The following is a 144,179-nucleotide window of genomic DNA, read 5'->3' on the forward strand; positions in this document are numbered from 1 at the left end:
TCCATAGCATTTTCATTATATTAGGTGATGAGATGCTAGAGATGATTTAAAGTATATGGGAGGATGTGTGCAGGTGATCTGCAAGTATCCATTTTGTAAATGAGCCTGGAGCATCCACGGGTTTTGGTACCCACAGGGGTCCTGGAATGAATACCCTGTAGGTACTAAGGGACAACTGTAGTCTTTTCAATAGTAGTGGTTTCATATCTGTGTGCCAGAAATACAACTTCTTCTGGCAGCCCTATTATCTTACAAAGAGGGTTTCATTTAGGCATCAAATATATCTACGCTAAAAACTGGATTTTAACAGCCAGGATGCTCCCAAATTTCTCACATAAAAGCAATATAAGGGAGAAGTTAGTGATTTTCTCAAGATAATCTTGCCATTTGTGAAGTGCTCTATCATTTATGCAAAATTAATTTTTTCCATTGATCCTGTACATAATCCTGTAAGGGGAACCTGTTACTGTTACATCTCACATGAGATGGCACCCATACTTTGAAATGGCTCCGCTCTGCTCAAAATCTTTTTTTTTTTTTGAGACAGAGTCTCACTCCAGCACCCTGAATAGAGTGCCATGGCATCAAAGCTCACAACAACCTAAGCTTTTGTGCTCAAACAATTGTCTTGCTTCAGTTTTTCTATTTTTAGTAGAGATGGGGTCTCACTTTTGCTCAGGCTAGTGTCAAACTCCTGAACTCAGGCAATCCATCTGCCTCAGCTTCCCAGAGTGCTAGGATTATAGGCCTGAGTCACTGTGCCTGGCCTGCTTCAGTTCTTAAGGGAGTGGTTTCCACAGATAATTTATTGTAGAGCTGTGTGGTAGGCATCCTAGACATCAGGTCAGTGAGGGAAATAGGGGCCAAATAGATCAACCTTCCATTCTTTTCCTGCTTCCCCTCTGTTAGCACCTGTGTCCAAAATCCTTCTCACAGGAAAGGTAGGGAGATCCTTTCAACCAGGGATATCAGATTCCTCCATGCAAATGTTCACCATAGTGTCTAGAGAGAGCCAAACAGGATGAGTCCATGTCTTTCCTGTGCTGAACGTAAGGGGAGGAATGAGCAGGGGATGTAGCTAACTCAGGGGTTCGGTTGACCCTGGAATAACCTGATGAGTGAGGACTCTGACCCATATTCCCGGAATAGGTTCAATACAAAGTCTTTAGTGAAAGATAGGAGCTTCCCAAAAGTTCCTGGTAAATATTTAAGCTATTACCATTTGGGGATATTGCTAAATAATGAAACACCTAATTCTTGCTGGGAAATGGTATGTCTTCAACTAATTCCCTTCTATTAAAAATAACTAAAACTCATGTTCTGAGTTGATATGCCAAATATGGACATGCACAAGATTGTGTCCCAGCAGCAGTTCTGATAACATGTCCTAATTACAGCAATGTTGATGGACAAGATTGGCCATTTGTCATCTCACCTAATGAGTCACCAAGCCCCCCATTTGCCTTTGCTTTGCTGGAAATATGTACTGTACTTAATTATTAAACCTCTACCTACCATCTTCTGAAATCATACAAGTACTGGTCTCCAGGGAGACCACAACATGGGCTGCTTGTGGCAAAGAAAGTGGCCTTCTGCAGTGGCTGAAGGTGAGGTTGTTATAAACAACAACAACAAAAAGCCTAAGTCTGAAATACTGCAGGACTCAGTTTTCTTTATGGTACTGGTTGTGGAATTTTCTGTGACTTCTCTATGCATTTGGCTGACCTCAAGCATTATTTTATCTTATTTATAAGAAAGAGATATTATTACTGTGCTAACTGTTGGAGGATGAGCTGAGTGGGCTGGAGTGGAGGCTCAGGGGTGTATCTGAGGCTTCTCTCCCTAGGTACTTACTTCTAATTAATGATTGATCATCATAGCCATTTGTTTGACAGCAGCTGAGAGAAAGGTATTGGACACAGGTACTAAGAGAGGGGAGGAGGAAAAGAATGGAAGGATGATATATTTGGCCCGTTTCTCTCACTGACCTGATGTCTAGGTAAGAAATGATAGGACTAGAAATGGGAGACACTTTTGTCTTTTGTGACCCTGGTGTATGCAGGCAGTTCACAGCCCATGTGTCCATCAGGAATGATTGAACTGAAGTAATGGAAAGGCTCACAGTGCTAAAATTAAGTGGATGTCTTAAATCAGGCTGCCATAACAAGTCTGCCGTAGAGCAGGTGGCTTGATTAGCAAACATTCATTCCTCACCATTCGATAAGTTGGGAAGTCCAAGGTTAAAGTGCCTGTAGATCCCATATTCAGTGAAAGCCACCTTCCTGGCTTGCAGATAGCCACCTTCTCGTGTCCTCATGTGGTGAAGTGAGCAGGCTTAGTTTCTTATAAAGACCCTGATCCAATCAACCCTCAAGATGCTTTGCCCTCATGACCTCTTCTAAACCTAGTTACTTCCCAACAGTCCCCCCTCCTAATGACACCCCACTAGGGACAGGGTTTCAACACATGAATTTGAGGGAGACACAGACATACAGTCCTAACAGTAGAAATTTCTTTTTCTCACGCAAAAAGTCTAGGTTGACGGCTGCTGGAGCCGGCTCAGCAGATGAACAAACCCTCAGGAATGCAGATTCTTCCTCGAGCTTCCCCTCAGTTGCTGTAGCCTTTGGCTTTCTGTTCTTGTGTTTGTTGCCTAAAAGTCACAAAATAGCTGCATAGCTCCAACACGAGGTTAGGGTTAAAGGCAGGCAGCAAGAGAAGAGGTGGCACAGCCAATGGCTGGTCCTTGTCCGGGCACTTCAGGTTTCCCCAGGGGTCTCTGCTAGACTTCAGCTCTGTCTCATTGGCCAGAATTTGGTCACATGGCCACTTCCAGATACACAGGAGACCAGGAAATCAAGCTTTGGGCTTTACTAGTCCTCATAGTGAAGTTGGTTAAAGATGCAGCAGGGCTCGCCACACAATTTGTGGAACTCAGGACAGAATTAAAATGTCAGGTTCATTAATCCAAAAGTTCCATTAAAGGCACTGAAATACAGAGCATTTCCTTTCTTTTGCAATCCCTCTCTTTTTTGACTTGCTTTTGTGTACTTTATTTGCCATTTGATTTTGTTCTAAATAAAGCATAATTAAAGTTTTCAGACATTAGCATGAATTTTACAGCTCACCCTTAACTCTTATGTGGAGTCACTAAAATTACACAATTTTTATTTCATAATTTGCATATGCACATGCCTATGTATTTATCTAATTGTTTCATTCTTTCTGGAACAGTGGAAACTCTACCCCAAACTAACTCAAGTGCCTTTATTTCACTTCTTGACCCATGTGCATCTTACTGTCTACCTTTAACTCACTGAGGAGTAATGAAGGACGGCAAAAGAGGAACTCCGAGTTGCCCCATCGTTTTCTTTTTTCCTGTGTCATGGTTTCTGGTGTAACAGGTTGGCTAATGCAGGGAAGTAACACTAGTGAGAAAGATATGACAGCGTATCTTCATCATTTGTGTTTCTTCAAGGTCTGGTTCAAACTGAAAGTGCAGCCTCTCCGGGCTCTCAGTGCCCACCCCACCCCTGCCCACCTACTCACTCAGTCGTACACAACACCTGATACCTTCACTTCAATTCACTGAACACCCACACATCCTGGCTCCACCCGAGTGCTTATGGGGTAGCACATAAGCACTAATGTGCTTATGGGGTGGTCCGGAAGGGGGGGCCATACTGTACACACTTCCTATACTTATGCACATGCCCCATTTTCCTATCAGATTGGGCTTCTAAACAAAAATTTAAAATAAAATTATTAAGAATTGAAGATTGTAGCAGCAGAGCAGTAAGACACTTGGGGGGCCCTCCTAAGTGCTGAGCTCTATGCTACTGTCCAGCTCGCATGCTCATGAAGCCATCCCTGGTGAGAGGGCTGTGGAATGGGGTGATGGGTTGATCATTGCATCACCCACATGCCCAAGTGACAATTTAACTCCAACCTGGCCCATCTCCATAGCAGTCTGTGGCTCCATGGCACACTCAGGATGGGAAAGAAGCACACTCACGGAGAGCACAGTCAGCAAAACCAACAGCCAGGTGCCTTGACTAGAAGGTGAAGGTAGGAATGAAGAGAACAGCTTTCTCTGTGTTGACACCATGGGGATTACCAGAAATTATGAAAGTTCAAAAGGGCCTGGGAACCAAGAGCCACTGCATGATCAGACAATCTGATCCCCCCTTTGGCTTTTCCAAAGCTCATTTTCAGGATGGAGTAAGCATTTCTTCAAAGTTTGCATTTTCCAGTTGTTACAAATGCAGCCCCTCCATTTAACTTCATACTCAGACCATCTTAATTTTAGTATTTCCCCTCAGCATGTTTGATTGTTTTTAATATAAGCCTCACATTGCTCACAATAAAAGATAGGCTGTGAGTAATGCTCCCTCAATTTCTCCTGCATTACAAATGGGAAACCACCCTGCACATGATCATGGTCCGGCTAGATGTGTGTTACTTGGCCATCAGAAAGATTGTTCAAACACACACATTTTATAACAGTAATACAATTGCATAGTTTCATCAAAATCTAAGATTTGATCACATCAACTTCTTTTTTTTTTTTTTTTTTTTATTTTACTTTTTTTTTTTTGTAGAGACAGAGTCTCACCTTACCGCCTTCAGTAGAGTGCCATGATGTACACAGGACTCACAGCAACCTCTAGCTATTGGGCTTCCGCGATTCTCCTGCCTCAGCCTCCCAAGCAGCTGGGATTACAGGCGCCCGCCACAACGCCCGGCTATTTTTTGGTTGCAGTTCAGCCGGGGCTGGGTTTGAACCCGCCACCCTCGGTATATGGGGCTGGCGCCTTACTCACTGAGCCACAGGCACCATGAACTAGACCAAAACACTATATTGACAAATACATAGATCTCTTTGCACAGTGCTTTTTTTTTTTTTTGGCCAGGGCTGAGTTTGAACCCACCACCTCTGGCATATGGGACCGGTGCCCTACTCCTTGAGCCACAGGCACCGCCCTGCACAGTGCTTTTTAAATTCTCTTTTCCTAAGTTCTTCAGCTATATCTGTAGCTAAAGTTTTGCCTAAAGAACGTAGGGTCTGTTCATCTCCCTTACAAGGCCTGGTGGTTCTCCCTGCTGCCTCAGTCCCCACCAGGGCCCTTCCTAACACCTCCTACAATGTAACTATAAGCACGTTTTCATCTCTGGCCTCAGCTCTGCAGCCACATTGTCCTTGCTTAGCAGACCTCTCACCAGGCTTTCCAGCTGCCCTCCGCATCCCTTCTCAGGACAGAGGGGAACTTCTTGGTGTCTTTTGTGGCCCATGAGAGCCACAGAAACCTAGAGTCAATGTCAGTGCCTTCTTCTCCAGTCAGACACATGATACAATCACATTTATTCAGACTTGGCTTCCCTCATACTGGGAAAGTCCGACGCTGCTCTCTCACGGTCAGTCTAAGATGACAAGGACAGAAATATCTGTCTTTCACCTCAACTTGCTGTACATGCTGAGCCCATTTGGGAATTTGGTCTGAAAAGATGCTTAAAGCACACATCTCCCAGCCTGTTTCTCTCTTCTCTGGTCCTTTGCCTCTAACAATTTCTCTGAGCCAAATAGACACAGTGTTTTCTTATTCTCTGCGTCATTACCTGAGTTCTCCCCACTGCAATGAAATTCACAGATAATCTATTGTTTCTTTACTCCACTATCTCCTTCCCTGGGCAATAAACCTCAAAGTCTGGTCCTGAAGTTGCAAAGTATGAAAGAAACAACATTCTGAAAGTTCCCTTAAAGACAATTTAAGATTTGCAAACTGTTATCCACTATTATATTTTGTTGGGTTTAATGTTGTTAACTACTTAGCAAATCTGGATATAATTTGATCCTCAAATACCATTTTTCAGGTCAAATTCCCATGTTCCAGGAGCCAGATATACATATATTGAGTGAAATCAACTTTTCAACCAGTAACTCTAAAATAACTACAGAGTAACCACTATGGGTCTGCATAACACTCTGTGTATAGTGGGTCAAAGGACTAATGTAATTAAAAGCCAAGGTGACTTCCAGGTGTGGGAACCAGAAAGACAGGGTGGGTGTAGTTTATTAACCAAAATAAAGACCACAATAACAAGAGCTTTCTTGACAGGGCAGGGATTGTGTATTTGATTTTAGTTATGGCAAGTTCAATTTATCATGGACAAATCAAAGTCTGCCTAGAGATTTCTTAGAAGTACTTAAAAATTGTGATGCTGGAAAGTAACACCATAAACTTTGTGGGTTTTTAATTTTTTTTATTAAGTCATATACACACAGATCATGAATACATTTATGCATACGTGGGGTACAATGTGTTGATTTTTTAATACAATCTGATGTGCTTACATCAAACCAATCAACATAGCTTTTGCCTCATTTACTTGATTACTGTGTTAAGACATTTATGTTCTACACTTGACAGATTTGAATTGTACCCTCACAATATGCTCCGTAGGTGTGGTCCCACCTTTTACCCTCCCTCTATCAAACCTCCCCCCTCCCTTCCCTTCCCACTCCATTTCTCTCCTTCATCCTGGGCTACAGTTGTGTTCTATCTTTCATAAGAAAGTGTGAGTAAATATAAGTTGGTTTCATAGAAGCACTAAGTACATTAGATACTTCTTCTTCCATTCTTGAGATACTTTATTCAGGATAATATGTTCCAGGTTTCTCCATGTAAACGTAAAAGAGGTAAAGTCTCCATCTTTTTTAAGGCTGCATAGTATTCCATGGTGTACATATACCACAATTTATTAATCCATTCATGGGTCAATGGGCACTTGGGCTTCTTCCATGATTTGGCTATTACGAATTGGGCTGCAATGAATAATCTGGTGCAAATATCTCTTTTGCAAAGTGATTTTTGATCTTTTGTATATACTCCTACTAGAGGAATTGCAGGATCCAAGGGCCGGTCAATTTTTAGATCCCTCAGTGTTCTCCAAACTTCTTTCCAAAAGGGACGTATTAGTTTGCATTCCCACCAGCAGCGGAGAAGTATTCTCTTTTCTCCACATCCACGCCAACATCTGTAGTTTTGGGATTTTGTTATGTGGGCTACTCTTACTAGAGTTAGGTGGTATCTCAAAGTGGTTTTGATTTGCATTTCTCTGATGATTAAAGATGATGAAAATTTTTTCTTGTGTCTGTAGACAATGCACCTGTAGACCATGCACCTGTCTTCTTCAGAGAAGCTTCTGTTCAGGTCTCTTGCCCATAGTGAAATGGGATCACTTGTTCTTTTCTTATTAATCACTTTGAGTTCTCTGTGGATTCTGGTTATCAGACCTTTGTCAGAAATGTAACCTGCAAATATCCTCTCCCATTCTGAGGGCTGTCTACTTGCTTTACTTACTATATTCTTGGCAGTGCAGAAGCTGTTTAGTTTGATCATATCCCAGTAATGTATTTTTGGTATTGCTTCAATTGCCCTGGGGGATCTCCTTATAAAGTTTTCTCCCAGGCCAATTTCTTCAAGTGTTTCTCCTGCACTTTTTCCAAGAATCTTTACTGTTTCATGTCTTAGGTTTAAGTCTTTTATCCAGTGAGAGCCAATTGTTTTTTTTGTGTGTGTGTTTTTTTATCACTTCCAGGAATCTATTCTTTCAAAACAAGAGCCAGGGTATTCTGGTAAAGGGGCTTTAACAGGTCATCTCTGAGAACTCTAAGTGTAAAGGCAGCTTAACATTAAGGGTAGAGAAGAAAAAAAGGTGTGTACTGAGAAGTGAAGCGACAGAGGACAGACCTCTGAGAAATACCAGCATTCATGTGATGGCCAGGGGAAGGAGGCAACAAAAGAGAAGCAGAAGAATGAGGCGTTACTTCCACAAAAGTCAAAGAAACCATGAGTTTTAAAGCATAGAGACTACCTGATAGGGTCAAATGCCTCTAAGAGACAAATATCTCCAAGAAATGTCCACCAAATTTAGCAACAAAGAGGTGTTCAGTGGGGTCAGGAGAGGCAAGAAGTGAACTGCTAGAGTTTGACATAGCCCCGTGCCATCAGAAGGTTGACACAGACTGTGAAAGTATAGCCAACAGGGTTATAGCAATGAGAGAGAACCAAGGAATTAAGTACAATTCTTTAAAGGTAAAAGAGACATTAGCACATTCCCAGGCTGCAGAGAAGGAAGCAAGATGGAAATATTCAGAGATGCTGAGGGTATAAGAGAAAGGACAACTATAACAGAACCATGGGAAGTTGGGATGTGAATATGGACCTCAGATTTTCCTAAATAAATGGAGGCTTCCTCTTCCTCTGAGAGCTGATTGAGAGACCCAGAAGTTGACACAGAGAGGCCCACAGGAGACCACAGGAGTTTTTCTGTTCTGGTTTCTTGGTGGAGTAGAAGGTGAAAGAGCCACTAACAGAAGTAGAGGAACAGGGCCAACCAAAGACCCGTGAAAGACAGATTAATGGAGAGGAATGTTCAACTAGATTGGGCAAAGCAAAGGAAAAACAAATTGGTAGGACTGACACAGGCTGAGTGCCTAGAGATATTGGTGCAAACGGTGGAAAAAGTGAGAGAGGAAATCATCAATGGGCAGGGGATCCAGATAAAGAAATGAAAGAAAAAGTGGCTAGCAGGAAGGAGGTAATCCAGAGGAAAATGGAGAAATCTAGGAGCTGGAAGAGTCAACAAAGTCAAAGAAAGGGGATACTGGCAAGTATGAGCATGAAGTAGCTTGGATTCTTGGAAATTGTGGTCAGAGAGTAGGATATTGATACTTCAAAAGTAAAGCCATTTGGGGTGTTGGCAGGACACTGGGGATAACTGTGGGCTGAATGGGATGAAGATAAATATTGATAGAACTGACAAAGTCAGAAAAGAATGAGGCAGAGTAGTGCCCATGAGAATCCTGAAACAACCAGAGCAGAGGCTGTAGTTTGAGTGCATGGAAGACACCAGCAGTAAGAGTGCTGGTAAAAGCAAGGGCAGGAGGTGGCACAGATAGATGTTGTGAACTTCAAAAGAGAAGACATTCTGCATAATCTCCTCTTAAAATAAAATACTGTAATGCAATCAAGTGGGCCCTAAGTAGTTCCATGTGGCTTTAAACAGATCTGAGCCACAGGATTCCTTATTACTGCAAAAGGACAGTCAGACTTATCCCACCCTCAGTCACACCCTAGAGGAGCTCATTCTTCTCTCCATCTGATGGTGGCACAGGAACAGCTGTGAGGAGAGTGGGCTCTGAGGCTTCTCCTACCGCGATCGCGTGGCCTTGGGCAGCCACTTCCCTACCCTGGAATCATTTTCCCATCTGCCTTCATTCATTCATCTATCAAAGTATGTAATTCAGAAATGTGCCAGACACAATGCGAGATGTTAGGGACACAGCCGCACACGAGACACACCCAAACGAGCCTTTGACAGTGCTGCCCTGCTTCTCCCCATTCGGTGATTCTAATTATCTCCACCAAATGCTGTGTTGTAAGTGGAAGTCTTAAATTCTACCGTAGTAGTGTAAGATCTGTGAATCTCTGGACATTCAGTGAGAAGCAGCTATGGGACGGGTTCCCAATAAGATCCCTGGAAACCAGGGGAGTTCATGAACTTACCAATAAAGGACTTTCAAAAAACCATTTCCATCACTTTAAAAGAGCCAAGGGGGATGTGGTCCTCAACATACTTACATCATACTTACATTAGAATTCAGATTTCTGATGTATATTTGTATATGTCTGCCTTACAAAAGCTGGGAAAAGTATTATTATTATGTAAAAAATAACAATTCACCACCACAAAATTCCCAAGCAAATTGGGAATAATAAACGAATATTAAAAAAAAAAAGCCACTGACTGGTGAGACCTTTGAGAACCCATCACAGAGTGAAAAACCCTGGAATGAGAGGTTAGCAACATGGTTTATTCCCATCCCAACTCTGCCCGTCTATGGTATATGGAGGGTAGGGTGTACTTCTCTGAGCCTCATCTGTGAAACTAGACTAAAACCTTCTTTTCAAGAAGTTGAAAGAATTCTGTAAGGAATTTTATAGCAAAGTACCTATTAAATTAAATTAACTACCTATGAAGTTAAATAATTAAAATAATAACAAGGGTACTGAAAGTGTGGTGGGAGCAAGGTATAGAGCCAGACGTAGAATGTTCAAGTTACTCACCCACAGTGGATGCTGGAAAAACATTGCAATCTCAGTGTGCCTCAGTTTCCTCAACTGTAAAATGGGGATTTTTGAGGATTAGATGAAATCACGTAGAGAGAGATGGGCTGGCACATTGTAGAAGTTCAGTAAAACTTTATCCATTCGCTTTTGGAAACCATTAAGTTTTATACAAATAAAAAAAATGTTATTTTCATTTCTTCAGCCTACTGCATCATGACCCTTCATTTCTCCGAGATACACACGGAAATGTAAGCTTCTTTTAAAAATATGTCAGATACATGATACGTATTAAGGCCAAGGGAGAGTTAAAAGCCCTAATGTAAGGCATATTATTTATGTATTTCATATGTTATTTATTATATTATATTAACAGTATATATATTAACAGTATTAATATATAAATAATATATTATTATACTTTTATTATATTTATTATTTTAATTATGTCACATTGCTACATTACATTTAGCCAGAACCACAGTAATAAAATAAATGAAACTGAGCAAGATGAGAACAACCTCCTATGCGAACCAGTCAGTCAAGAAATTCTCCCTTCCCACTCCCCTTCTATTGAGTTAGTCTCCAAGGAGACAGGTGATTTTTCAACCTCCAATCACATCTATTTATCAAGTATAATTATCACAAAGTCTAACCAGTTAGCATCAAGACTAGTTAGCATAAACATCATCCACTTTTGACTGCTTTCAAGTCCTAATTTCCATAGGTATCCTGTGGGGTCCAGAGAGGCCAGTGAGAGTCCTCAACTTTGCTGCATCACAGCTGACAGATTCCTACTGCAGGAGGATGCAGCCACCTGCCATTGGCTGAGACTCATAGGAAGCGACCTGGTGGTTTAGATTTATGGACCCAGCTCCAAGTGTGTGACATCTACTTGGATCATCTCATTACATGGCAATTCTGCGTGCCCTATACACTGCCCAGATAACTTCTCCATAGCAATCTCAGGAAAAAGTGAGCTTAATCTCATTAGAGAACTCGAGCTCATTCCATAAAAAGAAGAGGAGCCAAGAAAGGGGGTGGAAATAGATAGCTTGTACCCCAGGTGAGACCATCTATAAGGCAGGAGTGGAGAAACTAGCTGTATTTTCTGTTTTTCCTTCTTCCTACTCCCTGCTTTGTGTCTTTGTACTTGTTAACTTTTGAAATCTGCCTACATAATAATAATCCTTATGAAATCCCCTTAAGAACTACGTCAGGAGACTTTGCTGACATACTGCCTACGGATGTATATGTGTATTGCCTATGACACTCTGCGTCTTTCTTCACAAGGTGGCCATTCTCAACGTCAACACGGAATGACTTAAGCAGTTTTCATAATCCCGGATGCAGGGTCTTATCCTGGGCCAATTATCATAGAGTTGGTGGGCACTGGGCAGGCCCCAGATCTTGTATTGGGCAACCAGTGCTCTCAGAGTAGCTGTGATGTTGACATTCTCCAGTCCTCCCAAAACACACTGCTCTTCCCACAAGAGCTGGTGAGCATAAAAATGTGGGGGAGAAATTCTTTTTCTGGGGCAGAAACAAATGTTCTCATCCCAGAATCTACTTTTCTGAGGTGTGTGATCCTGAGATGAGGAAACCGTATGTTTTGGAGGATATTGGCAGTGGCCTCAGGAATCCATATCTCATTCCCCCAATGCTCCACTATGCCTCTAAAGAAAGCCAGGTTTGTAATAAATGCATTTTATGCTTTCCCTGGCCAGTGTGGAATTAAGCCACATAGCTCATCCTCAGACTGAAAGAACCAAAACTTGGGACGTCCATGTCTGCGCCTTCCTTTCTGTTCAGTGCGGGGCTTTACTAATTTTGAGTGTACGCCTCCTCGAGAATCATCCACAGGTTTTTTTCCCCAAAATCACACGCACCTTTATCCCCTCTCCCAGAGCCTTTCAAGACCAGGACATAGGGGGTTCTGTGTTATTGTTTTCACTTTTACACAGCACTGCTGCTAACCTTAGCCACTCTACTGTCCACAGGCTCATTGTCCACATACACTTGTCAGTATGAGAAAACAGGAGAAACTCTTGGTCTCAAGAGTTTCAAAATGCGTCTCCTTTGGTTGGACTTCGGAACCCAGGTAACCCATCTGGACCAAAACCCTGAGCGCAGACAAACAATACTTGTGCCCCTTCCTCCCTTTGTAAATAAATACCTTCCATGACCTGCTGGACCTGCCCGGCCACCTCACTTGGAGCTGCCCAGCAAGGAAGAGCATGTCAGGCGGCTGGAGCTTTGCCTTTGCACTCTGCGTTTTAGAAATAAGTGCCCTGGCTGCCGATCCTACTCCCAGGTGAGCATGGCCGCTTTTCTGTTTGCCTCTGGAATTTCACTGTGGATCAGTATTTCAAGGCCTATTTCTTAGCAGCAAAGTAGGTAAAAATGTTAATCTATGGGCAGAGCCTGTGGCTCAAGGAGTAGTACGCCGGCCGCATATACCGGAGGCGGTGGGTTCAAACCCGGCCCCAGCCACAAAAAATTTACCCAAAAAAATGTTAATCTACATTGCGTTATGGAAAGCCCCAGAATTAAACTGTAAAAAGAGGTCAGAAAATACCTAGGGCACAGTTTGTGAGTTTTCTTTAGAATCCCCCCTTTCTGGGGATTTCTTCTAAACAAGGCATTCAAATCTTAAGGTTGAAATATTCTTTAAACACTTGGGATTATGAAATAAAGCTGGTTTTCACCAGTATATGATAAAACTAAGTTTATGGGTGCCTGATGTTTGAGAAGTTTAAAACGGAGAAAGTTAATCTTTCCCTCACTCTGCCTCAGTGTCTAATACCTTAGACTATTGGATATACGGCCCCTTTGCCTCTATGTTAGGCAAGGGTTAAACATTTTGCTTCTCTTTCTTTTTTTTTTTAGCTTATAAACAACAGATATTTATTTCTTACAATTCTAGAGGCTGGGCAGTCAAAGATCCAGTAGACAGTAAATCTTGTGCTGGTGAAGGACTTTTTCATGAATAGCAGCTTCTAGCTGCGTCCTCACATGGTGGAAGGAGTGAATGGACTCCCCTGAGTCTGTTTTTTTTTTTAATTAAAATTTTATTTATTTAGTAAGATTTTATGTATACTTCTAACTTAGAAATATGAATTTTTTATTTTTTATTAAATCATAGCTGTGTACATTAATGTGATCATGGGGCACCATACACTAGTTTCATAGACCGTTTGACACATTTTCATCACGCTGGTTAACATAGCCTTCCTGGCATTTTCTTAGTTATTGTGCTAAGACATTTACATTCCACATTTACTAACTTTCACATGTGCCCTTGTAAGATGCACCGCAGGTGTAATCCCACCAATCCCCCTCCCTCTGCCCACCTTCCCCCTTCCTCCCCTCCCTTTCCCCCTTCCCCCTATTCTTAGGTTGTAACTGGGTTACAGCTTTCATGTGAAAGCCATAAATTAGTTTCATAGTACGGCTGAGTACATTGGATACTTTTTCTTCTCTTTCTTGATGTCCCAAGTTGTATCCAGAGGCACATTTTGTTTAGGGTCATTGAGGCTCAGGGTTCTATTTCTCCCATTCAAGAACAATCACCATGATACAGGCTGGTCACTCATTCCGCTCAGCAAATATACTTTTTATCCTAATTGGTATCACAAAACCCATGCCAAGTCCATCCAGGAAATAAGTCACCCAGACAATAAGTTCTCACTGAACACCTACATAGTACTGAGAAACACCGGACGCTGGAGTTAGATGAGGCCTGCTTCCTTCTATCCTGGAGTCCCAGGAGAACACACTAACCTGTATGTTCCCATACAGTATGATCTGTTCTCATGATAGTACTGAAATGGAGGGTGCCAAAAAATGTGCATAATTTAAGAAAGGAAAAAAATGGTAATACTCAGTAGGTACCAATAACAAAAGATGAATACAAGTCACGTTTGACTTCTGCAGTTCAAAGAGGTGATCAAAGTATATACATAATATATATAATCCATAGATAACATCTCTTGTGATGTGTATACATGTTTTGTCATCCCTGGTATCCCTGACTTCAACAGTATAACTGGAGGGAAATGTCTGCCCAAACACTTCCTCTGCCAGACGTAACTGTGCCCCCATCCAGTTCCCCTTTGATCATTTGACTCCCAGTTTAACCAAATTCTTTTTTGGACTCTAATGTCCATCTCCAGCCCGTCTTTGCCTGCCTTTCTGGGGTGGGTGGAGGCCTGCATTCAGCCTGGCCCCATGCATCCAGAGGTTTGTTCTCAGGGACACGTCTTCCAGAAGGGGTGCCATGAGGTGCTGCCCAGACCAGTGCCAGCCTGGGTGAGATGCTCAGGCAGACTTTCCTTCATCCCATCACTTCCTCCTTCTGCGTTATCTACAAAGCATCATACCAGTCAGAAAATATTTGTGTTTAGTGGTCATCTGGGTACAAAAGGGATTTGAAAGGGCAATTACTCCAAGTTGCTTTAGCCCTCAAACTTCACCTGACCCCCATCTTCAGTTTAGAAAAAAGAATAATTTAAACAACCCACGTTCTTGGATCATGGCTCCTGCTGATCAAAAATGAACTGCTGTAGGGAAGGCTTCGGTTGCTTTGAAGTCGAAGTCTGGCCCCCTGGGTCCTGGCCACACTCAGCTGTTTGAGGGAGGACCGGAAAGCCCCTCAGCTGGGTCTCAGCTGTGAGCAGCTGCAGGCAGAGTTTGCTTTGGCTCTGTGGGTCCCACCACTACGCCCACCAGAGGTCATCAGGTTCCCTGCTATGAACACTGGGTGCTCTGCCCTTTGACTGAGGGCTAAGGTCAAAGCACAGTGTTCAGAGACTTCGATCATGAAGTGACACAAATAATGTGCTTGAATAATAGCTAACTGGGATCTGCAAATGGTTTTTAATAATGTAAGTTTGATCCAAATGGAGTGCTCTTCTGGAGGTAGACTCCCCAAGCTCAGGTCAAGGTGCCTTACCAACTGTGTCAGTCTGGGCAGGTTGCTTGGCTTCCCTGCACGTCAGTGCCCTCATATAAGATGCTGATTATATTAATCTCCCAGGCCTGCTGTAACAAAGCCACAAACTGGGTGACTTCAAACAATAGAAATTTAGTTATGGAGGCTACAAGTTGAAAGTCAGGGTTTCAACAGGGCCATGCTCATTCAGAGACCCTGGGTAAGGTCCTGCCTGGTTTCTGGTGGTGCCTGGCAGTCCTTGGCTTTCCTTGGCTTGTAACTACATTATTCCAATCTGTCTCTGACTTCACATCCACTTCCCTTTATGTATTTATATATATATGTATATATGTATATATATACATATGTGTGTGTGTGTGTGTGTGTGTGTGTGTGTGTGTGTGTGTGTGAAAACTTCCCTCCTTCTGGGTGGCACCTGTGGCTCAAAGGAGTAGGGCGCCAGCCCCGTATGCCAGAGGTGGGGGGTTCAAATCCAGCCCCAGCCAAAAACTACAAGAAAAACAAAAACAAAAACAAAAAAACTTCCCTCCTTTTTAAGGACATACTGAATGAAGGTCCATCGTGATGATTTCATCTGAACTTGGTTACCTCTGTACAGACTCTATCTCCAAATATGTCACATTCTTATTTGGTAGCACGGGGCTTAGGATTTCAATAGATCTTTTGTAGGAGTGGAAGACAAATGCAATTCTACTCATAACAGATAACTAAGACAGCATCTACCTGATAAAATTTTTGTGAACATGAAATCATTATACAGATATTATAATTTACTTATAACATCTGTGTTTGCTACACTGTAAGAACTCAACGAATGTCAGAGTTTTTTATTTAGTTTGTTAGTTTTAAAAAAAATAACCTTGCTGCTGCTTTCACTTGGGTATGCCTCTTTGTTTTGGGGCGGGAGGGGTGGAGTGACACCTGGCCTTTGGAATCATATGGCTGCAGACATTTCATCTTACTGGTGAACTGTTGGGGATTTCTAACTATCCTTATTTTTACAAAAACTCATGTGCCTATGAAAATTTGCCATGAGGAGAACATCGTCTCTTATGTTTCTCAAGGTAGAACAGAAGTGTGAAAAAAACCACTTTGAGAGAGAGCTGTACTCAGAGTATAGCTTCTGGAGCCACGTGGCTGGGGTTTGAATCCAGACTGCACAATTTTCTAGCTATTTGAGGTCTAACAGTTAAGTTTGCAAACATGTCCTAGAAAAAGTGCTACATATCTCATCGCTGGATATCACTACAGTCACCTTGGAAGTATTCCCCTTGGGAAGCTGTGAACGTGCCCAGTCCACCCTTCAAAGCATTTTTGGACCTCTTTCTTTGGAATGACCATCAGAGCTGTCATCGTATGGCACATGCAACAACAATCATGAACACCATTCAGCAAGACACCCCCACACAATAGATCTAGCACAGCTGTGAGACTCTGATATACAAAGGTTATGAAGCCTTACCGAGTTATTTACACAGTGCTGTGAATGTAAACACACAGTAGTAAGTTTGAGAATTTAACTGTCAGACCACTTATATGCCCTAGGTAGATTCCTTCCTTACCTTCTCTAAACCTGTTCCTCACCTGCAAAATGGAAATAATAATGTGACTTGCTATGAGGAATACCTGAGACAATAAATACAAAGAGTTTGGTGCAGTGTCAGGCAAACATTAAGTCTTCTATGAGTGCTGTTATCATCATTTTTTCCTTTTTGCTTTGTAAACAACAAAATATTCATGTGGTTCAAAGGTCAAAAAATATAACAAGGTATACATTGAGCAATCTTGTTTCCCCACTCATCACTTTTCATGAAATGTGTGTTATCAGGTGTAAAGTACTTAAAACATCTCTGCCCCCCACCTCCCTCTTCCTTTACAGGTGATCACATATATGAGTTACTTATTATCCTTCCCATCTTTCTTTTGTAGATTAAAGCACAGAGTCATATATAATCTTTTTTTATTAATTTATTTATTTTTATTGTTAAATCATAGCTGCGTACATTAGTGCAATCAAGGGGTACAATGTGCTGGTTTCATATACAATCTGAAATATTCTCATCAAACTGTTAAGTCATATATAATCTTATTCTCTCCTTTTCTTCTACAAACAGGATGATTATACATGCTATTTTGCAGTTTCCTTTTTTTTTTTTTTAACTTTATATTATATCCTGGAGAACTTCCCATATCCGTATGAGGAAGCTTCCTTGTTCTCCTCACAGCTGATGAAATTTCCATTGTATGAATGAACAGCTAAGACAACCTGTCTCTTATTGGGGAATATTTGGGTTGTTTCCAATCTTGTGTACTAGACATAATGTTGCAATGGATATCCTTATTTGCATATTATTTTGTAATTTCACTGGTATACCTGAGAATTAATTCCCAGAAGTGATATAAGTGGGTCAAAAGGTAATTACCTTGGTGACTTTGCTAAAAATCTCCCCATTTGTATTATTTTTACTTTTATCAGTAGGAGATGAAAATGTTTGTGTCCTAGAGTCTTGCCAAGAGTAGCTTCAGGCCAATTTTTGTTATTTGTCAGTCTCATAAGCGAAAAATAGTGTCTTGGTATAGTTTTAATTTGCCTTTCTCTTGTTGAGTCAGGTTACACATTTTTTCATACATTTAAAGGCCATATGTATGTTTTTCTTCATAAACTCTTCATATCCTTTGTCTTTCTTTCTTTGGGTCTCTGGTCCTTCTCTTAGAGATTTCTATGATCAGTTTGTAAATTAGTTTTACCTTTGCTATAAATTATAGATGTTTTCCCAGTTTGTCATTTATCCTTTGACTTTATATGCGGTATGTTTTAATTAAGTTATAATGCTTATACTTAATTTAGTCTTCACTTTTCAAATAGCTGGAAAAGAGTACTTGACTGGGAGACAGATACTGCTGTGTAACCTGAGGGAAACTCCTTACCTTCTCCGTGGTTTAATTCCTCATCTTTAAAGTGTGATAGTAACAATGCTAGATGTTTCAGGGCTGATCTAACTTTAAGTAAGATAATGAAGATAAAGGCTTAAGGGAAGAGTTCCTGACTCAATCAAGTACTCTTAAATGTTAGAACTATCACTTAATCTATTTTAGTTAAATTTATCTCAACAATTTGGAAAAATACCCAAGCATCCATTAATAGCAAAGTTGGGCTCAACATACTGAAGATATTCAAAGTGTCAGTTTTTCCTCCTTCTTTTATTATATTCACCTGTACTTTTCATTTCCATAGTCAATATACAGTAATAGATGTTTATTTATTAACCACTATTGCCCAAATATGGTCATTTGTTTATTCATCTATTTAGTAGAGCAAATAGTTACCAGGTCTGCATCATGGGCCAGACTTTGGGTCAGGAGCTGCAGTAAATGGTAAACACATCATGGAGTGTCCCTGTCCTCCCTGGACTTACAGTGCAGCAAGGAGCTCTAACAAGGAGCTGGCAATTGCACTGCAGCCAAGTTCTTGGAGTGATGCTGAGGGAGACGTGCTCCTGTGAGGCTTTCCTAGTCCATGTATGTACTGGCTTCCTCCTCTCTGGCCTAACTGAGGACTTAGTTCCTTTAATTCTGACCCTCCTCTCCAGCAACATCATTTCTCTGTGTACCAAATCACTCCACCAGCATGCAAACTTGGTACAATGTTCCTCTTATATGCTGCCACAGTCCTCTGCATTGCTCTAGACACACTCCCTCGCATCCCGTTCCATGGTTGAAATATCACTTACATTCCGACAATTCCCACATTGGCGTCCATGGTGCAGATCCCTCCCCGAGCCCTGTGTCCACCTGCCTACTCATCATCTCATCTTGACATCCCAACAGGCAATCCAAACTCAACCATCCAAAACACAACTACTGATTTCTCTACCCATCCCCACCCACCCTGCACCATGATTTCCATGTTACTTGTGTAAAACCCTGGGAATTAGACTTGACTCCTCTATCTGTATCATTTCCACATGGAACCTAGCAGCAATTCCTGCTGGTACTACCTTTAAGAAACGTGGCAAATCTGGCCACCTCTCCTTGTCTCCATGGGGACCCCTCTAGCCAAAATCACTATCATTCCTTCCCTGCATCCATTCTTGTCTACTCCCCAATAATCAAGTCCCCATCCAACAATGAGTGAAATTTTTAGAAAACACAAATCTTGCTGTTACTTCTGCTCTCAGACCCCTCCAAGGATTCCCAACAAGTTCAGAATCAACTCCAAACTCCAGTCCAGACGTACGGGTCTTTGCCCTCATTTTTCTCTCAGCCTGGAATGCTTTCTTCAGACCCTTACATAGTTTCCGCTCCAAATTCATTCAGGTATCTAATCAAACATCACCTCCTGTCCTCTGCATTTTTTGCTGTGTAACAAACCATTCCAAAACAGTATCTTAAAACAATAGCACTAATTTATTTTGCTCATGATTATGTGGGTTACCCAGGCTCAGTCAAACCATTGTTGTGGGTCTCCCATGTGGTTGTAGCTCATGGTGGCTGTGGCTGGAGTCATGTTGAAGGCCTCTTCTTCGGGGCTGAGAAGATTCAAACAACTGGGGAGCTGGAGACTGGACTGAGGGTATGTGGCTTCATACATAGTGGTGCAAGGCTCCCAGAAGAAACATCTTTAGATAAACTCATAGACCTTGCATGGCCTCTGTAAGCTAGCCTTAATAAGAAAAATAAACAGGACTTAATTAAACTGAAAAGCTTCTACACAGCTAAGGACACAATAATCAAAGGAAATAGACACCTTCAGAATGGGAAAAGATATTTCCATGTTACGAATCTGACAAAAGTTTGATAATTAGCATCGTAGAGAACTCAAATTAATCGACAAAAAAAGAGCAAGCAATTCCATCTATTACTGGGCAAGAAACATGAACAGAACCTTCTCTGAGGAACTCAGACGAATGGCTAACAAACATGAAAACATGCTCATTATCCCTAGTTATCAGAAAAATACAAATCAAAACTACCCTGATATCACCTAACCCGAGTAAGAATAGCCCACATCACAAAGTCCCAAAGTTGCAGATGTGAAGAGAGGGGAACACATTTACACATTTACACTATTGGTGGGGCTGCAAACTAATATCCAAGCCTCTTTGGAAAGAAGTATGGAGAATCTAAATCTAAAAACTCAGACCTCTGGCTTGGCACCTATAGTTCAGCGGCTAGGGTACCAGCCACATACACCAGGGCTGGGCAGTTTGAACCTGGCCCCGGCCTGCCAAACAGCAATGACAACTACAACAAAAAAGTAGCCGGTGTTGTGGCAGGTGCCTATAGTTTCAACAACTTGGAAGGCTGAGGCAAGAGAATCACTTAAGCCTAAGAGTTGGAGGTTGCTGTGAGCTGTGATGCCACAGCACTCTACCGAGGGCAACATAGTGAGACTCTGTGTCAAACAAAAAAACAAAACAACAAAAAACCTCAGACCTCCCTTGTGATCCCACAATCCCACTACTAGGCATCTATCCAGAAGAAAAAAAAAATCATTCTATCATAAAAATATTTGTACTAGAATGCTTATTGAGACTCAATTTACAATCATCAAGATGTAGAAACAACCTAAATACCCAACAACTCAGGAATGCGTTAACAAACTGTGGTCTATGTATACCATGGAACACTATTTAGCCATGAAATGATGGTGACTTTATGTCTTTTGTATTAACCTGGATGGAGCTGAAACACCTTCTTTAATGGGCACAATATAGGGCGTGTGGCACATCTTTTGGATGCTGGACACAACTATAAGAGGGATTCTACCTAACAAACTCAAATATTATGACCTAGTTGTTTGTACCCTCACATTAACCTGAAATTAAGAAAAAAAAAAAAAGTGTTGCATTTCTGCATTGTATTATCAAGGCAGTCACAAAGGCCCAGCCAGTCTCAAGAGAAGGGCACATTTTGACAGGAATGTCAAAGAATTTTCGGATACATTTTTTTTTCTTTTCTTTTTTTATTGTTGGGGATTCATTGAGGGTACAATAAGTCGGATACATTTTTAAAGCGCTACTCTCCTCCCTCCCAACTGCAGTCCCAGAGCATTCTCTGTCCTCTTACTTTGCTTTGTTTCCCTTCATAATACCTATGTCTTAACAGCTTGTTATCTTTCTGCGTCTCACACTCTAGAATGTAGGCCCCATGATGGCAAGGAAATTGTCCATCTTGTAGCCCCAAACACTAGAACACCTGCTGCCACGTAGCAGGCCCTCAGTAAATGTTGGATGTCAGCTCCCTGGGAGCACTTGAGAGAAGCTCTCAAATAAAATTTGAAAAAAAGTTAGTGTTGGACACTCTTATTATATTTACTTTCCATCTTGATGAATTACATGAACTAAACATACTGGCAGACCCATCCGTTATAAATGTACTCTTAATTGGCTTATGTTTCTCTACTCATAGCATCCACGTCATCTTGTTTATTGACAGAGAGATTGTTTTATACAATACGTGCTTTCCTGCCTGGGCTACCACAGTGTCCCACTGTGAGAGCTGCTGCTGAGATTTTCTTTTTTCTAGAGCTAGAAACTTCTCTTCATGGCAGGATGATGGGCCTAGGTGTACATGATCAGTGGCCCTTTGTTTAATGCACTCGTGGCCTAGAGTTAGAACTCCTGCCATGTGAATATACATCACTTTGATCTAGAGGGTGATTTTAAGCTGAGATGGAAACACTTGGAGATACATTTTACTTGATAAGCACATTTCATCTAAGAATCCAGAAAATGCTTTACAGATACTTCTTCACTCAGCCTAATAGCTCAGCAGGGTGACAGGCAGGTGGTGAGTGTTGTATATATGCAGCCCTTGAGCTACAAAAGATTATCTGCTGAGTGAGTTAAAGAGGCTGGGGCGGGTGCTGGGCTCAGAAGGGGAAAGACAGAAGGAGCTATTCAAGACCACTGATCTCTTTTCTTTTCTTTTTTTTTTTTTTAATTAAATCATAACCGTGTACATTGATGCATTTATGGGGTTCAGTGTACTGATTCGATATATGATGTGAAATACTTACATTGAACTAAGTAACATATCTATCACAATTATACTTTTCTTAATAGTTCTGAAATGTAATATACCATTGCATTCCAAAACTATTTTTTAAAATGAGTATAATTGTGATGGATGTGTTACTTAGTTCAATGTAAGCATTTCACATCGTATATCGAAGCAGTACCCTGAACCCTATAAATGCATCAATGTACGCAGTTATGATTTAATAAAAAATAAAGAAAAAAAGAAAAAAACTTAAAATTTTTAACATACAAAAGAAAGAACAGTATAATAAATCCCCATATTAAATCCCCCCCAAAAAATAGTTTTGAAATGTACCTTTGCATCATGCACATTATGTGTGGTCCCTGCAAATACCCTCCATCCTCCCACTACTCCCCCCACTTCCTCTTTCCTTTTCCTAGAAAGTATACTTTCTAGACTATACTTATGTTTTACCATTCATATAAACGTGTAGGTGACTATATATTGATTTCATAGTACTATTGAGTACATTGGATACTTTTTTTCCCCATTCTTGAGATACTTTACTAAGAAGAATATGTTCCAGCTCCATCCAGGTAAACATAAAAGATATGAAGTCTCCATCTTTTTTTATGGCTGCATAATTCCACAGTGTACATATGCCACAATTTGTTAATCCATTCATGGGTCTTATGGGCACTTGGGCTTTTCCCATGTCTTGGCTATTATGAATTGGGCTGCAATAAATATTCTGGTGCAAATGTCTTTATTGTAAAATAATTTTTGATCATCTGGGTATATACTTCATTGAAGAATCGCAGGATTGAACCGTAGATCTGCCTTAGTTTTTTGAGTATTCTCCAAACTTTTTTCTAAAAAGGTCATATTAGCTTGCTTTCCCACCAGCAGTGTAGAAGCATTCCCTTCTCTCCGCATCCACACCAACATGTATAGTTTTGGGATTTTGTAATGTGGGCTAATCTTACTGGAGTTATCTCAGTGGATTTGATTTGCATTTCTCTGATGATTAAGGATGATGAGCATTTTTTCATGCTTTTGTAGGCCACGCGCCTGTATTCATCCAAGAAGTTTCTCTTCAAGTCTCTTGCCCACATAGAAATGGGGTTATTTGTTCTTTTCTTATTGATTCATTTGAGTTCTCTGTGGATTCTAGTTATCAGACCTTCGTCACAAGCATAACCTGCAAAAATCTTCTCCCATTCTGAAGGTTGTCTGTTTGCTTTATTTACCGTGCTTTTGGCTGTGCAAAACCTTTTTAGTTTGATCAGATCCCAGTAATGAGTAATGGATTGTTGGTGTTGTTCAATTGCCTGGGGGGTCCTCCTCATAAAATAATCTCCCAGGCCAATTTCTTAAAGTGTTTTCCCTGCACTCCCTTCTAGTATTTTTATAGTTTCATGTCTTAAGTTTAAATCTTTTATCCAATGAGAATCAATTTTTGTTAATTGTGAAGGCGGGGGACCACTTTCAGTCTTCTACAGGTCTCCAGCCAGTTGACCCAGCACCATTTGTTAAATAGGGAGTTTTTCCCCCACAGAATATTTTTGATAGGCTTGTTGAAGATCAAATGGTGAAAAGTAGCTGGGTTCATCTCTTGGTTCTCTATTCTGTTACATAAATCTACCTGCCTGTTTTTGTGCCAGTACCATGCTGTTTTGATCACTATAGATTTATAGTATACCCTGAAGTCTGGTAATGTGATACCTCCTGATTTGTTTTTATTTCTGAGTAATGTTTTTGCTATTTGACTGTTTTTCTGATTCCATATAAAATGAAGCAGTATTTTTTCAATCTTTTTAAAGTATGACAATGGTGCTTCAATAGGGATTGCTTGGGGTAGTATAGACATTTTAATAATGTTGATTCTTCCCAGCCATGAGCATGGTATGTCTTTCCATTTGTTAGCATTTTCAGCTATGTCTTTTCTCAGAGTTTCATAATTCTCTTTATAGAGATCTTTCAGTCCTTCGTTAGATAAATTCCCAGATATTTCATCTTCTTTGGCACTACGGTAAAAGGTATAGAGTCCTTGACTATATTTTCAGCTTGACTATTGTTGGCATATATAAAAGCTACTGATTTCTGAGTATTGATTTTGCATCCTGAGATGCTGCTGTATTCCTTGATCAGTTCTAAGAGTTTTGTAGTTGAGTCCCTAGCATTTTCCAGGTATAAGATCATATCATCAGCAAAAAGTGAGAGTTTGATCTCCACTGACTGTATATAGATACCTTTGATCACCTTCTGTTGCCTGATTGAAATGGCTTAGACTTCCATTATTATGTTGAATAGCAGTGGAGACAGTGGGCATCCTTGCTTAGTTCCTGATCTGAGTGTAAATATTTTCAATTTTAGACCATTTAATATGATATAGGCTGTGGGTTTGCTATAGATGGCCTCTATCAGTTTAATAAATGTCTCTTCTATGCCTATTTTCTTAAGTGTTCTGATCGTGAAAGGATGCTGGATATTATCAAAAGCTTTTTCTGCATCAACTAAGAGAATCATATGGTCTTTGTTTTTTATTTCATTGATGTGATGTATTACATTTATAGATTTGTGTAAACCAAATTTATGCAAATTTGAACCAACCCTATAACCCTGGAATAAAACCAACTTGATCATGGTGTATACTTTTTTTGAAGTGTTGTTGAATTCTGTTTGCTAAGATCTTATTGAATATTTTTGCATCAATATTCATTAATGATATTGATCTTTAATTTTCTTTCTTTGTTGGATCCTTTCTTGGTTTGGGAATCAGGGTGATATTCGCTTCATAGATGTGTTGGGAAGTATTCCTTCTTTTTCTATGCTTTGGAAAAGGATGTATACTATAGGTACTAGTTCCTTTTGAAATGTTTGATGGAATTCAGATGTGAAGCCATCTGGTCCCAGACTTTTCTTTTTAGAAAGATTTTGTATTGTTGATGCTATTACAGCGATTGATATAGGTCTATTCAAGATTTCTAATTCTTTCTGGTTGAATCTAGGAAGGTGGCGGGCTTCCAAGTATTGGTCCATTTCCTTCAGATTTCCATATTTCTGGAATAGAGTTTTTGTCATAATCATTGAGGATTTTTTGAATTTCTGAAGTGTCTGTTGTTATTTCTCCTTTATAATTTCTGATAGATGATATTAGAGATTTTACTTTTCTGTTTCTGGTTAGGTTGGCCAAAGGTTTATCCATTTTATTAATCTTTTCAAAAAACCAACTTTTTGTTTCATTGGTCTTCTGAATGATTCTTTTGTTTTCAATTTCATTTAATTCTGCCCTAATTTTGGTTATTTATTTTCTTCTGCTGGGTGTGGGGTTGGAATGTTCTTCCTTTTCCAGTTCCTTGAGATGATCCATTAAGTGGTTGGCTTCCTCTATTTCTGTTCTCTTTTCTTTTTTTTTTGGCCGGGGCTGGGTTTGAACCCACCACCTCCGGCATATGGGACCAGCGCCCTACTCCTTGAGCCACAGGCACTGCCCTATTTCTGTTTTCTTGATGAGAGCTTCTAATGCTATAAATTTCTCTCTTAGGACTGTCTTAGCAGTATCCCACAGATTTTGATAATTTGTGTCTTCATTATCATTTTGTTCTAAAAATTGGATGATTTCCTTCTTAATCTCATCTTTAACCCAGCTGTCATTCAGCCTAAGATTATTTAGTTTCCATACCTTTGTTTAAGAATGAAGATTCCTGTTGCTGTTCAGTTCAACTTTTATTCCATGGTGATCCAAGAAGATATAGGAATAATTTCTACACTTTTAAATTTGCTGAGGTTAGACTTGTGTCCTAGGATATGATCTATTTTGGAGGATGACCTGTGGGCTGATGAGAAGAATATATTCAGTATATTCAGTTTTATGGGGATGAAATGTTCTATAGAGATCTGTTAAGTCCATTTGTTCTAGGGTCAGTTTTTTTTTTTTTTTTTTTTTTTTGCAGTTTTTGGCCAGGGCTGGGCTTGAACCCACCACCTCTGACATATGAGGCTGGTGCCTACTCCTTTGAGCCACAGGCGCCACCCTAGGGTCAGGTTTAAGTCTAATATTTCTTTGTTTATTTCCTTCTCGGAGGATCTATCTAAAACTGTCAAAGGGGTGTTAAAATCTTCAACTATTATAGGGCAGGAAGATATCAAGTTGTTCATATTCATTAGGGTTTGCTTTATAAATTGAGGAGCATTCTGGTAGGGTGCATAAATGTTAATTAGTGAAATCTCTTCATGTTGGGTATTTCCCTTGACAAATATGTAGTGACCATCCTTATCTTCCTTAATCTTTGTTGGTTTAAAGCCAATTTTATCTACAACTAAAATTGTACCCCCTGCTTTTTTTCTGGTTTCCATTTGCCTGTATTATAGATGTCCATTCCTTCACCCTGAGTCTATTTTTATCCTTTAAGGTAAGATGAGATTCTTATGTACAGCAGATATCTGGTCTGAGTTTATGTATCCAGTCAGCCAGGCTGTGCCTCTTTAGAGGACAATTTAAACCGTTCACATTAATTGAGAGAATTGATAAGCCTGGTTGTGTTTTGGGTGTCAGGATTTTCGGATGTCCAGTGGACATTGTTAATCCTTTCACCACTGTGGAAATTGGGTTTTGTTTAAAAAATTCAAGTGCGTTTACTTTGGTGGTAGAGCATTGTGATGGTCTTTGTGGAGGATGGGTCTGAGAATATCCTGAAGAACTGGTTTAGTTATGACAAATTTCTTCACCATGTCTATGTCATTAAAGTATTTGATTTCTCCATCACAAATGAAACTCAGTTTAGCTGGTTACAGGATCCTGGTATGAAAGTTGTTTTGTTTTAGGAGATTCAAGGTTGATGACCATCCTCTTCTGTCTTGAAACATTTTGGCTGAGAGAGCTGCAGTCATACTGATATTTCCCCCTTTGTTCGTGATGCTTTTCTTATGTCTGGCTGCTTGCAGAATTTTCTCCTTCATCTTAACTTAGGCAAAGTTAATCACAATGTGTCTAAGAGATGCTTTATTTGGATTGAGTCTTGCTGAGGTTCTTAAACTGTCTGCTATCTGAAGTTCTGAATCTCTTGCAATCCTTGGGAAATTCTCCTCCATAATCTCTTGGAGTAGAGCATCTGTATATGATTGTTTGATCTTCTGGAGTAATCCCACAACTTTCTCAGAAAATGATCAGTTTTTGCTCTCCATTTGTTTGCCTCTTTGAATGTTTGAGAATGTTTAGAAGCTTTGTCTTCAGTTTCAGAGATCCTTTCTTCTGCCTGGTCAACTTTATTACTGAGGCATTGAACTGTATTGCAGAGCTCCTGGCCTAACTTTTTCATTTTCTTGAGTTCTGCTATCTCTTTTCTCATTATGTCCATGTTTTTGGTGACTTTGTCTTTGAAGTCATTAATTTCTTGAGACAACTTTAGAACTACTCTTTGGGTTTCAATTTCTAACTTTTCTTCCATTCTATTCATCTTATTTGAAATCCATATTCTGAATTTGATTTATGACATTTTGGCCAATTGTTTATGCATGGCATCCTCAGTTGTATCTCCTTTGTCATTCCTTGGGGGGTTGATCTACACTGGTTATTCATGTTGCCAGAGTTGTTCTGTTGGGTCCACACCATGTTTATTTTCCACTATATGGTTATTAGAATTGGTAGGGTGAGATTGAGTTAGTGTTCCCAGGTAGTAGACATAATCAGCTCCTTAGCAAAGCCCTAGGCTTTTTAATTGTGGCTTATCTCCTACAACCTTACAAAGGCCTCTTTCATTCAGAGTTTTGACTGGAGACTCTGAGGATCTACTTGGTGAGATAGTGCAAGCTAGCTCTGTTTTGATATCAGCCAACCTCTACCCTATCTTAAGAAGCTATGATATTAGGTTTAAAATCTCAGCTGGGAAGATATTCAGACAGCTGTGGCACCCAGGCCCCATCCTTCAGTTCTTTTCCACTACAGAACTTCCAAGGTCAACCTCAGAATATCCCCAGGTGGACAGCCCCAGACACAAATTCTGATGAAATTGTCTCAGGCAGTGCAAACCCTGCTCAACAGACAGGGATCTAAGGGTCTCCAAAAGCACAACTGGAGCCAAGGATCCATGGCTCTGCCTGCCAGACTCAGTCCACACTGTTGACCACTTCTCTGGTCACAGGCCCAGTTGGAGCCAGGGACCTCACCCCCACCCAGTGGTCTTAGTCCACACCTGGCAAGCCTCTGTTTGCTGGCTCTGTTGGAGTCAGGGCACCATGCCCTGCCTACAGGTCTCAGACCATACCCGGCAAGACTCTGCTCACTGACCCAGCTGGAGTCAGGGGACCATACCCCTGCCTGCTGGTCTCAGTCCACCCCCAGAGGCTTGCCAGCTCTTTTGGAGTCAGGGGACTATGCCCTTCCCCTCAGATCTTGGTCTTCACCCAGCAAGCCTCTGCTTGAGGGTTCTGTTGGAGTCAGAGGACTACACCCTTGCACTCAGGTCTTGGTCCACACCTGGCAAGCCTCTGCTCACAGGCCCAGCTGGGAATGAGGACAAACCCAGCCCCCTGAAATCAGTCCACCACTCTTCTGCTGTGGATGCCATCAGAGCCGGGAGTTCTGCACCCCCTCCCACCAGACACAGCCCAAACCAAGGGTCAACACCACCACTGGCCAGGCAAAGTCATAACCAGAGGACTGCTCCACCTCCCACTGAATATCCCTTTGTTCCCACACCCTCTTCCTTCCCCATTTTTCACAGATTTCATCCTGATGGTCGGCGGTCCACTCTATGCCCATATCTCTCAGGAAAAGACCAAACACTTTGCAAGGGGAAGAACTTCAGAGCACCATGGGAGGGAGGAAGGGTGGACTGGGTTTTTGGAATTGTGGGGGGAAATATCTGTTCAATTCTATGCCTGGTGCAGTGGTGTCTAGGTTCATAAGTGAGACCTCCCTGGAGAAAGAGACCTCGTGTTTAGCAGCTCTCTCCAGTGAGGTAAAATGAGAGGTCTTTTGTCTACTGATCACTGGTAGAAAGCCCATGGCTGGCCTCCCACCTGGGGGGGGGGGGGCGTCTCTCATCTAGTTGATAGGATTTATACCTGTAATTTGTTTTCTTGAATGTTATTCCTTGGAGTTACAGTTTGCTGAACTTAATTCTTGGCTCAGGTCCCCACCTTTGGCTTCATAGAGTCCAGTTCTGTCTGTTTTTTCTCCTTCTGGTCAGGACCCTCTGCCATGTGTGGCTACCAGTTGGCCATTTCCCCAGAATTCTCTCTGGTCTCTTTTCTTAATGTTTATGTGGCATATTCATTCAGGAACACACTCTTTCTGCATGACTTCTTATTCCTTTCTAAGAATTCCCATGAGTTCTGCCTTTATTGTGCCAGTGGTCCAGTGAAGGCAAAACAACCAGGTATAAAAAGCATTTTCAATTTATTTTTGCCTAACTTGACATCCTTTAGGTGTGAACTTACAAATAGATCCAGGCAAGAATAAGGCTGTCCAGATGATGTTCTTTACCTATGACTGCTCTATTTTATAAAATACTTGCATTCTTATTAGCTTCCCATGTCTTAAAATGTCTAAAATCATGAGGCTATTATATTCAGAAATTATTGAATAAGCTATGACTACTTAGCTTATTTTAAAGAGTATTTGTGTTTGGAAAACTCAAGGTGGTACAGGGTCAGGGGAAAACTGGACAGGTTTAGGAGTACAGAGATGTAGATTCTAAATCCAGTTTGCTACTAATTGTCCAATTTTGAGTAAGTACTGTAATTCTCCATTTTTAGTTTCCCATTTGTAAAACAGAGCTATACTTAATAAATTTACCAATCAAAGGTAAAACAAATGTTTAATGAGAAAAGGAGCATCAAGAATTATCCAATAAAATTAATAGACAAATACAAGATATTTCTTTTTTTTTTTATTGTTGGGGATTCATTGAGGGTACAATAAGCCAGTTAAGATATTTCTTTTCTTCTTCTTTTTTTTTTCTAGAGTCTCACTATGTTGCTCTGGGTAGAGTGTGGCATCACAGTTCACAGCAACCCCCAACTCTTGGGCTTAAGGGATTCTCTTGCCTCAGCCTCCCGAAGTAGCTGGGACTACAAGCACCCACCACAATACCTGGCTATTTTTTGTTGCAGCTGTCATTGTTGGTTAGCTGGTCCCGGCTGGGTTCAAACCCACCACCCTAGGTATATATGGATGGCACTGTGACCACTGCACTATGGGCGCTGAGCCTAAGGTATTTCTTAATCAAAAAACATTTATGAGTGCCATGGGCTGCGTTGTGCCCCACCGCCAATTAGTATGTTGAAATCCTGACTCTCGGTACCTGCTGGTGTGACTATATTTGCAGTTACAGTTTTTAAAGAGGCAAGTAAGTTAAAATGAGATCATTAGGTTGGGTCTTATTCCAGCATTACTGAGATCCTTAGAAGAAGAGGAACATTTGGACACAGACATGATGGAAGACCATGTAGACCATGTATAAACACCAGGAGAAGGAATCCTCCATAAGCCAAGGAGTGAGACCTCAGGTGATTCTACCACACCTTGATTTCAGATGTCTAGCCTCAAAAGTATGAGAAAATAAACTTATGTTGGTTAAGCCCCCCAGTGTGTGGTACTCTATTATGGTAGCCCTAATAAGCCAGTGAAGTGAACCAGAAGGATGTTACATCCTATTCCCAGAGCAAGGGTGTAATCTGTAAGGACCTCCCTATAAGGATGGGTTGGGTCATTCATGGAATAAATTCAAATCACAACCCAGGAGGGCAATAAAAAAATGAAAGATAAGGAAAGATCTGAAGAGTTGTACTAAGTCCAAAGTGTGAGTTATACCTCCAGAACAGAAAAGGAGTCCTTAAGTTAGAAGCTAAGCAGAAGTGAGTAAGTGTGAATACAGTTGGTACAGGACTATTATTAGTGCAGGGGAGGTCAGAAAGTGGTATATAACAATGCTAGTGTCCTCCGAGCAGGGCCCAGTTGCTTAGGTGTGGGAGAGATTCTGTATTTCCCCAGCACAGGACTGTAGCTCATTCTGGAGTATTTGCAGTGAGTGTTTCCTTCCACAAATCATCCTCCAGCTAGTACTGCTCTGAACCAGCATTCACTGGAGCTAGGTTGGGCAGCAGGTGACAAAGATGAAGGTTTCTGGAAGTCAGGATGTAATCTCTCTTGGAGAAATGCTGAAACAAAATGTTAACACGATAATCTAAATAATCAATAAATATAAAAGAGATGAGCAGGAACAGATAACCCCATTCAAGACAATAGCACTCATATCGAAGAAGTCAGATGGCATTAAAAGATCCACAGAGATGTTTATAAAGCCTAGAGTCATACTTGAAGCCAATGATAGCCCAGTTCAGTGACATTTTTAAGTCAAGGATGGCCTCAATTGGTTAATGGTATAATGAGTACCCTACAGCTGCTGGAGATTTCATGAATTTCTACCAGATGTTGCCAAGGAGTATTTTTTAATATTGTTTTAACATGAGAATCACGTAGGTAGCTTTTCTAAGTCATTGATGCCTGTTGCCCATCCTCAGGTAGCCTGATTTAATCGATGTGGAATGGGAAACACAATTTTACAATTCCTATTTTTAATATCTAAGGATTATGATATGCACTTGGTAGGGAGACCCACTGCTCTAAGGGATAAAGGTACATCTGCTATTGGCTCTTAAAGAGGTCTGGCAGCTCCAGAGGAAGCTTTAGTTTGATGGAAACAATCTGGGAGAGAATTTCTCATCCATGTGGTTTTAGCTGTACACTAATACTCAGATTTCCAAAAAAGCAGGTTCTCTTGGAGATGTGGCAGTCTGTGTAATGCATTTTTAACCTGTACTTTTATAAAATAGAAGCTCATTGGGCCTCGTGATACTCTGAATGGTATAGGCAAGGATTGGGCTTACAGCAATGCTATCTTTGGTCATGAAGCCTGCCTTAATGACAAGCAAGGTTTGCTCAAAAACCATGTGGGTGGTTCAGCAAGAGAGCACACCCTTGAGAAATACGGGCCTAGATCTGCCCCAAACCACATGACGAAGGACTTTCTTCCTCCTCTTTCACTTAATTATTCCCTCATTCTTTTTTTTTTTACATTTTTTTCTTTTTTTTTATTGTTAAATCATAGCTGTGTACATTAGTGCAATCGCCTGTACCCATTCTAAGATGCACCATAGATGTGGCCCCACCCATTACCCTCCCTCCACCAAAAACTCCCCCCTCCCTTCCCCTTCCTTGGCCCTTTCCCCACAGTCTTGTGCTATAGTTGGGTTATAGACTTCATGTGAAAGCTATAATTTAGCTTCATAGTAGGGCTGAGTACATTGGATACTTTTTCTTCCATTCCTGAGATACTTTGCTAAGAAGAATATGTTCCAGCTCCATCCACGTAAACATGAAAGAGGTAAAGTCTCCATCTTTCTTTAAGGCTGCATAGTATTCCATGGTATACATGTACCACAATTTGCAGTCCATTCATGTATTCCCTCATTCTTAAAAAAAAAAAAAACCACTTCATGGGCTGCTACTATTTTCCAAGTACTTAATATTCAAGCTGAACAACATAGAAAAGTCCCAAGCTCACTGGTACTTTTAGCTAGAATGTGAACTCCATTGTAGTTCAGAACCATGGGTTTTGTTTTGCTGTGTTGTTATGAACACCATTATATAAATGCTTACCCAATAGTTGCAATTCATAAATATTTGACGAGTGAATAAGTATGGATAAATGGATTAGTCAAATGAAATATGAAAACAAGATGCTCTAACAACATGTTCATAGAAAACTAATCACACTAGGAGGTTAAGGAAGGTTCTTAGAACAAAAAACATACAGCCAAGATGAGATCAGTGTGGTGAATAGGGAATAGACCAGGTAAAGAAATGAAGACATGAGAAAAAGTCACTTATCTTGACCATTTAAAGTTCAGTGTGGCTAGAGTTTAGGTGGAGAAAAATGAAGTTGAAAAATGAGGAAGATGATTGGCCATACAGAGCTTGCTAGGCAATGTGTATTAGTTTCCTGTTGCCACTGTAACAAATTACCACACACAAATTTATTATCTTACAGTTCTGGACATCAGAAACTTAAAATGAGTCTCACTGGGCTCATCAAGGTGGCCCGCAGGCCTGAACTCTTTTATGGAGGCTCTAGGAAGAATCCTTTCTGTGCTATTCCAGAACTGCCAACATTCCTTGCTCATTGCCTCCTTCTTCCATCTTCAGAGGCTGCAAGAGCAGGTGAAATTTGGAATCACCAAAACATGCTTTGAATTTCTCCTGCATCTTCTTCTGTTTTCACATCTCCCTGACCCACTATTCTGCTTTTAAGAGTTCATGTGATTAGAGTGGGTCCAGACAGACAACACAGGATTATCACCCCTTTAATCACACCTGCAAGGGTAGCATAGGTTCCAGGGATTAGGGCATTGACTTCTTTGAGAGTCATTATTCTGCTTGCTATACTATGTTAGAAAATTTGGACTTTATTACAGGAGTATGGGAAGCTACAGAAAGATTTTCAGTAAGGGAATATAAGATCAAATTTGAATTTTTAAAAAATCCTTCTGGATGTCTTGTGGAAACTGAGTTAGACAAACACATTTTTGTAGTCATCTAGGGGAGATGTAATGTTAGTGCACAGATATCTGAAAAAGATGAAGAAAGATGGGCAGATTTCAGAGTCACTTACAAGGCTATAAACAATAGGTTTGAGTGGTTGACTAGATGTCGGAGATGAGGCTGGGACATGCTGGATTATGCAAGCAGCACTCAGGTTTCTGGCCAGGATGATTGCATAAATGAATGTGCCATTTACCATGATAGTAAATACAGTGTGGGAGCAGCTTTGAAAGAAGAAGAACAATGAGTTCATTTGGGGATAAATTCAGCTCAGTGGGTCATGAAGACATCCAAGTCCAGAGGTCTAACTGGGAGTTACATCCAAAAGTTTAAAATTCGAGAGAGATATCAATTTGAGAAAGATTTCAGATTTCTCTCAAGGGGTCATTGCATAAACATGGAAACCTACACTCTTGGAAAATGTAAAAAGAGAGAGAGGTCTAAGGACAAGACTTTCAGGAAAAAGGACTATCGGAGGAGGAGCCTGTATAAACAAGCTGGAATACGAGGCTGAGAGGACAAAGAAGGGAAAGAAAGAATCCAGTGTCACTCGGTCTGAGGGAGCAGAGTACAGTAAAGGGCAAGAGCGGCTAGCGCATGGAATGCTGTGAAGAAGTCACCAAGATGAGGCCTGGGAGGGGGCAGAGGGCCAGGTGGCATCATCACTTACTTGGGCCAGAGCAGTGTTCACGGGGTGGGAGCACTGAGTGGTGACTGGGCAGAAAACAAGAGACCAGGGCACAAACTACTTTTTCAATTAACTTGACTGAAAAAGAAGAGAGCATTTAGAGATAGCTGAGGTTGAGGGAAGAGATGAGACTTCCAGTTTTTAGGTGAAAGAGAAACATCAATGTTTTTCTAGCAATTCCTTTAAGAAGTGTCATTGTACAGGGCAGGAGGGGGATGGGAGCAGCTGCAAGAAAATGTGTGTTTTATTTGCTCATGCATTGGTGTGTACGTGTTAATATCACAAACATGAGCAAATTACATGACAAATGGAAAGGAGCTGGTCATGAGGGAGAGTGGAAAGCGGGGGAGATGTGCAACCACTTGGAGAACCCAGAAGAAGCTGGGTTCCAAGGCTTTTGTGGAGGGATTGGCCTCACCTGACTATCCCTCTGGTATTTCACTCTAAGAAAGAAAGATGCCAAGTCTGGGAAGTAAGAACAGGGAGTGAGTTTGTAGAATTCTTGGTGGTGGCATCTCAATTTTCTTGGGTTTTTTTTTTGTTTGTTTGTTTTTTTCTCCCTGTCATTTAATGAGATAATTACCCTAAGTGGTGTTGCAACCAGAAGAGATCCAAATGATGAACCAAGAAAGGAAAGTTCAAAATTAGAAAGCACTTCTGAGCATTGGCTCGGGGGTGGGGAGAAGGGAAGGTCCTAAGTGCCAAAATATATAATGTTAAAAGTCAGAAAGACCAGGAATAAGTCCTAAAATGGACAGCAAAGCAGTAAAATATTCACTTTTGGACATATCGAATACCAGAAAGGAGAAGCCTGATTTATGAGGTGCTTGTTACAGGAATGGCTGGGCCATTGGCTTAAATTTTCTAGAGAATTAGGCAACTCAAGGCTGTGCCAAACTCTTGGGGGATGGGAGTGGGTACTGTGCCGCCTTGCTGTTAGATTAAAAGTTAAATAACAATACAGTACAAGAATTAAACAAAGAGATGACCTGAAAATACATATCGGTCTGCAATCAAGTGTCAAATGAGAGGTACAGTCAATGGGATAAGTAGTATGATTTGGAAGGGGGTAAAGTGGTAAATAAACTGGTTGTGAAGACTTCTTGGAAATAGACAGACATCATAGTCATTATAAACTGACATGTCCTATTATCTTAGTAATGTCCCAGAGACGGAAGAAAGGAGTATCTCCCCATCACCCATAGACTGCAGAATGAGCTCCTGGAGTGAATGGTCACAATGTGATCCTTGCCTCAGACAAATGGTGAGCACTCATCTCCATCCCTCTGACCTCTCCAGGTGGAAATTGCATTGCTGGCATCTCCAGGGAAGTGTCTATGATGCAGGGAAATCTCAGAATTGAGTTCCAGACCCAGAAAGAGAGATGAACATATAAGTAGTGTATGTGGTTAACCTTGCCATGAGATCTGAATGTTGCACAGGAAACTAAATGAGTATCATAAGGTCTGGTCTTCGGTATTAGAGAATGCAAAATCTAGAATGCTAAATGTTACTTTCGGTAACATTCTTGCTGCTTCTGCCACTTCTATCTTAAAACCATTTAGATTTAGAGGCTGCAGTGGTGTGGATACAGCTTGAGAGCATAATCCTTTGGGGGGGTTTTGGCATTAGGTATTCTAACCTTTCCAGCTGGTTTTGTGCAGTTTCGTTCAAGGAGCATTGAGGTGTTTGGACAATTTAAGGGGAGAAGCTGCACTGACTCCCTTGGAGACAGACGACAGTGTGTGCCCACTGAGCCCTGTGACAAGGTGGAGGAGGAGGACTGCGGAAACGACTTTAAATGTGGTACAGGTAATCTTTGTGTTCCAATTACTCATTTTAGGTTTCTATGTGCTCTGATGAGTGGAAAGGAAAAATCATGCTTCTAGACACTCAGATTTCCAAGTGTGAAAAGGCCCCCAACAAGGGCCATCTACATATACGAAAAAATTGTAATGCGTTTTTCTGGTACCTCACCACCAGCATTTAAGTGCATTTGATTACTTCAGAAAGAAAGGGAGGGAATGTTTAGCATTTGACACACTGTGCCTTTCCTGATGTACTGCAGGCAGATGCATAAAGAGGCGACTTCTGTGTAATGGTGACAACGACTGTGGAGACTTTTCCGATGAGGATGATTGTCAAAGTGACCCCCGTCCCCCTTGCCGCGACAGAGTGGTGGAAGAGTCTGAGCTGGCACGGACAGCGGGCTATGGGTCTGTATCTCACATAAATGTGGAAACAGATGCAGCTGAGTGAAAACCATCTCCATCTCTCTCCCCATGTAGAAGGGTTTGTACAGAGGACACAAGTGGCACAGTCTCTGGGTCTGTATTCACTTTGAATTACACTTGATCTTGAGAGAAGTGCTGAGTCAGCATCTCAAGATGCTACTGGCCTCAGTAAGGGTCTGGAAAATGGACTAGATTATCGGGATGTTAGGTGATTACATCTCAGTGCAGTAGGAAATAAAAACTCTGACTTAGAAATCTCTGGGAGGCCAACACCAACATGACATGTTAACATTTGGAATGAATTGCCATAGCAACTGTGGTGATTCAATTCAAATACTTGAGTTGCTGGAAGATGTTATTCCACCAAAATATCTCCTAAATCTACGCCCGGGTATAATTTTTCAGAGGTTCCAGTATTCTGGAGTTGAGCAGGAGGAATGGGATTAGAGGAGGCAGTTCTGAAGCCAGAGGATGATGTGCTGAGGGTTTGGTTCTGGTAGTAGAAGATGACACTTCACTCGACTTCCATATAAAACTGAGGGGCTCTGGATAGGTAGCTGTGAGCTCAAAGGGGAAGTCTTAGACTTCAGAACTTGGTGTTATACAGAACAGAGACTATATGCAGAGATCGGTGCTCCAGGCATTGGGAAAAACAACACCTTCCTGAGGTCCTGAGCTTCTGTCCCATTTTACTCTGTTCTATATAGTGAGAGGGCATTTGGGGGATGTCCACTGATAGTCTGCCTCTGACCTGTTTTCTGTAAAGGGATGTTGGGTTGGTTTGTTGGCAAATTGTCCCCAAAAGACGCAGTCATTCTTCCACCTGTAGTATATCAACAGAGAGGATATATGGCTCTATTACATCACCTACAATGTAACAAGTCCCTTTATCCTCATGATCCCACTGCAAGGTTCACAGTAGGTGCTGAATAAATGCTTGGTAGGTATAGAAATAGGATTATTAATGACAATCTATTAATAAGTGCTTTCTACAATACTATCAATTAGCATCAAGTAAGCCTGAAACTAGGTCCCTAAAAAAAAATTCAGGGGCAAGACTCCAGTCCTGGGAATGCAGAGGGGGAAAGGAAAGAAGACGGGGTGGTGATGAGAGCAAGGCTGGTAGAGGGATAAGGTAGTTTCTCTGCCAGGGCTGATTTCTCCCCAGGGCACATTTGGCAATGTCTGGAGACCATGTCACATCTTAGAGGAGGCAGAAGTGGGGAGTGCTATTGTCATTTGGTGGGTGGGGGCCAGAGATGATGCTCAACATCTTCTAAGCCACAGGACAGCCTGCCCCAAAATGTCAGCAGTGCTGAGAGTGAGAAACCCTGCCCCAGGGTATTTGCCATTCCTAAGATAACGCCTGGATCAAGTTTAGCTAATACCAGAGGTGTCTCCTCTCTCTGGGCCAGATGAAACTTCTACTTCTTAAATCAAACTAAGGAAAAAATTCCAAGATACCAGAGAAAGCATTTCACACATCCTTTAAATACTTTGTGAAATCTTGTCCACACAACATTGAAGAATTACCCCTGGTGCCTTTGGCGCTCAGCCTAAACATAGGAACCATGAACTGAATGAGTGACTTTGGGCCCCAAGCTCAGCAGGCCCTCTTAGCATATGGTATGGGGGTTTCCAAAACTTCATAACCAGATCACTGCCTGATCAAATGAGTCCTGACAATGTTTGGTTGTTTTCCTCAGGGAGAGATTGTGAGTCCATGGTGAAAGCCCCTTACTACTTTATTCTGCTTTAGTTGAGATCCAAGAAACAGATTCCTCCTAATCTAAACAAAAAAGCCTGACATATGTTATTTATTCTCACTCACTGCAAATTTATAGTTTGTCTTATAGGAAAAGAATATAGAAATTTTGGCTCTCTTAGCTAAAAAACAATCATCCATAGTCTATTGGTTTCCTTTGTTCAGGAAAAAGAAAAATTTCTAACATAATATTTGCCAGGGAGTTTCATGATGAGGCTCCCAGAGCTGGCTAGGAATTCTTCAATCCCTCCTGCTCTACCCTGCAGGGGTGATGTTGGGCGACATCACAAGGCAAGTGAGGACGTGGGGAGCCAGGTTGGAGAAGGTCAGCAGCAAAGTGGAAAATGAGGTGGGCCCTGACAGAGTCAATCCATCAACATTTTTCATTAAATTTCCCATCACCACAAGCAATATCCTATAACAAATTTAGTTTTCATAAAACCTATTGTTCTGCGACAGCTTTCATTTGCATAACACTTTGAACTTTTAGAAATCTTTTCCCATATTCTGTCTCTATAGATTTTTAATATAATCCTGTGAGGTTGTTATGGGAGGTATTACATTCATTTTTACAGATAAGAACTGAGTGAAATAAACAAAGCCATTTGGCAAATTAGTTTCTAATAGAGCTAAAACCCCAAGTTTCTCTGACTCATACAAACTATATTTTCCTTCCACACCACCTCACCCTCTCCTTCTCCCCACCACCCACGGCATTCTCCCACTACACTACAAAACACTTCAGTCAACACCTAAACATCGAAGCAAAACTGAAAAATGAATGCCCGAAGCAGCTATTTATTTTGCAAGTATTTGAACTAAAAAAATGGAAGAGTGGTATGAATCGGTAATTAATATTTAAGAAGATGTTTTAAAACAACACACTTTGTTACATTTGTGAGAGTCTTCTGTCACATTTGTGATATTCTTCCATCCCATTTACATGACATATTATTTCCTATAATGTCTGTTATTCTTACGTGGCGCTATGGACGATACGAACGTGCTTATAAACTTTCTGCACAAGTCAGTCTGGAAAACGCCAGCAAGTCCTGTCAACAGTCACATACAGTTAGATTCTTTTACATATGAAAGTCACAAGCACTTATGGTAACAAATTCATACTTTTTTCATTTGACGGACTTCCTCATTCAAATTCTCCCTCAGGAGAATTCATTTGCATCACATGTGTTTCTGCCACTTGCCTTGTAGGCATCTGAGAGTACCCAGAAGTGTTTAGGGAAATCCCCCAAGCCATCTTGCAGTCATTGAAAAAACATAAATCCAAACCAGCTGCAACTGATGTACAATATGCAAGGAATTATTTTTTGTGATCTAAGCCTAACACCAGTTCTGTGAAGTGAGCATTCCCTTCAGTTCACCTGGCAAATTGGAACTGCCTGTGGTTCTGGAGGCAGGTGTGAAAACAGGCATCTCTAAGTGCTGCCAAAGAATACATTTTCTTTTTTTATTTCCTAGGTGATGACTTTCCATCCATGAGAAGTTTTCATGTTTCTTGGCAGAAAAAAATTGGCTCATTCTGGACTAGACTGGGTGTCTCTGTAGTAGTGGAACCAAGTCAAAACATTTTTTTCTTAGTTGTATTTTAGACTGTGAAGCAATGTCATTGTAACTTTCCAGAGGGCTCCAGCCAACTGGCCAGTTTGCTGTTTTGTAAAACAATAACCTCCAATACTAGGGTAATGCATGCCAAGGGATGCACAAAAACTTTTCAAGGGGAAGCGGATAAGTTTTGAGGTAATGGGTTCAACTATTAATTATTAATTATTTGAGTGATCTAATAGCATATCCTCAACTTCCAAATGTACATTTTTTTTTTTTTATAAAATTGGGAAGCCTGACAACCCAGCTGCATTCCAGTTGTCAACCCCATTCTCCTTTCCGCTTCCCATTTCTCAGTCATCTGCCTCTCATTTTGCAAGGACAGAGTACAATTCTCACCTGTCTCACATTTTACCATGGCGTGGAAAAACCAAGAAACAACTACCCATCTTGGTATTCAGCTGCACTCTAACACTTCGGAAATGAAGTAGTCTCCAGTTCTTTTATCAACAACATTGAAAGTTGTCCTAATCAACTGTCAGCTACTGGACTATAAGAATAATTCTTTTTTAATATTGAGCATTAATAATAATAATGCAAAGAAAGTAACATTCACATTGTCAAATAAGAGTACGTCTATTATAGAATGCTTTGACTCTGAGGTTCATTATGGAGTCATATTATTATTATTATTATTATTTTCCCAAAGTCTCAAAAAATAGACAACTAATATTTATAAATAAAAATAAAAGGTAATTTCAAAAAACAGATCATGCCAAATTTTATAGACAATAGAAAAAGAAGAAATACTTCAAAATCATTCTACTTCATCTGGATACACTTAATATTAAAATTGTAAAAAATATATTATTATAAAGGGGAAATTACAAACATATTTCACTTATACATGAGGATACAGTATCCTATATCCTAAACAACATATTAAGAAGTTGAATTAAAAATTAATGTATAAGAAATGTACTTTGATGATGAAGATTAATGTATTTAATATAAAAATGTATAAAATGTAAGTCTCTCTAAAAGTAACTTTTAAGAGTTAAAGGCATGATCTTCAAAATTGTCGAAGGCATAAAGACAGAGAATAAGTGAGGAACTGTCACAGATTGGAACAGACCAATCAACGTGAGAACTACGTGCAGTGTAGGATACTGAATTGGATTCTGAAATTTAAAAAAGAATTAGTAGAAAATGAATAAGATCTAAACAAGTCCTGTACTTTGGTTAAAAGAAATGTAACAAACCTAATTCCTTCGTTTTCATCATTGTTCTGTGGTTGTATAAGATATTAACAGAGTGATCAATTAAATGTAGAGGATATGGGAGTTCTTTGGATTATTTTTCCAACTCTTTTGTACATCTAAATGTATCTTAAAATAAAAAGTGGAAAAAATATTAAAGACAAAAAAAAAGAAATGTACTTTGGTCAAAATTAAATCCAATTTATGTGAGAATTAGTCAGTATTTTCTTTCTTCTTTTCTTTTCCTTACCCTCACCCCCTCCCTCCTTCTCTGTCTGCTCTCCCCTTCCCCCAGGCCCCATCATGTCATTCATTGTCATTAATTGACCTCACATCAAAGTTGAATACATAAGATTCCTAATTCTTCATTCCTGTGATGCTTCACTAAGGATAATGTGTTCCACCTCCATCTAGGTTAGTACAAATGCTGCAAAATCTCCATTTTTTTAATGGCTGAGTAATATTCCATGGTATACATATACCACAGTTTGCCAGTCCATTCCTAGGTTGAAGGGCACTTGGGCTGTTTCCACATTTTAGCGATTGTAAATTGAGCTGCAATAAACAACCTAGTACAAGTGTCTTTATAGTAAAAGGTTTTTTTTCTTTTTTCCTTCTGGATAGATGCCCAGTAATGGGATTGCAGGATCAAATGGGAGGTCTAGGTTGAGTTCTTTGAGGTTTCTCCATACTTCCTTCCAAAAAGATGATGTTAGTTTGCAGTCCCACCAGCAGTGTAAAAGTGTTCCTTTCTCTCCACATCTGCACCAGCATCTGTAGTTGTAAGATTTTGTGATGTGGGCCATTCTCGCTGGGGTTGGGTGATAGGGTGGTTTTAATTTACATATAAGAATAATTTTTGATGAAAGACTAGCAAGAGCTCTTTTTTGGTATATAACTCAGAAAAACATCACAGAATTACACGATACTATGGTAACAAAATTTCTTCCATTTTTGTTTACTTATTCATGTTAATAAAGTCGTTTTGCATTAACATCTACTTTTTAAAAAGTAGGAATCAAATTGATACCAAGCCCTGCCTCTTTCTAGCACTAAGTGGTATTCATTTATGAATTCAAGGACTAATCTATTAAATTTAAAAAGAAGCTCCATGCATTCCATTGAAATGGCTTGCCAATGAAATTTTTCTTATGTTTAGTAATGATTAAAAAATTTAATAATATATTTATATATTAATAATAATGAAGAATTTTTTACTACTTAGTCCTTATGGTCAAAGAACATTTAATATTTAAAAATCTTAGTTAATACCTTTTTATACAGAAAAGTATGACAAGATAACAATAAAAATTTTCAAGCATAAAACTACATGGTATTAATTAAAATTCTATGGTAGAAATGGAATAGAAATACAGACTCAAGCATAAGAAGAGGGCATAGCGTACTTAGGAAATCTCTGTACTTTCTGTTCAAAGAAAGTAAAACTTTGCTGTGATCTTAAAATTGCTCTAAAAAGTAAAGCCTATTAAAAAAGAAAAGAAATTCTATAAAATATCCTACTCTTAGGGAAATATCATTGCTATAGTGACCCACCATCAACAACAGTTGTTATATGCATTGAATTTGCTTTTTAAAGTGGCAAAATAATTATGTTTTAGAGCATAAGTATTTATAGCATTCTGGAGAATTAATTGTCAGAATTAATTAATTAATTAATTTCCCAGAATGCTATAAATATTTGCAACTACACTTTAGGTGAAAAATATTAAATGTCACACTAAAAATGTGCATGAAGGCATAGTTCATCAAAATTCATTTGTAGGGTACACAAGCAAAGTATCTGAAAAATACTAGCCAAAAACATTCCCTACTCTTTCCATCCCCAGGCTCTTGCCCATGCATTTCTCTTGCCTGTCTAGCCCCATCCTGATTTACTCATATTTCAGAGTCCACAACAAATCCTTCTTCTAACACTCTTTTTATGACCCTCTCATGGTGATCTCTTCCTCTTAAAGAGGAATGTACAACATTTGCACGTACTACTCATTTGGTACAAGTACAATCACCCCTCAGTACCCAAGGGTAGTTGGTTCAAAGATGTCCTGCACATACCAAAATGCTTGGATGCTCGAGTCCCTGATGTAAAATGAGGTAGTATTTCCATATAACCCAAGCATATCCCCCCCGTGTACTTTATCATCTATTCTGTTACTTAGAATACCTAACACAATGTAAACATTATGTACATAGTTATTATGCTGTATTGTCTGGGGATTAATGACAAGGAAAAACATCTATAAATATTCAGGAAAGATGCATTTTTTTTTTTTTTTTTTTTTGGCCCGGGCCGGGTTTGAATCCACCACCTCTGGTATATGGGGCCAGTACTCTACTCCTTGAGCCACAGCCACCACCCAAAAGATGTAATTTTTTTCGAAATATTTTTGATCCACAATTGGTTGAATCTGCAGATACAGACCCCACAGATATGGAGGGCTGACTGTATGTTCTTCCTTGGACTGTTTTTTGAAATTGGTAATTATATGTTCAACTCTCTAACTTGAACACAATTCTGAGGACAGAGTCTGTGTTTTAACTGTCTTAATATTACCCCCGTTAGTTGGTTACAAACACTATATAATATATAGATATAACAGTCACTAAGAGTAAGGCATCAATATAAAAAAGGTTATTTTCTTTGTTCATTGAAAGTAAAGAGGTAGAGAGTGTCCGTTAATGCAGTTACACAATAGGGCAGGGTTCACTATCAAATAAAGAAGATGTAGTTGAAGTCTTGTTTAAGAAGCAAACACAGATCATTTGTTTCCAATGTTGCTTGTCTTTGAGGTTGGAGGTGTGGCATCAAAACCTTAGTGATACAAAAATAAGTATTTATTAGTCATAAGACTGGGCTTGACTGGCAGTTCTGTCTTAATCTGCAATGGCTGGGGCGGTTCTGCTTCTCATTGAGGTTTGGGGATGAGCTGGGGTTACTGGAGTAGACAAGCTGAAGGGGAAGCAACTACCCATTGGAAGTCTTATACAAGGAAATGGCACAAGTACAAGAAAGCAAAAAGAACCACGAGACCTCTTCATGCCCAGCCTCTGAACTAGCCCACTGTCACTCTCAACTATATGTCATTAGCCAAAGCAAGTCATATGGTCAACCACAAAGCAAGTGGGAGGGAGGTGAACTATGCCCACAAGGAGGCGATGGCAAGAATACAGGGGCAACGAAGGATGACAAATTGAGAACAAAATTTCTCTCTACCATGAGGCATAAGATGTTTAAGAAAGTAAACAAAATGTATAATGTTCCTTTTCTTCCCCTCATATTTAAGTTAATAATTCTAATTTTTGTTCCTATATTAGAACTTCGGGATTATATCGTTTTTCATAAAAGGCATTTTTGGTGGCAAAGGCAGTGAGAGACGGTTAATCTTATCTATACATTAACCTTGAGAAAGATGCCAGGGTATCAATTCCTTAATGTGGCTTCCATTAAAATTGAATTACTATGTTCATTTTCTTTGCAGATTTAAAGTTAATTAAAAATGTGCTATTTATATAAAGATGTTGTTTTTAACCCACTGACAATCCACTTTCAATGATTTATCTTGGCTTAGCAATGGGTTTGTGTTAAGCCATCCACACTCTGACAAATTGCTCTGGAAACCAAGATCTGGATTTGTATCCCAGCTCCCTGGAGTCAGGAATGTGTTCTAGAGCAAAGGAAGAGTTTATGCTTTTGTGCCAAGCTTAGTAAGTTAGAGGTTTGAGGATCACACCTCCATTTTGGCTCCCCTGGCTTGGGGGCATTTATTTCAGTTACAGCTGAAATAGCAAGAATGGGTTCCTCCAGATTAACAAAGGTGAACTTCACAAAGAACTGACTACTTCTTGTTCATGTATTCTTTTTAAGCCTACAAATCAAATTTCATTTTATCAAGCAAAAGAAAATTTCTATTCATGCAATAAAGCTTGTCAAATAAAAATATTTTACTTTGGGAAGGAGTAAAATTTTGAGAATACCTTACCAGGATGCTGAAATTTTTGTGTTCGTATTGGAAAGTACAATAGGAATAATCAAAGTCTGGGGGGAATGAGCCTCTTAACAATCAGTGAGACAGCTGGAGGAAAAGGCTTACGTTTAAAGAGAACAAGGAGAGAGAGAAAGAGTCTCAATATTGATTCATAGATGAAAAATTACATGCATAAGATATATTGCCCCCTTGAGATGCTCTGTTCTCAAATAATTTAAATAGTTGGTATTACAGCATGAGCTCTTGGTTCACCAAGGGAGCTTAGGTAAGAGTTACAGCAGTGGAATTAAGCCTCCAGGAGCCAGCTGGTCCCAGGTGCCCTACTTATTGCATTTCTTTCATTGCACTCTAAACAGTGTCCTAGTTACCTAAAAGAGTTTATAAGGCACTTCTAAGGTTGACTTTCTGCCAGAAACACTGAGCCAAGGTGAACAGGCCCTTGCTTCTGTTCCTTATTATGGTGCAATCATATTGGGTGACGGTAACTGAACCGAAGCTGTCTCGCTTTTCCTGACTGCAGAGAACCGCCTTGCATTAGCTTGTGATCTTTCCACACCTGATAACCACTCTGTTCATCCTCAGAATCAACGTTTTAGGGATGGAGCCCCTAACCACACCTTTTGACAATGAGTTCTACAATGGGATCTGTAGCAGGGATCGGGATGGAAACACTTTGACATATTACCGAAGACCCTGGAACGTGGCTTCTCTGATGTATGAAGTAAGTCTCCTCAGAAGAAAATAATTTTTACTCTACACAATGTCATTCCCAAATCTTTAGAACCATCCATAGACTAGAGCCTCCCAACCCATTCAATGAATTAATATTTATTACCTGTAGTGATACCTTCTCTTGATCCAAGCAAGATATTATAAAGAATTATATACCTTAATTAGTGACCTTATTCTGGTAAGGTAAAAGTTAATTACCTTATTCTGGAGCTACAATAGTCTGTTTCTTAAAATGATCCCACTGGGGCAGGGCATGGTGGCTCATGCCTGTATCCTAGCCCTCTGGGGTTGAGGCATATGGATTGCTTGAACTCAGGAGTTTGAGACCAGCCTCAGCAAGAGCAAGACCCCATTTCTACTAAAAATAGAACAACTAGCTGGACATCATAAAAAAAAAAAACTAGCCACGCATTGTGGAGAGTGCCTGTAGTCCCAGCTACTCAAGAGGCTGAGGCAAGAGGATTGCTTGAGCCCAAGAGTTTGAGGTTGCCGTGAGCTATGATGAGGTCACACCACTCCACCCAGGGCAACAGAGTGAGACGCTGTCTCAAAAAAAAAAAAAAAAAAAACAGAGAGAGAGAGAGTAGGGAAAATTAGCTATACTTACTTAAAAATACACATTTTTTTTTACATTGGGTGGGACTCATAATATAAAAGCTTTGTTATTAATCGAATAAAGAAGACATTATGAGTCTTCTTTACCAAAGAAGACTTTTTTTTTTTGAGACAGAGTCTCACTTTGTTGCCCTGGATAGAGTGCTGTAGCATCACAGCTCACAGCAGCCTTGAACTCCTGGGTTCAAGCGATACTCTTGCCTCAGCCTCCCGAGTAGCTGGGACTACGGGAGTCTGCGACAACACCCAGCTATTTTTTAGAGATGGGAGTCTTGCTCTTGCTCAGGCTAGTCTTGAACTCATGAGCTCAGGCAATCCATGAGTCCTCTGAGTTATATAGGCATGAGCCACCATGCCAGACATTTCCCCCTTATTTTCTAACAATGTTATAAACCAATGTGAAGTTTGTAACCAGTGTTACAAACCAATTTGTTCTGTTGTATGAATGCTAAAGACTTGAGCACCTGGACCATTTTCTTTCTTTGTTTTTTATTTATTTATTTATTTTTGCATGTAGAATCACATTGCCATACTTCTTGTACCTGGTAAGTCCATAATAGAATCAGTTTCCCACACATCTGTGGGAACTGTTTTTGGTTGTTGATCTTTCTCCACAGTGCCAGGGTTATACTCTTTAAGCATGAAATTTTGGGAGCAGAAAACAATAATCTTTCTTAAAAGTATTACAGATTTTCTACATTTTTAAGTAGAATACGCCAGACCTGGTAAACTTGACCATTGCTCATGGGAAGAGGGTTATTGTTTTTTTATTTTGTTTTGGGCTCAGTCTGCACTTGACAGTTTCCCTGTCTTCACTACCATGTAACAGATAATGATAAGGGCTGGGGGGCGGGGGGGTCACCCAAGACCGATCCCGAAGCTATGTTTGGAAAGGAAGTACTGTTTTCCCTTATTCACAATGCTGGCAACAGCTATGTTTTGGCATTTTAGAATGTTTGGGACCTTAGAAAGATGGTGTACTGTTTACCCTGTGTATGAGTTACACCCTAGTGGGGTTTGGAGTAGCAGCTCATATTCAAACACATTACTATTTTGGTACCAAAACTAATGTTCACACATAGTGGGAGAAATGAAGACTATAAGTGGCTTTTTATCAGTCCAAGCCAGAGTAATACTTCCAAATGAGTTTTAGTATCAAGGTTATGGAAAAAAACAGGAGTGTGGACTTCAATATGTATTTGATGCCAACTGAGAAAAACGGGTGTGAGAATTGAGGGGAGAGTTGTTAAAGTCTCCAAATCACTCCCTTGGTGTTCCCACTGCTGAAGAACGTATTCAAATCTGTCATGGTCTTTGAAAATAAGCAGCCAAATTTGTTATAACCATATATAAAAGAACATGATAACTGGCTTATTGTACCCTCAATGAATCCCCAACAATAAAAAAAAAAAGAACATAAATTTACATGAGTAGAAATTGCTGTTTTAACTTAGAGAAGTTTTTTCCTTCAATTTCTATTAGTTGATGAAATATATCACCTATCTTCTTATGGCATGTAAAGGGAAATTATATATATATTATACTTCTTGATAGCCTATTACCAATGCCAACTTGATATATGTTTACAGTAAGTGTTCATCGAGTTTTGTCAGATTAATTAATTTTTAAAATCTTAAAAAAATATTTATTTACTTATTGTCAACAATTTATTGTCTTTTATTTTTTCAAAGAATTCTCCTGGCCCATTATCACATGGGGATAAACCTAGCTAGTAACCTCAGGTTTCCCCTGCCAAGCAGCCACCCCATACATGTTGCTGAATCCAATCCATCCCACAGCCTAAAGACAGGTGTCCCTTCTCAGACAAGAGCCACACCTATTTCAGAAGATATCTGAAAAGGAAGCTGAACCACTGATGTTACAATTCTCCCATTGATACCAGAAAATAACCAAATTGGCAAAGATTGTTTTTGTTAAAAGCTTTAATTTTTTTAACTAGGTTGTTTATTATAGTAGTTTTTCATATAAAAATATTTTTTTAATACAAATTTCAAACAGTACAAAAGATTATGCAAGGAAAAGTAAGTTTCTTCTCCCTCCGGATTTCCATCTCATATCTCAGCCTTCCAACGAGCTGGGACTACAAGCACAACACAGCTAGTTTTTCTATTTTTAGGAGACACAGGGTCTCGGACTCCTGAGCTCAAGCAATCCACCCGCCTCAGCCTCCCAAAGTGCTAGGATTAAAGACAAGGGTCACCCACTGTGCCCAGTTTATTACAGTAATTTTCTATGCACAGAAAAGCATTTCCTTTTCTAACAGCCTATAGAATGCAAAAGTTCAACAAGTTTTGAAGACAGGTGGCTTCAGAACTCAAGCCTTTCTACTTAAGTCCATCAACTTGTGTAAAATACTCAAAACAATGCTTGGCCCATAAGCCTTTAGTGAGAGTTTAGCTTTATTAATTCTTTAATGTCAGCAATCTGACTCTTGTGCCCCCATCACCTTTAAGGCCTTTGTTCTACTGTCTTTCAAATGATTGCTTGATTTTTTTTTTGTTCGTTTCTGCTCCATTTGTTTTGCTTTTGTTTTGTATCTTTTTTTTTTTTTTTTTTTTTTGAGACAGAGTCTTGTTGCCCCCAGCTAGAGTGCTGTGGCCTCAGCCTAGCTCACAGCAACTTCCAACTCCTGGGTTCAAGTGATTCTCCTGCCTCAGCCTCCTAAATAGCTGGGACTACGGGCACCTGCCCTTATACCCAGCTAAATATTCTATTTTTAGTAGAGATGGGGGTTTTACTCTTTTTTCTGTCATTTCAGGTTAATATGAGGATACAAACAACCAGGTCACAATATTTAAATTTGTTAGGTAGAGTTCTTCTTGTAGTTATGTCCAGTACCCAAAAGGTGTGCCATACACCCCTACATTGTACCCCAACCTCCCCCATTTTCTCTCCCCCTACTTGAATTGAAATTAGTTTTCCTCCTATGTGGGCATGAATTAGACTGTCTACTGGCTTCATATTAGAATTGAGTACATTTGATATTTGCTTTTCCATTCTTGTGATATTTTACCAAGAAGAATGTGTTTCAGCAAATCAAAACCTCTTTAGACATCATCTAATTCCAGTAAGATTAACCCACATAACAAAATCCCAAAACTATAGATGTTGGCATGGATGAGGAGGGAAGGGAACACTTCTACACTGCTGGTGGGAATGCAAGCTAATGCGACCTTTTTGGAAGGAAGTTTAGAGAATACTCAAAAAACTAAAAGTAGACCTGCCGTTCAATCCTACAATTCTTCTACTAGGTATATACCCAGATGATCAAAAATTACTTTACAACAAAGACATTTGCACCCGAATGTTTATTGCAGCCCAATTCATAATTGTCAAGACATGGAAACAGCCCAAGTGCCCATGGACCCATGAATGGATTAACAAATTGTGGTATATGTACGCTGTGGAATTATGCAGCCATAAAAAAAGATGGAGACTTCACATCTTTTATGTTTGCCTGGATGGAGCTGGAACATATTCTTGTTAGTAAAGTGTCTCAAGAATGGGGAAAAAACAGTATCCAATGTTCTCAATACTACTATGAAATCTATATAATCACCTACATCACATAACTATAGTGAAACATAACTATAGTCCAGAAAGTAAAAGGGAAGAGGAAGAGGAAGAGGAAGAGGAGGGAAGCAGGAGGAGGGAGGGTTTCTGGGGGGACCTCACCTAATATGCATAATGCAATGGCCATTTCAAAACTATTAAGAAAAGAATATAATTGTGATGGATGTGTTAATCAGTTCAATGTAAGCATTTCACATTGTATATCAAATCAATACACTGAACCCCATAAGTGCATCAATGTACAAAGTTATGATTTAATAAAAACAAAAATAAATATAAAAGAATGTGTTTCAGCTTCATCCGGGTTAATACTAAAGAAGTAAAGTCTCCATCTTTTTATGGCTAAATAGTATTCCATTGTATACATATACCACAGTTTGTTAATCCATTCCTAGGTTGGTGGGCATTTAGGTTGTTTCCACACCTTGGTGATTGTAAATTGAGCTGTGATAAACAATCTGGTACAAATGTCTTTATGATAAAATGATTTTTTTTTCTTCTGGGTAGATTCCTAATAGTGGGATTGTGGGATCAAATGGGAGGTCTAATTTGAGTTCTTTAAGGATTCTCCATACTTCTTCCAAAGAGGCTGTATTAGTTTGCAGCCTCACCAACAGTGTAAACGTGTTCTCCTCTCTCCACATGCATATCAGCATCTACAGCTTTGGGACTTTGTGTTGTGGGCTAATCTTACTGGGATTAGGTGATCTCAGAGTGGTTTTTATTTGCATTTATCTGATTATTAGAGACAATGAACATTTTTTCATATGTTTGTTAGCCATCTGTCTGTCTTCCTCAGAGAAGGTTTGGTTCATGTCTCTTGCCCAGTGACAAGGTGGGATTGTTTGCTCTTTTTTTGTTGATTACTTTGAGTTCTCTATAGATCCTAGTTACCACACCTTTGTCAGATTCATAACATGAAAACATCTTTCTCCATTCTGAAGGTTGTCTGTTTGCTTTGGTTGTTGTGTCCTTATCTGTGCAGAAGCTTTTCAGTTTAATTAAGTTCCATTTGTTTCTTTTTTGTTGTTGTTGTTGGCGATTGTCACTGAAGTATTCTTCATAGTCTTCCCCAGGCCAACATCCTCAAGTATTTTTCCCACACTTTCATCTAGAATTTTTATCATTTCATGTCTTAGATTTAAATCATTTATCCATCTTGAGTCAATTTTTGTAAGAGGTGAAAGATGCAAGTCCAGTTTTAAGCTTTTACATGTGATTATCCAGTTCTCTCAACATCATTTAATGAATAGGGATTCCTTTCCCCAGTGCATGCTTTTGTTTGGTTTATCAAAGATCAGATGGCTATAAGAGACTGGTTTCATCTTTTGGTTTTCTATTCAGTTCCAAATGTCTGTGTTTTTATTTTTGTGACAACACTATACTGTTTTGATCACTGGGATCTCGTTCTTACTAAAGGTGGTCTTGAACTCCTGAGCTTGGCCTCCCTCCTTGGCCTCCCAGAGTGCTAGAATTACAGGCAAGAGCCACCATGCCCAGCTTGCATCTTGTTTCAATAATACTTTGTTATTCTCTTTTAGACCAAAGCTGATAAAAATTTCAGAACTGAACATTATGAAGAACAGATTCAAGCATTTCAAAGTATCTTCGAAGAGAAGACATCAAATTTTAATGCAAATTTAGCTCTAAAATTCACACCCACTGAAATAAACAAAGATAAATCTGAAGAAGCTTCTAATAACAAAACATCCTCAAATTCTGAATATTCCCGGGGTAATTTTCAATTTTCATATTCCAAAAATGAAACTTACAAACTACTCTCATTATATTCTTCAAAGAAGGTAAGAGCAAACATCTAATATAGAGAATATAATAGGGTATGTTCAAACTAACCAAGTCTCCTTTTAAAAATTTAAGTAGTTAGATAGAGATCATAAGAGAGAAAAAGGCAACATATATCAAATCCTCAAATGTGTAGCTAGAAAATGAGGAAGAATACTAACTGGAGAAAAATCTGCTGGGATTTTTGGCAGCAGTACGTGAAGCAGATATTTGATGTTAGTGAGCAGGAAATATGTATTAAGAATGCAGAGCATACTTCTTAAGTGAGATTGTGATAACAGACCATTCGATTTATATAATCATCATACTTATAATAAAGAATCATTGCAATGCCTTAGAATGAAGACTACTATTTACTTACAAAGTGTGTCTCTAAAAAAATAATGCCATGAAATTACATGCATTGCACATTAAATTGGTCTAATTACTTTATAATCATATTTTTAATTTGAGATTTTTAAAATGTGTTCTTTTTCAATATTTACACCAGATTTTGAAGTTTGTCCTAACACCTTTGAAATAAACAAAAAACATACTTTCTGTAATCAGTATGATGCTGGAAAAATGCTCATTCTTCCTTTTCCAATATCACGTCATCTATTTGGGCAACCTTCTCCCATGCTGAAATAATTATTCACTTTTAGTATTTACATTATTCTTATTTGTATAATTATTTTGTATGAGTCTGCACTTGACCTCTACATTCACATGTGTACCTGCTCACCCACTCTCTAGGTGGAAAACTCTTTAAACCAATCAACAAATATTTAATTGTGGGCTTACTTTATGACCAGGCACTATCTTGGTTGCTTAGAATACTTTTGTGAAACAAGTTGAAAGAAATTTTTGTCCTCATGGAACTGAAAAATCAGCAGAAAGAGACAGCTAAGAACAACAAATATAATAGCAAGAAAAAAGCTATATAGTATTTAGAAAATAAAGGGTGCTATGGGATGAAAGGTGATTTAGAACAACATAAAGGAAATCAGGAGTGCCTGGAAAGCAGCAGCGTTAAAAAGGAAGCTCAAATAGGCTTCATTGAGGTGATACGGTCTGAGCAGAGGTTTGAAGGAAAAGAGATAGTAAAACAGATTTGAGATGATTTATCTAAAAGAAGGAACTGATGAATTCTTCAACATAGGAAAACTCGAATGTGATAAGTTGTTCGTATTGAACCAGAAGGAGAAAATATTAGACAGATTACCTTGAATCAGACTTTGAAGGAACTCAAAACCCATTATAAGAGTATCGTTTTTGTTTCTTCTGAGTGACAAGGGAGGCCACTGAAGGGTTTTGAATAGAAGATTTACATGCCTTAGTTTATTTAAAAGAATCACTCAAAGTACTCTGCCAAGAAGAGATGTGGATGCTAAGTGCAAAAACAAGGAGCCTGCTAAAAACTGTTGAAGGGGCCCAGTATAGTGGCTCACGCCTATAATCCTAGCACTCTGGGCTGAGGCGGGTGGATCACTTGAGTTCATGTGTTTAAGACCAGCCTGAGCAAGAGCAAGACCCCGTCTCCACTAAAAATACAAAAACAAAGAAAAATAAACAAACAAAAAACTGAGGCAAGAGGATCACTTGAGCCCAAGAGTTGGAGGTTGCTGGGAGCTATGATGACACCATGGCACTCTACCCAGGGTGACAGCTTAAACTCTCTATCTCAAAAAAAAAAAAAAAACTATTGCAGGAATCTGCTTAAGAAATGATGGTAGCTTCAACAGGACAGTTGTAGAGTCAAGCATGACTCCAAGGTTTTTGCCCTGAGCAATTGGAATGTTGGAGTTAATGGGAAAACTTCAGGTAGAGCAGGTTCGGAAAGGAAGACCAGTAGCTAAGTTGTAGTTAGCTTGTGTTTGCGATATCTATTGGACATCCAGTTGGAGATCCCAAGTGTGAGGTTGGTGTTACAAGGTTGGAGTTTGGGAATGAGATCTGGGCTTGAGCTATAAATTTGAGAGTTGTTGACTTACAGTCGTGGAGCTTTGTGACCTGACCAACAGTTGCTGTAGATAAAAAATAGAAGAAGATCAAAGACCCAAATTGGGGAACTTCAAAAGAAAGACATCTGGGGAAAAGGAGAAACTAGCACGACCAAGAAGTGCCCAAGAACTTTGCTACTCAGAGTGTGGTCCATGGAGCAGCATTGACATTACTGGGAAGCTAGATTTTGCAGGATTTTCTGATGATTTGCTCACATTTTATCCTTGAGAAGCTCGTCCTAGAAGACAAGATAAGAAGTTCTACCAAGAAGAAAAGGGTGATGAACTGCGTCAAATGTGCTAATATGTCAAAAAAGATAAAGTGTAAGAAGTGATCATTGGCTTTAGGACTATGAAGGTCATTGATGACCTTGACAACAGAAATTTTGTTGGATTAGCAAGGGCAGAAAAAGCATGATTGTATTAAATTCAAAAGAAGAGAGGAATTGGAATTATCCAGCATAGAAAATCCTTTCAAGAAATTTTGCTTTTAAATAAGACAATATTTACACATAGTAATAGAATGAGTAAAAATATAATTTAGTGTACCACTGAGGATTATGGAAAACTGCATTCCAACCCTCATCCGATGGCCTAATCCACCAGCATTTGCCATCATACAAACCAGGATGTGGTTATGTTTTGACAACCAACTAGTTCCTAACAAGTGTCCTCAGTTCTTAGGAATATTTTGTTCAAGTATCAGAATGTGGTTGCTAAAAAGTAGTTATTATATAAAACAAGTGAGTTCAGTTTTTCTCTAAGAAAAGACCCAGTATAAATACTAGAATATGTCTTGATTCTTTTCAACTATGGGGAATGAATTAAAATTAAGGAAGCATTCCTTTCCTCAGACATTTCTTCATGCTTCTTTAAACTGTATTACAAGGGCAATGAGGAGCTCTCCACAGAATTCTCTGCAGATGCAACATGTCTAACTGTCTTATGCCTTATGTCCTACTCATTTGTTTAGCCACAGATTTATCCAGAGGCCTTTGTGCAACTCTATTCTCTTTCCAGGATGTATGTACAAGCTTATTTGGAATTGTTTTTAATCCCTGATAAGAACAGCTAAATTTACATGAAAAGGATGGGAGAAAACTAAAAGAAGAAATCATGAAAGAAAATCAGAAGATAGTTTTACAAATTGGTTGCTTAAAAAAAGTTGAGCAGAGAGATCATGACAGTATGGAAGTTTTCATAAGATTGAGAGTATATTAAATATCATTGTATTATGTGACTTTGTGGCTAAAATGATAAACTTTTTGTTATGTGGATTTTAGCACAATAAGAAAAAATCTAGTTTAACAAGGAAAAAAGTTCTTTTACCACAGGCTTATAGCACTTCAGTATGGGAAAGAAGCTTAAGTGCTACCTAGGCAAGTGTTATTTAAGTAATCATTTTGTGGGTCATAAAATCAATTTACACCAGACCAGAAATTTTTAAAAAAATAGAATAAAAAAACATCTGAGTGGGGCTAGGTGCGGTGGCTCATGCCTATAGTCCTAGCACTCTGGGAGGCTGAGGTGGGTGGATCACCTGAGCTCACAGGTTCAAGACCACTCTGAGCCAGAACAAGACCTTGTCTCTAAAAGTAGCCAGGCATTGTGGCAGACACCTGTAATCCCAGTAGGTCACAGCTACTCGGGAGGCTGAGGCAAGAGAATCACTTAAGCTCAGGAGTTTGAGGTTGCTGTGAGCTATGATGCCACAGCACTCTACTGAGGGCAACAAAGTGAGACTCTTCTCTCAAAAAAAAAAAAAAACTGAGTGTATCTTACGTACTCTAAGTATAGTTTAATAAAGTCATGTTTCAGTTGTATATGTGTGCACGTAAGTTGTAATGCAAAACACATTTTTAAAATAAAGATATGTAGTCTGGCCCCAAAAAAGAAATTTTGTTTTTTGTTTTTAACAAGGGCAAAGATAGCAGTTGGTTGGACAACTGAGACCCAGGGAATTTTTTTTAATTTTTCTAAGGTAGAAGAAGAAACAACATATTTAAATAGAAATTATCTAAGAGGTGTCTTTGAAATAACTTGAGTTAAAGAACATCACACCAGCCGCCATCTCCTACTTGGCATCATGGCTGCCCTCGACCCCTTGTGAAGCCGAAGATCGTCAAAAAAGAGGACCAAGAAGTTTATCCAGCACCAGTCAGACAGACACATCAAAATGAAGCATAACTGGCGGAAACCCAGAGGTATTGACAACAGGGTTCAGACAAGATTCAAGGGCCAGATCTTGATGTCCAACATTGGTTATGGGAGCAACAAGAAAACAAAGTATATGCTACCCAGTGGTTTCTGGAAATTCCTTGTGCACAACATCAAGGAGCTGGAAGTGCTGCTGATGTACAACAAATCTTATTGTGCAGAGATTGCTCACAACGTTTCCTCCAAGAACTGCAAAACCATTGTGGAAAGAGCAGCCCAGCTGGCCATCAGAGTCACCAATCCCAATGCCAGGGTGTGCAGCGAAGAACATGAATAGACAGCTCATGTGCACATTCTATTTGTGTTTAAATAAAACCATAAATACTACCATCTGGCATTTTCCTTCCAAAAAAAAAGAGTATCACACCAAGAATATTCAATCATGAAAGGAGACTCAGGCTTCTCACCAGACGAAAATTCCCTTATGCCCTTTGTAATCAATTCCTTACCACCTTAGAGGTAACCACTTAACTGATTTATCAGATGGTAGCTTAGTTTTGCCCGTTCTAGAACTTTATAAACTACGTGTTCCTTTATTTCTGACTTATTTCACTCAGCATAATGTTTTCGAGACTTATTTATGTTGTTGCATGTATCAATAGTTTTTTCTTCCTTTTTATCACTAACTGGTATTCCATTGTGTGAATATACCACATTGTTTGTTGATTTCCCTGTTGGTGGACATTTGAGTTGTTTTTGATTTTAAGCTATTCTGACTAATGCTGCTATGAAATTCTTGTATGAATTATTTTGTGGACAATATTTTCATTGATCTTAGCTAGATATATAGAAATAGAATTGCTGATAATAGGGTAGATGTGTGTTTAACTTTATGAGAAACTACTGAAATGTTCTAGAAAGTGGCTATATTTTCTGCTATTACCACCAATGTACAATACTTACACAATCCTCATCAACATTTGGTATTGATATCATTAATATTTTTAATTTATCCATTCTAATGGATTAAAATTGTATCTCAAGGACCCTGCTAAAAAAAAATTCTTGTTGTGATTTTTTAAATTTGAAATAATGGTGATAAAACTCATACTTTTCTTTACCTGCTTTATAACAAAGGAAAAACTGTTTCTCCATGTGAAAGGAGTAATTCATCTAGGAAGATTTGTAATGAGAAGTCGAGATGTTGTACTGACAACAACTTTCTTGGATGACATAAAAGCTTTGCCAACTACCTATGCAAAGGGAGAATATTTTGGCTTCTTGGAAACCTATGGAACCCACTATAGTAGCTCTGGGTCACTAGGAGGACTCTATGAGCTAATCTATGTTTTGGATAAAGCTTCTATGAACAGGAAAGGTATGCCTAGAAATAGAACTCTGACTTTAAGTGCTGTTTTGACTAATCTCATTATCTCTTTCAGTGGCTAAAGTCTTAAAGAATAGAAACTCCTGTAAACAGCTCCTTTGAGGGAGACCTCCCCTCCCTCATTGGTACCCAAAATACTGTGAAAAGAAGGTTGATTTCCATCTTGAATAAGCTGACTTGGTCATATACTACTCAGCAGCATTACTGAGAGTTGTACTGAATTTTATTGCATCTTAATGTCTGTTAGAAGGTGATGCTGCTTTTAGTGAAACACTACTTAATGGGGTAAAGAAAGTACAGAAAAATGATTTATATAACATATTCATTAATTAGTAAACTGGATCAATTTTTAGGTGACAATTATCTTTCAAAGTATACTTCAGGATTGGAGGGAAAATATTGTTCTACATTGACTCTTAGATGTATGGCAGAAGCAATGTTACCATATGAATCTAAAAACTTGAAGCGAGGATGGAGAATTAGTTTTACTTCAATGATGGCAATTCTCATCACAAGGTGGTTGTTGAACAGGGCCCGTGTTAAACAGGTTTCTGGCCATACCTGAAATCAGGGGGAAGGACCATGGCTGATCATCAATATCTGACATAGGTAGAGAATAAACTGATGTACTACATGGTTACCCTCCTAGCCTAAGGGGTTCATCGAATACTTTTAGAATGAAGTAGATACTATTCTACTAAGTTTTAATCATCTATTTGTGAGAGTGGTTATGGCTAGGTTATCATCTATTTGTGAGAGTGGTTATGGCTAGGTTATAAAATTCCTTAAGGAGGTGATGGATGCCAGCATATCTACTCTCTGCCTTGCTGTTAGTGAGTATATCTCTTAGGGAAGAAAGTGTCACTAAAAGCCACTTTCAATGGCTCTGATGGGGTCAGGTCTCAAGTGAAGAGTAGAATATAACTGATCTTAAAGCTTGACAAAATCCCCATAGTCCATATGTAGCAGGAATATGTGGCCCAGTGGAGAGAAAGAATCACCCAAACACCTCCGTTTGTACGAGGAAAGGGCTTTATTCCAGCCGGCGGAGCTTCGGCAGACAAGTGTTCAAGATGGCTGAGCTCCCTATCAGCTCTGTCCCCGTTCTTTTATAGGACTCACAAGTAGGCAGACAAAGGATCAATCATACTGTCTCCTTATTGGAGGTCTTGAAGCATTAGTGGGATTTACAGAAGGAGCAAGCATTAATTTCAAGGTTCCAGGAAGCTAAGTTTTTACAAATTCTTAAGAGCTCTGTCACCATAGAGAGGGCTTTGCAGGAAGTGTCCTTGAGTTTCTGTGAGAAGCCCTTTTGTCCTTCCAGAACATACTTTTCCTGGGTATCCTCTCTCAAGTAAGTATTCAATGGAAGAAAAAATATGACATGACCAGAACGAACTGCTCTTGATGCCTCAATCTTGTCTTGGGCAGGGAGAGCTTTCCCAGAGGGCAGTCTCTTCCCTGTGTTGTCTCACAGGGCAACACCTGCAGTATGGTGAGGTTTCTATGAGCCCCACTTGGTGGGCTGTGTTGATAAAGATACAAATAAGCGGTGGGCACAAGAGGACTGCAGTTTTGAGTAACTGAAAAATTAGAAGATAAAAGGCTCAGCAAGGGCTATCAGAAGCAAAGCACCCTTATGCTAGGAGTTACTTTGGGATGGGGAGAATTCCATAAGCTGAGTACTTTAATCCCGGATAAGTCAGAGCTTTCCACTTAAATCTATTTAGCCTTTGGCCTTAATAGGGAAGGATGATTAAGTCATCCTAGTACCCATGAAGAGGAGGTCATCTTTCTCACCTCTCCAGTGCCAGTACCTAAAGATCAAGCCATTGAGATGCCTGGTCTTGGGAGTTTCCACTGCTGAGACAGAGAATTTAAATCTTTGGGAATCACCTTGGTATTTTCCCACCTTATCTGCAGAATCAGAGTCCTCATGTTTCTTAAAGATAAGGCTGGAAATCTAGAATTCTGTATTTCTGGCATAGTTTTTCGTTTTTATCCTCCCTCTTCCTTTCCCATGGGAAATTCCACCTAATAATTTTTAATGTCTAATTTCTAACTAATTATGGATGCACAAGATATATTTGTTGGATGAATGAATGACTAAATGCCCCCAAATACCTATTATAGCACTCATTGTGGAACCCTGTGATTAACTTAATTTCTCTCTTTCCTTTTTCATAAAGCATTTTGGCTTCCAGGGCATATAATCACATATTCGTGTGTGTGTGTGTGTGTGTGTGTGTGTGTGTGTGTGTGTGTGAGAGAGAGAGAGAGAGAGAGAGAGAGAGAGAGAAAGGAATGATAAATAAGTGAAAAAATTGATAAGGTCAATGAGCTGAGGTGTAGGCTATTTACCCTTCAAACAGAGGAATTGTTACTTTTTCTAAATCAAAGAGGCAAAGACACTAAATGATGGACTTTGAATAAATATTAGAATTTTGCTTCCTAATAACTATTTGGACATCTATCTATATACCTCAGTGAATCAGCTTCCAAGATTGATTTCTACTAAATTGTATTCATAGGTTCAAAACAAAGTTTTCATGTACATAAGCCATCTGTCCAAAGTGATGAACAGCTTACCTTAATGATGAACTGACTTCCAAAGAGAAACAGGAGATGATGATGCATCTTTTGACCAAATTATGAAGTTGATATAGAGAAGTGCTCAATAGCCAGAAGGCTCTGGAGCCAGAAGGCTCCAGAGCTCCAAGCCTGGCTCACAACTAGCTGAGTAATTAACCATCAGCAGGTACTTAACTGCCTGTGATTCCATATGCTCACATGTAAAATGAGGATAGTAATAATACCTCCTAAGGCCAGTGCAAGAATTAAATTAGTTAATACATACAAAAATGCTTAGAATAATGCCAGGCATGAAATAAGTATTCAATTCATTTCAAACAGCATTGGCCCCCTTCTATGGTATTAGAGATAAAGGACTTTACTATAACCACCATAGTCTGATCTTCATCCCTTTTAACCAAGTGGTAAATGTAATGTGTCCCTTGCCATTAAATTGATAAGCAAAGTTAAAAGGAGTCAACTAGATTCTAAATATGAGGACAAAGCAGAGCAAACATGACCTCGCATTTGAATCATGTCTAAGAATCTAAGTATGTTTCTTAAAAATTGTAATTTATTTTTGATGTGATAGACATAATCTAACGATTTTCAAATAAATACATGAAACAGGTGTTGAACTAAGAGATATAAAAAGATGCCTTGGGTATCATCTGGATTTGTCTCTGGCCTTGTCTGAAATCTCAGCTAAAGCTAACATCAGTAAAACTGATTGTTTAAAGAGGGGTGAAGGTAGAACTGGTAAGTATGGCTTAACTTACTAGGTTTTAAAAAGCTCAGGGGATGGGGGGCCTGTGGCTCAAAGGAGTAGGGTGCCGGCCCCATATGCCAGAGGTGGTGGGTTCAAACCCAGCCCCGACCAAAAACTGCAAAAAATAAAAATAAATAAAAAGCTGGGGGTAGATAGTAATGAGTGCTGCCCTCTCATAATGTCTACCCCCCTTTTTATCTACACTCTTTGTTCAGAAAAACTAAAAGTGCTTAAAATCCCTTTCATCTTTGCAGTGGTTTCTAAACCGTGATAAACGCAGACAGCCCATGGACACATATTCATCAATATCACTACAGTGCAGGTTGTATGGTCACAACTCTAGGGGTGCCTTTCACAGCAGAGTCATTGCAGATTTGAACATTTATCATGGCAAGTGTAGAAGGCCAATGGTAGAAAAATATTTTGAGGAAAAGTTTCCTTTTCTCCTTGTAATTTCAGCAAAGCTTCCAAATGGTTAAGTGGTAATGCTACAAGCATCTGTTGACAAAGGAAAGCGAAGGAAGCCATTTCCCCAACTTAACCTTTCACCTGACTTGAAATCCCTAATCCATCCTTAACATTAAATCAGTGTGTAACCTTTTAAAACATATAAATAGCTTTGGTATAAATAGTATTTCCTATTGTTAACTGTTAGCAGATTTACAAGCATGAGGTAGTGCTGGAGTTCTCAACTTTTACTCTAATCAAAAATACCTGGGAACATTTTTGCACTGGCAGAGTGTCCTCTTCTCTGGGTCAGGTCCTTTAAAACTCTCCAAATCTACTGCCACCAGTAAAGGCGCTAAAGTCCACAGACCGTCTCCTCTCCCACAGCCCGTCCAGGTGTGGGGAGAAAGCCAGAACACTTTTGAAAACACAAGTGTTTGAGACACACCTTTAAAGGTGTCAACTGATAGTGGAGGGGCAGAAGTGGGAAAAAGCCTGATGTTTTTAAAAATACACCAATAAAGATGCAGGCATGCTGAAAACCACTGATGAAGCGAGGTAAAACATGAATTTTCCATCACACGGTATAATTTCTATACTTGGCCTTAAGCTAACTGTGTAATCGTTGGCTGTTCATTCCACCTAAGTTTTTCTCACTCATAAAAATGAGGAAGAATAAAGAGAAATCATCTTGAAATTCCTTTTCAGTTAAACAAATTCACAACTCTAAAAGACTTGTAGAGATTTGCCAAAATTGGCTTAGTCTACGGAGAGACACTAAAGGAAGGATGGGTAGAATTTTGAAGTGGAAAAAAATTTTTTTTCATGTTATTCTTCTTTGTAGTCTTTGATCTTTTTATAATATTAAAATAGTTTAAAGCAAACCTATACAAAATGTAATAATGAAGACATCTACAACAAAAAATATATAGTACACCTCAAAGTCATGTTTTGTGCTCGTGTGTACATGTGTGCACGTGATGAGCTGGGAATTATCAATGTAGCTAGATTATCTGTACCAATTTTATTTTTAAAAGAGATGATTTAAATCTACAATTGGCTACTAATAAAAATCACCCTGACAGAGTTGGGGTGAAGAAATTGCATAAGTATTCTTTATAGTTAAAATTCAATAAATATACTATACTATTCTAAAAGGGCTCAATAAATATTTGTAAATGTCATCTTGGTGACCGACCACAGAACTACAAATGCTTCTTTTTAATTCCTCCTTATCTTCTCAGTAAACATCAGCAAAGAAAACCTCATAGATGATGTTATCTCCCTCATAAGAGGTGGAACCAGAAATTACGCTTATGAACTGAAGGAAAAACTCCTCAGAGAAGCCAGGATTGATGTGACTGACTTTGTCAAATGGGCCTCTTCTGTAAACGATGCTCCAGTACTCATTACTCAAAAAGTAAGAAATGTTTATTTCAAATAGAACATGATGTCATTTTCTTTGTTTTGCTTTTTTAAAAAAGTTTACTCTGTCACCCCAGCTGGATTGCAATGGTGTGATCAACACCTCTCTGCAGTGTTGAAATTCGGGTGTCAAGCAATCCTCTTGCCTCAGCCTCCCTAAGTGCTGGGGTTACAGGTGTGAGCCATTGCATCCAGCCAGCCTTATTTGCCTATGGAATGTCACAGCTGGTTCAGATGAAGAGTCAGCTTCAAATGAAAGAGATGGGAGCCTTCAAACATACTCCCATCTCTTCCCTGGAAAGAGAAGTAGCACAGAGGAAAAGGCAGAGAGCAGAGTCAGAAAACTGAGCTGAGTTCCTGTCTCTGTCTCTCACTAGATGGGTGATGTTTTCTGATTTCTACTACGTCAAATTCTATAGGCCTCTGTGTTTATTCTGAGAATTGAACAAGATTGCTTGTGTGGAGCCCAGACTGGCACAAAATACTAGTGATGGGAGGGATCACTAGTTCCCTCCCATCTCACCTGGGCTGTCTGACACCATCGTGTGGTATCAGACTACCATCTTGAACACAGTAGAATCTCATTTATTATGGATCTTTATGAATGAAATGCTCATGAGTCCAAGAAAATCAGACCAAGAGCCAGTAATTCTTATGGGTGGGAATCGTATTCAGCTTATAAACCCCTCTAGGAGCTCACAGTCCAGTGTTTATTCCTAGGGAAAAATAAATATGTTCTAATTGTAAAGAAATTTATAAATGACAATGTGACTTAGCCTTATCTTTCTTTTCCCATCTGTTAGCTTTGTCTTTTTATCCCCCAAACCATCTAAAAAGGGCATGTGTTTTTCTTTGCTTCTTCTATTGCTGATGCTATTAGGAAGTGTTTTTTCTACTTTTTATGTTTTTACAATTTTCTTCCCTCAAGTCAAATATATCTTTGACTGCTCCCTTTAGTTTGATTAACTTGAGTTATTCTATTTTTTAACTTCAGTTATTCTATTTTTTAATTTTAGTTATTCTATTTTTTGAGTTAATTTGATTGACGTGAGTTGTATTTTATTATCTTTAAAGAGTGAGTGTACCACCAAAGCTATCTCATTTATGTGAGAAAGGAACTCAGAAACTAAAAAAAAATTATAATCTCCTCTTCATTTAGCTTATAGAAATAAAGCCATTCATATTAACATAGGTGCAAATGTATTTGTATATATTTCAATGTTTTGTAATGTTGTATATGTTTCAAATGTTTTGTTCCAAAGTAAGACAAAGAGTGAGGAAAAGCTGATCAAATTAGCACATCTATATATGAAATTAAAATCATAAGAAACCCTTTTTATTTAATTAAATTAAATGTTGCTTAAATTCACTAAATTTATTAAATAAATCTATGTTGGAAGACTGTAAATAAGGAAATAATTAGTAATTTAGTCGAATGTTTACATCTGGATGGACATATTAAGTAGCTTTGGTTTCTCATCTCTGCTAAGCAAGGTCACTGTCTTCATATTCTCTCTGAGGTCTTGGTAATAGTCCAGCATATTCAAGAGCTGATTTTTAAAATCTCAAGTAAATAACCTATCATTTGAAGATTTACTACTAGATTTACTAGAACTATTTAAAGACCTTTCTCAACTCTGTTGGCACAGTCCTGCTGGCTGGATGCAGAATATAGTTTATTCCATATTTAGGAGCAACTATTTACTCTCCCAGATTTTTAGATTGGTAGGAATTCCATCTAAACTATCCACTTACGTTTCTTTCTCATAAATTGGAAGCCTGGCCCTCCCATATCAATGTTCTCCCTAAGGAAATGGCAACTGTATAGTTAGAGGCAGCTGTATAAGCACATAACATATGTGTAATATATCTGTTCTATACTCAAGTAACTATGGTCGTGCTCTATTAAACAGAGCCCATAGCTTTGAGTCTTTCTTTGTGTGCTTCCGCAGACCCCAAACCACTTCTTGGGGAATGTTTTGGCCCAGCTCGAGAATCTTTCCTTGGCCCTTCTCCACGCAGAGAACACAAAGAACATGCTTTTTTTACTAACTTCTGTTGTAGTCTTGAGCCTCTATGGAAGGATATTAATCTCATTGCCAGCTTGCCTAAATGTTAACACAAATGGCTTCACATTTATCTCAATAGAATAGCCGCACTTTGGTTTCCTCGCCTGTGGCTCAGTGAGTAGGTATATTCCCTTCATATACCGAGGGTGGCGGGTTCAAACCCAGCCCTGGCCAAACTGCAACAAAAAAATAGTCGGGCGTTGTGGCCGGTGCCTGTAGTCCCAGCTGCTCGGGAGGCAAGAGCTGGAGGTTGCTGTGAGTCCTGTGACTTCATGACACTCTACCAAGGGTGGTAAAGTGAGACGCTGTCTCTACAAAAAAAAAAAAAAAAAAAAAAAAGGTGAAGTGAAGTGAGAGAAATTGCATATATTTATGAGATATAAAGTTTATGATTTCCTCTAGCACAATAGTGGCAAGATCAGTACAGCTACAATATAGTGTATTGGCTTCTCTAAAGTTTTGTTTTAGCATTACAAGGAACAAGTTATGTAACCCACTGCTTAGTTTACTGAAAGGATGTTATATACTGCCCTGTTCTCTCTGAGACTTATGGGAAACAGTACTCTGAAAAACCTCATGTTGCTTCTCTTGGGAATCCAATGGGTTTTCTGAGATGCTTGGTATCATTAAATTCAGTCATGTCTCACTTGTTGCACTAGAAAAAGTAGACACATTTGTGACCACCTCATGCACTTGGATGGCTCTTCCTGGCATGAATTTTGTTCATTTCTAAGGCTTTTCCTTCCCCTTTGCCTCTTCAATTCTCACTGCTCCTTTCCCCATTTTCCTCAACTACTCTTGCCTATGTGTTATATAAGCTCTTTCTGGACAAACACAGGGTAATACTACAGGAATTAATTAACCTACCATTTTTTGCTCTAGAATATAAGTCTTAGCAGTGATGACCCAGTTGTTGAAAAGCATCAGTGCTTTAAAGGGCTATAGTACCAGGGCTTTGTGAAAATCATTTCTAACTCTCTTATATGGGAATAAAAATAACACTCTATCAACAAACTACATTTGATATATGTAGTTTAATTATTTTGAATGTCTGAAGGAAATCTAAACATACTTAGTATTAGACTGCATTATCAATGTATTTGTATTCTGGCAAATTTTATGGTAGGTTATATAATATCAACTGAAAGTATATCTACAAATGGTAGAAAGAGGAGAGTTAGCTACCACAGGAGAAAACTTAAAACCATTTTTTCACTGAATAGGAGGCCAAAATTCAACAGAAAAAGATATGACTCTCCAGGAAGTACATTTTAACTATCCTTTTTCTCTTGTGGGTTTTTTAAAGAGAGGGGATCTTGCTCTGTTGCTCAGGTTGGCTGTGATTCTCATGGAATTTTTAACTTTAGGGTTTGCGGCTCCTCTAAACTGAGGCCATTGTATGTCCTTCATCTTTATCTCTTTGAACACTGCTCATGCATTTCATCCAGATTTATTCCCTTCATGACTCTTTATTTATGTATCATAGACTCTCTGGCCTTGACTTTCCTTTGAAGGGTAAAACAAGATGAATTTCTTTTTTAAAAAAATCAAAATAGTTCTTTTACCCCATGCCTATGTTGTTTGTGCCAATGTGGCAATGTTAGTAAGAGGTTTCTTTCCTCCAAATAAATATGACATAATTGATGTCTGAATCTCATATACTAATTCATAAATGTCTACACTGATGAACAGTTGGGTTGATTTCATAGAAGTTCTTGGTATATTCTGGATATGAGCTCATATCCTCTTAATGATGTTTTTGGTACTGATGTTCTCCTTTATAGTTTTTATTTTGAAATAATTTTAGACATACAGTAAAATTGTACATGTAGTACAGACAGTAGTATTGCAAAAAATAGTACAGAGAACTCATTTACATCCTTCACCCAATAGCACCTGTTAACAGCTTACATAACCATAATAAAATTATCAACATCAACTAATTAGCCAAAAAATATGTTTTGTTTAAATTTCACAAATTTTTCTTTTAATTTCCTTTTTGTGTTCAAGGATCCAATTTAGGGTTCCACACTACATTTGGCTGTCATGTCCCTCAGGTTCCTCCGATCTATGACAGTTCTTTAATTTCCCTTGTCTTTAATGACCTTGACACTTTTGTTGAGGTTTGGTCAGTTATTGTGTCATCTGTCTCTTAATTTAGGTTTAGAGTAGATTGAAGTTAGGCATTTTTTGGTGAGAATACCATTGAAGTAATGCTTCCTATCATGGTGATGATGTTGACTTTTTTTTTTTTGCAGTTTTTGGCCAGGGCTGGGTTTGAACCTACCACCTCCAGCATATGGGGCTAGCGCCCCGCTCCTTTGAGCCACAGGAGCCATCCAGATGTTGACAATTTTTAAAATTTTGATATAGTCATAATATCTTTCTCGTCATTAAAGTTTGTGCTGTTATGTCCTATTTAAAGTCTTTTCCTAACTGAAAGTCTTGAAGATACTCTTCTATATATTATCTTTCAAAAGCTGTATTGTTTTACATTTAGATCTACAATCAACCTAGAATTGGTGTTTGTGTGCATGTGTCTGTATGTTACAAGTTAAAAGGTGATTTAAAAAAAAAAAAATCGTCCTAGAACATGTTTCATTGTCCTAGAACATTTACTAAAAACACTGGCCTTTCCCCCAAGCTTTTTCAGGATTACTGTTATCATACATCAAGTTCTCACATGTGCATGGGGCTAGTGTTAGATGTTCTACAGATAATACTATACTGTCACAAGTACTGTAACTTTATAAGACTTGAGACACAGAAAAGCCAGGCCTCCCACATTAATCTTCCACAGAAATTTTGGCCAATTTTTAGAATTTTTGCATTTTTAAAAAACAGCTTGACAATTTCAACAAAGAAAAATGATAGATTTCATTCTGAATTGCACTGAATCTATAAATCAACTTGGCAAGAGCTAACATCTTAAAATGATGATTCACTCAATCCATAAGCACCAAATATTCCCCATTTATTTAGCATTCTTGAATTTCTTCAAATTCCTCCTCAACACTTAATACTGTTACTATTTCTGTTAATTTGTTTGTTTAGCCCTTCTTGTTGGCTACATTGACAATATTCTAATTACTAATAGGTATTGTTTTTAGGGATATATTGGGCATTTGGAAGGTAAAGGGCATTTGTTATCTGACAGCTAACATTATACTTAAAAGTAAAATATTGAACTTGTTCTCACTAAAATTAAGAATAAAGAAAAAATATCTACTCTCATCTTTTCTATTTAACATTACTCTTGAAGTCCTAGCCAGTGCAATAAAGCACGAAAAAAATAAAATACATAAGGACTACAAGGAAGAAGTAAAACTATCTGCACATAGCATGACCATTTACTTCAAAAATTCTAAGGAATCTATAAATGTATACTACATCTGTGTATTTATTTCTCCTTGAACTTGAACACATTTTTGCTTTATTTATTTTGAGACTTATTACTAAGAGCAACAAATTTAGAATCATTATATATTTCTAGTCAATTGAAGTGTCCCTCTTTATTTCTAGTAATGTTTTCCACCTTGATTTTTATATTGATCAGATGTCTACTGCAAATATCCTTATGGTAAAATGATTTTTTTTTCTTCTGGGTAAATACCTAGTAATAGGATCAAATGGAAGGTTTACTTTTAGCTCTTTGAGGAGTCTCCATACTTCTCTCCATAGAGGCTGTACTAGTCTGCAATCTCACCAGCAATGTAAGTACTCCCTTCTCTCCACATCCATGCCAGCATCTGTAGCTTAGGGATTTTGTGATATGTACTGTTCTCACAGGGGTTAGGTGATATCTCAAAGTGGTTTTGATTTCATTTCTCTGATGATTAAGAACAATGAGCATTTTTTCATGTGTTTGTCGGCCATTGGTCTGTCTTCTTCAGAGAAGGTTCTGTTCAAGTTTCTTGCCCACTTATAAATGGGATTGTTGCCTCTTTTCTTGTTGATTAGTTTGAATTCTCTGTAGATTCTAGTTATCAGCACTTTGTCAGATTCATAGCATTCAAATATCTTCTCTCATTCTGAAGGTTCTCTGTTTCCTTTAGTTGTTGTACACTTAGCTGTAAAGAAGATTTTTAGCTTGATCATGGCCCGTTTATTTATTTTTGGTGTTGCTAAAATTGCCAAAGGGATATTCTTCATAAATTCTTTTCTCAGGCTGATAGCATCAAGAATTTTTCCCATGTTTTCTTCTAGAATTTTTATTGTTCTATGTTTAAAATTTAAATCTTTTATGCAGAGAGAGTTAATTTTTGTCAGTGTTCAGAGGTGTGGGTCTAGTTTCAATATTCTACATGTGACTAACCCATTTTTCCAGCACCATTTATTAAATAGGGATTCTTTTCTCCAGTGTTTAGTCTCTTATTTTAAAGTTCTGTGCCATGAAAGAGCATCTATGTCTAATAGTTTATTCACTCAAACAGCATTTTAAAGTCACACAATTGAAATTGAATTTTCTTAAATGAAGTGCACATATAAGGTTTTTTGTGGTTTTGTTTGTTTGTTTTTTGAGACAGAGTCTCAAGCTGTCATCCTAGTTAGAGTGCCCTGGTGTCATAGCTCACAGCAACCTCTAACTCTTGGACTCAAGTGATCCTCTTGCCTCAACTTTTCTATTTTTAGTAGAGATGGGGTCTCACTCTTGCTCAGGCTGACCTCAAACTCCTGATCTCAAGCAATCCATCCGCCTTGGCGTCCCAGAGTGCTAAGATTACAGGAGTGAGCCACTGCACCTGTCCATAAGGTTTTTTTTTATATATGTTATAATCCCTTCACTTTAGGAACTTTTTACCCCCAATAGTCACCAAGCTGCACAACACATCTCCTAATAAATATTTATATATTTAACTTATTCTTTATATATAACTAAAATTTTATGTCTTTTGATCACCATCTCCCTAAATTCCCCCTCCCTATTAAAATGTCTGCAATTCTGTACCATATGCCCCAGACAATCTTCTATCTGACTTGATACCTTCAAATCTGAGCTGAATAGTCGTTTCCCCAGGCAAGCCTTCTCAAACTTCCCTGATTCTATTGAAGCAAATATGGAATCTGAGTATACAAAAATTAGTTCATTTACCTCATTTTCTTTAAGTCTAACTAAATTTTACTTTGAGATCCTGTCCCTTCATGCTGCTGGAAAATTAATCTCTCATTTATTTGTTGTATGGAGTTCAGGGAAGTCCTTCTCTGTTGCCTAAAAATAGTAGAAGAATTCTGATACTTCAATCCAAGAAATGGGGATATGATATATGTAAGTCTTTGTTGTAGTCACTTGTTGTAGTCACTTTGTTGTAGTCACTTATTGTTCAGGCACCAATAATTCACTCAGAGTCAAGGAGTTTCAAGCCCTTCATAAAAGGCTTGTTCATGGAAATCATTGACAAGCCTGGATCTCTGATCTTTCATAATAGCGTCCTTGGGGCACTCCACAGGTCCTGCTATGTCTCAAAGTACCCGCTAAAGATTTTTATACACCTCAAGTATGCTTTTCTGCTACTTGAGGTATATAATAATCTCTGTTCCTTTTCTGGAGGAATGTGCTGTCTTAGTGACATTCTTTCCACACTCCTTCTCTCAGCAAAAAAATTCTCAATGAGTTCAGGCTTTAGGGGAGAAAAGCCAAGGAAAAAATTGCCTTCAGGGCTTTCTGGACTTGGCCTTGCACACAGACATCCTCTTAAGTAAGAGATTGCAAGCATCTGGTTACCTTCTGGAAAAGAGAAAGAGGGAAGAAGGCAGCAAAAACACAATTTATAAAGTAATGTTGATAAATTATCAGGTTAAAAGTTTAAATCCCTCTATTTTTCATTTTCAAAGTACAGGTAAAGAGCTGTCCTTGGTAGCACCCAAGCATAGTTTGTATTTTAAACTAATCTATGTGATTATTTTTATTAATTATCAACTCCACAATGTGGCCTCCCTGACAGCAGATAGCATGACCAATTTTAATCACTAATATAATCTTGAAACCTAACATCACATCTGGCAATATGAACATTCAATAAGCTTGTGTTGAATGAATAAATCAACCAATAAACAAAAGTAAAGAGTATTCCATAAACTCCATCAGTAGAAAAAGATGTTTTGTTTTCTTGTTTTGCTAAAATTAAATGTTTTGCTTTCTTGCAGCTATCTCCTATATATAATCTGGTTCCAGTGAAAATAAAAGATGCACACCTAAAGAAACAAAATTTGGAAAGAGCCATTGGAGATTATGTCAATGAATTCAGTGAGAGAAATTGCCACCCATGCAAAAATGGAGGCACTGTGGTTCTTCTGGATGGACAGTGTTTGTGTTCCTGCCCATTCACATTTGAGGGACTGGCCTGCGAAATCACCAAACAAAGACTTTAAGGTGAGAACAATTTATTTAATGTTACTAAGGACAAAAATATGCACTTTGGGGTTGTTTATTTTGAAAACTGCCCCTTGAATTAATTTGTACAAAACGTCTAGATTATTCATGTAAACAGAGGATAAAAAAATAACTAAATAGTTAAAGGAAAAAAATGAGCCTTTATGTGTCATTTTGACATCTTCCATGTACCTCTACATATTTACATAGAATTAGAAATAAATTATAAATCATAATTATTTTATTACTTTTTCATTATAGAAATGGTTACATAAAAAGTTTACAGAAAAATAACATCCAACTACTATCTAGAAATAATAAATGTTAAATACATATATGAGTATGTCATATGTACTTTATATATATTTATATGATATACGGTAAATGTATATGTGTATGTCTGTACATACATAGACATATATACTTCAAAACCTATTTTTAAGAAAAACAATAATAGATCCAATAGAATACTTTGTACCACATTCTCTCTCCTGCAAAAAGACCTGTTGCCATTTCTCTTATATTAAGATACAACTATTTTTGTTAAACTGATGTGTATCTTTGTAGTACATATTTTTGCACTTATATAAAATACGTACATAACAATAAAAATAATTCATAGTGTTTCGTATATTTTTTAATTTATATAAATGATAGTTACTAGATTGTTTTGCATTTTTAATTTTTTAGTATTGAAAAAAATTGAGATTCTGCATCATGTTTTAAAGTTAATCATCAGGAATTATTTTACTATTTATTTACTTATTTATTTATTTTTATTGTTGGGGATTCATTGAGGGTACAAAGAATCTGGTTACATTGATTGCATTTGTTAGGTAAAGTCTCTCTTACAATTGTGTCCTGTCCCAAAGAGATGTGTCATACCCCATGACCTCCCCCCCTTCCTCCCTCCCTCGCCCTGTACTCTCCTTTCACCACTTCCCTCCATGTACTAGGTCATCAATTGTCCTCATATAAGAGTTGAGTACATTGGATTCTTGCTTCTCCATTCTTGAGATTCTTTACTAAGAATAATGTAAAGCAGAACCACTTCCCCCCAGGTTAATACAAAAGATATAAAGTCTCCATCATTTTTAATGGCTGAATGGTATTCCACAGCTTGTTAATCCATTCCTGGGTTGCAGGACATTTAGGCTGTTTCACATTTTGGCAATTTTAAATTGAATTGTGATAAACGGTCTAGTGCAAATGTTCTTATGGTAAAAGGATTTTTTTCTTCTGGGTAGAAGCCCAGGATTGAGCTTGCAGGATCAAATGGGAGGTCTAGTTTGAATTCTTTGAGGATTCTCCATACTTCCTTCCAAAAAGGTTGTATTAGTTTTATTTTACTTTTTATAAGGAGAATGACTTTAGCCATGTTTCTCAATAATATGGTGACAAAGTATGTAAGCTAGGATTTAATTTAGATGTTAAGATAATCCATTTATGAATATATGATAACTCTCTTTCTCATCTATCTGCAGGCATCCTCAAACTTTTTAAACAGGGGGTCAATTCACTGTGCCTCAGACCGTTGGAGGGCCAGACTATAGTTTACAAAAAAAAAACTATGAACAAATTCCTAGGCACACTGCACATATCTTATTCTGAAGTAAAAAAACAAAACGAGAACAAATACAATCACACCGCCTCATGTGGCCCACAGGCCTCAGTTTGAGGACCCCCGAAGAGCATCAATCCAGTGCTTTGCATTCCAAAAAACATGTGTACTATCCAACAATCCATGCTGTTTGATACTTCTGACTTCTACTTTCTACCTACTTCTCTCTGAGTGGAATATTCTGCTATTTTCTCTGTGATTTCTACACTTCTATTTTCTAATTCTTGTATTCAACTGTGTAGTTTATCCTTTTACTGACCTATTGAGAAATAATTTTTCTAAAATTTCTGTTTGGTTCTTTTTTAAGTCTTTTTCTTTCCTAGATCATTGGATTATTTTTCTATTTTTATCTCTTTGGATGCATTAAACACATTTGTATGGACATCTCTTTCATATTGCTCCAGTGTATATCGTTTCTGCAGTCCAATTCTCTGCTAAGTCCAAATCTACCAACTCTCACGGCATATTTTTTTTTCTTCATTACTCAGTGATTTTTTTATTATGGGCTTAGTCTTTGGTGGAAATTACTTTCTGTGGGAATCCTGTCTACCATGGGTAGTGAAAGTATTTGTAGGGTTACTTTGCTTCTTGGGAGGTCCTGTTGTTTTCATCAATTTTTCTTTCTTTCTTTTTTGATTTTAGTTTCTTGCTGTGACCAGCATTCTCATTGGTTTTAAACCAGTTTTTTTTTCCTGTTTTTTTTTGTGTGTGTGCATTTCTTGGTTTGGTTGGGTTCCACATTTTGTGTTTCATGAATAATGAAGGATCAGGTTACCTCCCCCAGTACATAATATTTTCCTAGGTCTCTGGCTATCTTGCAGTTGACTTTTCAGTCTGACCCAGGATGGTCTACTAGTTTCTTGCTGAGACATTAGACCATGGTGAAATCTCTCTTGCTGAGTCTTTACCTCAGAGTAACTCTTCCAGGCTTCCATTTTTCTATGGAAATATTCAGCTTTGGCTTCCAGCTTACATTGAACATACTCCATGATGAGAACAAAAACACCAGTACATCATCTTTCTTTCTCCATGCCATTTACTTAGCCTGGAATGCTCCCAACTTCCTCCTCCCTTAGTTAACCCGACTTCCCTTTCCTTCTTTCACTTTCTGTATTTCTACTCCTTCTAGATCAATAGTTCTCAACCTGGCTGATCATTGGATTTACCTGGTTATCTTCTTCTTCTTCATTTTTTTTTTTTTAAAGAAAATATAAGGTAAAGACAAGAGTAAAACAAAACAGATGTCCATCCCAAGCCAACTAAATCAGATGTGGTAGATCCCACCTGGACATGGTTCATTTTTTTAATCTACTGGTTTTTCTAATTTATAGCCATGGTTAAAACCTCTGTTTTGAACCCAGGCCATTTAGCCTCTCTTTGATAAGATCTTTTCTAATTTCTCCAGGAATCAGTTTCCTATCAATACTCCCTCAGTACCTTCACTCTGCTTTTCCAGCATTAATCAACTTAACTTTCCCTACACACGATGAATAGCCCATCTAGCAAGGAAATGTGCCTTATGTCTTAAACCTCATTCTATTCTCAGCACCTAGAGAGTCTGGCCTGTCATGGTGATATAGGATAAGGGGACAAATACATGGACGGGTGGATAGACCCAAAGTGAAATCCCAGTAATCATTAAGATTTGATACTCTTTTGTTTTCTCTAGGATTGCCACCCCCAACTCCCTACAAAAAAAAAAAAAAAAAGAAAAGAAAAAGTAGAGCTCTTGGTTTCCTTGAGCTCATATGGAAGAAAAAAATACGAGGACCTTCCAGTTTAAGATCCTTCCCCTGGAGATGCTCTTTTTTGCCAAGTTAAAAGCCATGTGGTCCGTGAAAATCCCTCCAACTTCCGAAGTCTCCTCTTCCTTATATCTATAGTGCTTGTTTTCCTTCCTTCCACTCCTATGATGTTTCCATTTTTTATTCCCTAATAAGGAGTCACCAGTGAAATATGCCAGGACTGGTTTCTCCTACAGGCAATGCCAATCTCTTGCTAATAAAACAAAATTAAATTAAAAACAGAATGCTGTTTGAAAAGACTTTAAAGTGATTGCCAAACTACTTAGTATGATTAATATATTCTGCCTGTTCCAATACACATCTGTCCTGGCAGTGTAGCTCTTATTTACATAGTCATGTGTTGTTTGGCTATTTGTTTATACGCGCATACATTCATTTGGCAAATACGCACTGAGCACCTACCACATGCACAGCACTTGGCTGTAATTAGTCTCAGCTCTCCAATTTAACTCTACGTGTCCAAGGGGGAAAGTGTGTTGTATTTGAAACCAAAAAATATTAGTTTACTTAAAAAACATTGAACTCATGGAGATAGAGAATAGAATGATGGTTACCAGAGCCTGGGAGGGGTAGGGGGGAAGGGATAAAGAAGGGATGGTTAATGAGTACAAAAGTACACTTAGGTAGAAAAAAAAAATAAGAGATAGTATTTGGTAGCACAATAGTACAACTGTAAATTATTGCCTCTCTTCAATCATATCTTACCACAAAACAAAACAAAACAAAACACAGTAATGTTACATGGTTCTATTTAATACCTAGCCTCATGAACTGTATAAGGTAAGGCTACCAAACTTAGAAGCTGGCTAACATTAGCTGTATAATTGTATCCATCAGATGACATAATACTTAGGACCTGGGACCTTTTGAATAGGCTTGAGAACTCTAAAATGAGAAAGAAGGTAGAAAGGAAGAATGGAAGGAAGAAAGAAAAAGGGAGGGATGGAGGGAAGGAGGAAAGGAAGAAAGGAAGGAGGAAAGGAAGAAAGGAAGGCATGAAGGAAGGAAGGAAGAAAGAAAGGAAGGAAGGAAGGAAGGGAAATAGACAAAAAATCTCAAAATACAAAAAGAAATGCAAAATCAAAATTAATGTTTAATTAAACATCAACAATATGTATCTTATCAACTTCATTAACTGTTATTATTAATATACATTTCACACATTTATAAATAAATTTTGTTAGTTTTTTCTACTTGGCAGAAATTCTCCAAAATGTATATGATTGCTGAGAGATAACAGTAAATAAATTACTTATAGTCAAACAATTTCAAAAGCAAAAATTTAAGATAATTTTCAAGGTTTTTTTTAACAGAAAAGAATAGTGTTACCAGATATGGGATGCATTTTAATATATTATGTATGATATAGAGATTGTGCTCTAAAAATAAAAGTACCCAGGCCCTTTAGGGTCTTAAATTTGCTGCCGGAACTCAAGAGAAGTTATGTGCCCTGTCCTCTGAAACACTGGGTGAATCAGAAAGAACTAGGATTTGTTAAATACATGTAAATGCTGAATTCCACTCCAACAATCCATTATTGAGAGAGTTTTTAATGGAGAGCCTCTGGCTCAAGGAGGAGTTACTACAGTAACTCCTGAGAATTCCTTCCACCCTTAGGAATTACAAATGTCAAATAATAAAAGAGTTAAACCTTGACCAGACTCCTTCACGGTATTAGGATTTCTCAGAGTGCTTTTTATAATAGGGAAGGACAGGAACACTGGTCCAAGCTCATTGCTGATGGCAGGATCCTCCAACTTCTCACCAGAGTATCTGATAAAACATTTCCAGCAGGGTGCACCATTGAGACATCAGAAACTGCCCAATAGCAAGCAGCACAGAGCAGAAAGTCTGGAGACCTGCAATGAGGGAGAATCATAGAAATTGGGAAAGATGATCATCTCCCAGCTACTAGGCATCACAAGGCTTAGCCTGGACTGTTATTTGGAGAAAGCAGATGTAGGTTAGCCTGGGCAGATGAAATGCATTATAAATGACCGTTCACCCCACATCATCACCAATTGCCGGCAAGGGACAGGAGGAAAAATGTTCCTCTGAAGCCCAAGCCGTACATTCAAATCGTTACATTGAGCTACTATACAAAGGAGCCATTATCAGAAGGACCTAGAAAAGCTAAATGGGACTGATAGGCAAAGACAGCTTCAGGGTCTGGCTATGTTTTTACACTTCTCCCTTTGTATACTCAAAACTCAGGTCACTTATTCATTCTGCTGATCAAAGCAGACAGTCGACATATACCTGTTGACTAATAAATGTTCAAGGAGTGGGCTGGAATTCTCAACCTGGCTTTACACCGCTGTCTCACCTCATGACCCTCTGATTATGTAGTGGGATACAACTACAGAAGTTAGTATTCCAATAGTTATGTGAAAAACAATCCAAAATGGTGTATCAAAGACTAGATTCAATTAGTGAAATTTCCTATGTTTTACAAAATGAAACTGTTTTCACACATGCAACTCATGGAACAGTCCAGCATCTATCTATGTCTCTCTCTGCTGGCCCCCACCTCCTCCTGCCACTCCACCCCCACCTCATGCCCATTACCTGTTACCATGGTAAGAGCAGCAAAATGGCCCAAGAAAAGGGATGGTGTGGCCATTTGGTGGTGGATAAGTTACTAAACCCCAAGCCCTAAAATATGTGCATGTTTAGGGATACGTTGATTCATTGAAATCATTTGGATAAAATCTTGTAACCTAATTGAAAAACAATAAACAATAGCACTTACTGTTTTTCTTATGCAAAGCTATTAAGCCTTTCAAGTATAACTCTAACATTAATGACATTAGACAACCAAGAAGATGGCAGAGTAGCTTAGTACTCTTCTTTAAATAATGGAGGGGTTCAGTGAACAGTCTTAGTCTGTTTCAACTTCTGTAACAAAATATACTAAACTGAATGGTTTACAAACAACAGAAATTTACTTCTTACAGTTCTAGAGTCTAGGAAGTTCAAGATCAAGATGCCAGCAGATTCCATGTCTGGCGAGGGCTCACTTTCTGATGCTCTTTCTTGTGCATCCTCACATAGAGGAAGAGGCAAATGAGCTCTTTCAGGCCCCTTTTATAGGCACACTAATCCCATTCGTGAAGAAGGAGCCTCGCAGAGGGACTCAATCATCATTCCAAGGCTCTACTTCTTGATCTCACACACTGGTGCTTAGGTTTCAACAGGGAACACATTTTGAAAATAGCAAGGAGTTATTTTTTTATTGTGGCAAAATATACATAACATAAAATTTACCAATTTACCCATTTTATAAGAATATATTTCAGTAACATTGAAATATTTTGTTGTACAACCATTTTCAGGAATTTTTTGTGACTCAAACTGAAACTGTACCTATTAAATGTAACTCCCCAATCTCTACTCACCAGGCCTGGTAAACAATAGTCTACCTTATGTCTCTATGAATTTGACTATTTTAGGTACCTCATGTAAGTAGAATCATAGAATATTTGTACTGTTGTACCTGACTTATTTCACTTAGCAAAATGTCATTATTTCTTCTATATTGTAGTGTGTATCAGAATTTAATTGTTTTTAAGGCAGAATAATATCCCATTGTTTATAAATACCATGTTTTTTGTGTCCATCTATTCACTGATGGATATTTGGGTTGCTTCCCCTTCTTGGCTATTGCAAATAATGCTGCTAGGAATGTGGGTGTGCAAGTATCTCCTCGAGGATTTGCTTTCGATTCTGTTTGGTATGTATCTGAAAATGGAGTTACTAATTCATATGTTAATTCTATGCTTAATTTTTTGAAAAATGCCATTCTGTTTTCTACAGTGGTTCTATCATTTTACATTTCCACCAGCAATGCACAAGAGTTCTAACTTCTCCACATCCTGTCCAACACTTATTTTTTTTATAAATAAGATCCATCCTAATGGGAGTGAAGTGACATTTCAGTGCGGTGTTAATTTGCATTTTCCTAATTATTAGTGATTTGAGCATCTTTTCATGTGGTTATTGAATATTTGTATATCTTGTTTGGAGAAATGCCTAGTTAAGTCCTTTACCCATTTTTTTAAAATTAGGTTTTTTGTTTTGTTGTGGTTGATCTGTAGGAGTTCTTTACATATTCTGAATACTAGTCTCCTATCATGCGTATGATTTCCGAGTATTTTCTCCCATTCTGGGGCTTGCCTTTTCACTCTTCTGATAGTGTCCTTTGCTGTACAAAATGATTTTAATATTGATGAAGTCGTATTTACCTTTTTGTTGCTTTTGTCTGTGTTATTCATATTAAAGAAACCATTGGATCCAAATGTCAATATCATGAAGTTTTTTCAAAAAGTTGTATGTTAAGAGTTTTATAGGTTATTAACCCATATGTTTTGGTCTTAATTCATTTTGAGTTGACTTCTTTATACAGTGTAAAGATACGATTCAGGGAACTTCCAGTTCCAAACTGGTGGCACTCTGGCTCCACTCCCCCTCATAGAAAACAAACAAACGAAAAAGCATAAAGCCCTGAAATTATCACTAACTATAACCCAGAACTCAAATATGAGGATGGGCCAGTTCCTGGAGCCACAGAGAAGGGAAAAAAACTCCCAGCAGACAGTAAGAGAATTGGATTTCCATATCCACAACACTCCTGCCTCCAACGTGCCCTACTCCAAGTGTATAAAATTTTTCTCCTAACTCATGATTTCTAAACCGGAAAAAGTGAAATCAAGGTGGGCAACTAATTCCCTATCTCTCACCATATACAAAAGTCACATCAAGACAAATTAAAGACTTGAATCTAAGACTTGAATCTATGAAAATACTAGAAGAAAATAATCTATGAAATAATCTATGAAAATACTAGAAGAAAATGCTCCAAGACATTGATCTGGGCAAGATTTTTTGTGTAAAACCACAAAAACATAGGCAACAAAAGCAAAATATAGATAAATGGGATCACATCAAGCTAAAAACCTCTGCACAGCAAAGTAAACAATTAACAAAGTGAAAAGACAACCTACAGGATGGGAGAAAATATTTGCAAATTGTCCGTCTGACAAGGGATAAATAACCAGAATTTATAAGGAACTCTAATAACTCAATACAAAAAAATCAAATAATCTATTTTTTTAATGTGCCAAGAATATGAACAGGCATTTCTCAAAAGGAAACACAAATGGCCAACAAATATATGAAAAAGTGATCAACATCACTAAACACCAGAAAAATGCAAACAAATCGCATTAAGATATCATCTCACCCCAGTTAGAATAGCTTTTATCAAAAACACAGAGAATAACAGATGCTGGTAATGATGGAAAGAGAGGAACCCTCGTGGGAATGTAAATTACCACAGCCACTATAAGAAAAAGTATGGAGCTTCCTCAAAAAAACTAAAAATAGAGCTACCACATGATTCAGAAATTCCACTGCTTGGTATTTATCCAAAGGAAAGGAAAGAGGTATATGAGAGGTATCTGCACTTCCAACTTTCTTACAGCATGATTTGTAACAGCCAAAATTTGGAATCAAGCTAATGTCCACCGGCAGATGAGTGGACAAAGAAAGGTGGCATATATACACGTGGAATATTATTCAGCTGTAAGGAAATAATGAAATCATACCATTTGCAGCAAGATGAATGGAACTGGAGGTCACTATGTTAAGTGAAATAAGCCAGGCACAGAAAAACAGATACTGCATATTCTCACTCATACATAGGAGCTAAAAAAGTGGATCTCATGAAGTTAGAGAGTAGATTCATAGGTGCCAGAGACTGAGAAAGGCAGGGGAGAGAGGAGGATGAAGAGAGATTGATTAGTGGGTAGAAATACACACTTAGATAGAAGTAAAACCTGGTATTCAATAGGTCAGTAGGTGACTACAATTTACACTAGTCAACTGTACATTTCAAAATATAATGGCTGGAAGAGAAGAATTAAAATGTTACTAGCATAAAGAAAAGATAAATATTTAAGGTAATAGACATCCTGTTACCCTGGTTTGATGATATGAACGTATCATATAACCACATGTATCCCCCAAATATGTTTATTGTATAATAATTTCTTTAAATATTTAATTAAAAAATAAAGTAAGAGTCCAACTTCATTCTTTTGCACATGGATGTCCAGTTTATCCAGCCTAGTTTATGGATCAGTGATTTTTTTTTAAGCCATGTGCTGGTTTCCCAAAATCAATCATTCTAGAAGGGACAAGAGAAAAGGTCTGGATGGCATTGAATCACTTGACTAATTACATTCAATAAATTTGTTTTCATAACCATATTATAGGTACTCCTAAATTCTCCTAGTAGCATTATTAAGTAGTTATATTAATGTCCAAAATGTAGTATAGAATTTAACATAGAAACATTTCTATTCTTTTGACTACAAGGAAGATTGTCGCTAGGTTACATCCAGGTATAAATAATTCTGTATTAGGTCAAATAATTTTGTATGTACATACGCTTCCTGTGTAATGAATTCTAAATTAAGCAAATAGAGTTAAAAAAAAAAAAAAAGACTAGGTTTGAGTAACTTTTCAAATGAAAAGAATAGAATCATTCCAAGGTGGGAAAAAGAGACTGAAGGAAAAGAGTAAAATCTAGAGAGATGTTTTAAATCAATTATTTTTTAAATATTTGTAATTATATTCTAAAAGTACAAAAAGTATGAGGCTTTACCAATATTTATCCTGTACAAAAAACAACAAACACACTAGGAAAATGAATACATTTATACCTGCAGTTAACCGACAGTGGGAAAGGAAAAGATATGGTAGAGTGATCATTTTTCCTTGTGTTATCTTCTCTGGGTCTGTTAAACCTCAAAGCACATCTGTTTCTCTCCCAAACTTTGTGGTCTAACCTTTCTGTTGAGAAAGAAACTGGGAATAAAAAAAGGAAGGAGGGAAAGAAAGAAGGGAAGGAGGGAGGGAGGGAGGGAACAAAAGAGAGTAAAAGAAAGAGATACAGAAAGGAAGGAAGGAAGGAAGGAAAAAAGGAAGGAAGAAAGAACAAAAGGAAAAGATAGAAATATACACTTTTCATGTGGAACATTTTCTTTTATTCATCAAAGGACAAATTATCATTAACAAAATGACAAGAGTAGTAGCCAGCTCCATGAGGATGTGCATCAGTTAAATCTGTCCTGGACACCCAGTGAGGCTCAAGGATCATGACTTGGATTCTGCTTCTGAGACGACTAAGGAAGAAGGAAAAAGGGAAGAGGAAGCCGTGAGACGAAAACAGCACAACCTGACAGATCAGCAGAGCCTCCTGACTTCCCAGGGTCCCAAGGAGAGGGCAGATAATGACCAAAATAATAAAAGAAAATAAGCAAAGTAATATACAAACTAGACTTCTTTTATAAGCTTTGTTCTTTGTCTCTTTGCTCTCTGATTTAATTAGTTTGATAAAAGACTTCTTAAGTAAAGTCCAGATTACTTTTCCACTGTTCTATTTCATCAGTTATTTTGGAGTTCAGTAAACATTTACCTGGGACTATGTTCAGATTGTAAAAACAATTGTTCCCTCTCCTTCTTGAGTCTAAATGCAATTCACCCATCCTATTGAAATGTGGTACGAACTCTACTTCTATCCAAAGGTGAATTAATAAATTATCCCTTCCAGAGCACTGATGTTCTGAAAGATTTAAAGCCTACTTTCATCAAAAGTAGAAAATACAGGAGTGAAAAAGTTTATTTTGTTTTTAAAACAAAAAGTGAAAGAGAAATAACCCAAGTTGAGGAAGTGCCCATTTCCTCCTGCACAACCTTCTTAAGCAGGCCAGTTCTTATTCTGCTTTCTTCCTGCAACTTCCCATTTGGTGACTCCTCATCTAGCCAAACAGGAAGACTAGAATTTTGTTAAATTTCTACAAATATACTTTGTGAGTTTGAGTTGTTCTTTGCTGCCACAATTCAAATGCATGTTGATAAAAGAGACAAGTTTACAAAATAATAATGTTTTAACTAACCTGGTTTCTAGTCTACAACCTAGAGAGGTCATTTAACATTTCTGTGCTTTAACTGCATCATCAAAGAGCAGCAGCAGCATGGCCGTCTCCTTGTGTTTGGTAACGCTTCACCACACGTTTTCTATGGCTTCCCATAGCTGATGGGTTTTAAGGGAGGCTGTACACACGCAGAACTGTGCACAAACCATATATTGCTTTCATCAGATCCTGAAAGAAACCTATAAGGCCCAAAAGAGGGAATGTTTAAAAAAATAAAAGCTGATCCAGGATCTTAGCTTGAGAAAAGGAAGTATGAAAATTAGCTCTTACGGGAGGAGTTGTAGATTTAGTGGAGGAGCCAAAACCAATACATCCAGTACAATTAGAGAACCATAAAAGGCGAACATATTAAAAGACCTTAATTTTGTCCAGAAAAAGGAAGAGATCAGCGGCCCTGCAGCAGAGGTCTTCCTGGAGAAGGTGAGTCTCAACATTCCTCTGTTCTCCTGCCTCAGGGGCCTTATCCGGGCATGCTCGTGTTGGGCATGCAGAGTAGAAAATTATTTATTTCTTCCCTGTTAGTTATTCGGGTGATAAGGATGAAATTGTGTAAGAGTTTATGATTATGTATTTCTAACCTTCTTCTATGCTAACAATTTTAACCATTCTCCTTTTAAAGCCTGATAAAACACTGGCCACACTTTTAGGTAATGGTCATTAGTGTTACTTAAACTGTGTATTAGTGCTCTCTTCTTTACAGACCTGTAAATTAACTTTAGAAAGTGAAGTTGGGGCTCGGCACCATAGCACAGTGGTTATGGCCTAGGCTATATAGGCTGGTGGGTTCAACCCCAGCCCAGTCAGCTAAACAACAGTGACAAATGTAACCAAAAATAGCCGGGCGTTGTGGTGGGTACCTGTAGTCCCCAGCTACTTGGGAGGCTGAGGCAAGAGAATCATTCAAGACCAAGAGTTGGAGGTTGTTGTGAGTTGTGATGCCACAGCACTGTACCAAGGGCAACAGCTTGAGACTTCGTCTCAAAAAAAAAGAAAAAAAGAAAGTGAAGTTGGGTTTCCCTAGCCACCCAATGCCTCTAGACCTCACAGTCCCAGCCTAACCACTACCTTCAGCAAGTATTAACTGGCAGGGCAGACTTATTGCTCCATTGCCTGAACAATAACAGTTTTCTAGAATGCAAATGTCTGGGAAGAGAACTATGCCTGGGTATTTAAGAGTTATAAGCACTTTTGCACTGCCTCAGGTCCCTCTCCCTTCCTCTAGCAGGAATAATTACAGCACCGTACTGCGAAAACATAGCTTTAGCTTTTATAGATGTTATCACTACATTATCATCTTTATTGCATTTCCTGTTTCACCTTCCTGTTCAGGGACTTATCTACTAAGGATTGACTTCACAGGAAATATACTCACATTGGTGATATTTGAAATATATATATTTTTTTTTTCAAATAAAGTGATTATGTTTCAAAAACTAAATATAAAAATCTATTTTTTTTTTGTTTTTGTTTTTTCTTTTACTCACTATGGTCTCACTACGTCACCCTCGGAAGAGTGCAGTGACATAACAGCTCACAGCAACCCCAACCTTTTGGGCTCAAGCAATTCTCTCGCCTCAGCCTCCCTAGTAGCTGGGACGACAGGTGCCTGCCACACGCCCGGCTAGTTTGCTGCTGTTGTTCAGCAGGCCTGGCCCAGGTTTGAACCCACCAGCCGTAGGGCATGTGGCTGGTCCCCTAACCACTAAGCTATGAGCGCCAAGCCATCTATGAGTGTTTTGGTAAAGCTGGGAGCTTCAGTCCTCACCTTTTTTCCTCAAGCAAAATACTTTTTTTTTTTTTTTTCAGTTTTTGGCCAGGGCTGGGTTTGAACCCACCACCTCCACCATATGGGGCCAGCGCCCTACTCCTTTGAGCCACAGGCGCTTCCCAAGCAAAATACCTTTCTATAAATATGCGTGTTTGAGAGACCACTGAATTTAATTCAATTAACAACTAAAAATTGCCTTCAAACATGTAAGCATTTAGAATTAAGCACAAATTGAAATGGAATACACATAAATGAATTAAAACTCAAAGTTCTCTTAACCAAAGACTACAATGTTAACTGAATAATTGTTCATGATTTCTGTTCAATCATGTAATTTTTGTCCAATTTACTGCTATAGAGAGAAAAATATAGACTGACCAAGAATAAGCTATCATTATGTAATACATGGTAAGAATATGTTAATAAACTCAGTGGTAAGCAGTGTCAGAGCATGAGGGTTACTTCTGACTGTAAGCCTGGCCTGGTGATCTGTTCGCCTTCTTGCTGGTATGAGTCACTTGCTCCTCTTTTAAGGTGCTGGCTCTCAAATGTGCATGCACCTTAGCACTACCTGGAGAGCTTTAAAATATACTGATTCCGGGTTTTCAAACCCAGAGACATTGCTATAATACTCAGGAGGAAGCACGGGGACTGAGACTTTTTTTTTTTTTAAGGTGAAAAAAAAAATTTATTAGTGATCATAATCCAATAAGCCAATTAAATCGTTTAGTTCATTAAATAACCATTAAGCGGACTGAGATTTTTAAAAGCTTCCCAGAGGTGATGTGTTCAAACCCAGCCCCGGCCAAAAACTACAAAAAAAAAAGCTTCTTAAGTGATTCATGGCAGCCAGGTTGAGAAGCACTGCTTTAACCCTAAATTGTGTCTGCTCAATGATAATGTCTGTTTCAGCAGAAAGTAGATAAGAGGCCTTCTAGAGAAGGGAAAGAATGCCTCCTTTGCAAAGGCTTCTTTTGGCAAATGTGTTCTATGTAAAAGCACGCCTGGTTCCCATACCTCTGTCTTGCACTGATCTTCCTCCTCCGATTATTGCACATTTATTATGTACCATGTGCTCTATGATTTCAGACCCCTGATGACCCACCTTGGTTCTAACTATGCCTCAAACCCTTCTTTGTAATATGCAAATGTTTCAGGGCAATATCAGGTTCTACATCTGGAGCATGCCCCTTTCCTGGCTTTTTGCCTGCTCCAGCAAGGATGCTATCTATATTTCTAATTATTTTCCTAATCATGTCTTAATTTTGAAAATCATTTTCATTTTAAGGAGTAAATAACAGGACACATCTTTGTTGAAAAGGGGTTTTGTACACACATGGTAATAATTATAATAGTATTAGCTCAGCATTGAGTGTAGAAATGTGTCTGTCCAACACTAAAACCACTATCATACTTAAAACAAGATCAAGGAAGTTGCAACCCCGGGTTACAGAACACATTGCCCTTCCTTTGCAATGGGAAACAAAGATGATCTTCTGCCCTTGCACTTACGTTAGTATCTGGCTATCCGTTCAAAATAAAAGAGCTAACTCTGTGTATCAGAATGTGTTCAGAGAGGTACTGTTGAGGACTGGGAGATCTGACTTGCAAACACCATGACCTATATGCAGTTCTCCAGTGTTAAGAGAATGAGCCATCTGATGCTAGCAATTATCCTCAAACTAACACATAAATCTTATTTTTTTTTTAGTGAAATAAATGACATTCTATGACAAGCTTATAGCTATTTTCACCATTTAAATATTAGCAGAATGAATTTAAATAACTTTGAAGTTGTTGATTGAAATTATCATAATCCTTTAGTTCTTTTTAAGATAACAGTTTTACACAAATGCTATAAACTCAAGATAGAAAACTTGAAAAAACTCAGAAAAGTACAAAAGGAATTATTTTTGTAATCATACCTTCGTCCAAGTCAACCACTGTTAACATTTTTTCATGTCCTTTATAGATAGACGGATGGCAGAAAAGAGAGAAAGACAGATACACATACACATATGTAGTTCCAGAAATACAGATTTTGTAGAAAACAAGTTCATTGTGTACACAGAATTTAATATTTAGGCATTTTTAAAAAAATTGTATGTCGGTCTTTCAAAGTTTCACCTACAGCTGTTCTCACATTAGTAAAATGTAATAAGATAAACCTGGCCAGTTATACAAAAGCTCCCAGGGCCGAGATAACAGGCAAATACAGCCTTACGCATATCAATGTGTGAAAGCTGGACAAACCACACAGTTCAGAAAAGGAAGTGCACCCTGCAAGGCGAACTTGCACGTTCACTGCCCAAGTCACAGCATCTTCAGGGTCACTGTGTGCCAGGAGCACCAACTCTTTGGTAAAAATGGTAAGTAATTAACTTTATGACTCTTCTTAGCTTCCTGGCAAACATGCTAATCTTTTCTATGTAGAGCAGAGAGGGGTGGGGGAGTCGGGAGGGGTGGTTCTTCACAGCCAGGTCCTCCCAGTCTTTGGAATTTTGCTTGTCTCATGGTGACCATGAAGCCACTGAGTCTTTATTATGCCACTTGAGAAACTGTGGCTTCAGGAGTTCCCTTTTTGGATTGTAGCCTTCAGAATAGAGGAAGAGCCACGTCTTGGAAACAGAAAAGAAAAAAAAAATTGCATTCTTTTCCTTTGCCTCTTAAGCTAGTTGGGTGCCAGAAACAGAAATACAGTCAGGTTTCCTGCTATGAGCACTTTGGAACCCAGAAGAGGACTCTGGTGGCACCTGTTGGAAAACATTGCTGTTGCTGATTGCCCTTTCAGGAACATAGCAGATTCTATAGAAGGAGCTCTTGTGTTTGAAAAAGCAGTTTGTTATTTTAATTATGAGAAGGAACGAAGCCCAAGTGATCCAAACTTTTGGGATAAATTGTGGTCTCAAAGTTGATTGAAAGTGATTATTTAGAGCACACTTAAAATGATGAGTGGGTTCCCACCCCCAGTTTAACGAAGTGTAACTAAACTATAGCATTAATATTCTGCTTCACAGTTTTCCATTATTTCTCTGTAAAAAAATAAAATTGGCTCCCAAAATATATGTGGCATTCTTATGTTCCTGAGTCTAGAAAAGAGCCAATTTTCTATTCCACACCACCTTTGCCCCCAACTCCCCCACCCGTAGAAGACTAGAAATTCCTTACCCCTCTTCTCTCTTTATGGAGGGGATTACTCCCTGTTGTCAGTCCCAGCAGAAGACTGGGAGTGAGACAATGAGTCTAATACTTGCTGGGGATGGGGGTGGGAATGCACTGCAGACAGTGAAATAGGTGTGTCTGTGTGTCCACGCGTAGCGTGTCATCTGTAAGCTCCGTGAGCTCAATGGAGAAAACGTAGGTGTGAAAGAGTGTCATCTTGCCAGGGGAAGAGGGAGAGGGAAGACATGGGAAGGGGACTCGGGAAGGGGACTGCACAGTGGTGGAAGAAAAGATAGCACATGACTCCTGTGGGGCCACACCTGTAGAAAGCAGTCACCTATCCAGGTGGGACTTATAAATCCCTAGTGTTTCCAAACAGGGTTTTCAGGTCCAGGAGTCTTTGAAAACAGCTTAGTGCCATCCTCTTAAAAAGCAAACAGGGCACTGTGGTTTGCTAAAAGCTATTTTTTATTGTCTTAGGGGAAACAAGATAATATCAGGGAAAAAAAAGAAATTTTAACTGGATAGCATGTATTTGATATGTTAGTAATGTTTTCCTTAAAAGATTACTGTTTTCTTATTATAAAAGTATTCAAAAAGCTTCTTAGAGATAAAAATATGCAGAAAAGAACATTTTCTATAATCCTATCATGTAAGAGATAATCATTGTTAAGTTAGTACAGATCCCCCCAAAATGTCATCATTTTAAATATGTATTTTATAAATATAATTTGTATCTCTTATATTTTATAAACCATTTCTTATTTTTTATTCAAAATATCCTTAATAATATTCTTAGTAAATGTTCTTTTTAATGACTGTATGGTATTCCATAATTTGTACTAATCATTTCTATAGAGTCGAACATTTCACTTGTTCTTTTCTTTTCCTTTCTGAATTGTAATATGAAGGAGACGTATTATACACAGCATTTTTATATACATTGTCTGATTATTCTTTATTGACAGACTACTGGCAAAGTAGCTAGGTAGAAAAAAACATATTTAAAACTTCTAATACAAGTTACACATATTAAAACATATTTTAAGTTTCTTACTATATGGTGGTGTAGTAAGTGAATTTCCCAGTGCAGTTATGTATATATGTGTCTCTGTAGCGTATCCAGGTTATACTTTAAAAGGAAGTCTTTTCCCCTTAAATTCTCTCTCCTCAACATCGTCACTAAGATTGCATAGCAGGCATACACGAGAAAGGAAAACACTCTACTCCTCCTTTGTTTACCAGTCATGTGTCTTTGCAAAAGTCACTTACACTCCCAGTCCATTTCCTCAACCAATGAGGATGTTGGTGGTGATAGCAACTATTCCACTGTATTGTCATGGAGAATAATACAATTATAAAGCTCCTGTTAACAGTGCTGACATGCCAGACACTGGATGAAAGTTGGCTTCCTCTATTCTGTCCCCAAATAAACAGCTTCCTAAGAAGGAAGCTGTCACACAACTACTCAACATTGGGACTAGAATTTGAACACAATTCTCTCAGCACCCGGACTCTGATATTTTCTATGTTTTGCTGTATCTTAGAAAAAGTAGGTATGTAGGAAGACAACCTGGTGGTCACAGAAAAGCCCATGACTGGGCTTTAGGGGGTGAGAGGCCTTTCTTCAGGTTGGTGACCTTACATGGTAGATTTGGGAATCAGCTGTGTAGCTGTTTCTGCTACAGTCATGCTTCACTACCATATTAAAGGGGCCATTGGCATAGGCGACTGAAGGGGTTCCTGGCTTTGTGGTTCATCACTCCAAACTCATCTGTTATGTTACCTCCATGACTGATCCCCACCTCCTTCAGGGGGAAATGGCAGAGAAGAGAGAAACTCCAAAGCCAGAACATGTCCTGGCCCAAGTAGTTATTAAGAAATTCACCTACACCAGGTGTAGTGGCTCATGCCTGTAATCCTAGCATTGTGGGAGGCCAAGGTGGGTAGATTGCCTGAGGTTAGGAGTTTGAGACCAGCTTGAGCAAGAACAAGACCCTGTCTCTACTAAAAATAGTAAAACTAGCCAGGCATTGTGGCTGGTGCCTATAGTCCTAGCTACTCAGGAGGCTGAGGCAGGAAGATTGCTCAAGCCCAAGAGTCAGAGATTATTGTGAGCTTGACCATATAGCAGTCTACCCAGGGCAACAAAGTAAGATTCTGTCTCAAAAAAGAAAGAAAGAAGGAAAGGAAGGGAAGGGAAGGGAAGGGAAAGGAAGGGAAAAAGAAATTAATTCACCTTTTACTGCCCTCTCCTTATAGCTTATTGGTTGGGGTATTATTGACATTAGTGGGAATGAAGCACAAAGGCACTCAGTATTTTATGAAGACAAACACACCAGATATGAAGACTGATGGGCGGTAGACACACAGAGCTGGACTCATCTCACAACCTAGGGAGGAGCACTGGGGCTCAGCTTCCCCATTCTCTCCCTGCAGGCTCTTAACCCAGTCTTCTCAGCTCTCTCTCAAGCAGCTCAGAGTTGGCTTAGGTGTGCCCTGATGTTTTTCTTCATAACAAGATTCTAAATTTTAGAAGTGGGAGAATAAGAATAGGATTCTACTATGGAAATTGACTTAATAGGTGGTGTTAGGTCGGCTCACTTCACAGTTCTAAAATGGAAATAATAGAATGATACTTATAAATGTGACAAGTGTTTTTAGGTACATTTCAATTTGTAGACTTTTCTGGAAAAATGGAGAAGGAGATGTCCTAATAATGCTCAATTTTTTTGTATGTTCAGTGTTAGAGAGGAGAAAAATATTTTATGAATCAATCTCAGAAAGTTTTAATAAATGAAGTAAAAATTGTGTTTGGGAGGTTTTGTTTGTTTTGGTCCTGTCATTCAGTTTGTGAGCTTCTGGCAGAAGAAATGTGCTAAGATGTGTAGTCACTCTTTTGTTTTTTGAGATTCTACTCCAAGTCATGGGAATGCAGGTGATCAACACATGTGGGGTCCTGGGAAGCCATAATTTGTATGGCTTATATTTTATGAACCATTTCTTACTTTTTATTCAAAATATCCTTAATAATATTATAACTCGGGGACTTCCTGTATAGAGTTTCTGAGGGGACCGGGTCCTGAGACACACAGACAAATAACTTGAGGGGCTACAATGGAGGTCTAATTGAGAGCTGGTGTCCCACGGGAACCAGAGATTCTGGAAACTGAGCTAGAAGGTTCCCTGTAACTTCCTTCCAATCACCGAGAGATGATTCTGTTCCCTATGTAAGCTACAGAGTGTCAGTCATAGTCCTAAATAATATGCCAAAGTATAAATCCATTCACCTCCACATGCTGTGCCCTGTCCATAGCCCATTTATGTTCTTCCTTTCTATAAAAGGGGCCACCTGCCTTCTGCAGCAGAATCTAGCCCATCATGTCAAAAAAAAAAAAAAATCCTGTGCTATAATAGGTAAATATTATGCCAAGGAGAGGTTCAAATTCTAGGTGACATCTTTCATTCATATAATGTTGGTGCCTATAGGAGCACATGTTAGAACACACCAAAACCGTGGCACCCCTGTCCTTGAAGTGGTTAGGTGTGGGGCTTCAGTTCTCCATTTGGCAACTTCTATCACTACTTCCCCAATGCTTGGTCATGTACTCCACCTTCTCTTTCTTTCCTCTCTTCTCTTTTAACTTCTAAAATATTATACAACAAATATTATAACAAATACTCACACCACACACACTTAATGCATATTACCATCTTGACATCTATTTAAAAAAATTACCAAAGAAACAGTTGAAGTTCTCTTTCTGTTATTTTCTAGTCCCATGCCACTCCTGGGATAAACATTCTTTTGCCTAGAGGGTATGGGAATCTCAAGTTTATCAAATCTTAGCGAATTGTTATTTATTTATTTATTTATTTATTTCATTAAATCATAGCTGTGCACATTAATGTGATCATGGGGTACCATACACTGGTTTTATAGACTGTTTGACATATTTTCATCACACTGGTTAACATAGCCTTCCTGGCATTCTCTTAGTTATTGTGTTAAGACATTTATATTCTACATTTATTAAGTTTCACATGTACCCTTGTAAGATGCACAACAGGTGTAATCCCACCTATCACCCTCCCTCCCTCCATCGTCCCTCCTCCCTCCCCTCCTTCTCCCCCTTATAACCTATATTCTTAGATTATAACTGGGTTATAGCTTTCACACGAAAGCCCTAAATTAGTTTCATAGTAGGGCTGAGTACATTGGATACTTTTTCTTCCATTCTTGAGATACTTTACTAAGAAGAATATGTTCCAGCTCCGTCCATGTAAACATGAAAGAGGTAAAGTCTCCATCTTTCTTTAAGGCTGCATAATATTCTATGGTGTACATATACCACAATTTATTAATGCATTCATGGATTGATGGGCACTTGGGCTTTTTCCATGACTTAGCAATTATGAAATGGGCTGCAATAAACATTCTGGTACCCATCAGCCTTCTGTAAGAGTTGCCATTTCTCTCCATCATCCCTAAAATTTGGTATTGTCAGATCTTTTGATAGGATTTTGACAACTTGTTGTATGTAAAACTGTAATTTCTGTTGTTTTAATTTTTATTTTCTTGACTATAACTGAGATGGAAGAAGTTTTCCTAAGTTTATTGACCATTCCAGTAGCCTCTTCTTTTCAACTCTTTCCTCCGTTCTTTTTCCATTTTTTTATGGATTATCTTTTCATGTTGATTTATAGGAAAGCTTATGTATTCCAGTCATTAATCCTGGACTACATTGCAATTTTGTTCTCCTGGTCTATGGCTTTTTTTTTTTTTTTTGAAACAGAGTCTTACTTGTTGCCCCTGGTAGAGTGCCGGGGCATCACAGATCACAATAACCTCAAACTATTTAGGCTCAAGTGATTCTCTTGCCTCAGCCTTCTGAGTAGCTGGGACTACAGGAGCCCTGCACAGCATCTGGCTATTTTTAGAGAAGGGGTCTTGCTCTTGCTCAGGCTGGTCTAGAACTCAAGCAATCCACCCTCCTCAGCCTCCCCTAGTGCTAGGCTTACAGGCGTGAGCCACCATATGCTTTTTTTTGTTTTAGCTTTACTTTTGGTGCCTCTTTTTATGCAGAAGTTTTAAATCTTAATACTGTAAAGTTTTAAAATAAAATCTTTTATTATTTCTGCTTTTGCTGTTATTTTAAAGAAGTTATTTCCTACCCTCAAATATTAAAACTATTTTCCTAAATTTTCCTCAAAATGTTTTAAAGAGTTGGTTTTCATGTTTAGGTCTTCAGTCACCAGGATTTTATTTATAGTTTTGATGTAAAGCAGGCATCTCATATTTTCCCATATGGACACCTACTTGTTGCAAGGCTATTTATTTTACCCTGTTCTTTCCCCCACCACTTTCTATGCCTCCTCTGTCACATGTCCATTTCCGTCCATGTGGGACTCTGCTTCTAGGCATCTGACTCTGTTGAGTACAACAGAGTACTCATATTTAAAATTAAAAATTTTATATTTATCATTATTTCTTATATTTTACTTTTCTGCTCTGGATTCACATATCTTCTTGCAAAAGTACATACAACTCTTGCTTGCTGTCTAACAATTTCTATAATTATTCAATATTTCTATTATTATCTCCCAAACACAACGAAGATCTTAATATGGTGTAACTACCCATTGAATACAATCTTCCAATCCTATTTCTGATGATTAAAACTTATGCTTAAAGGAGATGAAGGTCACTTTCTCTCACATTTTATTGGCCAAAGTCACATGATCATGCCTTAGCCAAACAGGGTGGAGCTACAACAATTGGCAGGGTCCTGGCAGGGAACAGCACCAATTAGGAAGAATAGTCATATTTATTATATACTACACTGTATACAGCATTTGTCTTTGTATGACTGAAAACTTCATTTTGACTTAACTCTTGAATGACAGTTTAGTTGAGTAAACATATTTAAAATTGATAGCTACTTTTCCTCAGCACTTTACAGATACAATTCTTTAGCTTCTGACTTCTGATGCTCATGTAAGCGTGCTTTCAAATCTAATCATCATTCCCATAAGTGAAGTTCCGTTATTCCCTTTAAGATATTTCATTATGTTCTGCAGCCTTACTGCATGCTTCATAGAGACATATACGGATTTGCATTTACCCTGTTTTGTACTCCTAGTGTCAGTGTAAGGCAGGAGACTACAAACATGCAGCCAGACAGTAAATATTTTAGGCTTGGCAGGCCCTGTGGTCTCTGTCACGGTGATTCAGCTCTACCAGAGTCACATCACATCGAAGCTCCCATAGGCAATGCAGAAGCAAATGGTTGTGGCTGTACTCCAATAAAACTTTATTTATAAAAGCAGGTGGTAGGCTGGATTTGCCAGACAGGTTATATTTGCTGACCTCTGATCTAAAGCCTAATGAGTTTCTTCAATCCTATAAAACTCTCAGCCATTATCTCTTCAAAAGCTATTATTCTACCATTTCCTCCTTCCAAGGTTTTTTTTAATCTATAGTTCCTATTACATAAAAGTTAGTCTCAATCTAGTCTCCATGATTTTAATTGCTCTTCTAAATTTTTTATTTCTCTGTCAGTGGTGAATTCTAAATCCTTTATCAGTTTTATCCTCCAATTCACTAATTCTTTTTTCATTTGTGTCAAGGATGATCAATTGTCCCTGTTTTCCCAGCACTTTTCCAGCTTCAGCACTAATGCTCCATGTTTTGGAATCTTTTCTAGACAGATCAGGACAGTTGCTCACCTTATCTCTGTCCAATGCAGATAGTTCTTGTTTCAATGATAAAAGTTTTTTTTTTTTTCCCAATGATAAAAGTTTTATTTTCAATTTTCAAATTGTTTCTCTTCACCACACATTCTTGCCTAATATATGCTTATTTTTATTGCAAATATTCTTATATTCTTCTTGGGATATTATTCTATTTTTTTAGTTCTTGGTGAATCCAAAATTCTTAAAGTTATTTTCAGATTGTTTTGTTGTTTAATTTAATTTGAAGTAAACCCATATTTCAACTGTTGATTTTGAGGCATTCTGTATCTTTTTTTTTTTTTTTTTTTTTGGTTTTTGGCCAGGGCTGGGTTTGAACCCTCCACCTCCGGCATATAGGACCGGCACCCTACTCCTTGAGCCACAGGCACCGCCTGGCATTCTGTATCTTTTTAATCATTGTCTTCCTGAGCCTTGGAATTTTGTGTTGTGGAGAAACTGAGAAGTCTTGTTGATTGGCTGGTTAATTTTATCTCTACTACTACTACTTCTTCCTGAGGCCATCAGCCCAGAACCAGCTCTATATTGCCAGGTGGGCGATCCAGGCCCACAGACATACTGAACATGTAGCCGGGCGGCGCCTGTGGCTCAGTGAGTCGGGCACCCGCCCCATATGCTGAGGGTGGCGGGTTCAAACCCAGCCCCAGCCAAACTGCAACAAAAAAAAAAAAAAAAGAAAGAAAGAAAATGTAGCGTATTCATTAGTAAGTCCACTGGCATCTTGGTCTAGGTCCTGGCTCTGGGGAGGTGTCCAGTTTAGGGTTTCACAACCTCAGCACCTGTGCATGTTGTGGGACGTTTGGCAGCATCTCTGGCATCCACCTACTAGATATCAAGGAGCACCTCCGCCCTCCCCATTGTGACGATCTAAAGCATTTTCAGATATTATCAAATGGTCCCTCGTGGAGGTGGGGGGAGCAAAATCTCCCCAGTTGAGAACCACTTTTCGTGGCGCTTGGAGTGGGGGAGGCATGTCACTCTCTGCCTGGATCTGAGACTCCAGCTCAGATCTTCAGGTTATGTCACCGGAGCTGAACTAATAGTCATTCCAAACTCTGAACCAACATCTGCCTCCTCCGTCGTCTTCCAGTCTCACTCACTCTCTCTGTTTCTGTGCTCTTCCTGAAATAGAAAAGCTTGACTTCTTTTAGAGTGTAGCCATCATTAAAGTCTTCTCATTTCATATCCAATCTCTCACTGACGTGTTAGGTCAGCGAGGGCCACAAAGCTTTGGTTTACTGCCCGGAAGTTGATCCCTCTTCTCCATCTCTTTCCCTCACCTCCCTTTCCTCCATGCTCTTCCTTTCTTTCTTCTCCCTTCAGCTTTGATCAGTGGTAAATGAACAAAGTAGAGGAAATGTGTCAGGGTTGATGAGATAATCACAGAATTAATCAGTTCCCTCTAGCTTTCTATCACCACCCTTCACCCCTACTCCAACCTGTTCAGACAGTTGTTCTCAAAATGTGCTCACTAACCCGCAGCATTAACCTCACCTGGGAACTTCATAGAAATTCTTGGGCTCTACTCAATACCTGCTGAATAAAATGTTCTGGGGCGGGACCCAGTCATCTGTGTATTAAAAAGCCCTCCAGGTGAGTCTCATGCATCTCACATCTCATACAGTATGAGATCCTCTGTACTGAGTCATAGCTAAACAGGCTTTGGATCAGTGGTTCTCAGCCTGGCTAGACATTTGAACCATCTGTTAAATTTTAAAATACACAACTCACCCCAGAGGTTTTGAATCAGCTGGCCTAGTAGTGCAGGACCTTTTTTTTTAACTCCCCAAATGATTCAAATATCCAGTCAATGTTTGCTTTGGTTATTCATTGACTGCTTAGCCCATTTTAGTCATCACTTATGCCAGTATTTCTGGAATTCTAAGTGGAAATTGGTAAACTTTTAGTGAATGAAACTTAAAATGATCTGGTCTATAGCTAACCTTCCTGGATTTCAATATCAGTTTCATTCATTGTCAGCTGTGTGACTTGGAATCATTTTTCCTCTCCATGCCTCAGTTTCTATGTATGTAAAAGGAATAAATCACTATACCTACCTAGTAAGGTTATTACAAGGATTTCGTGGGTTTATATATGAATATCTTTAATCTCTATTACACGGCAAAAGCTAGACAAAATTTTTCTAAAATATTTTGCAAGTAAAATATGGAGAAATTCTGCAAAACAAAGCTAAGTCAAAAGAAGTATCTTGGGAACAAAAATTTTAAGAGGTGTTTAAAACATTTTTTTCATATTGGATCTTTTGCTTTATAAGACCTACTATTTTTCCAAAATGCTATATGCTTTTAAAAACATTGGTAATTGTTTTCATAAAAATTTTCAGAAGTTACTATGTGCCTTTTTTAAATTTTTTAATTTTTTTTATTTAATACATAGTTGTTTACATTAATCATGGGATACAATGTGCTAGTTTTATATACAATTTGAAATATTTTCATCAAACTGGTTAACATAGCCTTCCTGGCATTTTCTTAGTTATGTGTTCAGACATTTATATTCTGCATTTAGTAACTTTCATCTGTACCCTTGTAAGATGCACTGTAGGTGTGGTCCCACCAATTACTTAAAACTAACTAATGGAATTGCAAAACCAGAGTTCAAAATCACTATTCTATACTTAGAATTAGCTACAAAAACTAACAATAAATTCAACACTTACATGTAAGTTGCAGCAGAGATTAGAAGACGTGGAGTCAGAATAAACATCTGCTGAATGTATCTGTGACAGACATTTAGATGAAAGAATTTGGATGAAATATAGCAAAAACGCTTTCATAGACATTTAGGAGGCTAAATTTACATGAATACATTTTGATTTGTCAATATATGGCTATAATCCAAAAGAACCACTTGTAATTTTATTCATTACAACTCTGAAAGATAAGCAGTTGAGTTTATTTTATCACAAGAAGACATTCATCCGAAAGACACTAATTTTTACCACATTTACCCACAGCAGCATGAGATAGCATGTCAGGGTGGGGTGGAGCTTTTTCAACAGATCATAATGACCCAACACAATAGGGCTGAAACATAACACTGTTCAAGTTACTCATCTAAGTCAGCAGGGTGGGGAGGGGAAGTTCCTAAACAATTTGCTAATTATAAAACAAACAATGAAAAAAAACACCTGTTAAATTTTAAAATACACAGCTCACCCCTAGGGTGGAATTATAACTTGTAAATTCTAAGCAAAGTCCTCCTATAGCTACCAAGCATGCCTAGTACAGGTGGTTTCCATTCTCAGATGTAAAAGTCAGCCAACCTGAGTGAGTATTTTTGAATTTGATAAGCAAAGCAGGGAGAGAGGAAGGGAGTTGACAGAAAGTGGACAGAATAACCATGTCTTGATGGCTACATAGACATGAAAACCCATATATAATATCTCATACACTTTGACCCTTTTATATCCCTATTTTCTTCACTTTTCTACCCTTCCACAGGGTAAATCTTTCTATTTAGTTTGTAAGCCACTTCCTCATACATACAAAAAATGTGGGCAGCCAGCACATTCCTGGGAAATGATGCTAGACCTACCTTTTGATCAGTGAGAAAATTGGTTTCTCTTTTCCTTGAGCTAATTATAGACAGACGGTCCATCCAGACATGGGGAAATAATGTTTTCTTGGACTTAGAACTTGGAAAAACTGAAAACACACCATATCTTTGCATTTGTAATTTCTTATCAGTGTTACTATTTTAAAATTTTTATGATCTGTATTTAACTGAATGGCTACAAATACTGCATTCATAAACACTTGTAAATAAAGATTACAGTGCACACTGTTAGCTATACCTCTCCATCTAATTTAAAATATTTTAGTCCTTATGAGTGTTAAAATTCTGATAAGCACTGAATTTATTGAATGCTGATATTGCAGTATTGCAAAGCATACAAATCATCTTGTCTTTAGCAGAAACAAGATAATATTATAATTCCCAATCCTCATTAAAAAAATCTGTTTGCCTCCTTCAATGTTCTCTTGGTCTTCTCTGACCAGATGGACTGTTCAGCAGACAGAATTTAAAAATACTGTGGAGATGTGCAACTATCCGTGAATTCCACCTCAGGCAGAAACATGCTGAACTGTTGTCAATAGCAGATAACAGACTGGTGTCCTCGAATTTATAAACTCTCGCCAACCAGCCTCGTGCAGTAGAGGCGTCAGTAAGGTGGGGGAAATTAGAACTAAATCACAAGTGTAGCAGCCATCGATTTAGTCCTACTAAATGTTCTAATTGTGCTAGTCAATCTGAGAGGATTATTTAATTTTGCATGGTCATATAAAAAATACGATAAAAATATAAAAGACAAACAAAAATGTATTAATAAAAATAAAAGGATTTGTTCTGAAAAATTTGGATTTAGTCTGAAAGCCTCGCTTAAGGACATAGAAGGCCACATGTGGTGTTAAGATTGGAGGTTTTCTACCCCGGACTAAATTTCCGACCTCTGTTATTGTGAAGATTCTGTGTCGTACACTTTGTATATGTGCACAGAAAAGCACGATGCTTCCTGAATTATTAATTTAATTATAAATTATCCTTATGAGGAGATTTGGGTATATATTTGTAAGTACAAAACACAGTAAATCAGGTTGTCTGCAACCCAGGGACTACCTGTTTAGCAAACTGCCCACATTGTATAATCTAGGTTAAGGTATGTTGATGTTCTCTTTTATTTTAACTTCAACTTGTGTATATGCTTGAAATATTTTATAATAAAATGTGATGAAAAGTTTGTGTGAAATGGACTGAGCAACTGGAACTCGGAAGTATAATACAATAAGCTATTTTCTATATTCTTTACCAGGGCATTTATACAGCCTCCCTTATCCACTAAATGAAATATCAGCAATGAATCTTTTCCTTTTAAATATAAATAGGTTTCTCCTCTTAGAAAAATGAGATGCATGTAATGATAAACTTTTCCAAAAACAGAAATATGTAGAGAAAGTAAGAATCCCACTATCTGAAGAAAGCCACTGTTAACTGTTCAGTAAACATTTTTCTAGACATAACACTATACAGAACGTAAGATTTTACCATATCTGCCTCCGATCGCCATATTTGTGCCGTTTCTCCACCTTCTCCTCTGCTAGACCAGGTCTGACACTTCCTTTAATGCTCAGTTCCAAGTTACTTCTTTCATGAGACTGTCCACTTTTCACTCTTGGCTACTCTGGCATGGCCTGCCTTCAGCACTTCCCTTGTCAATGCCTTGAAATTCCCATCAAGCACCTTTAATAATCAGATGCATTTTCTTCCCAGTTATTTTGCATCCCACATCCCACTGTGCCATCTTCATACCTCAGGTCACCATATGTGTTTGCTGTTAGGCTCATAATTTTACCAAAGCCTGATCTGCCTCAGGCAAAACCACGCCTTACCTTAGTAAGTAACCACACAGTTTAAAACAAAGTCCTCCCTCCAGGTAGAAAGGAGGATATGCCTGTCAATCATCTCTGTTAATTTAGGGAAACACTAAGATCATATTTGTAACACACCAAATTCTTATTTCAGAAAATACAAGCCACCCTTAACTCATGCCATTTTCACTTGGATTTTATCATTGCCACTTCTCAAGGGCTCACAGGGAATGATAGAAAGGTCCAGTCTCTGAAGAGCTATGGAGATTCTGGGGCCCCAGAAGGGGATTGGCAGTGTTTATGTACATTTTTATTTCATTGACATAAAAGTAGGACTTGGGTCTCTAAAACATGAAAAGATGTACTCTTACTCATATTTGAGAGGACTCTTTACGACGTCTACTTCAAGGAGTTTCTAACAGTTTGCTTTTTGTCACTGTAAATTTTGCACAGAGTTTTTTGATTTTATAGACATATCTTATTTATTCCCATTACAAACTCTTTTCAGCAAATCTCAAAGACCAGATAATCTGAGCAGTAAAAAGTACACTTTTCTATATGGATAGAAAAAAAGATTGTTTCTTTCTACCTCCTATAAGTCTAGTCCTGAGCTACATTAACGTTTAAATCACTTTTCAAACTTTGCATTTTAGAAAATAAGGAATATAATAACAATAGCTAACATTCTACTTTGTCCTCTGTGCCAGATACTGTTGTAACTATTTTGTAAAATATCAATTCATTCCATTCTTACAGCAAATCTGAAAAATATACTACGTTTACTCCAGTTTGTGGATCTGGAACCAAGGGGGAGAGAGGTTAAGTAGTTAGCAAACAAACAAATCCAAACTCACACTGTTGGCTTTAGCACCTAAACTGTTCCATTTTTCTAGTTCTCTTGGGTAAAAAAAATGGCACTAATCTAGACTAGCAGTAGAATGCAAAGGACACTTGATGTCTCATCAACTAAGTAAGAGTCTGCCTATATCTCTCTATGTGCATGTGCCAGGTTAGTGCCAGATTCTTAGTTAACTGTGCTATTGATACTATAACCCCTTCTCCTAAGACATGTTTTGACATATTTTTAAAACATTGGGATGAACTTATACTGATTGATTTTTGCTTCCTGTTCTCTTATACACAACAGATTAGGTGTGTGTGTGTATGTGTGTTATCCAAAATATATTAAAAGAAATTTGAAAAGAAAAATATCCTCAACCATAACTATTTCCCTTATATCTCAAGACCATTCTATCTTTATCTCTAAGTATATACATTTTACGAGATTATCACAGCATGTTTTCACTCAGGTATAATCCTAAACATTCTTCAATGTTGCTATACACGCTTGATAATCCTTTTAGTGACTGCAAAACATTCTGCACTAATCTTTCCCTTTATGTGGTTTATAGAGTGTTTTTATAACATTATAAGGTGTTCAGAAATGTGTGTTCCTCAGATTTTCATGCTCTATATTAAGCAGGATCAGCCACTAGCTCTTACTCCCTAAGAAACAGCCTTGCAAATCACAAGCCTCTTTTTATCATTTTTTCCATGTTTTAAAAAAAAATTTGAAAATAACACATCACCCAAGGTTTGTGTGAAATACATTCACCCACAAGGCATGTAAAATATTTTCCTAATATAAACCTCTTCAGAGGTTGCTATAAATTATTTGAAATGCTTACATTGAAGTGATGACTAATCTTTTGACCATTAAATTGCAAAATGGAACAAATCACATGATGCTTTCTCAGAGCTATTAATACTTTATTAAGGTAGATTCAGAATACGACATTCTTATGTATCAGGAGTTGTTATTGTGGAAAACTTAAGGGTCCCTTGTGTTAAGAAGTCCATCATTTTTCTTTTTACTCATCCTGAAATCAGAACACCATATCATTTTTAAAGGTTTTCTAGACACTCCCAATACTCACGACATGAAGCTCACTCAAGAAGTTTCCAGAGCTCACCCCAAGGTGATAAGAAAAGGTCTCACCTGCCCTCCAACCCCAAATAGTGTGATTACTGGACCACATAATTTATAAGGCGAGATTCAAAGGATCCTAATTATCTCCCTGCTTCCCAATAATCCTATCACTTAATAACAAGAGAAAAAAAATCAAGAACATGACACTTCCAGGGGTCCTCAAACTTTTTAAACAGGGGGCCAGTTCACTGTCCCTCAGACTGTTGGAGGGCCAGACTATAGTTTAAAAAAAAACTATGAACAAATTCCTATGCACCCTGCACATATCTTATTTTGAAGTAAAAAGACAAAATGGGAACAAATAGAATCACACCACCTCATGTGGCCCATGGGCCGCAGGTTGAGGACCCCTGATTCCAGACAGTTTGGTGGTGATTTTTTGTCTTATTTTCTTACACAAAATTTTTTCTGGGTTCCGTCCAAAAATGCTTCCTAGTTGCCACACCTAATAGAATCTTTTTAATCTTCTCAAGGGCATTTGACAGTTATTCCTTGGTTTCTGCAATACCATTCTTCCCCGGCCCTCCTCCTCTGCGTGTGGCAATTCTTTCTCAGGCCCCCTGAGTTACACCTTCCAATTTGGTGATACACAGGCACTCTCCCTCTCCTGCCCTGCTGGGTACTCTGTCTCTCTCGAGGCTTCCGCTACTAACCCTCGCAGATGGATGACTCAGGTGTCTGGCACCTCTAATACCGCTCGACACAAAATGAAGTCATCATCTTCCTCCAGATCTGCTTCTAGTATGTTCTATAACTTGTTGCAGCTACCATCTTCTATGTCATTTTACATTTCTGCACTCTGACACCCAACTTAAAAGCACATGGTACACATCGCCTTCTCTCAACCATATTCAACAGCTATGTCCAGTCAGGCTCTTGTCCTTGCTGACTGGACTATTATAGTCTTGCATCTCACACTCCTGAAATCCATTCTCACTCTGCTAGTAGAATGATCTTTCTAGGCATGCATTCAGTTATGTAACTTTCTGGCGTAAACCCTTCAGCTGGCTCCTCTTGGCCTGCTGCAGGAGTCAACAAACTGTGGCTTGAGGGCAAACCCCGCTTGTGGTCAGTTGTCAGAAACAGAGTGTTGGTGGAGCATAGCCACACTCGTTCATTAGTGTTATCGCCCCTCTGCCTGCAGGCTACCACAGCACAGTTGTGTCCTTCTAGCAAAGACTATGTGGTCCAAGAGTCAGAAATATTTCCTATCTGCCCCTTTACGGAAAAAGTTTGCTGACATCTGGCCTAGTGGAGAAAGTCAGAACTTCATGATATGCCACAGCCTCTGTCTCCAGGCTTAGCTCTTGCTGAACATACTCCTGGAAGAGTACACTCCCTCAGCACTTGGCCGCTGTCAGCTTCCCAGCGCTGGCCAAGAGAAACGTCTGTGATGACTGAGAAGTTGTGTGTGTCTGTACAGCCCACTGCCACATGTCGCCACTGAGCACCTAAATCATGGCTCATGCAATTGAAGAATTGAATTTCTTATTTTATTTAATTTTAATTAATGTAAATGTAAACTTTAATTTGTTACTTGTAGCTAGTGGCTACCACATTGCAGAGTGCTGTACTAGATTGTCTTTGTTCATTCTAGAATACCCTATCTGGGAAATATTCATATTTCAACAGTTAACTCAAAGTCTCTTTTTCTTTTTTTTTTTTTTTGTAGAGACAGAGTTTCACTTTATTGCCCTTGGTAGAGTGCCGTGGCGTCACACAGCTCACAGCAACCTCCAACTCCTGGGCTTAAGCGATTCTCTTGCCTCAGCCTCCCGAGTAGCTGGGACTACAAGGCGCCGGCCACAATGCCCGGCTATTTTTTTTTTTTTTTATTGCAGTTCGGCAGGGGCTGGGTTTGAACCCACCACCCTCGGCATATGGGGCCAGCGCCCTGCTCACTGAGCCACAGGCGCCGCCCCCAGAGTCTCTTTTTCTAAGAAGGCTTTTTAACTCCCAAGCACTGATGCCCTCAAAGAACTTCTCAGAAGTATGTCTGAGAAGTGATGCTGCCCTGGAAAACGTAAGGGGAACATGGCTGAGAGGGGAAGTATTACAAAATTCTTGGCCTGAAAAAATTTTCTTCTAACGTATTTTTTTTTTTCTTTTGAGACAGAGTCTCACTATGTCACCCTTGGTGGAGTGCTGTGGTGTCACAGTTTACAGCAACCTCAAACTCTTGGGCTTAAGTGATTCTCCTGCCTCAGCCTCCTAAGTAGCTGGGACTACAAGCACCTGCCACAGCGCCCAGCTATTTTTTTGGTTGTGGTTGTCATTGTTTCACAGGCCTGGGCTGGGTTCAAACCCACCAGGCCCAGTATATGTGGCTGGCACCCTAGCCGCTGAGCTATAGGCACCAAGCCTCTTTTAACTTATTAATGTAAGTTTACAAAAGATTTATACTTTTGATAACAAATTCTCTGAACAAATGGTTATAAAAAGATGCCCTCCAGCAAAAAAGAGGAGCCTGAACTATAGTGGGAAGAATTAAGAGGAGTGCAAAACCCAAGTCCCTTTTCCACTGCTCTTGCTGTTTAAATAAGTGGCTCTCTCACTGGGCAGGGTCTGTGTCCCATGTGACATTGTGGATGATGCCCCATCGGGCTGTTCAGGGCACAATCAACACAGCCTTACTTGTTCCTGTGCTCGCTGTGGGCCACCCTTAGAAGCGAGGAGAAGGAACTGGGGGAGAGCCCCCTCACTCCCAGCCTGTACCTCACTCCACCCCCTTTCCCCACCTGCCTACCACCCTTGGTTTTGAGGAAAGGAAGAGCAGGTGGAAGGGATGAAGATGGGCAGCAAGGGAAGGTCAGGCGACAAGCTGACTTGAGCACATGCAGCTTCAGAGCTGGGCGTGGACCTGAAGCTTCTGGCCCCCTCTACCTGGCCCACCTCCCACACTCAGAAGCCTTGGAGACCCTGGTGTGGCGATGCCTCCTTTAGAATGAGCCACTCATACCCCAGTCTCCATGAGTAAGCTGGGCGCCCGAGAAGGCACACTGGCAGGGGCAGAAATACTCAGCGTGTCCCCCACACAGCTAGATACTTAGCTGTGGTACTTGGTGAGACCTCATCTATTGCGTATAATGCAATGGTACATTTTAAAACTATTATGAGTAGAGTACAAATATCTTACTACAACCAATAAGTAAGTGAGACGATGGGTATGTTAACAAGTTTGATGTAAGCTTTCTACATTGTATATCAAATCAGCACATTGTACCCCAGAAATGCATGAATGTACACAGTTCTGATTTTATAAAATAAATAAATAAATAAAGCTTAACTGTGGAAGGCAAGAGGTGAACACAAATGCGAAGCCCCACCCGTTACCCTCTTGGCTTTTCTATGAGGTTAATAATCTTTCCAACTACGCTACTTGACTTCTGTTTGTTCAGCTATTCTGACGAGCCCCGCGTTTGTGCTGATTCGGGGGCTCTCGGGGATACCACCTCCAGACAACTTTGGCGGCTCAGTGATCCTTTTTGCTCTCTCTGCACCTACAGTAACAATTCCATGTTTCGCTACAGATATCTTACTTTCCTTGACAGCTTTTCTCTCACGTGAGAGCTGTTCTTTAGTCATAGGTGGCAAACAAATTGATCTCATTATAATGAAATCTTTTCATCTTTGCAAGTTACCACTGGGGGATCGTTTTTTCTTTTCTTGTCTTTTTTTGCCCCAACAGTGAATTTTTTAGGAGACGACCAAAGGAATAAAGTAAAAATTCACCTAACAAAGTGTGAAACCTTTTCTTTTTTCTTCTCAGGCTTCCTTAAAACTTATCCTCATGGCGATTTTATACCCACACACTCTCATGTGTGTGCTGTGTGTGCTGTGTATAATGTACATACATGCAGATATGTGCTCCTTTATATGCAGGACTTCACAATAAATATATATTTTTATTATAAAATACATACAATAAAATTTATCATCCTAACCATTTTTATGTGTATGTTTCAATGACGTACATTCGCACGGTTGTGTTCACTGTTTATTTTGATCTCCTTAGTTTAGGGTCAACAAATCATTCTGATGCTTGATTGCAATAGCCAATGCATTAGCTATTTCTCCCGCATTTGTTTGATTTGTAGATATTAAATTGCTTCCATATCTTTGTCGAAGATTAGATGGAAATGATTCATAGAACAGACCTAAAAAGAAAGGGGATAGAGACAGATTCATGTCAGTCCATTAATACGCATTCTCTGGGTGGTACTTTAGCCAAATGCAATTGACTGTGTTTCATTATCCATGTGGATAATCTCTTCCTCTAAGAATCCTCTCATCTTTGTTCCAATTTTGTTTTTCCCCCACTTTTTATTTGCACAAATATTTTATATTCATAGCAACTAAAATATTCCAAACAAAATTCTCCAAGGCAGTTCCTTTTCCTACCTGTACCGTCATCAGTCCCAGCTTGTCTTGAAGAATGAGAGGACTATAGTTATTTTAACTCTTTTCTTCCCTTCTTTCCTGATATCCAGTCTGGCACGAAGCACCTTAGTTCAGTAACTTAACAGAACTTTTCATGTCACATCCTGCACAGTAATATTTGGTTGATTAGTTAGCCAAAAGGGGCTATTTGCATCTGGAAGTATTTGCGTAGGGGTTAGACTATTTCCCACAGCTCCCAGGCCTTAGTGGATCTCAACTCATCCATGACACCAGCCAGCAAGCTCAGATTTCTTCTTCAAAAGGTCTCTTGTATTTGCCCTTCTATTTCAGATTCTGCACTTACTGTCTTCACCAAGGCCATTATCTTATATTTGGATTATTATAACAGCATCCTAACTTCCTTCCTTGCGTTTATCTTTTTAAGATTAGCTTTTGAGGTGCTACTGGTTTATCTCTCTAACCACTATTTTTGGGAGGAGCCTACAATTGTTTCTGATTACCCATGACAGTCGAAACCAAATTCTTTTGTCAGGATTTCAAGAAAAAGAGATTTCGTGGGCTCATCTTACTTGTTAAACTTGTTTCCTACTATTTCCTCCAACAACTTTCATTCAGGTTAAGTTCCCTTATTCACTGCCTACCACCACCATCATCACATGTCTTCTATTTGCTATGCTTCCAGAAGATCCCAGAGTCGTTGTTCATATTCATAGCTACTGGAGTAATTTTGCTAGGCCCTGTGGCCATCTTGACAGCAACCTTGCATTAGCTAATTTATCCCCATTTTGTAGATAATAAAGTTGAACTCAAGTCAAGTAACTTGACAAGAGGACAAACTAAGTAGCAGTAGCAGAAAGCTAAGACTTCACGTCTTTGCCCAACTTCAACCCCCACATTCTTTCTACTGACCTTGACCAGTGTGAGCTTAGCTTCCTCGGGATTCACAGCATTTCTTTTCAATCTTTTCATTAGGGAATTAATAATTGACTAGGATGTGATAATCCTTTGGTTGTTCTGCATTATTCCCTGATCTTTCCATTATTATATATCTGTCTGCATTTTTGTCTTCATCTGTTTTACTATGGCAGGAACTTTTAGCTATAAAACCTGTGTCCCCTGAAATTCGTAGGTATTGGTATTTCTTTGTGAATATAACATCTCTCTTGCTAAATTTTTGTCAGGGCATTAATTAGAGTTCCCCTGGCCCACTTGTGCCATAGAACACTATCCCCAAGAAATTGAACTTAAATTAATGGTCTTTATTTTCTGCATTTGCTGTCACTCTTTTACCAGGCTTATTTAACAGCTTCATTTTTCAATTCATAAGTTATTATAAAGTCAAAAAACCTCAATGCCTTCTGTAGTCTATTAACAACCAGCAGGTTTTCCAAAACATATTGGTCTTTTAAAATAACAGATCTAGTCCCTTACATTTTCTAGTGACTATTATTAAATCTATCCTTCAGAGCAAAGAAAGTAGTGTGTTTATCTTCTCACTAACCCAGCCTTGAAATGTAATGACAATGTACGTTTAATATAAAGTATCTTTTTAAAATCCTGTAGCACACCTAGAATTGATCTAGTATCTGAGGACTTTGAAAAACAAAAGACTATCATATGATCCAGGGACTCCAAAACTGTGCTGTACAGTACTGTTGCCACTAGCCACGTGTGGCTGTTAAAATTTTAATAAATTAAAATTAAACAAAATAAAAAGTTTATTTTCTCAGTGGTCCTTGACACATTTTAGGTGCTCAATAGCTGGATGTGGTTAGCAGCTACCATATTGGACCATGCAGGTACAGAGCATTTCTATCGTTGCAAAGGATCCTGTTGGATAGTGCTTCTGTAGAAGCTTACAAACAGTTTTGTTTTTTTTTTCGATAAATATATAAGATGTTTGATAGCGTCTATGGCAGCTGATGATGTATGATGTATTAGTTACAAGCTCCCATACATGTTTAATAGTTATCATTCATTAGAGTTTCATTCATCCTTTATTCACTCAGTGCAACGCCTGGGGCCGAATACGTGCTCAAAAATGCTTGACAGGTATTTGTACAATTAAAGTGGCATCCCCAATATGGCTGCTTAGTTATCTGGCATTATAATATGGGTTGGAGTAAAGATTTAAGGAGAAAAAGAGAAACAAAGAATTCTATCAACAAGTAGTTTCCATTTCATGAATTCCGCTAATTCATGAAAATGCTCAATGTAAATCTGTGGCAAATTATTGACACCCCTTCTACCCCTGCTTGGACAGCTGTGGACGACATCTGCATCAGATCAGCCAAGAGCTATTTATTTTTGAAACGTGCACTGACCCCTTTCTAAGCCCAAAGGGTAAAAATGTCACCTTTGTTCATTTCTCAAGAAAAATATTTTTAAGATCCTCCGCTGACTGCGAAAGAGAAAGCTGTTCCTTGCAGTGTTGCCCGTAACTCCCTCTTCATCTCAGGCTGTCTGAGGGTTGTCATTCCTTGCCTCCACTCCCAGACACAGTGTGAACAGGAAAGCAATTCCATCGCCCCACAAGCATGCTGGACTCTTTCAGGGAATTCAATTGATTATTGAGTTTATATTTATGAACTCTATGGTTTTGTAATTGCCTCATCATATTTCCAGGGCTATGAGAACCATGGCACAATGAGATTATTTGATTCAGTTTTATACTCAAAAGGGCATGACACTTTAGGAGACAATCAATAAACACTTGTATGTGTGTGTGCATATACACCTACATATACCCATGAATTAACTGAGATTCACGAATGTGTCTCCCTGCTTGGAGTGAAGCCTTAGAAGTATCAGTAATTTTTTTTTATTTTTTTGAGACAGAGTGTCATGCTGTCACCCTGGGTAGAGTGCCGCGGCATCACAGATCCCAGCAACCTCAAACACTTGGGCTTAAGCGATATTCTTGCCTCAGCCTCCCAAGTACCTAGGACTACAGGTGTCCGCCACAATGCTTGGCTATTTTTGTCATTGTTGTTATTGTTGTTGTTGCAGTTGTCATTGCTGTTTTAGCTAGCTGGGGCTGGGTTCAAATCCGCCAACCTAGGTGTATGTGGCTGGCGCCCTACCCACTGAGCTACAGGTGCCACCCAAGTGTTAGTTTTTTTCTGGTTTTTTTTTGCAGTTTTGACCAGGGCTGGGCTTGAACCCACCACTACCAGTATATGGGGCCGGCACCCTACTCCTTTGAGCCACAGGCGCTGCCCAGTATCAGTAATATTTTAAAGGAAACATGCTGTTAGAAGACCTAGAAATGCACCTAGATAGCATATGTTTGGAATTCATGATTGATTTATTTGATGAATCAACCTCATATCTCTTGAACATACATCTGTCCCATGTAAGCTAGAGCAACAATGTGTAGTCCATAAACGCCCAAGTCCCTTTCCAGCCCTCCACAAGGGCAGAACTACCTTAACGTGTTACTTGTCTTTTTCATTTTCATTTCCTCGTGAGTGTTCTGTGGAATTTTCCAGAGACAACATCACTATCCAAAAAGTCTTTTCAGATATTTTTCCCTTTTCAATCTACATGTCTGTGTGAGGCCATATCTTTATACACTTCAACCAGAACAGTATGCCACAGCAGATCAAATGCAGAGCAAACATGAGGATACAGCTGCTTTCTATTAAACCAGACATTAAAGACATTTGCAAAAATGTAAAACAATGCCATGCCTCTCACTAAAGTTTTGGTTTTGGAAAATATATTTTTTCAGAAAAATGTTATTTATGTTAATATATAATGTTTTATTGCTGTTTTAAATCAGTTAATAAATAAATGAAAAATTTCTCAGTTATTACCCACTTTAAGGAACATTCTTTGGGGTCCTCTGATTGTTTTTAAGCATTTAAAGTGGTTGTGAAACCAAAGAGGTAAGAACCATTGCCCTAGAACAGCCGTTCTCAACCTGTGGGCCGGGATCCGCAGGAACTGTATTAAAGGGTCGGGGCATTAGAAAGGTTGAAAACCACTGCTCTAGAATATGGTGAGTACAAATATAAGATGAAAGGTCTCTCAGATGATAATTAACTAAAAAAAGGAAAAAAAGCAAATAGAACCCTGTTTCTAAGCTGGCCAGAAGCCTCAGCTAAGGATGCTTACCACAGTTCTTTATCCAATCAACTAATTACCCACAGCTTTTTGGAGGCTACATCTAAGTCTCGCTTCCTTGTCTTAAAGCAAACCATCCATATGCTTAGCCAAATATTTGCTAGCTCCTTCAGTTGCATGCACACTGTTTCGTTTTATAAAATGTTTGCTTTAGAATATCACACTTAAAATGGTTTTAAATGAGGATTTAATTTTAATTTGAGAAGATGATTAGGTCTTGTTGGCAGCACAAACACCATTTCTTTTTTTTATTTTTATTTTTTTATTAATATTAAATCATAACTGTGTACATTACTGCGATCGTGGGGCACCATGCACTGGTCTTATAAACAGTTTGACACATTCTTATCACACTGGTTAACTGAGAACTGCTGCATGTCCTCTGTGGGTTACTGCAAAGAGAATCAGGAGGCCAGTGCCCAAGCCAGCCCTGACTCATCTTCCTGGTAGCTTACTAGTTTCTTTGACTTTGTGCAACATATTTTAGGTAATATGGACAAATGATACTATAAAACTTTATATTCAATTGCTCCTAAATTGAGCTTTCTTGCACAAAAATACAATGTTTATTTTGATCAAAGTTGACTACTTACGTAGATTAGTGTGTGTGTACGTGTGCGTATATGTCTCCAAAAGGTGTCTTTTGTCTCCCTCTTTCAGCCACTGTTATCTTTGACTCAGAGAAAGTTCACCATTGTTCAGTGTTCTATGCTGATTCATTTCTCAAGAGATCAGAGACGGGCCAGACAGTTTGATGATGTACTGTTCTCTGGGTCCCTACAGCTTCTCCTCTTGAACATGCTTACAGTCACTTTCCAAGTCCCATCACTGTGTAAAAATCTGTCTTACCAAGAAACCCTTCAAGGGCATCACACACAAGGCTAACATGTGGTGGCCCTGTGGGCATAGCCTGAAGCCCAGCCGGACAGGGTGCAGCTGAGAATTGCTGACTCTGTGGGAATTTAGACTTCCCCATCTCAGTTCTGTTCCTCCGTGAAGGAGAAATGGTTCTCTATACCTCCATTCCCCTCCCAGCCATAAAAGAAGAATTTTGAGCATTTAGCCTCTGACCTCCTTATTTGCACTTTTCCCCCCTTTGTACACTGTTCTCCTGGCCTCTCATCACACCGAATCCTACCCATTCTTTAAGTACCATTTCGGGATCATGCCAATGTATAATAATTTCTCATGACTGGACCATTTATTTGATGCTTGAAATATACTGCCCTGTAACAATCATTGTGCTATAAATTTTCCAGAAATCTATCATTTTTTTCCCAAACAGCCTTGAGCTTGAGAGCAGGAAATTTTGTCTTATTGAACTTTGACCATAGCACCTAACAGAAAGCTTCATAATCCAAAAGGGACTCAATAAATTCATGGACAAAAGATCAACCATTTATTTCATACCTGCCATGAGCCAAGCACTGTGTTGGATGATTTTGAATGTATCATTTAATGTAATTTATAAATTTGAGGCTCAAATGCTGAAGGGACATGTCCAAGGTAACACAGAAATCCGAGAGCCGCAGCATCTGGGGCTTGTGGCTCAAGCTCTTTGTCACTGAACTGAGTACTTTTTTCTTTTCCATTTAGAGCCTCCTGATTCATGGCTCTTCTGCCTCATTACCTTTATCTTTCTCCTTGTTCTACTCAATATCAAGCAATATCGTGATGTAAAACTTGAGCATATTTTCCTTTTAAAATGGAAAAAATATTTGTATAAGATCATGCTTCACTGTCATTATGGTTAACCTGGGACAATCAGTTGTTCCATTTGCTCTACCGATACTGTATGTCACCCAATAATTCCAAAATTCTCTGGAGAGTCTTGGAATTTCAAGGAGGTGCATCAGGGGTTGGAGTGAGTGAATAAGAGTTTCTGACGTGCCATCCCTGCTTCTACTACATATATACCTTCTGTAACAAATGACCATTAATGCACAAATGTAGTGGCTTAACACAACACAAATTCATTATATTATAGTTCTGGCAGTCAGAAGTCTGAAATAGGTCTTACTGAGCCAAAAATCAAAGGACAGGAAGGACTGTGTTTTTTCTGGAGGCTCCAACAGAAGAATCCACTTCCTTGCCTCTTCCAGCTTGTAGAGGCCACCTGCATTCCTAGGCTCATGGCCCCTTCCATCTTTAAAACTCACAATCACTGGTCAGATCTTTCTCCAACTGCATCAGTCTGACACAGGCACTCTTCTGCTTTCATGTATAAGAATCCTTATGGTTACATTGAGCCCACCAGGATAATCCAGGATAATCTCCCCATCCTTAGCTTAATCGCTGTCTTGCCAATTCCCCTTTGCCATATAAGTGTTATGAATATATATGAATATATATATATTCACAGCTTCTGGGATTCAGAGGTCGACATCTTTTGGAGGTGGGTATTATTTTTGCCCTCCTCACTATAGAATGGGCTTGGTTGTATTGAAAAGTAGTATAAGGCAGTTCAGAGATGTTTGATCCTGATTGTCCGTTAGAATCATCTGGAAGCTCTAAAGAATACAGATTCCCAAACATCCCACCCAAATACTGTAATTTAATTGAACCCCATGGGCCCAGCCATCAGCATTTGTAAAAGGTATCCTAGATTACACAACAACTAAAGCAAATAAACAACTTTCAGAATGGGAAAAGATATTTGCATGTTACCAACCTCACGAAGGCTTGATAACTAGAATCTACAGAGAGCTCAAATTAATCAACAAAAAAAGAGCAGACAATCCCATCTATCAGTGGGCAAGAGACATGAACAGAACCTCTGATTAAGACAGATGAATGGCTAACAAACATATGAAAAAATGGTCATCGTCCTGGATCATCAGAGAAATATAAATCAAAACCACCCTGAGATATTACCTAACCCCAGTAAGAACATCCCACATCACAAAATCCTAAAGCTTCAGCTGCTGGTGTGGTTGTGGAGAGAAGGGAACACTTTTACACTGTTGATGGGATTGCAAACTAATACAGCTTCTTTGGCAAGAAGTATGGAGAATCCTGAAACAACTTAAATTAGACCTCCCATGTGATCCCACAATCCCATTGCTAGGCATCTACCCAGAAAAGAAAAATCATTGTATCATAAGGACGTTTACACTAGATTGTTTATCACAGCTCAATTTATAATCACCAAAATGTGGAAACAACCTATATGCCCACCAACCTAGGAATGGATTGACAAACTGCGGCGCATATATATATATATATATATATATATACACACACACACACACCATGGAGTACTATTCAGCCATAAAGAGATGAAGACTTTACGTCTTTTATATCTGGATGGAGTCAGAACACATTCTTCTTAGTAAAGTATCACAAGAATGGAGAAGCAAGTATCCAATATACTTAATACTCATATGAAGCAAGTAGATGATCTAATACCCACCCATACTAGAGAAAACTTAAGTTCACATTGGGAGGGGGGAGTGATAAAGGGTAGAATGGGAGGAGGGAGGGGATGGCTGTGCTCTCACTTAATGGCCACAATGTAAGGGTATATGGCACACCTCCTGGGTGTGAGACACAACTACAAGAAGCATTCTACCTAACAAATATAAACATTATGGCCTAGTTGTTTGTACCCTCACATTAACCTGAGATTAACAAAATAAAAAAGTACCCTAAATTATTATATTGTCAAGTCAGATTTGAGAGTCACTGCTGTAACAAGGCAGATCTGGGCCATGAGGCAGACTTAAGTCTGAGGACCTCTTCTGCTGTTTAAGTCACTGTCTTTACCTCTCTAAAACTGAGTGCCCTTTTTTAAATCTGTAAAGTGGGCACAATAATCTCCTTTGTGATAGTATGAGAATTAAATTAGATAATACGTAAATTCCATGCACCTTTCTCAAATATGTGAATCCCACACTAAAAGGGAGCTATAATTATTAATTCATACAGCAGGTCTAATCATATTCCTAAATTAAGGCAAGCATAAATATTGGAAGAAATTATCAAAAGATGTACCCTCAGCTCAGTCCTCTTGGTTAGAACTAAAGTAGTTCAGAGTTCTAACTAATGCTGCTTAGATTGGTGGCAAACTGCCACAGCTCAGGCCAGAAATTGATTCCTACTGTCCTTTCATTTAAGTCTGGGCGATGGGTGATTTCGTCTAGAGTTTTCTGTTCTTATCGCCAGTCTCTTCACACTGCAGAGATGGAGCCTGCAGAATGAATTAATTTAGGATTATGTGCAGGCAGGTGGTTGCCTGCATTTCTCCACTGGGGGCTGATGTACACCAGTCCCGTGCCAACAAGGCTGAGTCCTGCTGTGTTTTACATCCATCTTCTAGAAAGAAAGTGTTAGCTATGGTCTTCCAAAAGACTTCAGTTCACCATTTCTTGGATCCAGAATACTAACAGAAGATGTTAGCCACAGTCCCATTCTGGCCAGTAACAAATGAAATTCAGTCAGTTCTGACCCCAGTCCTTTGTTACAGCCACACCCCTCACACTGAGAATTCTGTCACCATAGGACAAAACCCATTTACTATCTGTTTTTTCATGCATTGCTGAGAATTACCATGGTCAAAAGAACCATCCTAATTTGATAGTGAGAGAAAGCTATATTTAGTAAAAATCCCCAAAGGGCCATCAATTGTGGTACTATAATTGAGTTTTTAAATTTTATTAGCTTCCAGAACCAAGAAATAGGGAAGATTGCATCATAAGTGAGAAATCTCACTTTATTAGCTTCCAGAGTCAGAAAAAAGAGAAAGGAAATTGTACATAAGAAGTATCTCATGAATTCCCTTACTAGCCTCTTTCTTTAACTTGGGGGATTTAAGGGGAAATATTATAGCAAAAAATGTTGACTCTAGTGATTTAAAAGTAAAATTATGATTCTCAGTATTTGGGAAAACTAGAGTCTTACGATACTAGCTTCATTTCCTTCAGTTCTGGAAAGAGACGTTACTGCAGATGACAACTTTTCCAAAGTTAGCTCATCCATGGTATTGAATATCTGTGGAAATCTTTGTCCATGGAAGGTTGAAACATTTTGGTTGGGTTGGGTTGTTTGTTTTGAGAAATTTTAAAAATGGAAAAAACATAATGCATAACAAACCACAATGTACCCAGCACCAAGAATTGGAAAAGATTTTATCATTTTTGCTTGAGGTCTTTTTGTAAGGTAAAAAGAATAAATGATGTATATAAAGTTGAGATTCAGTCATCATCCTTCCTCAGCTCTGTTTTCCTATGTTTCTTCCCAAAGACAGTGCCTATCAGGATTTCACTAGGTTTCTTTTGAAGTTATTTCTTTATTTACCAACCAAGTTTAGTGTGACCAGGACCACAAATCCCCGAAGATGGATGTCATGTTGCAGTTAAAAGTCAGTCTTTGCTGCCGACTGGTCACTGATCTTAGATACACTAGGCTATATACGTGTGTTAATAGTAGACACAGCTTACGTGGCTTCCCCAAGCTTTCTATTCTCTAGTTCCCACTGACCCCGCCTGTGTCAGAAGGAGAGTATTATGTTAGGCTGGTTCCAGAGCTTTAGGCCCTTATGTAAGGAAACCAAAGATCAATCAGGAACACAGAGACTCAAGGAAGAGAAGGTGGGAAGTGGGCACAGTTCTTATACCTTTACTTACTAAAGATTGCTGACATCTGTCACAAGATTTTATCTATTAATGTTACCCTATGTAGCAAAACCTTCTGGAAGTTATTCAAGTCTCTTCCAACTTTTCCTAATGTGAACACATTTCAAGAATATTATAAACTCAGAAGTAGAAAAAAGAACTCTGGTATAAATCAGATATTTTTCTACTTTCCTGAGAAACAGGAGAAGGAAAAGGTTAGAGGAAGACAGTTGAGCTCAGAAGGAGGTAATGTAGAGGAAAGTGGGGGAAAGTCACCATTTTTCATGCATTGAATAGGAATCAGCCCTGTACTTAGCCAGTTTTAATGTTTCTCTGATACGTATGTGCATGAGTTTTGAGATGAGGAAAGGGAAATAGCTGTTAAAGTCAAAGAAAATAAACAGAATTCATTTCTTTTCTTCTCCCCTATACAATCCATTCTCATCCTAATTATCAATGTGTCTGAGGACTGGAAGGTTTCTGACAGCAATGAGCTGACTAGAGGAAGACACACCTTTGATGAGCTGTGATCAGGCTATGGCTGGCTTAAAGACAGAGGTCTTAACAACCAAACGTATGTCGGCAAGGCTCCCAAATACAGGAGCTGCCAGAAGGGCGCAGATTCATCGGAGCTTCGGCTGCTCTGGCAGAGCCTGGGAAGCCACTCTCTCACCGGGCAGACAGAAGGTGGCAGCCCTCCCCCATCTGCTGTAGTAAAGGACTGTGTGAAAGCCTGACTCCAGGCCAACCCCCTTCACTTTCAGACACATTCATGATTTGTTTTCTGTCATAAGTTATTGGAGGCTTTAAATGGCATAGCTTGGCCACCAGCACCAGGTCACATCTCCTTGAAAGCTGTCTGGATTGGCTGTTGGCTTTGTGTTATTTACTCCTTTGAGAACTGAAATATTAAATTTATCACTTTTTAAAAAATTATGGAGAAATGTTACCATTACTAGAATGATAGAACAATACTAAGTCCAATATTGAATATAGAGGACAGAGCAGCAAGCATATTGACAAGTGACAGCCATGAATAGGGTGACGCCCCAAAGCTGGCATCACACGGAGCAGATGGGATAGGGTAGGGTTTCAACTTGAGGTGGAGGGGAGGGTAGGATGAGACAGGGTTAGTAGAAGAATTTGGCCAGAAATTCTTCTTTATAAAGACAGAAATTCTGATATCTCAAATAGGTATTTGATGCTGGGAGTCATGCGAGTCATGTGTTGAATGTGAGCTGAATTTCCCCTTCTCCGCCACACTCCACCCTCCCACCCCCGCCAACTAATTCTCTTCCTGTTTTTTCTTTGTATTGCACAATAGAGCCATACAGGATAGGGGAGTAAAAAACTGGTTTTCATGTCCACAAGAATGAGCTATTCATTGAGACATTCATCATTTGCTTAGAATTACTCTTGCGTGGGGGGAGGGAAAGCTCTAAACATTTAATAAAATGTCCAGAAGTACGGAGGTGTTAGCTATGATTCTGTAGCAGACACAAGGCCTGATATTTTATTTAAGAAACCTTTGAATGATTTTATTTTATTTTATTGCTAAGGTTTCCCTAAAATTTATGAAAGCCTTTAGCGAATAGCCACAAATGTAATGAAAACTTCATATTCAAATAATAACCCAACATGACATTGTTAGTTTCCTTTAGGAACATAAGGCAAGTAATTCCTTCCAACTTCACCTTCTGTTAGCACCAGCTCAAGAAAGATTATATGTGAAGAAAAATATACCCTTCATTTTTGTATTCTTTCCTCTAAATGTAGGGAGAAAAATACTAGGGCTAGGTGGTGTCTCAAAAATATTACATTAATTTGCTGGTTCAGAAGATTGGTTGCATTGACCCAGAGCAAATAGTAAAAACAGGTTTACTCTGCAGGCAATGATTTTGCTTTAGCTCTTATTGACTATTAGCCACATACCAGAGAATGACAGAGGATAATCAAATGTAACCATCACCGTCTTCATATTGTTCCCGTCAAGTAATAATACATTATCACACATATTTTCCTTTACAAGTGAATATTTTATTAAAATAGAAAAAAATGAGTGTTTATTACATAATAAGAAGATAAGCTCAAAATAAGACAGACTTGAGCAAGTTTTACATTTCCATTTATTTCAGAAACATGCCAACATGTTACCAAACTTACCTCAAAGCACTTTAGTTATTTTTATTAAAATCTTCAGACATTTTCAGACACGATCAGTAAGCATACCTACCTCTCATATTAAACAAAACATTTCATTTTTTAAATTAAAAAATTCTAAATGTGTACCTTTCTTCTCAACCACTTTGGAAAGTAAACTTTTTAAAAATGTATATAACCTTAGCACTTAGGAGCTGGGCTCCCTTTCTCATTTCTAAATGGATTTAAAGAAATAACAGCCAGGAAGCTACCCTTGGCCTCTCACAAATTAATTTGTTTAACAATGTTTATAAAGTGCTTTCTGTGTGCCAGCATTGCTGTGGAATCCAGGAATCAAAGACAAATAATTCCCAGTCCCCACTCACCCTTAAGGAGCTCACGATCTAGTGAGAAAGACAGACGTGTCTCCAACAATTAAAAGATAGTACAGTAGGCCAGAGGAAGAATGCCCTTCCCAGACTTATGGGACAGAATGCAGAAGGAGGTGACATCGCTGCTGGGCTTTGTAGCATAAACAGGAGTTAACCAGTGACAAAGAAGAGGAAGAGGTGTACTCCATGAAGGCAGGAATGTTCCTGGTTTGGGTGGATTGTTTGGGGGTGGGGAGGTTGTCGGTCTGGGACATCCAGGGCAGGTTGGTAGAGGGGAGAAGAAACAAACACCAGCTGGGATTTCTTCAGGGCCCAAGATCAAATGTCCCATGGTAAGTCATGTTCCTCAACTCTTCTGCCTGTGTGCGGCAGGAATGCCCTTCTTCCTGGGTAGTTCCATAGCTCTTTGTTCATACCTTGAGCTTAACTCTCACCACAGTGTGTCATGGTTATTTGCACCTTGTCTGACCCTATAGAGGTCACAAGTTTGGTTGCAGCAAAAGAGACTCAACATAAGACTGATTTTTAAAAGTTAAAATGTTTTTTCTTCTGGGGCGGCACCTGTGGCTCAATGGAGTAGGTTACTGGCCCCATACGCTGGAGGTGACGGATTCAAACCCAGCCCCGGCCCAAAAAACCACAAAAAAAAAAAAATGTTTTTTCTTCTTCCCCCTTTTTTTGCCCACATGTTCATTCAGCAAAATCCAATGGTGATAGGGTCAACCCCTGTATCAGGGTCAGGCTCTGCCTATCTTCTGCCTCTGTTGTCCCTAGAATATTGCCCTGGTCATCAATGGTCCTAAATGCCTCAGGCCCATAAGAGCTTGACCAGTAAACTACACAAAGCACTCTCTGGTCAGATCCCCTTGGCTAAAACTTTGTTATGTGGCCAAATCTAATGGCAAGAGGGACTAGAAAAGGTCTTATTCTATGTAGTTGTGGAACAACTGAAAAAACAGAGGTCCTCAACTATAGGACAGGCATAGGCAAAGTTTTTCTGCAAAGGGTGATAGTAAATATTTGAGGCCCTATGTAGACTCTGCGATGTCATCATTGTCATTGTCTTCTCCTTCTATATTTTTTTTAAAAATCCTTTAAAAAATTGACAAAACATTCTTAGCTTGAGGTCTTTACAAAACAGGCATGGGCCAGATTTGCATGTGAGCTATAGTTTGCCACTGGCTACTGTGTAAGAAGGGAAGGTAGGGCCATCTTTGGCACAACTTCCACAAGATCCTAAGAGGAAGAGCTTTGTTTACCTTTCTAGTCTCAGCACAGGGCTTGGCCCATATGGTAGTTGTTCAATGTTTATGAATGATTAAAAGGAAGGTACAAGGAGGTTAATAACCTTGTTAAAATCTCGTGGCGTGCCAGTGGCAGTCTCTTAACATGGATTATCATCCGAGTATTCCATTTTCTCCAGAGTTTAAAGAAAATCTAATGGAGAGTAGAGAGAAGTGGATCCTGGGAGCTTCCCAGGATGGGTACCACCCCCCTTTCTTTAGTATGGTCAAGCACCCCCTTCACCCTTCAATCACAGGTAGGTTAGACACCAAATACTGCACATGTTCCAATGGATCTTCCTAACCGAGAGCAGACTTCCTGGGCCCCACTGTGGATGAGTGACAGCCCTGGGAGTGTGGACAGATTGTGGGACCCAAAGCCCGACAACTTCATCCCCTTGAATAGCCAGGGCAGCCGGCAGGGGAAGCTTATTTTGATTTGGCTCCGTTAAATATCACATGCTTGATGAGAATGTCAGCAGAAATATCCAGGCTGAATAGGCACTTTTAGTTCCCCCTCTTTCTTGTCCTTGCTCAAAATAAAATTTTCTTGCCTGATGTGGGGAGGGAGGGGCAGCTCACTCAACCGTTCCCCTGGACAAACCCCTGCCAGGCCCCAGAAAGTGTCGCGGTCCTTGAATCCTACATGCAGAGCCAATGCAGCAGCCAGGAGCAGGGAGCCCAGGCCCCAGCCCCCAGAAGATCCACTGAACAAGGACATCTTCCCACCTGATTCTGCACGAGTCAGGTAACACCTATGCTCAGGTTTCTTCTTTCAAATAAATGTGCACATTTTGACAGCAGAGACAGTAGTAACTGAAAAACGCAGAGAAATGCATGTTCTGTTGGAAAATAGCAGAAGAGACGGACACCGGGCACTAAAACAGTGCCTCACTGTAGTCCAAAGGGTGATAAACACATAAAAATGTGGTCAAGAATGGGTCACTCGCTCTTTCATAGCTGACTAGGGCTTCTGTCGTGATGTCTTGCAACAATACCAGAAACATGGCCCTATTGCCACCAGAGCTGGGCACGGATGATTTATTTTATTCCTGCTCCTCACAAACATGCATCCATCCTTTTGATGAGGAAGAGCAACTTTCAATTTCTCTCCAAAACTGAAGATCTGGCAGGGGGTGGGGGTGGGAGATTCCTGTGAGATTTCTACACAGACTGGGGATAGGGACTATGCTGCCATAACTCTGCCTTCTCACATGGAATCCTGGCAAATCCAATAAATAATGATTGACAGCTGCAAATCAGCCAAGGCAGCCTTTCAGAACAACCTGTAAATTCACATTTTGGTCGGAGCCTCTGTCCCTCTTGTATGCATTGCTGCTTATGCTAAACAATCCATTTACAAGATCTTTTTTTCCCCTTCTTTTAACTAAATTTATAGTCAAGTAATTGCAAGAGAATTGGTGACTTTGCCTTCTATTAGCCGTGGGACCTCGGGAAACCACTTAACCTCTCTGTGTCTCAGTTTTCATAAAAAAAAAAAAATGGGAATAAGGATAGTACTGACCTTAAAGGATTGTTGTGAAGATAAGGTTATACCCCCTTATTATTGTGTACTAATATGTAATAATAGATTATGAACATTAATCACTTGAAATATTTAGCCATTGGATACAGAGTATTCTGTGTAGAGAGACAAATGGGTTTATTACCCCACGGGCAAAGGCCTGGCTGTGCTTTTTTGTTCCCGCCACAAGATTGCCAATAATTTAATGCTTCAAAAAATTAGTGACGAATGATAGGTGAGCGAGAGCAGGATAAGACTGTTCTTTTCCGTAAAACTGCATCTCTCCAAATGTTCCATTAAAGGCGAGTGTGACTATAAATGGAGTTGTGTGTTCAAGGCACACCCTGGAGGAGTTGTCTGTTTCAAAGGCAAAGCTGGGAAGGATTCTGTTTCCCTTGTGAAATCATTTCAAAGGTCTAAATCCACCTGCTTGTCGTTTCCATCCATTTGTTTAACGACCACATTCGACCCCGCGCCCCCCAGCCCCGCGGAAGTCCGGGCTGCTTCGCTGGGCTGAAGAGCTGGTTTCTGGGGCGCAGAACGCCGCACCCCGCGGGGACGGCTGCCTCGCGGAGCGTCACACTGACACCTAGCGGCCCAGGCTACGCACGGACAGTTGCCTCAAAGCCTTTATTCAACGCGCTTTGAAAAATCACATTTTCCCCCATTTGTATCACGTGTTAACCAGAGAAAACGGTCAGGGGGTGTAGAAAGGACCTTTTGTTTGTCTAAGATACTCTCGGGGACAGTCTCTGAGGGATCATCTCCAAGAACAAAATACGGAGCGAGCCAACCACGGCTCACGGGCAGGCTTCACACTGCCACAAGCAGAGATGGTAGTTCAGACTGTGGCTCCAGAACCAAGAGCAGAGTCTGAATGTGGGCTCTGCCCTGCACCAGCCGTGGGCCTTGGATGATTATTGAACTATGCCCAGGTTTCTTTATCTGTAGAACAGGGGCAACGAGAACTTGCTCATAGATTTGTGATGAGGTAATGCCTGAACATTCCTAACATGGGCGCTGGTACAAAAACAGCCCACGTGTCATCTGTTCTTGTTGGGATGGTTTTTAAGAGCAAGTCGTTGTAGAAACTGGTCCCCACACGTCAGGCAGCCCGGGATGAGAATGTGGTGGACTCAGATTTTTCCCGGCTTGTGTGACCTTGGACAGTTCACTTTCCCTGTGATCTATAAAATGAAGGGCCTAATTCACTGATGTATAAGGTTTTTTTTTCTTTCTCAAAACACTGTGATTCTAAGCCTTACAGTTAAAATTGGTCTACCTTTAAAGCCCATTTTTATCTCTTTTCATTTTACCAAAGCCCAGAGTCAAGCATGTCTCATTTATTATATAGTTGCTGATTAATACGAAGTGGAGGTTGGAAATGATCTCCATATTAGCCACCAGGAACAAACCAAGTAAAGTTTGGGCAGGAATGAAAGTCCCATGAGAAGCCTTAGAAGCTAAAGGATATTCCTCCGTCTGAAGCTGGTCTGGGGTTTGTCTGCTAGATTTGGAGATCTCAAGGCTTGTCTTATTTTTCTATCTCCACTTATCAGTCTTTTTACACAGACAGGAAACCAAGAAAACCATTTAGCACTATAAATTCAGGACGTTGCTGAGGCTTGTGCCACGGGAGCTGGTCAGAGCTATCCGTGACTTTGCTTCCCAGCACAGTTTAAATGCCACCACAGCTCACCTGCTGCCTGTGACTAATCTGCTACTCTGTCTTTCTATGCAAGAGGTAACCACAGCTTGGATGTCACTTCTGCGGTGGCAACAAATGTTGACCCAGAAAAGGCAACCATGAAATGAACTGTCTGCCCTTCCTCCTAAACTTTATCCAGGTGGTCAGCTGGATGTCATGGAAACCCAGCACAAATGTAGTTTGGAGTGTCATGAGGGTGTGTGTTAGTTGCCCATGGCTGCTGCAAAAATGTACCACAAACCAGGTGTCTCATAACACCAGAAATCTATATCCGTTTTGGAGGCCACATTCTAAAATCAAGGTGTCGCCAGATCCACGCTCCATCTGAAGATGCTGGGGGAGAATCCCTTCCCTGCCCCTTCCTATGTCTGGTAGTTCAGGCATTCCTGGGCTTGTAGTTACATCACTACAATCTCTGCCTCTGTCCCCAAATGGCCGTCTCCGCTGTCTTCACCTTTCCTGTCCCTTACAGGGACACTTGTCAGTGGATTAGTGCTGCCTGGATCACCCAGAATGGTTTCATGGCATGATTCTTAATTACATCTGCAAGGATCCCTTTTCCAAATGAGGCCGCATTCACAGGTTCTGAGATACGGACGTATCTTTGGCAGGGGAGAGGGGTGGGCTACAGTTCAACCCCTACACTGGGTGTAGAAGATATAGAGGAAACTTATAAAGATGAGCAACCAACATCTGCACCCCAATCCCATTCAGCCATGCTGAATCAGGTGCCCTAGCTTTTGCCATTGAATTTCTGCAACGCTTTGCCAGGAATTGATCAATAAAACTGTGAGGATAAAAGCAAGAGAGACCCAAGAGCCCAGTGGTTTTTAATCAGTTTTGCATCTGAATACACCACAAAGTGCCACAAGGTCCCACCTGTACCCCTGGCTGGCTAGGCTGGTGACCCTCCCTCCATTAAGAAACCTGGAGAGAAGTCCTGCAGAGTAGGCTGGGGGACACAGCTGCTGTAAAAATGATCCGCCAGGGAGATGCCACCTTACACTGTGCTTCCCACCCTCTGCTTTCTCTTCACCTCAAAGGAGACCACCCAGAATACTTTTAATCCAAAAATAACCTTGCTCAGTGGAAGTTGTGTTCATACGTCTCAAATTGTTTTTTTTCTATTCATATTAGATATTATTAACATTGGTTCATTGTTATATTTAAGAATTCTCCAAACACTGAGTCTTAAATACTCTTTTTTTGTGTGTGTTTATTTATTTATTTATTCATTTTTAATATTAGTTTTTATTAAATCATAACATTGTACATTGATGCATTTATGGAGTTCAGAGTACTGCTTTGATATACAATTGAAATGCTTACATTGAACTAAGTAACACATCCATCACAATTATACTCATTTCTTAATAGTTTTAAAATGTACCATTGCATCATGCACGTCAGGTGAGGTCCCCCCAAATGCTCTCCCTCCTCCTATATGCCCCCTCCCCTCCCCTCTCTCTCCTCTTCCCTTCTACTTTCTGGACTATAGTTATGTTTTGCCATTCATATGAGTGTGTAGGTGATTATATATTGATTTCACAGTAGTATTGAGTACATTGGATACTTTTTTTCCATTCTTAAGATACTTTACTCAGAAGAATATGTTCCAGCCCCATCCAGGTAAACATAAAAGATGTGAAGTCTCCATCTTTTTCATGGCTGCTTAGTATTCCATGGTGTACATATACCACAATTTGTTAATCCATTCATGGGTCGATGGACACTTGGGCTGTTTCCATGTCTAGACAATTATGAATCCTCTACCTAGTAGAGGACTTGCAGGATTGAACAGTAGATCTACTTTTAGTTCTTTGAGTGTTCTCCAAACTTCTCTCCAAAAAGGTCGTATTAGCTTTGTTCCCACCAACAGTGTAGAAGTGTTCCCTTCTCTGCACATCCACACCAACATCTGTAGTTTTGGGATTTTGGGATGTGGGCTAATCTTACTGGAGTTATCTCAGTGGATTTGATTTGCATTTCTCTGATGATTAAGGAGGATGAGCATTTTTTCATGTGTTTGTAGGCCATGCACCTGTCTTCATCAGAGAAGTTTCTGTTCAAGTCTCTTGCCCACATAGTAGTAGGGTTATTTGTTCTTTTCTTATTGATTAGTTGAGTTCTCTATAGATTCTAGTTATCATACCTTTGTCAGAAGCATAACCTGCAAAAATCTTCTCCCATTCTGAAGGTTGTCTATTTGCTTTACTTACTGTGCTTTTGGCTGTGCAAAACCTTTTTAGTTTGATCAGATCCCAGTAATGAGTAATGGATTTTTGGTGTTGTTCAATTGCCTGCAGGGTCCTCCTCATAAAATATTCTCCCAGGTCAATTTCTTCAAGTGTTCTCCCTGCACTCTCTTCTAGTATTTTTATAGTTTCATGTCTTCATTTTAAATCTTTTGTCCAGTGAGAATTAATTTTTGTTAATGGTGAAAGATAGGGGTCCAGGTCCAGGTCTACAGGTTGCCATTCAGTTCACCCAGCACCATTTGTTAAATAGGGAGTCTTTCCCCAACTGGATATTTTTGATCAGCTTGTCAAAGATCAAGGGACGATAAGTAGCTGGATTCATCTCTTGGTCCTCTATTTTGTTCCATAAATCTACTGCTCTGTTTTTCTGCCAGTACCATACTGTTTTGATCACTATAGATTTATGGTATAGCCTAAAGTCTGGTAATGTGATGCCTCCTGATTTGTTTTTATTTCTGAGTAATGTATTTGCTATTCAAGGGTTTTTCTGATTCCATATAAAATGAAGTACTATTTTTTCAAGTTCTTTAAAGTATGACAATGGTGCTTTAATAGGGATTGCATTAAATCTGTAGATTGCTTTGGGTAGTATGGACATTTTAACAATGTTGATTCTTCCCAGCCATGAGCATGGTATGTTTTTCTATTTGTTAACATCTTCGGCTATTTCTTTTTTCAGAGTTTCATAGTTCTCTTTATAGAGATCTTTCACATCCTTTGTTAGGTCAATTCCCAAATATTTCATCTTCTTTGGCCCTATTGTCTTAGAAGGAATAGAGTCCTTGACTATATTTTCAGCTTGACTATTGTTGGCATATATAAAAATTACTGGCTTGTAAGTATTGATTTTGTATCCTGAGATGCTGCTGTATTCCTTGATCACTTCTAACAGTTTTGAAGTTGAGTCCCTGGGATTTTCCAAGTATAGGATCATATCATCAGTGAAGAGTGGGAGTTTGATCTCCTCTAACCCTATTTGGATACCCTTGATCACCTTCTCTTGCCTGATTGTGATGGCTAAGACTTCCATTACTGTTGAATAGCAGTGGAGACAGTGGACATCCTTGCCTAGTTCCTGATCTGAGTATAAATATTTTCAATTTTACACCATTCAATATGATATTGGCTGTGGGTTTGCTATAGATGGCCTCTATCAGTTTAAGAAATGTCCCTTCAATGCCTATTTTCTTAAGTGTTCTAATCATGAAAGGATGCTGGATATTATCAAAGGCTTTTTCTGTGTCAATTGGGAGAATTATATAGTTTTTGTTTTTTATTTTATTGATGTGATGTATTATATTTATAGATTTGCGTATGTTGAACCAACACTGTAACCCTGGAATAAAACCAACTTGATCATGGTGTATAATTTTTTTTTTTTTTTTTTTTTTGCAGTTTTTGGCCAAGGCTGGGTTTGAACCCGCCACCTCTGGCATATGGGGCCAGTGCCCTACTCCTTTGAGCCACAGACACCACCTGGTGTATAATTTTTGATGTATTGCTGAATTCTGTTTGCTAATATCTTATTGAATATTTTTGCATCAATATTCATTAATGATATTGGTCTATAATTTTCTTTCTTTGTTGGATCCTTTCCTGGTGTCAGGGTGATATTTGCTTCATAGAATGTGTTGGGAAGAATTCCTTTTTTTCTATGCTTTGGAAAACATTGTATAATACAGGTACTAGTTCCCCTTGAAAGGTTTGATAGAATTAGGATGTGAAGCCATCTGGTCCTGAACTTTTCTTTTTAGGGAGATCTCGTATTGTTGATGCTATCTCAATGATTGATATAGGTCTATTCAAGATTTCTAGTTCTTTCTGGTTGAGTCTGGGAAGGTGGCCTGCTTCCAGGTATTGGTTCATTGCCTTCAGATTTTCATATTTCTAGGAATAGAGATTTTTGTAGTAATCATTGAGGATTTTTTAATTTCTTAAGTGTCTATTGTTATTTCTCCTTTATTGTTTCTGATAGACGATATTAGAGATTTTATTTTTCTATTTCTGGTTAGGTTGGCCAAAGGTTTATCAATTTTATGAATATTTTTAAAAACCAACTTTTTGTTTTGTTGATTTTCTGAATGATTCTTTTGTTTTGAATTTCATTTAATTCTGCCCTAATTTTGGTTATTTCTTTTCTTCTGCTGGGTTTTCCATTGGAATGTTTTTCCAATGCTTGAGATGATCCATTAAGTTGTTGGCATCCTCTCTTTCTGTTTTCTTGATGAAGACTTCCAATGCTATGAATTTCCCTCTAAGACTGCCTTTGCAGTATCCCACAGGTTTTGATAATTTGTGTCTTCATTATCATTTTGTTCCAAAAATTTGGTGATTTCCTTCTTAATCTCGTCTTTGACCCAGCTGTCATTCAGCCTAAGATTATTTAGTTTCCATAACTTTGTTTAAGAATGAAGATTCCTGTTGCTGTTGAGTTCAACTTTTATTCCATGGTGATCCAAGAAGATACAATGAATAATTTCTACACTTTTAAATTTGCTGAGGTTAGACTTGTGTCCTAGGATATGATCAATTTTGGAGGATGACCCATGGGCTGATGAGAAGAATGTATATTCAGTTTTATTAGGATGAAATGTTTTGTAGAGGTCTGTAAAGTCTATTCGTTCCAAGGTCAGGTTTAAGTCTAATATTTCTTTGTTTAGTTTCTTCTTGGAGGATCTATCCAAAACTGTCAAAGGGGTGTTAAAATCTCTAACTATTATAGTGGAGGAAGATATCAAGTTGTTCATATTCATTAGGGTCTGCTTTATGAATTGAGGAGCATTCTAGTAGGGTGCATGAATGTTAATTATTGAAATCTCTTCATGTTGGGTGTTTCCCTTGACAAATATGTAGTGACCTTCCTTATCTTTCTTAATATTTGTTGGTTTAAAGCCAATTGTATCTGCTACTAAAATTGCAACCCCTGCTTTTTTCTGGTTTCCATTTGCCTGTATTTGCCTGAAGTCCATCCCTTCACCCTGAGTCTATTTTTATCCTTTAAGGTAAGGCAAGATTCTTATATACAGCAGATATCCTGTCTGAGTTTATGTATCCAGTCAGCCCTTTTAAAGAACTATTTAAACCATTCACATTAATTGAGAGAATTGATAAGCCTGGTTGTGTTTTGGATGTCATGATTTTCAGATGTTCAGTGGATATTTTTAATCCTTTCACCACTGTGGAAGTTGGGTTTTGTTCAAAAATTTCTGGGTGAGTTTACATTGGATGTAGAGCATTGCGCTGGTCACTGTGGTGGATGGGTCTGAGAATATCCTGGAGAGCTGGTTAGTTATGGCAAATTTCTTCAACATGTCTATGTCATTAAAGTTTTTGACTTCTCCATCACAAATGAAACTCAGTTTAGCTGGATACAGGATTCTGGGCTGTAAGTTGTTTTGTTTTAGGAGACTTAAGGTCAATGACCATCTTCTTCTGGCTTGAAACATTTTGGTTGAGAGATCTGCAGTCATTCTGATACTTCTCCCTTTGTAGGTGATGCTTTCCTTACATCTGGCTGCTTGCAGAATTTTCTCCTTAGTCTTAACTTTGGCAAAGTTAGTCAGAATGTGTCTAGGAGATGCTTTATTTAGATTGAGTCTTCCTGGGGTTCTAAAACTGTCTGCTATCTGAAGTTCTGTATCTCTTGCAATACTTGGGAAATTCTCCTCCAAAATCTCTTGGAGTAGAGCATCTGTACCTTTAGGACCATCCTCTTCTCCTTCGGGAATTCCTATAAGATGAATGTTTGATCTTTTGGAGTGATCCCACAAGTCTCTCGGGGAATGATCAGTTTTTGCTCTCCATTTGTATGCCTCTTTGAGTGTTTGGGAATGTTTAAAAGCTTTGTCTTCAGTTTCACAGATCCTTTCTTCTGCCTGGTCAACTCTATTACTGAGGGATTCTACTGTATTTTGGAGTTTCTCAACTAACTTTTTCATTTACTTGAGCTCTGCTGTCTCTTTTCTCATTATGTCCATATCTTTGGTGACTTGTGCTTTGAATGTATTAATTTCTTGAGACAATTTTGGAACTACTCTTTGGAATTCAATTTCTATCTTTTCTTCCATTCTATTTATCTTATTTGAAATTCATATTCTGAATTTGATTTCTGATCTTGCTGCCATTTGTCTATGCATGGTATCTTCAGCTGTATCTCCTTTGTCATTTCTTGGGGTGGAGGTGATCTACTCTGGTTATTCATGTTGCCAGAGTTCTTCTCTTGGATACACACCATGTTTATTTTCCAACATTTGGTTATTAGAACTGGTGGGGTGAGATTGAATTGGGGTTCCCATGTAGTAGAGATAGCCCCTTACCAAAGTACTAGGCTTTGTAATTGTGGCTTATCTCCTACAGCCTTATAAAGGCCCCTTTCAGAGTTTTGACTGGAGACTCTGTGGACCTACTTGGTAAGATAGCACAAGCTAGCTCTTTCGATATCAGCCAACCTCTACCCTGTCCTAAGAAACCACTGTATTAAGTTTAAATTTCGACTATGAAGAGATACAAACAGCTGTGGCACCCAGCCCCCACCCTTCAGTTCTTTTCCACTACAGAACTTCAAAGGTCAACCTCAGAATGTCTCCAAGTGGACAGCCCCAGACACGAGTTCCAATTAAATTATCTCAGGCAAGGTAAACCCTGCTCAACAAAGAGGGATTCAAGGGTGTCCAATAGCACAATTGGAACCAGGGATCCACACTCTCGTCCACCAGACTCAGGCTATACTGTTGTCATCTTCTCTGCTCAGAGGCCCAGTAGGAGCCAGGGGCCATGTCCCTGCCCATCAGTCTCAGTCCACACCCAGCTAGCCTCTGCTTGCCAGACCAGTTGGAGTCAGGGGACCATGCCCCTACCTGCCAGTCTCAGTCCACTGCTGGGCAAGCCTCTGTTCACAGGCTCTGTTAGAGTCAGGGCACCACATTCCACCTGCAGGTCTCCATCTTCACCTGGTAAGCCTCTGCTCACCAGCCCCACTGGAGACAAGGGACCACACCCTAATCCTCAGGTCTTGGTTCACACCCAGTAAGCCACTGCTTGAGGGTTCTTTTGGAATCAGGAACCATGCCCTTGCATTCAGGTCTCAGTCCACACCTAGCAAGCCTCTGCTCACAGGCCTAGCAGAAGCCGGGGACTAGCCCTGTCCACCAAACTCAGTCCGCATGGAGCAATCACTCTCCCGCTGTCGGTGCCATCAGAGCTGGGGGTTCTGCACCCCATCTTGCCAGACACTGCCCAAACTGAGGGTCAACACTACCACTGGCCGGGCATAGTCATAAGCAAAGGATTGTTCCTCCTCCCCCTATCTTCCCACACCCTCTTTCCTCCCCATAAGTCACAGATTCCATCCTCATGGTTGGTGGTTCACCCTATGCCCAGATCTCTCAGGACAAGACCAAACACTCTGCAGGGGGCAGAACTTCAGACCACTATGCAAAGGGGAAAGGGTAGACTGGGAGTTTGGACTTGTGGGGGAAAATATCTGTTCAATTTTATGCCTGGCAGGGTGGTGTCTAGGTTCATAAGTGGGACCTCCCTGGAAAAAGAGATGTGGAGTTTAGTGGCTCTCTCCAGCAAGGTAAAATGAGAGGTCTTTTTTTCCCTGTTCAATTACAGATAACCTTTGGTAGGTATCCTGCTTGGGGGAGGGGTCTCCCATCCTCTAGTCAATAGGCTTTGTACCTGTAATTTGTTTTCTTGAATGCTCTTCCTTGGAGTTATAGTTTGCTAAACTTCTTCCTTGGCTCAGCTCCCCACCTTTGACTTCATAGAGTCTGATTCTGTCCAGTTTTTCTTCCTCTGCTCAGGAGCCTCAGCCGAGGGTTGCTACCCCTCGGCCATCTTCCCAGAATCCCCCTAAATACTCTTATTAAATTTTTTACTGTGGTAAAGACACATAACATAAAATTTGCCATTTTTAAATTTTTTTTTTTTTGGAGACAGGGTATTACTCTGTCACGATGGCTAGAGTTTAGTGAAATGATCATGGAGTTTCACTGAGACTTCAAACTCCTGAGCTCAAGCAATCTTCCTACTTCAGTTTCTCAAGCAGCTGCGAATATGGGCACACACCACCATGCCTGGCTTTGTTTCTGTTTGTTTGTCTGTTTGTGAGACAGAGCTTCTCTATGTTGCCCAGGTGATCTCAAACTCCTGGCTTCAAGGGATCCTCCCTTCTCAGCCTCCAAAAGAGCCTGGAATTACAGCCACTGTGTTTGGCTCATTTTAACTCTTTTTAAGCATACAATTCTGTGGCATCAAGTACATTCACATTATAGGCCAATTATCACCACTATCCATCTCAGGAACTTTTTTATCTTGCCCAACTAAAATCCTCTATCCATTAAATACTAACTACCTATTGCCTCCTTTCTCCAGGGTCCAGAAACCACCATTCCACATTCTGTCTTTATAAATTTGATTACTTTAGGTATCTCCAAGTGAAGTCATGTGATATTTGTTGTTTGTGACGAGCTTATTTCACTTAGTCCAGTGTCTGCAAAGTTTGTCCGTGTTACAGCATCTGTCAGAATTTCCTTTCTTTTTAAGACTGAGTAATGTTGCATTGCACGTACATGCCACACTTTGTTAAGCCACTCATCTCTCAACAGACACTTGGGTGATTTCCACCTTTCCACTATTGTGGCTAACTCTGCTATACGTATGGATCTAGAAAGATCTGTTTCAGTCCCTCCTTTTAATTCTTTTAGGTAAATGTGTTGATGTGGAATTGCTAAATCATATAGTAATTCCATAGTTTTTGAGGAATCCACATATGGTTTCCCTCAGCAGTGGCACCACTTCACACTTCACAGACCCACCAGCAGTGTATAGGGTTCAATTTCTCCATCTCCTCACCAACCTTGTGATTAAATAGTGTCTGCCTTTTTGCTAATAACCATCCTAATGGATGTGAAGTGTTATATCACTGTGGTTTAAATTTTTAATTAAAACAACTATCTAAAAAAATAGGTGACTTTTTATAGTACTTTTTTTCTTTCTGAAAACCATTTAGTATTTATAAAATCATAAGACAGGAAAAGGTTTTGGTGTGTTTCGTGTTTTATTTCTGTTCTTTGAATTAACCACAGATGTTAAAACTTTTTCACTTTTTTAATCATATAGAAGCTATTTTGTATAAATGTGTTGCTATCAATCTGATTTTTGCCACAAGACTTCCCATATCATAACTTCTGTCTCCTATTATATTTGTTTACACCCTTCTTCAACATTCCCCCAGCAATAAGTTTTAAGTTGAAGCCAGATAGACAAAAAACACAATCCCAGGCAGGCAATGCATGAACCAGAATGGTGTCCCAGGCCCCTGAATCACCATTTGGGTGGCTTGTGTCACCATCTCTAAGAGGCAGTGTTTCTGGAATTAGTTTAGGCTAAAAGATACCTAATATAGTCATCTACCTAAACACTCCACTCCCACACCAACTCACACAAACCAAACATTTTTAAAAAGCAAGCAGAATTGTTTGTCTTCTTATAGCTGTTTCTCTTTTGTAGATTGTATATGATGTTACAAATTCAACCCCAAGATTTTGGCCTTGAATCCTATAAACCCCAGCCTCTTGCTCAATTCAGATCTGCTCAATTCAGATGGTCACAACCACAAGTTGTTATCACACCCCCTACAATGGTTAGAGATTCTGGGATGGAAGGTCATTTACTAGAGCTGGTGGGAAACATTTTGGATCAGAGTGTGAAACTGCTATAAAATTTTTTGTGTAAGCTGAGAACTTAAACTCAAACTAATAGCTATACAGGAATTACAAGGAAAGCCATGATTCCTAGAGTATATTGGGGTGAACACAGGATTTAGAATCAGTTGTGGGCTTTGGTTCTCATTACTACCATTTGCTAGAGCTTACCCCTCTATAAAAATAAGTATACTATAATAATAGGTATTAACCAGTCTTAGGAGGGATCAAATGAGATACTCTATGTGAAAATTTACTTTAAAATGTGATTACTAGTTCCAATAATGAAAATAGCAATAGGTGTAAAATACTAATTCCCAGAATTCATTGCTAACTAAACAAGTAAATGTAGAGTTTGGGGGGAAATATTAAAGTGATTTGTATCCCAGGATAAGTGATTTTAATAAAGCACAGATGTTCAACTAGATAGTGGCAAAGTGCCACATACTAGATTTAGTACATAAGCAATGAATCTCCAGAACTCTCAGAAGAAAATGAATGAGAGTGCGAATGAATGGCTAAGTGAGAAGCCAGCGCAGCTGGAACCATGAAGTGCCTTGGAAAGATGAAGGTGCCTGAGAAAAGAGGGTGGCTATTTGCTAAGAGTAGAATGTACACCAGGGAAAGCTTGAAATTGAGAACATCACAATTTTAATGAGAAAAGGTGCAACCCAAAGTGAAGAGCCCCCATGGCAGCAAAGGTGAGAGCAGCTGCTCATCTGCTGGTACAGTCTGATTGTTGTGCAGTTATAAGAGAGAGAAAAGGTGGGGAAAGAGGTGTGAGATGATTATATGACTTAATCCTGATTACTGAATACTGAATGCATCTTCTTCAGAGTTCAAAAGGAGAAGAAATGAAATGAGAACAAGGGTGATGGGGTCCACGTTATCATAGTAGTAAAGTTTGAAAATATTATCCATTTCTCTTTGTGGAACCTTCCACAACCCTCCATTTGTAATGTATAATTTTTACTTTCTTCAAACCAAACTCTGACGAGCAGCTGCCACCTGTCTTGGTTAGTTTCTTGAATTCTTCCTCTTCTAGGCAGTTCCCTTCACACAGATTTTTTTCACACGCTGGGAAGGAAGTCTCTAGAAAACCCCACAGCTGGCCTCATCCCCCATTTTACTCAACGTGGACCATAATCTTCCAGTTTTCTAACTTCACGTCCAATGCAGAAAAGAAATTCACTGCCCAGAAACATTTGTCTGTGTGTTTGTGTGAAAAGGCTGAAGAGAAAGAAGAAGCATAATATTTCTATTTACCCCTTGTCAAACTGTTATCTTTCTCAGGCACCAATAATTTCAATCTCAAACTTCAAAGTAAGAATGTTCTGTTTTTTGCTGGTTTATACTATTTATATATTAAAATAGAACCAGCATAAGAAATTATAGTTGAAATTAAGGTGTCTTTGAGGTAAGATAGTTGGAGATACAGGAAAAATGAAAGAACTTGTATTATATTAAGGTTTGTACATTAAACATTATCCTAAAACCAACTAACCCACTAATATGAAAAACGAAAGCATTTTTCAATTATCCATGACTTCATTAGTTAAGATGTAAATTCTTAAAAGACTATTTTTTAATTTGGTATTTTTTATTTTATGCAGGCTACATGAATTATATCTTAAAGCATATGTAAGCTAAATTTTCTGTAAAAAAAAATTACAAAATGGGGGCGGTGCCTGTGGCTCAAAGGAATAGGGCGCTGGCCCCATGTACGGGAGGTGGTGGGTTCAAACCTGGCCCCGGCCAAAAACTGCAAAAAAAAAAAAAAATACAAAATGGAATAACAAAAATGAGTGGTTTGAGGGCTCTTTATTATTCTTTACTATCTAAATTCCTACTCAATATTCTCTGCAACCTATAATCATTCCTTTCACATCAAGAAGTCAAAACCTTACAGCAGAACAGACTTCAGAAACACAGAGAAAGTCACATTTGACTTCCTCATCCCTTAAGTTCAAGCCATCAGAGGCCATGACACAATCAAAATTGTGTCATGATATTTGGTAAGAGATATTTGGTAGGATAACCAGGAGGAGAAGGTTGAAAGTTCTAATTTGTAGAATGAGGTGATTTTGAAGCTCCTGGTTTATAAAAACAGAGGCTATACAAATCCAACTGATCAATATACGAGGTCACATAATTAAGTTCATGAACTCATCCTAGAAAAAGTGCTACCTACATACCTCATTGTTGAATATCACTATGAACACCAGATGGCCAAGGGGGGTACTTCAAAGGGGACCATAGCGGTATTCAGAAATGATGTGTGTAGCACATTTTCTGTGATGAGTTTGTGAACTTAATTGTTCCACTTTGTACGATGACAACTCTGATGGCCATTTCAGAAAGAATTCCAAAGTTGCTTTGAAGGGTGGGTTAGGTGCTGGCATCAGTGATAACTTCCCTAGAGGAAGTACCTGTAAGGTGACCGTAGCAATATTCAGCAGTGAGGTATGTAGGTAGCACTTTATCTAGGATATCTTTGTGAACTTCATTGTCCAACCAAGCACCTTGAGAATACAGGTGACAGCATTTGGGAGATGGACCATCTCCACCTAAGCTTTACTACCCTGCTTCCTCTACTTTAATTCATCCTAGAAGAAATAACACAGTAGAAACAGGCAAGGGTCCAGAGCATCCGTACCCACAATCACCCTGGAGCGAGCCATGGTGCACTGTGACATCTGCAGAGGGTTTCTGCCAAAGCCTTCAGGCCAGCCTCTGAGGGGATGTGTCTATCTGGGCACACACAACACCCAGAGACACACCATCTATAAGTGAGATGTTTTCTTCTTACTACATTGCACCTGACAACAGAAGGCCATCATGGCAGGACACTGCTGGCTGCTAGGATAGTTGCAGTTCTATCCCCACCTTCACAAGTCACAGAACAAACCTACTAGGGTTGTCACAATCAGGGCTGGCACTGCTGCTTCCGCCACCAGCTCCTCCTACCTATGGTCTTGCCCAGAGCCTGCAGCAGCCAGCTCCTGCCCCAAGAACTCAATTTGCGGTGAGAGACAAGTTCCCACATCCTGTTGCAGAGAGGCCTGGTGTTCTCTCCAGCCTCAGAGACTCAGCCGACTGGAATCCATCACAGCCCATTTGCAACAAAATAGATATTCTGTTAGTCAGCTCTTAAGAAGAGATTCGTGTGCTTCCATTTATTAATATCCTCTGCTATTTCTTTTCTTAAGGTTTCATAGTTTTCTTTATAGAGGTCCTTCACCTCTTTTGTTAGGTATATTCCTAGGTATTCCATTTCCTTTGAAGCTATGGTGAAGGGAGTTGTGTCCTTAATTAGCCTCTCACCTTGGCTGTTATTGGCGTATACAAAGGCTACTGACTTGTGGATATTGATTTTATATCCTGAGACACTACTATATTTTTTGATGACTTCCAGGAGTCTTGTGGTTAAGTCTTTGGGGTTGTCTAAGTATAAGATCATATCATCAGTGAAGAGGGAGAGTTTGACCTCCTCTTCTCCCATTTAGATGCCCTTTATTTCCTTCTTTTGCATAATTGTATTAGCTAGAACTTCCAGCACTATGTTAAATAGTAGTCGTGATAGAGGACAACCTTGTCTGGTTCCGATTTTAAGTGGAAAAGCTTTCAGTTTTACTCCATTAGATAAAATATTACCTGTAGGTTTGTCATAGATAGCTTTGACCACTTAAGGCTGGGAAGAATCAACATTGTTAAAATGTCTATACTTCCCAAAGCAATCTACCAATTCAATGCCATCCCTATTAAAATGCCAACATCATACTTTGAAGACTTGGAAAAAAATAATTCTTTATTTTGTATGGAACCATAAAAAACCCCATATACCTAAGGCAGTTCTTTTTTTAGGGGGGTGGGGTTGGAGTGGGGACAGAGTCTCACTATGTTGCCCTTGGTACAGTGCCATGGCATCACAGCTCACAGCAACCTCAAACTCTTGGGCTTAAGTGATTCTCTTGCCTCCCAAGTAGCTGAGACTATAGGTGCCCACCACAACAACTGGCTATTTTTTTGTTACAGTTGTTTAGCTGGCCTGGGCCACCCTCGGTGTATGTGGCTGGCACCATAACCACTGTGCTATAGTGGTGAGCTGCTAAGGCAATGCTTAGTAATAAAAATAAAGCGGAGGGCATCAGCACACCAGACTTTAGGCTGTACTACAAGGCCATAGTGGTCAAAACAGCATGGTACTGGCTCAAAAATAGAGACATAGACATTTGGAATCAAATAGAAAACCAGGAAATGAAACTAACAATGTACAGCCACCGAATCTTCCATAAATCAAACAAGAACATATACTGGGAGAAAGAATTCCTATTCAATAAATGATGCTGGGAGAACTGGATATCCACATGTAGAAGACTGAAACTGGACCCGCAGCTTTCTCCACTCACAAAAATTTATTCGAGATGGATAAAAGACCTAAATTTAAGGCATGAAACAATAAAAATCCTCAACGAAAGCATAGTTGAAGATATCAGCCTGGGAAAAATTTTATGAACGTTTCCATGGCAATTGCAACAACAAAAAAAATAAACAAGTGGGACTTAATTAAACTGAAAAGCTTCTGTACAGCTAAGGAGGCAACAACCAAGGCAAACAGACAACCTACACAATGGGAAAGGATATTTGCATATTTTCAATCAGACAAAAGCTTGATAACTAGGATCTATAGAGAACTCAAATTAATCCACATGAAAAAAAACCAATAATCCCATATATCAATGGGTAAGAGACATGAATAGAACCTTCTCTAAAGAAGACAGACAGGGCGGCAGTGCCTGTGGCTCAAAGGAGTAGGGTGCCAGCCCCATACACCAGAGATGGCTGGTTCAAACCCAGCCCTGGCCAAAAAAAAAAAAAAAAAAAGAAGAAGAAGAAGACAGACAGACAAATGGCTAGCAATCATATGAAAAAATGCTCATCATCCCTAATTATTAGAGAAATGCAAATCAAAACCACCCTGAGATATCATCTAACTCCAGTGAGAATGGCCCACATCAAAAAATCTCAAAACTGCAGATGCTGGCGTGGATGTGGAGAGAAGGGAACACTTTTACACTGCTGGTGGGACTGCAAACTAATGCAACCTTTTTGGAAGGAAGTATGGCAAACCCTCAAAGAACTCAAGCTAGACCTCCCATTTGATCCTGCAATCCCATTACTGGGCATCTACCCACAAGGAAAAAAATCCTTTTACCACAAGGACACCTGCACTAGACTGTTTATCGCAGCTCAATTTACAATCGCCAAAATGTGGAAACAACCTAAATGCCCACCAACCCAGGAATGGATTAACAAGCTGTGGTATATGTATACCATGGAATACTATTCAGCCATTAAAAAAAATGGAGACTTTACATCCTTCGTATTAACCTGGATGGACGTGGAACATATTATTCTTAGTAAAGCATCACAAGAATGGAAAAACATGAATTCTATGTACTCAATTTTGATGTGAGGATAATTAATGACCTAGCACACAGTGGGGGATGGGGAAAGGGGAGAGCAGAGAGAGAGAGAGAGAGAAGGGAGGGAATGGGGGAAAGGAAGAGCAGAGAGTGGAAAGGAAGGAGGGGGGTGAGAGAAGGAAGAGCAGAGAGAGGAAAGAGGGAGAGGGTGAGGGGTCTCGATGTGTGATATACTTTTGGGGTGCAAGACAGAAGTATAAGAGGGACTTTACCTAACAAATGCAATCAGTGTAACCTGGTATCTTGCACTTTCAATGAAAAGAAGGAGAAGGCTAAGGAAATCATTTCCCCAACTACCATCTGTGTGATTAGTCATGGCGAAATTCAAGTACACACAGTCCATCAGCCCGTATGTCCATTGCATATTATGGAAAGAGATGTGCCCTTGGGGGCTGGCGGGTGATGTCTATTTGGGGACAGTGTGCTGTGTTTAAGGAAAGAAAGTAAAACTAGGTCCCTGCTTTTATATCTGTTCAGGGAAAAAGAGTACACACATTAAGCATGAAAATTATAATTCATTATGTACCTAAATATTTAGACAGTGTTAATGGAGATGAAAGTTCATGGCTTTATTATCTATAGTGGAACTTGCCATCCATGTTTGTGAAGGGTGTTTTCAGCCAGCTTCCATTAGCTCTAATTTTCCAACCAAAATCAGTTAGTTTTATTATATAATTTCTAGAAATAAAGAGCTCTCTGAAAGTTTATTTTTGGATTAAAATAATTGCCTTTTCCAAGTATACGAGATATAGCAGGTCAAGCCCCATTAAAGAGAAAAAGCAGTGTGTGTATGTGTGTGTGTGTGTGTGAGAGAGAGAGAGAGAGAGAGAGTGTGTGTGTGAGTGTGTGTGAATGCACAATCATGCATAAATTGAGAGGGGTGGAGGGCTTGGTCAAAAGGGATGTGTTTGTCATTTTCTTTAATTCAGATGATGTTAACACTAACACTGAATACTGTTGCTCTACAAAAGTTTGAATTGCTTGAGTCTATTACAAATTTATACCAGCCTGCTTCCTGTCCTTCTTTTCTTTTTTCTTTCTTTCTTTTTTTTTTTTTTAAGACAGAGTCTCACTACGCTGCCCTCGGTAGAGTGCCGTGGCGTCACAGCTCACAGCAATCTCCAACTCTTGGGCTTAAGTGATTCTCTTGCCTCAACCTCCCAAGTAGCTGGGACTACAGGCCCCCGCCACAATGCCCAGCTCTTTTTTATTGCAGTTGTCATTGTTGTTTTAGCTGGCCTGGGCTGTGTTTGAACCTGCCAGCCTTGGTATATGTGGCTGGCGCAGTAACCACTGTGCTACAGGCGCTGAGCCTGCTTCTTGTCTTAAGAGTGGTATAACTTTCTCCAGCTTAGGGATGAAATTTATATACTTTTTGTTTGTTTGTTTGTTATACCTTCCAATCAGTCCTCAGCAGAGCAAGTCCTAAGTTCGAGCAATGTGACTGCCACCCCCACAAAGGTTCAGGCCCTCCTCTGTAGCTTGCCACCTTCCCCTGCCTCCTTCCTTCCCCATGCCCCTTGTACAGTCAATCTCTGAACCCTTAAGCAGGGCTAGGACTGACATCCTGGAACCTTTTTTCCTTATGAGCCCCCTCAACAGCCTTGTGTTGTCCTCTGACGTTGTCGTGACAAGGGTCCTGTTATAGGCAACAGTTGCAGTGGCAGGAAAAAAATGTGTCCCATGAGAAGATCTAGCAATTCCAATAAAGTAAGTCAGGGGTAACAACATAATTTCAACATAACAACAAAAAGAAAACCCACATAAGGTAAAAATTTATCAATGATTTAAAAAAAAAAAAAAAAACTTGTTGGCTCAGTTCCTGTAACCCAGTGGTTACAGCACTAGCCATATACATGAGGCAGGTGGGTTTGAACCCAGCAGGGGCCAGCTAAACAACAATGACAACTGCAACAAAAAAATAGCCGGGCATTGTGGCGGGTGCCTATAGTCCCAACTACTTGGGAGGCTGAGGCAAGAGAATCGCTTAAGCACAAGAATTGGAGGTTGCTGTGAGCTGTGACACTACAGCACTCAACCAAGGGTGACATAGTGAGACTCTGTCTCAAAAAAATATATATATATATTGCTAGTCATTTACTGCCTCCCTCATGATCAAAAGCATTGCACGCAATCAAGTGAAGTCATTTTATTCCCTTTTTTTGTGGGCTCTAACCAGGGAAAGATCACAGCACCCACAGGAATAATTCATTCTCCTCTTTGCTATACTTGAAAAAGTGTCACAAGCACATCTTAAGGAGGTCAAACTGGCTTCAAATTTATTTTAGAATCATTAGTTACCCACAATTCATGGGTCAGTTTTATTTATTTTGAATTTTACCAAGCATACTAAAAATGAAATCTTTAAAGGCGTGTAACTCCAAAAATCTTCTGTCATGGTAAAATTTTATAACATTTAGTTTCTATAGTTATTTGTAGGTTTTGATGGTACTCTATTACAAAAATTAAAAGCAGACTTTTGGGTAAGGTATTTTTAATAATTGAAGAGCAATAGAGTTAGATTAGGGTTTCTCAAGCTTGGTACTATCAACATCTCGGACTGATAATGTTCCTTGTAGGACGCTGCCCTGGGCAATGCAGCATCCCTGGCCTCTAACCAGTGGATGCCAATAACACCACCCCTCTTCCCTGGCTGCTCATTTCAATGGAAAACGCTTCCAGACATTGCCAAACATCCTCTAGGGGGAACAATTGCCCCCAATTAAGAACCACTGGATTAGTACAATATCCAAGAGATATTAAAGACATGAATAATAAAGCAATAAACCTAAAACAAAACAGTACCTTGTTCCCAATAACAGAAAGAACTTCTTTTTAGTTTTCCATGTAGAACTATGTAAATGAACTAACTACAAAGGGAACATTTCCCTGATACAAACAGTTTCTTGATAGCTGTCCTCATGCTATCTCGGCCTTTGACTATACATTTGGTTCATTACCTTTATGTAGATTGTGAAACTTATGAAAAAAAAAAAAAAAGATTTTTCTAGAAGCTGCGATTGTTAACTGGACAGCCAGGGAATGTAACACAAGCTTTTTTAGCTAAAGCCATCTTCCCAGGGACTATAGCAAATGGTGTGCTTACACCAGTGAAGATACACAATGTTGGGGAAGAGCAAAGTATATGGGGGATGAAAGAAATTGATTTCTATGAAGAGAGTTTCCACTTTTATATCTGTGTAATTATAGAGCAATGTTTGTGAATAGTTTGGGCTCAGTGTTACATAGGCACCGAACTGATAGAGATCGTAACAGATTCCTTCAAATGATTTTGGAGAGGAAATTTCAAGTAATTTGAAATGAAGTATTTGTTTTACCAAAAGAATCACAAACTCTGAAATATTATAGATTGTGAAAGACCTCCTCTTAAGAGTAAGTAGGCCAGTCATGGTGGCTCAGGCCTGTAACTCTAGCACTTTGGGAGTCCAAGATGGGAGGATTGCTTGAGGCCAGGAGTTGAAGGCTAGCCTGGACAATATATTAAGACTCCCTCTCTTCAAAAAAATTGAAAAAATAGCCAGGAATGGTGACACCCACCTGTGGTCCCAGCTACCTGGGGGGCTGAGGCAGAAGGCTCACTTGAGCCCAAGAGTTTGAAGTTACAGTGAGTTATGATCATGCCTCTGAACTCCAGCCTGGGTGACATAGCAAGGTCCTGTATCTAAAAAATCAAAATAAAAATAGAATAAGTAGAAGCCCAGTGTAAAAATCATTAAGAGGTTAAAAAAAAAAGTAAGGAACCAAGGTTCAAACCCAGTTCCATGCTCTTGCCAGGCTGTCTTCCTGCAGGCTCAGCCTCACTTTCCTTTCCTGTGAAAGGGAGCTAGATTCTCGTACTGTTGCTGAGAGAATGAGATGGGATGAAATAGAAGCGAGCACACCTATTTGCCCACTAAATGGGGGCTCTTACCACCCGGGGAGGAAGTCACATGGGGGACAAGTGGAAGCGCTTGAAGAGCTGCCTGAGTCAGGGGAGGGGGCAAACCTCCCGGGCGAGACAAGAGCTGGTTTTGCTCCTTGAAGGATGAAATGTGTTTGGGCATGTGACAGTGAAAACCAGGGGACAGTGAGAAAGAAGAAAACACTTTAAGGTAGGGAAAGAGGAATGGATTGTCACAGCCGTGTGTGTAACTTTAGTGATTCGTATTTTTAAGCCTGAAATTTTCAAATATTTTTAAAAGACCTAGAAAATTTCAACTCTATTCGTTTGAGAGAAAGAACAAACACATCATTAATTTTCCCAGATTAAGTGAGGTTGTATTCAAGGTGAATGCCTGCTGCCTTTGCTAAGTAACACCTTAGTTCTAGGTCGGGAGGGCAGAGATCCTGTAACAGGACCTCTGAGTAGGAGTTGTAAATGTAGAAAGAAAAATCTGGAAATGAGACAGCCCCTGTTGCTTCTTCCTTACCTATGCCAGGTCCCTGCAGACCATGGCTTCTAGACAGGATCAATTCTAAAAGTGGGTCCATCTGTCTGCTAGTCTGGATATAGTCTAATCATTAAGGACTAAACATTTACAAATTAGTTAAAAGAAAAAACCCTCATGCCTTCATTTTATTACTTACTTATAAAAGTGAGTGAAGTTTTCTGCCCCATCTCCTTGTTAGCAAACAGACCTCAAATGTGGACAGGAGCAGAAAAGAACCTGCAAACCACAGAGATGTTAAACATGGCTGTGCTGTAGAAAGCACGCAGCCTCCACTTACCAAACTTACTTTCAGTTTTGAGTGTGATTTCTATTTTACAGTCTCGACTATAAAATATGGAAGAAATCATATTTTAGTCACTTCTATATTTTCTCAAATAAAACTTAAAAAGTACTACATACCAAGTTAGAGTAAATCCAACAGGAGAGCTAGAGAAACAGTGAGAAGAAAGAGAAAAGATTTGTTACTTAAGAAAAATATGACTGAGTCAGTCAAAGATGACCAAAAGAAAAAGTAATATGCACAACAATAGCCCTCCCCCTTCAAGAACCTCTCACAACTTCTTTTGCTATGGAGGAAGATAATGTTACAATATCTCGCTAACCAATCAGCAACGCTACGGGCCTCAAACCAGGAAGCCCTTTAAGGTGTAGTATTTTAAACACTACAAAAAAGACTTCTGTCTCTCAGTTAGTTTTTGTTCCCTATGCTTGTAGGATGGAAGAGCAGATGTGAAGTCCCTCATGGCGAAATTTAACACAGGGGGCAACCCAACAGAGGAGGTCTCAGTCAACAGCCGACCCTTCAAAGTCACAGGACAAAACTCACCTTCAGGAATACAAGCAAAAAAGAACTTGTTCAACAACCAAGGAAATGCCAGCCCTCCTCCTGCAGGACCCAGCAACGTACCTAAGTTTGGGTCCCTAAAGCCACCTTTGGCGGTGAAGCCATCTTCTGAGGAAAAGCCTGACAAGGAACCCAAACCTCCATTTCTAAAACCTGCTGGAGTGGGCCAAAGGTTTGGAACACCGGCCACCCCGGCCCTCAGAGACCCTGAGGTGAAAGCAGGATTTCTGAAGCCTGTAGGCCCCAAGCCCATCACTTTGCCCAAAGAAGATTCCAAACCTGTGTTTCCCTGGCCTCCTGGAAATAAACCATCACTTCACAGTGCAAATCAAGACCATGACGTAAAGACACCAGGCCCAAAACCTGGGCCTGCTCCTCCAGACCCAGAAAATGAACAGAAGCAGGCATTCCCAAAGTTGGCTGGGGTGAAAGGCAAATTTATGTCAGTATCACAAGATCTTGACCCCAAACCCCTGTTTCCCAAACCTGCCTTTGGCCAGAAGCCGTCTCTTAGTACCGAGGACTCCCAAGAGGGTGAGAGCCCCACTAAGAATTCGTCTCTACAGAAAGGCACCCCAGCTCCTCTGGGAGCGAGGACCAAAGGTGGCCCTTTAAAACCAGCAAAGGAAGACCTAGAAAATAAA

The 144,179-nt window shown here is 39.1% G+C and overlaps 2 protein-coding genes and 1 pseudogene across 6 annotated transcripts in view; all 3 read left to right on the plus strand.

The window, feature by feature from the left end:
• The first annotated feature begins 12,288 nt into the window (after nucleotides 1–12,288).
• Nucleotides 12,289–81,866, plus strand: C9 (complement C9). 3 transcript variants are annotated; one of them, XM_053591820.1, is made up of 11 exons: nucleotides 12,289–12,444; nucleotides 35,523–35,628; nucleotides 36,029–36,176; nucleotides 36,433–36,580; nucleotides 45,772–45,910; nucleotides 51,672–51,932; nucleotides 57,210–57,450; nucleotides 60,661–60,789; nucleotides 62,491–62,666; nucleotides 70,885–71,110; nucleotides 81,598–81,866. In XM_053591820.1, the coding sequence occupies exons 1-10, from the start codon at nucleotides 12,368–12,370 to the stop codon at nucleotides 71,107–71,109; spliced, it is 1,650 nt and encodes a 549-aa protein (XP_053447795.1). In that variant the 5' UTR covers nucleotides 12,289–12,367; the 3' UTR covers nucleotide 71,110; nucleotides 81,598–81,866. The 3 variants fall into 3 exon arrangements, with proteins under 3 accessions (XP_053447795.1, XP_053447784.1, XP_053447805.1); XM_053591809.1 differs by lacking the exon at nucleotides 81,598–81,866 and adding an exon at nucleotides 74,401–74,451; XM_053591830.1 differs by lacking the exons at nucleotides 60,661–60,789; nucleotides 81,598–81,866 and adding an exon at nucleotides 74,401–74,451.
• On the plus strand, nucleotides 51,939–57,203 carry LOC128586209 (60S ribosomal protein L32-like; annotated as a pseudogene).
• Nucleotides 81,867–82,693: 827 nt separating the features above from the next.
• The window catches only part of FYB1 (FYN binding protein 1), a 168,853-nt gene continuing 107,367 nt past the window's right edge, over nucleotides 82,694–144,179 (plus strand). For 2 of the 3 annotated variants that reach the window (XM_053591791.1, XM_053591801.1), the window contains exons 1-2: nucleotides 86,386–86,673; nucleotides 143,406–144,179. The exon at nucleotides 143,406–144,179 is cut by the window's right edge and continues 391 nt beyond it. In XM_053591791.1, coding sequence (XP_053447766.1) covers nucleotides 86,671–86,673; nucleotides 143,406–144,179 — 777 coding nt within the window. In that variant the 5' untranslated portion in view covers nucleotides 86,386–86,670. Of the gene's footprint in view, nucleotides 82,957–86,385; nucleotides 86,674–143,405 lie in introns of those variants that run through there. The other variant, XM_053591798.1, reaches the window with a different exon arrangement.

The sequence above is a fragment of the Nycticebus coucang genome, chromosome 1, assembly GCF_027406575.1.
Source record: "Nycticebus coucang isolate mNycCou1 chromosome 1, mNycCou1.pri, whole genome shotgun sequence".
In the NCBI taxonomy this organism is placed as follows: Eukaryota; Metazoa; Chordata; class Mammalia; order Primates; family Lorisidae; genus Nycticebus; species Nycticebus coucang.

Bases quoted from the DNA above. Each gene is read 5' to 3' on its own strand.
- C9 (XM_053591820.1), top strand. From the start codon at position 12,368: ATGTCAGGCGGCTGGAGCTTTGCCTTTGCACTCTGCGTTTTAGAAATA. The intron at 12,445-35,522 runs GTGAGCATGGCC...CTATTATCTTAG, and splicing joins GCTGCCGATCCTACTCCCAG to TAATGTCCCAGAGACGGAAG. The intron at 60,790-62,490 runs GTAAGTATGGCT...TTATCTTCTCAG, and splicing joins GAGGGGTGAAGGTAGAACTG to TAAACATCAGCAAAGAAAAC.